Source organism: Phalacrocorax aristotelis, chromosome 6, assembly GCF_949628215.1.
Source record: "Phalacrocorax aristotelis chromosome 6, bGulAri2.1, whole genome shotgun sequence".
NCBI lineage: Eukaryota > Metazoa > Chordata > Aves > Suliformes > Phalacrocoracidae > Phalacrocorax > Phalacrocorax aristotelis.
The window spans coordinates 41,241,800-41,365,234 of record NC_134281.1 but is presented as its reverse complement, the minus strand read 5'-3'; the positions used below and the strand labels follow the sequence as shown (position 1 = coordinate 41,365,234).

General features: G+C 42.1%; 2 protein-coding genes across 17 annotated transcripts; one reads left to right on the top strand and one right to left on the bottom strand.

Moving 5' to 3' along the window:
* The first annotated feature begins 5,399 nt into the window (after nt 1-5,399).
* On the top strand, nt 5,400-45,082 carry RAVER2 (ribonucleoprotein, PTB binding 2). Of its 9 annotated transcripts, none has more exons than XM_075097366.1 (14): nt 5,400-5,911; nt 17,402-17,468; nt 22,973-23,442; nt 27,111-27,302; nt 28,160-28,286; nt 29,240-29,322; nt 32,649-32,753; nt 32,946-33,057; nt 34,145-34,395; nt 36,386-36,497; nt 36,892-37,037; nt 38,858-38,947; nt 39,578-39,706; nt 43,082-45,082. In XM_075097366.1, the coding sequence occupies exons 1-14, from the start codon at nt 5,738-5,740 to the stop codon at nt 43,226-43,228; spliced, it is 2,205 nt and encodes a 734-aa protein (XP_074953467.1). In that variant the 5' UTR covers nt 5,400-5,737; the 3' UTR covers nt 43,229-45,082. The 9 variants fall into 9 exon arrangements, with proteins under 9 accessions (XP_074953467.1, XP_074953460.1, XP_074953459.1 ...); XM_075097359.1 differs by having other exon boundaries at nt 5,587-5,911; nt 34,175-34,395; XM_075097358.1 differs by having other exon boundaries at nt 5,587-5,911; nt 34,172-34,395.
* A 163-nt stretch (nt 45,083-45,245) lies between these two features.
* On the bottom strand, nt 45,246-111,656 carry JAK1 (Janus kinase 1). Of its 8 annotated transcripts, none has more exons than XM_075097356.1 (25): nt 111,173-111,386; nt 77,304-77,383; nt 76,225-76,423; nt 73,854-73,977; nt 68,012-68,165; nt 65,952-66,115; nt 64,734-65,076; nt 63,041-63,214; nt 62,151-62,308; nt 61,305-61,428; nt 59,556-59,745; nt 57,452-57,558; nt 55,987-56,133; nt 55,104-55,191; nt 54,421-54,548; nt 53,895-54,030; nt 53,296-53,447; nt 52,004-52,154; nt 51,158-51,252; nt 50,782-50,974; nt 50,056-50,180; nt 49,134-49,306; nt 48,557-48,674; nt 48,079-48,189; nt 45,246-47,015 (listed from the first exon to the last, which is right to left on the bottom strand). In XM_075097356.1, exons 2-25 carry the CDS (start codon nt 77,307-77,309, stop codon nt 46,914-46,916), a joined length of 3,462 nt encoding a protein of 1,153 aa, XP_074953457.1. In that variant the 5' UTR covers nt 77,310-77,383; nt 111,173-111,386; the 3' UTR covers nt 45,246-46,913. The 8 variants fall into 8 exon arrangements, with proteins under 8 accessions (XP_074953457.1, XP_074953455.1, XP_074953456.1 ...); XM_075097354.1 differs by having other exon boundaries at nt 61,296-61,428; nt 111,173-111,384; XM_075097355.1 differs by having other exon boundaries at nt 59,556-59,742; nt 61,296-61,428; nt 111,173-111,384.
* Between the last annotated feature and the right edge of the window lie 11,779 nt (nt 111,657-123,435).

Genomic DNA, 123,435 nt, shown 5'->3' with positions numbered 1-123,435 from the left:
CTTCTTTTATCTTTTTACGGTTTACTTGCAGACCACTGCGTTACAGAATGGAAACTGAGAAGTTGCTAACCAGTGTGTTACTTTGATAATCCATCATTCCTAACACACTTAAGAGCAGTGTTACACCAAGTTTAATAGCTATCAGGTTCCACTTAAAAAGAAAATGTTCCGCTGTGGGCAAAGTCACTTGAAGTGTTTTTCCATACAGTGTCTGAATGGAAGAGCATTTCAGGAGTAAAGAACCATCCTATTTTTGGTCATACACAGCAGTACCTGGCATATTCCAGTGAATGTGAGCTATGTATGGTACACATAAGGCTCCCGCCAAGGGGTGTGAGCAAAGCGAAAATAACTGTTTATTGGCAATGCAACTCTGAATGAAGCGTGTGGCTGTTGTGGTCTGTGAAGCATCCTGTTGCCCATCTGGCATATCTTTGAGAAGATGGGCACTGCTGGGATGTGATTTGATGGACCTGAAGTCTGATCGTATATTACTGCAATTCCTCAGTGCTTCGAGAATGAAACATTAATCAATATATCTCTGGTATTAAAATGAGCTTAGCAGTTAGTTGGGAGCACTTAGCATGTCACAGTACCTCTCTCAACAAAACTGCAGTCTAGACAGGCTGAGTTATGCTAATGGTTAATTAGTGAATTGTAACCCTGCAGAACAAGCAAAGACTGAGACTATGTGGTAGCTGCAGAGAGGGGTTTTGAAGTTTTTGCTTCATCAGGATACTGAAGGCATCAGTTGCTCAGTGTACTATTCTAGGCAGGTAATTTGATATGAAATCCCGTTTGTTTCTTAATCATTGAATCATAGAATCATTAAGGGTTGGAAAAGACCTCTAGGATCATCAAGTCCCACCATCAGCCCAACAATACCATGTCTCCTAAACCATGATCCCCACTGTTACTGCACTACAAAATGTTACCTAAGAATGCCAGATCTATTTTTAAATTTGTCAGAAAAACAGTGACGGGAACGTCTTTTGGCACCTCTGGTATATTCTGGAGGCAATATGCAATTGTGAGATGAGTGACTGGGCATCTAGATGATCATCGCTAAACTAATTACTGGTGTTGACAACTGAATCTACATCTTTGGTTTCAAATTTTCAGTTTCCTAATGAAACAAAGGAGGCAGCTAGTGCTTGAAATAGTGGGCGTAATATAGACTAAAGAGATGGTATTGTTTGTACTTTGTTCACATGAAGTGGTGCAAGCAATCAGGGATTTTTACGGAACCTTCGAATTTGCAGCAACTGATGGATTCCACGCCCTCATTGCAGGAAAGACATCAATCACATGGCTTCAACTTTTAGAAAATTGTTTAGATTTCTCTTTCATCTAGGAGCTTACAGATACATTCTGAGTATCTCATATACCTGGGAACCTCTGATGGGTCTTTGAGATCCAGCACATGCTCTAAGTCTTGGCTTTTATTTTATCTGCACAGATGTGAACTTGTTTATACTTTTGAACATGGACAATTATGCCTGAGTGCATCTTTAATTCAGAAAGAATGTTTGTGACACAATTCCATTTTAACACTCTAATCCCATAAAAACAACAAAAATTATATACGGCTTCTATTACTTCAAAGCTGCAGAAGCATGGGTAAATTAGTCTTCAACCTAGAAGAGCTACAAAGCAAGTGCTGTGGATGGGTACATTACTCTTAATTAACAAGGAATATAGTGAACGAAATTAAATTATGGCAAAGTGGCTTATCTGTATAATAGCATCGAGTCAGCAGTGTAACCAGAGTTACAGTTACAGATCACTATACTTTTCTGCTATTGTTTAAATAGTGCTTTTTGCTTTTGCAGCAATTTTGAAACATAATGAAAGTGCATTAGACAACTGAAGACTGTTTAGAGTGCAAAGCATAAATGTGTAGGGCTTTGTTTTGAAAGCAACATAAAGTGAGTAACAGTACACTCACACAAACATATGCATACAGTATCTGCATATAGAAGGATGGGCTGTAATCAACAAGATCAAATTCTTTAAGGAAAATACATACATGCATTGGCTCACCGTCCTCTTTCTCTCCTGGGTACAGCTGGGTGGAGACTGTTACCACTTGCATTTCATCCTGAGTGGCACCATCTCAGCAAAGACATTTCCCGCTCCTGCAGATGCAGCAGCAGAGAGGCTTGTGAGAGGGTTCCCTAACCCGGATCAGTTCTTGTGCCATGGGTTAGCAAGGACTGTTTAAGCTTACACAATTTTCCCTGTTACGATGTAGTTACCAGTTAGTTACAAAGAACACAGCTGAGAGCAGTGATGGCTGACCTGAAGGAGTGCTGGCCAAAACCAGCAGAGAGGACAGTAACCTGCGCAACCAGCCCAGCGTTTGGGTACTTCTGGCAGAAACTGTACGGTAAAATGGGAGAATTCCTGAAGGCAGAAGATTAACTTGTCAAATGAGAGAACTGCATATCTAACGCATTGATATGTTTGTGGAGGTTCAAAGGAGGCTGGAGTGTTGGCTCGCCCAACCTCCATATAGTACTAATGTGCCCACCGATGCTCTCTGGGGGTTCCAAAGGACTCTGGTGTTTTACTTTATCGATGCTTAATTTTTATTGCTCTTTTATTTAAAATTGTAATTTAATTCTCCATGTACCTGCTCAAGGGTGTACTGGAGTTCCAAACAGGGATGACATTTGGGTTCGAGAGGGAATAGTTCCTCAGGTCAGATTGGTTACTGGTGCCGATGCCTGTTTGGCTGATTTTGATTGTCATATGAGGTGATGTGTGGCCTACCTCCCCCTTCATTTTCATGGAGCACCTCTACGGACAGTGGCAAGCTCTTTGATCTTTCCTGCTTTCTTCCCGCAGCACTCTGTACTTGGCTTTTACTGTAAGCAATTCCTTAATCTACCTGTGCAATGTCAACTACCTGTATATAGAACGAAGTGCGATCATTGAGGGCAGGGAAGATGAATACTTTTACCCACAAAATACAGTCTTCTAAAGATGTGTCTCTAAGCAAGAAAAATGCTTACATTTCTCTTTAACTATCTACAACTAACACTGCAGTAGTTTTGTTGCCATTAATATCAAACTATTCATTTCTGAACTATTTATTTTAGTGATGCACTTTAACTTTTAGTGACTTTCATTTGGAAACACCTGCAGAAAATTAAAAAAAAAGAAGACAGGCAGTTTTTGAAAGGATAATTGCTATAGGTAGGATTACTTATGAGTAGCATACAGGTGAACCAGAGTGTCCACCTTCAAACTGGGAAAATTAATAGTATAATTCCTTACTCTGCTTTCACCACTTCGTTAGCTTCACTAAACTGTATGACGTTTGAGCAGATCCATAATTTCCACTGTAAGAGCTTAATCTGGTAACTATTTCTGAGGAGATAGTTATATGTTTCAGTATTCCTAGCAATCTTTTTCATAGCCCCAGAATAATTTACACCACACAATCTATGACATGGTTCACATAAGTATTCAGTATCCCTACTTCAGTTTCATACCTTGACCTGAAAATCAGTTTGTAAAGAGTCACTAGCAGACTTTTCACTCATAAATTTTTTATCTTTTCCAAGGATAATTTTATAGGGAGCATGATTAATACTTTGTAAATCCTTAGGACTTAAGAAGCCTGTACCTCACAGCTTGTGCTGGAAAATGTATTTCATAGTTTTAAAACACAAATCTTCACCTGAAATTTGAAAAAAATAGCAGGTATATTCTTATATTTCAGTTACATTGCTCAAAGAATGGTGACCTATGAAAATCTTGTTTTTCTATGAATATGAAATTTTCTTTAGATCAGATCTCACACTAATAATTTGTTATAATGGTTTTTCCTGTTTCTTGGTTTACATATGAAGGCTAATCTAATATTGTTCAGGACAGGCTGAATTTGGCAGTTCTCAAATTCTCCTGTGACAAACACATGAACTATTTACAAATGTCCTTCACACTTATGATTTTGAAAAATTTATTAAACGGAATGCCAAAATTGAAGGAGGAACAACATTACCTGTTCAAAAAAAATAGGGAAAATGAAGCACTTGAATAGAAGTTTGTCAGCCCTGACAAATTTTTTTATAATACACCAAAAAGTCCAAAAAGTCCTTTGATTATTGTTTACTCAGTAGTTTTAAAATCAATTTTAGAAGTAAGGTCCAAGATTCTTTGTAGTCTTAACCTGCTAGCTTTGGTTTGGACTAAAGCAATTTCTAAAAACACTATTGTTATTTGGTGTTTTATTTTTTCCATGTAACTGATAATCCTGTCTCTAAATTGGCACTTTAAACCTCGTCAAGAATTATCATTCAGAATTAGATTTTCTTGATAAGAATTTAGTCACATATACCCAATTTAACTCAAACTGTGTTTCCATTTTCCTTTTTAAGACTACTATTTTTCAGGTTTGGATTCTTTTTTTGCCTGTTCTTTGTGGTTGGCCTCATATCTGGAAATGGATACAAATATTTAAATTACTTTTCATTCATTTATAGCAATGATGATAACATTATCAGCTAAATTTACTGTGTTGTAAATGACATTGCAAGTAACTATGCTAAGGAGAACTGGACTTTGCAAGAGAACAACCTATTTTATTTTTTAAAGTAAGTGCTGACTATCAGAGTGAACATTTTTACAGACAGAGGCTTTATAGAAGGGAAACTTTCCTCTATAGTGACTCCCAGAAATACCTTCCTTCTACCAGGATGTTGTCCTCCTTCTCTTCGTGCGACAGTCGCAAGCCCTGTGCCTGCCCATCCACCATTACGTGGTGCTTTGCCACGACAGGGTGACTCTTGCTGCAAGCGCAGCACCCAGGCATTGGTTTACCCATTTGGATGCTTTGTAATTTGTCTGGAGTATTTCTGATGAAGACTAAAATTAGAACAAGATCATCTTGGGCCATTGTGCCTGTTAACCTCTGATGGAGCATTTGGGTTCACTTGAGATCTGCTTTATTTTGTTGTTTTTCTACATTTCAGTCTCTCTGCATGGGCTCATACCTAAGGAAGGTATCGACGCTAGGACTTTGGGGAATGATACCCCCAGGGTGTGGCGAGCCACACTGTGCCTCAGAGAGCCGGTGTCCAGGCCTTGGCCTCCTTGAGGCACCTCCATCACGATGGCTCTTGGGGCGATTTCCCTCGTAGCAGAGCCCCAAACTCCCCTCCAGAGTGCTCAGATCCTTCCCTCAAATCTGACTCGAGATATGTTACTGTGGGGATGAAGTTCACCCTCCGAACCCCGTTTGTCCCCCATACACCCCAAAGAGGTTTGCAGGCGGAGGCCGTTTCGGGTGCTGCCGAGCTCCGCTCGAGTCTTCTCTGCTCCCTACCGCGACCTTCTCTCCTCGCAGGGGATTCGCGTCCCTTTCACCGCCTTTGTGCGTCACGGGGCCGGGGTCGGGGCGCCTCTTTCGGGGCCGGCGGGGAGGCCGAGGCTGAGCCTGCTGCTCCCTCACGAGCCTCCTCGGCGGGGGCTCCGAAGGGCTCCGCAGACTTCAGCCTCCCCCGCAAGGGACAGGGGGAGGGCGTCAGGCGCGGCCAGCGGAGCGGGGCGGGCCGGGGCGGGGAGCGCGGCGGGGACTGGCGTGGCTCCCCGCGCCCCGCCGGCGGGCTGTCCCGGGCCGTGCCTTTCCTTGCCTCGCCACGCCACGCCGTGCCCCGCGGCTCTCCCGCCGCCCTCCCGCCCACCCAGCGCCGCGGCTCCCCCCGCGCCGCCCCGCTCGCTCTGCAAGATGGCGGCAGCAACCGAGCGCGCCGCGGAGCTGCCCGCGGAGCCGCCGCGGGGGGCTCGGCCGCCACCGCTGGGCCCCGAGGAGGTGGCGAGGCGCCTGGCGAGTACCCGCCGGGAGCTGAGCAACAGGCGCAAGATCCTGCTGAGGAACCTGCCGGCAGAGAGCAGCAGCCAGGTACGGCCACCGCCTCCCCTCAGCCGGCCGGCGGCGTGGCGCGCTCCTCCCGGCGCCTCAGGCGAGCCGTGCCTGGGGGCGGCGGACCCGTCCCGGGGCGGGGGAGCGCTCAGAGCCGGGCCCGGTGCCGCGGGGGAGCCGCTCCCCAGGGCTGGCGCGAGGGAGGCGCGGGGCTGCTCGGCGGCCCGCGTTTGCCCTCGTCCCTGGGGGAATTCGGGGTGGGCTGCAGTTTCCCTTCCTCACCCCCCGGGTCCGCTCGGGCTTCTCCTCCCGACGCCTGCTTTGGCAGACGGCTTTGTTACCGCCGGTGGCCGCGGTGCCTGCGGAAAGCGGCTGCGGCTCGTCCTCCCCGCGGCGGGGGGCGACGCCGGGCCGGCAGGGCAGGGCTCGGCTCGGCGCCGCCGCGGGCGCCCACCTGCCCGCCGGTGGGAGCCGGGGTTGGGCCCCGGGGCTGGGCCCCGGGGCGTGAGGGAGCAGCCCCCGGGCCGGGGCAGAGCCGGAGGGGCAGCGCGTTTCCCTGCACTTCGGCAGCAAGGTGTGCAAGTCAGCGAGGGCAACGAGTGCGCTCGTAGCACTTGTGTGACCGCTCCGGGAGGGACCGGTGGCCGGTGCGTGGCCCGTTAGCCGTGCTCAGGAGGTGGCATCTATGTACTCGCTGCGCCCACACAAGTAGGGCAACTTCAGGGTCCTGCAACACGTCTAGTTCCTGTGTAAGGGTAAAGCTAATAAGCTTCAAGCTTGGCTTTCTTCTGAGGTGAGCAGCACATAGTCAGTGAATGTGTTTTTCCGTAATGTCTTGGCAGTTTAGGAGGTTTCTGCTCAAATTACTTCAGTTCGGAGGAGAAAGTCGGTGAACTCTTAAACCTAATGTGTGTGAGTCAGATTTTGAGGTGATTTAGTTGCACAGTCACCAGATCTTTACCAGCTCCAAATATTCAACTTGATGCACAAGTATAAAAAAATGTAGTTACAGCTCTTGTTCCAAACCACTCCTTGTGTCTCTTCCCCTCTCTTTCTAAAGCACAGGCAATTTTACTACCTGCGGGTAACTGCAGCACATGAAGGCTATTATATTCTCCACAACTCCAGTAGAAAGGGACCATTCATTTTAGAGACAATCTTTCAGCAATCAGTGTAATTTGATCCAGAGTACAGAGCTTGCTTGCCACTGTACTTCTTGATGTTTTGTTCTCACGTATATGGTGCCTTTCCATCTGTTTGGCCATCCTGTAGTGTGATTGTAGGTAGCTAAGAGTTTTAGAAATGACGGTTTTGCTGTGATCATGCATGATGATTTACACACTGAGCCGAGCCTCTATTTGTAGCAACCTAAGGACCTAATCAATAGCAAACTCACAGCTTGGAAAATGCTGCTAATCTTCATCGTCTTTTCAAGAAGCCATCATGCATGACTGTGTTGACAGAGAGGTCGTGCTGGCATATCGCAAGATGCTTTCTGCAGATAGCCAGAAGAGGATCACTTCGTCCAACACTCGAACAGTTGTATTACTTGCTCCTGTACTTCATGAATTCACATGTGGACTGGTTGTAAAAGCACATGTCACCTATATGAAAGCCTGATGGCTTTCATATTTGGTTTGGTTTGGTATTGCTTTGTTAGAGAAAGAATGCTGCAGGGAGATATTAGTGTGAAGGTCCAATTTGGCAGCCACACAGTATTTTGGAAGTTTGCCATTTTGTTTTGAATACTTAAAAGTAGCACTTAGATGCCTTTTTTCCAATATATAAGGTTCTAATGTTCACCTGTTACGAGGCTAGAAGAGTAACACCATGTACAGATCCTGAAATACAGTTTCAAAAGATGTAATTTTAATTTTTAACATCATTGAGCTATTGGTGTTGGCATGTAAAGGCAGAATAGTCTTGCTATAGAGAGTTTTTGTCCTGGAACAGTTTTGGAAAGAATTATGTTTGTGGTCAGGCATGTTAAGTATATCTGTGTATTTGGCTGTCATGTGTTTCCAAAAATTACCATTAAACCCAACATTTCTTGTTTCAAATCAACACTCTTGGTAAACACTGTGTGGAGGTGTGTTGTCTGCTGTTTTCTTGAAATAATTGGTTAGCCAAGTAAAACCAGATTGCTAAACTGGCTGTTTTATTCACCATCAAGAAAGAGATGGACATTGTTAAAATGCAGCAAAGTCTTCTGGAATAGGTTTTAATAAATGTAATTATTAATCTCTAATCATTGGGCTGTTGGGTTTCCTATTGTTCGTTGTTATTACGTGAAGAGTGAGCCCAAGATTTACTGAAATACTTTTCAAGTGAGAAACGGCTCTTCTGCTGATACAGGCTGGTGGAGATGTTCAGTTTTGTCAGAAGGTTCATAATTTTCAAAATGAAACCAAAAGTGCAATTTTTTCAAAGTGAAATTACGTAACAAACATTTTCCTCTGCCAGTTGTAGCTACACATTAACTTATTGTATTTGTAATCTAATATTATTTTTGCTAAACTGAATTAAAAAAAATTACTCTTAAGGCCACAGAAGAAAAGTACCTTAGTCATGAAGTTTCTGAACCAGAATCAGATTACTATAGGTTTGTAGTCTTAGAAACCAAAGAGAGAGATCTTTGTCAGAAGCGTTGAGCACTTCAGGTGCTGGGTGGCTATTGTTAAGGGGCAAAGATGGCCCACATTTGAATCTTGGCACGTGGGATTTCTCTCTACATGTGTTTCATGGAATCATAGAATCGTTAAGGTTGGAAAAGACTTTTAAGACCATCAAGTCCAACCGTCAACCCAACATTACCATGTCTTCTAAACCATGCCCTGAAGTGGCACATGTACACGTTTTCTGAACACCTCCAGGGGTGGTGACTCCACCACCTCTCTGGGCAGCCTGTGCCAATGCCTGACCACTCTTTCAGTAGAGAAGTTTTTCCTAATATCCAATCTAAACCTCCCCTGATGCGGCTCGAAGCCATTTCCTCTCGTCCTATCGCTAATAACTTGGGAGAAGAGACCAACACCCACCTCACTACAGCCTCCTTTCAGGAGAGCGGTAAGGTCTCCCCTCTCCAGGCTGAACACCCCCAGCTCCCTCAGCCGCTCTTCATCAGACTTGTTCTCCAGACCCTTCACCAGCTTTCTTGGACACACTCCAGCAACTCGATGTCCCTCTTGTACTGAGGGGCCCAAAACTGAACACAGTATTTGAGGTGTGGCCTCACGAGTGCCGAGTACAGGGGCACGATTGCTTCCCTACTCCTGCTGGCCACACTATTCCTGATACAAGCCAGGATGCTATTGGCCGCCTTGGCCACCTGGGCACACTGCTGGCTCGTGTTCCTAAGAAAATCCAGCGCCTGTTTTCAGGAGGAAGGACACCCTGAACAAAGCACTTTGTGGTCTGTAACACCAAGTAAGTCAGCATTCCCTTGTGAGCTTTTTTTCATTGAGTGTCAGTATGAAACAAATCCAAAGGGGGAAACAAATTAAGTCAAAATTATGTCAAGAAGATTCTTTCTGCGTTGGGTTTTATTGCTCAATCTGCAAATATGTACTTGCAGGATTAGTATTTCTTCAAGCAATTCTGTCACTACAGCCATGGAGAAGGATATTTTTGTGACAGATATGTGGTAAACATTTTTATTGGCACCTTTACTGTTCTTGAAGGCAAAGTCTCCATTTACTGTTTAGTTAGCAAATCAATCAATTTTGTAATGACCTGTTGCACTGGAGTCTTCCAGACTTGCCAGTTGGTTCCCCGTATTCATCCTCGTCTGATTCCTCCACCACACTACCTGAACTGTGCACATTATCAAACATGTGGTGTGATAATGGCCTAAAACTGGACGTACACTGTTGCTGTGACCTCTCTAAATCTTGAGGTGAAGCACTATTGATACCTGTGCAGCTGTGTTTTTGTTACTTTTTAGATCGCTGAACCTATAAAATTAGATTGAAATGCACTTGTTACTGCTCTGTTTCATCTTAGCTGGATCAGTGTTGTGAGTAAAACAGCTTACCAGATCAACTGCTGTCTTAACTAATGTCATGTTTTCCCTCCCTCAGACCAATGTTTTTCTGTCATTGTAGTTATATTCAAACTATATAAAAAATCCGTTCAGTATTTTGTTCTACTTAGGGGGCATTCCTTCTCCTCTCAACCTGATCTTCTTGCTCCAAAGCTCTGGGAGAGGTGTGATCTGGTAACACACCATGCACTGAGAATATGGTACCCCGAGGTATTATTCTCAGTGTACTTCAGATTTTTAGATAATGCTGCAGCAGTGTCTACTGTCCTAGAAAGAGAATTCAGTACCAAGTGTGGACCAGACTGCATGGAAGGTCGCAGCTGGCCTTCCTGTTTCTCCGTGGAGCTTTCCTGCTTGCATCGAGAATGTTGCACTGCATACCAGCTTTTGTGTGCAGGACGCACTCTCCAGAGCAATGATCCTCTCTCCTCCTGCAGCCTTTGCAGAACACACTCCTCTAACTTGCAAGATTGAGGAACTGTCATCTGCTTTTACCAGAGTAATCATTTTATGGCTTCATTAGGGTGAAGGGCCATAGGCAGGATCCAAGGAATCCTAGCAGGGCAGTGATATGTGGTGTTTTACAGTAAGACAGGCAAGATTGTCCCATTGGTGTTGGACATCTTTTTGAAAGATGTCCGATAGTGGGTCTGTTCTTGTTAGCGTTAATGTCGTCTGATGCAATGTTGTGGTAAGACTGATATCTGTATAAGAACCTTTGCAAAGAGGCTTAAAGGTAAGCTTGGTTGTAGTTGTTAATTTTATTCTGGTCAGTCCTTGGCAATCAGTTAGCAATCTCTTGGTTGGATGCCTCTTGTAGTTGCCTTGTTGTGCGTGCATCTCCCTGAACTGTCATCCCTGATGAATTAACTAATCCACTTCAATAGCAAGGAACACAATCGTATATGATGTTGAAAATGCAGCATTCAAAGGCATGCATTGCAAATTGAAGGTGCTTGGAACTATCATAAAACTGCTGTGCGTGCTTTGGGAGGCAGGAGGACTGCTCTGGGCAGAGGGAGGGAAGGAAGTGATAACTTCTTTTCTCCTTTAGTGATAAAGAGATGCCAAGAACTTCAGGATGACCAGAGTGTAAGCGAAGTTGTACCTTACTAAATGGGAAGTTTTATTTTGCTGGGGTATTGTATGGCAAGTCCGCTTCTTTTTGTTTTGTTTTTGTAATTACCCCAATGGATTAGAAGAATTGTTTTTTATTTCCCCAAAGTAATTGTTTTTTCACAGTTAGTGGTTCCTTATTTATGTCTGATTAACTTCCATAGGAGCAGTAGCTCGTAACTGTGATGTAATCAGCAGTCTGGTTCCCTGGCATACCAGTTTGGATCCCATGGAGTTGCTGTTAGGAAGTTATCTTTCTTGCTAATCATTACTGAGATTTGTAGCAAAATCTCCAGTCTTTGTTGGTAAACTTAGCAGACCAACAATAGCTGTTCACTTTTTGATTCCCCTCATTGCAGCTAAGGAGCCAGTGCTGTGGAAGATACAATTGCTTTCAACCAGCTTTTTCCTGTGTTTGATTATATTTAAATGCTGCCATATTGCATTCACATTTCTGCTCTTCTCCTTTAACATCTCAGGCTAGAAAATAAATCTTATAGAGGGGGTGTTCTAATTTAATGTAGGACATGAAGTAAAGTAGGGCTGATTAATTATTTTAATACCCTGTAGTTCTTCTTTGGCATGACAGAATCTAAAGAAGGATGAAACATTTAGGTGTTGAGAAACTGGTGCAGTCCATCTGGGATAGGGATTTATTTTGTGTTTTGGGACCTGATGTACCCGCACAGGTTTTTTTCACTGGTGCCTGTTCCTGATCAAAAGACAAATCTCTAGTTAGCATGATGCCGTTTCTGGTGGAGTTCGGTTTTCTCCCCCCCCCCCCCCCCCCCCTTCTTTCTGGATTAGCTACAATTTTTCCTTGTTCCTTTTTGATCAAAAGCTTTTAATGAACTGTGATGATTTGAGGAAGTACTCTCTCCCAATCTGTTGTACGCCAGACATTTAAGTAGAAGGGGCCTTTGTGTTTTAGTTAGTCCTCTGTCACACTGGCTGAACGTGAAAGGCATACTTGCTGGATAGTGAGTAGCTCTCATGCCTTAGGATGTACATGCTTTTTGATTTTTCTTTATTGCTTTTATTTTGCTTTCTGCTCTTGCTCTGTCATGTTACCTCTTCTATGCCTTCTTCATCTTTCATTTAGCTTGCATACCACCCAGTACTCCCAGGATGATGAAATTAATTTCCAGTTCCATAGTGTTCCTCTTATTAACACACTAATATGTCTCTGAAAGATCAGAGAAATATGTTTTTCATTCCATGTCCATTGTAACATTATTGAGAAACTGTTGTTGTTCTGTCCTAATGTTTTCTTTTATTTACTGAAGGTTTTTGGAGGGTATGATCTTACAAAAGTGAGAGTCAGTTCTCAAACAAAAAAGTTTGCCCCGAAGGCAGTTTATGGCTTAGAATTACAGGTTTGCTTTTATTTCAAGTTTCATAGTTTGTGACTGTGGAAGTGAAGAAGGGATGTGCTGAGCAAAAGCTTTAGGGCATACCTCAGTGCTCACTGTTCCTGGATGCCTAAGCAGGTGGACATCTGCGACGCATCTTAGACTTGATCCCACAGCCATTGCTCACCTAACAACTTTCTTTAATGCAGCATTGAAAAAAACTTGAAAATTTGTCAAGAGAATATACTATACAGTATGGTGAGCCCAATCAGCAAGGGAGGATTTATTTGGGAGTAAATTCCCAGTTGGTGAAAATTTGAGGACCTCCTACTTCTGTGGTCATTAGTGGACAGGTGTTTAAAATTGGACTTTGCATGAGCCCTTGTGCTTTTTCATTTAACCCTCTTGTTAGGGCTATGGACCCCACCCCCACTTCTTACTCTCCAGCAGAGTTTCTGGGATTTTCCCTCAGTAACAGATTATTATTTTAAACCATGTTGATAATCTCTCACTTACTACCCTTTTCTACCCTTTTTTTTTTTTTTGGCAGACCTTCTTTTTTTTGTGTATATGTAGTGAAATCCATGTGTCATGCCATGGACTCAAAGATTTTAATGGTCCAAAATTTGAATTAAATGAACATCCCATTATACTGTTTGTAAATGTAAAGCTTTTTCCTGAGAAGTCCTCCTCTTTCCTGCTCTGCCTGCACAAATTTCCACAAAGTCTTTTTTTAGTTATGATATGATTTAAACCTTCTTGGTTAGCCAAATATGTTATTTAGTTCTACTACTTAAAACATAATTGATTCCCATTTCAAGAATATGCATGTGAAGTTTAGGCCTTCAGCTACTTACTGAGAGCCAAGTTATAGGCCAGGCTTGTACAGTCTTTATATTGGAAACACCACTAAGGCTTACTGTAGAAATCTGGCCAGGTACCATTATAATTGTTAAATATTTTTTTGATGCCAGAATAACATAGTTCAGTCTTATATCTAGAAAAAGAAAAAGACTTGGTTTTAGGGTGCTGTAAGCTTTAAATACATGGTATATTGTTCCAGGTGATGACTATTTCTTCCATATTTATTTTCTGGTACTATGAGATTCTGGGTATGAAAAGCTGATTTTATCAGCAATAATACATTGAGCTTTACTAATTTGATAAATAGGGCAAATGTGCCTGTTAATGACTCCCTTTCTTGTTTATGTTTAAAAAAATGCAGGCAATAAAACATAAAGACAGATCCTTTCTAAGAAAGGCATTCTTTCCGTTTGAGAAATGCAAATTTCAAGTTGATAGTATGTGGTAAAAACAGTTGACAGTTTTTCTATCCAAGACAAGACAGGGCAGGCCAAGAAGTGAAGTATTTCAAGACCACGTTTCTACTACTTTAAAAATGTGTTATTTACTACTATATTCAGCCTGTGTTTACTAGTGTTTTCTCTTAATGTATTTGATATATTTGATTTTGCTTTTTCTGCTAATTTTGAAGTATTAATTGATTTATTTTCTAGTTAGGATTTATTTTTTACTGATGATAAGATGAACTAGCTTTCAAAGTCTGCTTTTAAGAACTTTAAAGGTTGAAGGGGCTGTATGGTAGTTAAGCATTATTGGTTATATTTCTGTTCCGAGATGTTTAGTTAAAGTTGCTGGCATGGCCCATGTGTTTATGCAACTGCTGTTACTCTGAGGAAGCTCTCTCCTCTGTTTTCTCTTCTCCTCTCTGTTTCTGCGGTATGTATCATCCTTGCTTTGACCGAGGCATACATCCCCTGGGAGCTGCCTGGCAGGGACTTTGCTCAAGTACAGACACACCTCGATGCCCAAGAGTTGGTGCCGAGTTTTACATCTGGTTCAGGAGCCAACTACGAGTCAATCCTAGGAGTGCAATAATTAAGGACCAAGATATGAACCACTATAAACAGTGTTTCTGTTGGAAAATTCATGGGATACGTGACTGCTGTATGTCTGGTAGATAGCTTTATAACAGCTTACAATTTTTGTTGTCAAAAGATTATAATCTAGCCTGATGTTCAGTGCGTGACACTCAGGGCAGCTAGACCTTTCTGCATGCTAGTGGATGTTGCCATTTTGTTTAGCCTTAATGTGATGCTATTAAATGATGATTATTGTGGTAATTGTAAGACTTTTTTTTTTTTTTGATTAGTAGATTAGTTTGTTTATAAAAGAGGAAAAAATCATTTAGCAGTTTTGTAAATGTTATGTAGAAAAAATACTCATCAGAGGCCAGGCTTGATCAATAGATGGTTTGTTAGTGGATATTGTGAGTGTGGGCAAAGTGGTGGCAGCTGGGGATGGAAGCCACTGCTTGCATGTGGTACCACCACTGGGTTTATTACTACTACTTTGCTAAACCTCGTGTGATAAATGGTGAGCGTGTGCATTGCATTTCTGGTGTGGCTGCCCAGCAGAAGGCAATGCTATGGTAAGGCTAACTCAGGGAGGACAAACGGTTTTCCTGGTAAGGGGCTGACAGCTTCTCCATGGGGGTGTGCAGTGGTGGCCCTGATGTGGGGAGAGGGCTGGCGTAGGGGGTGCGGCGGCTGGACTCCTGGGTGCATGGGCTGGCAGGCCACCAGGAGGTCAGGAGCAGGGAACGAACTGCAGCTATTTGTTTCTGCTGTGCTCAGGGAAACAGCCCTCTGCTTACATTCCTTGCAAGTTAATAGGGTCACACCAGAGAATATACCTGACTTGGATGACCTGTTTCTCCTCCTGGAGTAAACACACCTTCCTGGCCCAAGTACCAGGTAACTGCTTACACCAAAGCGACCAACTATGTTCTCTGCCATTAGTGCGTGGTGATTTGGTGGTGCACAGCTGAACCTGGTTAGGAACAGTGGGTAAATTGTTCTTGTTGCTTTTCCTAACATTTCTGCTCTGAGCTGCTGGGAACAGAAACTGTTAACATTAAAATGGTGATAGTGTTCATTCTTTTCTAACAGACCTAAGTGTTGAAAGATATTAAAGGTAAAGTTTAGAGAAGTGCCCGAGTTCAAAAGCCGGCTTAGTACTTATGTAAATATCTGTGTATGTTACACTAAGATTCTTCATAATATTTTCAGATCTCTCTAATTTGAAGGAGTATACATTTGCTTAAGAGTCAGCGTGGTGTGTTTTATTTTTTGTATATTGTCACAAATGGTCTTTATTTGAAAAATGCTTTCACTGAAATACTACACAAACCCAGTTCCACAGGTAAAGGTCTCGGCCCTGCCACGGGGGCTGGGGGAACACAAGAAAAAACACATTTCCTGGAAGAGCCCATTGCACAAACTTGGCAGTGCTTGCAACAACCTGAGGAAATCAGTGTTAAAATCTTTACAAAATTTAGTTTGCTTAAGTTAGGTTTTAATTTTAAAGCTTCCTTATGTTCTCATCATTTTTTACATAAGACCTCATGATTAGCCCATGAAGGTATGTTTACTAGAGGCTATTTTCCCTCCTGATTAAAGTTTCAGTTACCAGGAAATCATGGAATCATCTGATTCACAAACAACTTTCAAAAGAGTGTTCAGAGCTGTTTGAAATAATATTTCCTGCTACTTAATCATCATATAAAATCAGTATTTCTCTTGCAAGGTAGTGTATCAAATAGAAAAAGGGGGACATATTTACCCTTTTTAAGTGGGACAGAAATAACATCTTTAGAGTCTTCAGTGCCACAATACAGGTGAGCTGTATGAAACTGTACAGAAAGTGTTTTCTCAGCTTCTCATGACTGAGAATGAACTACTCTCTAATTCTCATTAGAGAGATGTCCACAGTCAGATTGCCTGTCTGACTTGAATCTGAATTGTGGCTGGCGTATTTTGCTTTTCAGAAACCACCTTCTTATCACATCTGATTAGAGAATGGCTGGTAGCTTGAGAAATGCTGCCATATTTTATTAATGTGGTATTTGACAGCTGTTAACTAGTGAAACTAGAGATTGGTGCTCACTTGACTAAAAGGTACACACCTGATACCAGTCATAGAGAACCCAATTGAATTAGCAAACTGGCAAGTAGGCTGGGCTACTGGAAATTGTCTGCAATTAAACTTTCTTACAAAGTTTTTTATTTTGCTTACTCAGATGATCTTTTGCTATTGTGTATGGGATTTATCCAGCTAAAAGAATATTATATATATCTAGGTTACTACTCATGGTTTCTTCTTGGGGATGATTAATATTCACCTCTGCATTCTCACCACTGAACTGATAATCGTTCGTGTTGTTTTGGGGGCATGTGCATACACCTTGCTTGCTCTTGTTGGGGAATACCTGTAGCAAGCTGGTACACACCTCTTAAACTTGCTCTACCCACCCCTCCCACACCTCTGCTCTCTCCCCATTAATTAGCAGGAGCAAATAATGCTCTTGGGATTGATTTTTCATTGAGCATCTGTGCAATAACTGATAGAGGATACTTTCCAGGGGGTAGTCTGGGAACAATTATCTGCTGGTTGAAAGAATATTCATTATTAAAAGAGTGAAAAATCTGTTAAAGTGAACTTGAGCAGTTGTAGGAAACTAAAGCACCTGTTGCATTTTAGCACAGTGTTGCCTGCCCTCAGTAAAATGCATGATGTGATGTTGCCAGTGTTTCTTGTCCATGTGGTATTTTAACTATGCTAGCTGTACTTTGGAGAAATTGTGGAGGTTTTGCTATTTAATGAACTGTTATTCGTCTTTATCAAAAGACAGTCAGCAGGACACCCTGTTGTGCTTATGTGACTTTATATAATGAAAAGTAAATTAATAAAATTCAGTAAGCCAGTTTTTTATGTGAGGTAAAACCGTTGCTGCAGTAGTATCACCAGCTCTTTTAAAAACAAATATTTGGTAGCGTTTCTATGGTGAAATTTTCTGTTGGGAAAGTTTTTTGGGTTTTTTGTTCTTTGGGTTTTTTTTTCTGTTTGTTTGGTTTTTTTTTAAATGAAGATGGATTTATACACTTATTTGGTTTGGTGAATTATTTATCTGATGTTACTTATGCTTTTCTCTTTCAGGAAATCCATGACTTATTTAAAGATTATGAAATCAAGTATTGTTATGTGGACAGAAATAAAAGAACAGGTAAGAATTAAAAATCTTCCAGTGTCATATGTTTCAATTCTGTGACGAAACTAGTGAGGAACATCATCTGCCATGTATGAAGTCATCAACTTCTCTGCCGTCACATACCTTGATTGTCCCTCAGCGCCTTTTTTGGCTTTAGTTTGTCACCTTCTACGGAAGCCAGTGGAGAGTTGGAAACTTCCCTGATGTCAGCCAGAAGCAGATAGGTAGACAGGTAGATATGGTATCTCTCAGCTGTACTGTTTTAGTGTCTCTTTGGGACGAAGCTAACCTCAACTGCCTGATTTCCTTTGAAAAGCTAGTCCTGAGGCTATGTGCCTATGACATGATCAGAGGAAAACATACCTAGCTCCAGACGCATTTGTGTTGTCAGAAGCAATTTAATAAAGGAATACTTCAGTCTTTGAAGGAAATATTGTCCTGAATTAAATCCTGAATAATTCAAGTCTGATCCTTTGTTTACAAATTAATTCTCTAAATAAGGTATTCATAGATTTCTAGCACTTGTGAGATATAGAAATGGATAAATATTTCCCTACGCATTACTCTCCTTCCAAACTGCCATAGGTCCCACAGCCTGGGCTATCTCCTTAGGCAACCTTGGTTTCCAAGACAAAATCTTAATGCGGTAGCTGTGATAGACTTCTGTCAGGATTTTGTAAGGTTACACCTGTCTCTGGATGAGCAAAAAAATTAGTGCTTTAACGTTCCCTTATCTTGCAAATTTGACTTCTGAATGTGGAATAAGACCAGTTTGTGTGTGAGGTACTGTAGTCTCCTATCTAGCAACAGAACATCTGTGTTCAGTGTGAAGGGAAAAATTTGAAAATACCTGGAAAGAGTAAGAGAAGGATGAATTCTTCATTTAATCCAGAAGCTCTCATAGTTTTTACTGTGTTGTGTATTTGCATTGATTTTAGTGTATACATATGTGTGTCTTTGTATCTGTAGATATATATAGTACTTTGCCTCTTCATGTGAATTTTTCTATGTTTTACTGCATGCCTCTGCAAATTTTCATGCTGAAATACACTGTAGGTGGTTTATTTTTTATTGGCTTCTTATTTGGATAGATTAAATTAGTTTATCTCTGGATTCATGAAGGCTGAAAAACTGTGTTCAGAGGCACTGTCACAGAATCTTAACGTGTTATTATACAACAAAGTTCTCCAGCCTCTCAGGTCTTCCTACTCATGTTCTTTCTATACCAGATTATATGTGGTGCTAGTAGTTTTGGTATGTGGCTTCCTCTGACCGTGATGGGGTACAGATACAATGGGCATTGAGATGCTCCCTTCTCCATGGATATGGATATGTTTGACGTGCTTGGGGAACCTGGATGAGGTACAGATAACTGTGAGCAAGAAGCTGTGGGCACCTTCTGGCTGCCTCTGTGATGGTGATGTGATGCAAATATGGAGGGTGTTGTGGAGCTCCCGTTGTCCATGGCTGCATCTTCCTTCCAGCTGCTTGTCGGACCATGACATAGTAAAAGAGGTGGTGAGTGTTGTGGCGCTCCCATTGTCGCAGGCTGTGGGCATCTTTGAACTGCCTGTTTGACCTGGAGGGGGTACATATAGGGTGAGTGTTGCGGGTGCCTTTTGCTCACGTCCATGAGCACCTTCTGGCTGTGTGTGGGATGACGATGATGAGGTACAGATACGGTGATTGTTTCGGAGATCCCTTGTCCATGGCTGTGTGTTCCTTCTACCTGCTTCTGGGGCCATGACGTGATATAGAGGCAGCGGATGTTGCAATGGTCCCCGAGTCAGCTTCTGTGGGTGTCTTAGAGCTGCCTGTAGAGCCTTAAAGGGGTAGAGATAGTGTCAATGATGCAGGTCTCCTTTTGCCCACATCAGCGGGCACATTCTGCCTGCTTATGGAGTACAGATAGGGTGGGTATTAGGGAGATCCCTTTGTCCTTGACTGCGTATTCCTTCCAGCTGCTTCTGGGACCCTGACGTGGTAGAATGACGGTGGGTTTTTTTTTCAGTGGTCCTGTTGTCCACTGCTGAGGGTGTCTATGAACTGCCTGCTTGACCTGGATGGGGTACAGATAGGATGGGTGTTGAGGGTGCCTTTTGCTCATGTCCATGAGCACCTTCTGGCTGCCTACAGGGTGATGATGGGGTAGAGATACAGTGGGTGTTTGGGAGATCCCTTTGTGCACAGCTGCATTTTCCTTCCAGGTGCTTGTGGGACCATGACATGGTACAATGATGGTGGTAAGTTTTGGTGCTCCCATTGTCCACTGCTGTGGGCATGTCTGAGCTGCCTGTTTGACCTGGATGGGGGAGAGATACAGTTGGCCTGTGGGTGCCACGTCCTCAGGCACCTTCTGGCTGTGCGTGGGATGACAACGATGAGGTACAGATATGGTGGGTGTCTTGGAGATCCCTTTGTCCATGGCTGTGTGTTCCTTCCAGCTGCTTGTGGCATCATAACATGGTATAGAGGAAGTGGATGTTGTGATGCTCCCATTGTCCACAGCTGAGCATGTATTTGCGCTATCTGTGAGATCTTTATGGGGTACATACACAGTTGATGGTGCAGCTCTCCCTTGTCCCCTGTGTGTGGGCAGCCTGTGGTTGCCTATAGGGCGATGGTGGAGTACAGGTACGGTGGGCGTTGTGGAAATCCCTATGTTCATGGCTGTGTATTCCTTCCGGATGCTTGTGGAACCATGGTGTAGTACAGACATGGTGATTGTTGCAGTGCTCCGTTCAAGCTGCATGTTCCTGCCAGTTGGGAGCATGGTGTGGTACATAGGTCGTGGTTGTTGCGGTGCTCTAGTTCTCCACTGCTGTGCGTGACTCTAGATGCCTGTGGGACCTGGGTGGTAGACAGATCAGTTGAGTGTTGTAGGTCTCCCAAGATGCCTATTAGTTTGGCCACCTTCTGACTGTCTCTTGGATGATGATAATGGGTACAGATATGGCAGGTGTTTTGGAGATCCCTTTGTCCATGGTTGTGTATTCCTTCCAGGTGCTCATGGGATCATGACATGGTACAGAGGCAGAGGATGTTGCGATGCTCCCACAGATAAGGGCTGCATGTGTCTTCGTGCTGCCTGTGGGATCTGTATGGGGTACAGATACAGTCAATGGCACAGCTCTGCCTTTCCGACGAGCATGTTCACCTTCTGCTGCCTATAGGATGATGACAGAGTACAGGTAGAGTGGGTGTTTTGGATGTCCCTTTGTCCCATGGCTGCGTGTTCCTTCCAGCTGCATGTGGGAGCATGGCATGGTCCAAAGGTGGTGGTTGTTGCGTGCTCCTGGAGTCCAGGGCTGTGGGCTCCTTCGAGCTGCCTATGGGACGTGAATGAGGTACAGATAAGGTGGGTGGTGCGGCTCTGTCTTTGCCCACGTCTGTGGGCACCCTCTAGCTGTCTGTGGGATGGTGATGACGGGATATGGATAGGGCGTGTGTTTTGGAGATCCCTTTGTCCTTGGCTACGTGTTTTTCCACGTGCTTGTGGGACTATGCCGTGGTATGGAGGCAGTGGATGTTGTGGTGCTACCAGAGTCCAGGGCTGTGGGCATCTTTGAGCTGCCTGTAGAGCCTGGGAGGGGTACAGATACAGTCCATGTTGGAGCTCTCCCTTGTCCCATGTGTGTGGGCAGGCTGTGGCTGCCTATAGGGTGATGATGGAGTACAGATACAGTGGATGATTTGGATATCCCTATGTTCACGGCTGCATATTCCTTCCAGACGCTTGTGGGAGCGTGGCGTGGTACAGAGGTGGTAAGTGTTGTAGTGCGCTCATTGTCCAGTGCTGGGGGCTTTGATGAGCTGCCTCTTGACCTGGATGGGATACATATAGGGTAGGTATTGCTGTTGCCTTTTGCCCACGTCTGTGGGCACCTTCTGGTTCTCTGTGGGATGAGGACTGGTTACAGATACAGTAGGTGTTTCAGCGTTCCCTGTCACCATGGCTGCGTTTTCCTTCCAGCTGCCTGGGGGACTACCACATGGTACGGCAGTGGTGGATGTTGTGTTGCTTGTGGAGACCAGCGCTGTGGGTGTCTTTGAGCTGTCTGTGGGACCTGGAAGGGGTACAGATAGGGTGGGTCGTGCAACTTTGTCTTTGCTTATGTCTCTGGGCACCCTCTTGCTGTCTGTGGGATGATGGTAACAGGGACAGATATAGTGGTTGTTGCAGAGCCTCTAAGTCTTTGCCCACTCATCTGCCAGTCTTGTCTGAGACTCCCTCTTTTTATAGCCATCTGGGGCCAATCAAGCCTCCACCCGCACTGTGACATGGATGAGCACAAGCAGTCTGCTGCTTGTGACATGGCCATGACATCAGCAGGAGTGGTATCAGGATCTTGTTTGGGGCCTACCCCTCAGCTCCCCAGGGGAGAAGTTCATGGAACTCCCATTGCCCATGGCTTTGCGAAGCGCTCTGCAAGACCAGGATGGGGTAGAGGCTAGGGCTGTCATATCTCTACTGTAGAGCATTGTCAGCTCTCTGGTGAGAGGGACAGGAGCCACGGTCTGGTTACATCCTTTTCCAGGAGCCTGGCTGGAAACAAACGCAACATAAGTCACCCTCCGTTGCCGTGGGCAGCCCCAACCCCCTTGCCTAACCCTCCGTGCCTGCTCCTCTCAGCCCTGGCTTGCCTCGCTGGAGCATCTGCCAGTCTGGTCTGGTGCAGGCCTTTTTATAGCTGGCTGGGGCCAACCGTGTCACCGACCCCTTTGAGATGTGGACCACCACGTGCAGTGAACCCACTCTGATGTGGCTGTGACATCACCAGGGCTGGTGGCTGGAGTGGGTGGAGTTGGAGTGAGAAAACACTATAAAATAAAGGACAAAATGAAATAAGAAAACAAGAATACTATTGCAGGGAAAGGAAATGAAGCAGCTGTAGGATCTATGTAAGAACAGGTCTGCTGTTTCTAGTTCTCTTTGAACCTTTGCTGGTCCTGCCCACTGCCCTCCCTTAAAGATTTGGGTGGTACTTGCTGCTGAGATCTGTGGTTTTGGAGCCTGTTCTAGAAGAAGGATGCCTGTTTCATTCTCTGAAGGTGATCTTACACATTTTGGCATTGAAAACATTGAAGACACATTCGAGTGCCCAGCCTTGCGTCCACCAAAAACACATCCAGTAATCTCGAAGTGAGAATTTATGGATGCTGTCTTCAGAGAAAGTCAGTAGAATCAGCAATGTATTGACTTCTGTATAAAATGTAATTGATTTTTGTTTCCCAAATGTAAAATTTTGTTGTTACAAGTAGTGAGGTTGTGTGTATCTGTGTTTCTACCATCACTCTTTGAGTTAATTACTCATGACGTCCAGTCGATAATGCCAAATTTCAAAATATGTATTACAGCATATCTCTCTATCCATTGCATCTTCAGTGTAAATCTCAAACTCTTATTTTTCCTGTGACTTATACTGGTGGGTTTTGGCAGGAAGGAGAGGTATAGTAATTACCTCTGTAGCTGGAGAGAAACTGTGGTAGGTGATGTAACTTGTTTTGGTCTCTTACAGCGTTTGTTACTCTGTTAAATGGAGAGCAGGCTCAAAACGCGATTCGGAAATTTCACCAGTATTCTCTTCGGGGAAAAGAAATATCTGTGCAACTCCAACCAACAGATGCTTTGCTGTGCATTACTAATTTGCCCATTTCATTTACGATAGAAGAGTTTGAAGAACTTGTGCGTGCATATGGCAATGTTGAGAGATGTTTTTTGGTCTATAATGAAGTTACTGGCCATTCAAAGGGCTATGGCTTTGTGGAATATATGAAGAAGGACTCTGCTGCAAAGGCGAGACTGGAACTTCTGGGGAAACAGTTAGATGAGAGCATTCTTTTTGCACAGTGGATGGATGTGAACCAGTTGACAACAAATCTTATTCACTCCAAGTGCCTTTGTGTAGATAAACTTCAAAAAGACTACACTGATACAAAAGAACTGATCCAAGCTTTCTCACTAAAGTATAAACCTGTTTTCTGCCAGGTATGTTGAATTTGTATCTTTTGGAAGATAGTAGTTCTGTATTTCCATCTGCACTGCTTGGTATCTTATCCTTTTATTTGTCATGTAAGTAGTGAATGGTTATACATTGGCGTTGCGGTATATGATGTGGTACAGATGCTTTATTGATATGGTTTTGCAGTGATTGGTTGATGTCATCTGGGAATTCTGCAGGAGACCACTCCCGTCAAGTGCCAATAAAATATTAATAAGACATCCCCTCCTCATGTATTTTATTGAAAATAATTTTAGAAATATTTTAGAGGGCTTTTAAAGTAAGCGTTGATAATGGTTTGATTACTCAGTAAAGAAAATGGGAATGTATGAATACCACAAGTGCGACAGTTCAGATGATGGAGAATATATGTGTGTGTATATATATATAAAAAAATTAATATATTTAAGAAACCTCTGCAAATGTATTTTTTTCCCTAACTGGAGAAGATGTAGACTTGGGTCTCATAGTTGGCTGGGCTTGCCAGTGATAGAAGTGGTACATCTTTTGGAAAGCTTGCAGGTACAGAAGAGGCGGATCCTTACTGGACTTCGCGAGTGCAAAGGTTTCCTTCTCATCATCGTGACTTGTGAAATGCTAGACCACAAATGAAATGTTCCTCATGGAAATGGTGCAGACTAGTGTACTATAAACTGGCAGTAGAAAGAAAGCTTGCTTTGTAGTCACACAATTGGGTATTATTTCAGTTGTGGGTTTTTTTTCCCCCTTAAGTGTCTTGGAAGGCTGCTCAGGGATTAGCTTCAGGGATAAGTAACTAGAGATTCTCAGCTTCTAAGACCAGAAGGTCCATCAGGCTGTCTAGTCGGACCACCTGCAGGCCATCACATTTTCCTTAATGCTCTTCTCAAACCGCAGTAATTTGTAGTTGGCTAAAGCACATCCTTATACTTGCTTGATCCAAATACACCAGGAGATACCTAATCTGGAAGTAACTCTTCCCAGAAACTGCCCATCCCTTGTTATCTTGCACTTGTGCCCGTTTTCTCAGTTGTATGTATCTGGCTTCAGCTTCACCTCACTGATGACTAGATAGAGAAACCTTTGCTCTGCGCTGTTTTCTTCCTGTAAGAAGGTATTGAATGCTGTAAGCAAGTCACTTGCTCAGTCTTAGTTTAATTAGCTAAACAGATTGATGTTTTAAAGTCTTTTCCTTCAGGGCATTTTTCCAGCTGTCAGATAATCTGGAGGCTGTTATCAGCTCCCCCAACAACTTTTCAACATTCTTTTAAAATTCTGAAGTTCAAAGAATACAGGCTTCTTTGATAAAGATGATTTTCACTAGCAGTATTTTACTGTGCACTTAAAATTTCACTTTTACATTCCTTCTTAAGTCATAATGATACATGGGTCACGCCTGGTGTATGCGAGGGTCTGTTTCTGTATGTGTTCTATCAGTAAATGGCAATAAATACATGCTTTTATGAAATACAGGAATTAAATAGTATGCTTTTGAATTAGGAAATAGGCACTCAGTCAAAAATATATCCAAGAAAACATTCTTGGCATGTTCTCATATTACCTATCAGTTGTAAACACACTGTGTAATAGACTGACAGGTAGATCATAGACGTATGATAACAGAAGAAAAATAGGTTTACTTATGATAACTTATGATTTATTCTTAGTCATTTCCAGAGAATAAACGTGTGATCTATTGTCAGTCATGCCTCATGTTTCCATTGGGCATCCAACAGGTACTGACTGGTAAGGGAGACTGCCTCAAGGGGTGGCTGGGAGAGGCACGTCTCCTGGTTTGCAGACGTAATGGGTGAGTGATGGAGGTGAACCCCATGTGCTAAAGGGGGAAGCAGCCCTCTGGAGAGGGAAGATAGGAGGGTGGAGGTAGGTAAACAAGTAGTTCAAATGTGATAGATGAAAAAGGGAAGACAGTGAGTGAATTCTCATTGCAATAGTGCTAATTAATTATGGTTTCATGAGTGAAATGACCTAAAAAGTAAGTACAAAGAAAAGAGAAGGAGGAAGACCCAAGAAAGTGTGGAAGAAGCAAGGAGAGGGTATGACGTGATGGGTAGAGACATAAGAGGAAAACTAGGAGACGACAGGGTAGCAGAAACATGGGTGGGAGGGAATTTCAACAGAGAATGACTAGGAGAAGTGCCTTTGTCTGGAAAACTTTTAGGAGAATGAATACAATTTAGAAAAACAAAAATGTTTGCTTGTGCTCTTGTTATTTTACATCTTCATGACTAGAGTCTCCCTCTTTCTTCCGTTTCCTAGTTTTGGCCAATCCAGCCTTCACACCACTCCTGCACTCAGATTGTCCCTCCAGTAGGGTCACTATGACCATTTTGCCCATCTCCTGGTATGGCTTCTTTAACGTAGCTGTCTTATGCTGCTTTCATAGCTTAGTTCTGCTGGTAACTCTGATGCAGTATTTCATCACGTAAATATGATCTTTTACCTAAAATTATTTCATGAGTTCAGCTAAGAAACTGGTTTATTTAATTTTATTCCAACGTTACCATTTTTTTAAGTCAACTTGATTTCTCCTCTATTGAAATGTTCTGTTAGGAAGAGCTGAAGCCTGATACTTATACATGGGTCTTAGGAAACGGTATTTTTCTAGGACTTACAGGAACAATGTTTTGTCCTTTGCTTCAACAAAATGGACCAGAAAACCTCATTAATTTCCTATGTCAACTTTACACACACACACACACACACACCCCCACCCACCCACCCCTGCCCCCACCATGTATGTATGTGTGGCCCAGAGGCTAGTCTTTAACAGTGGCATTAAATATCTGACCAGCCTCTTTTTTTTTTTTTTTCCCCAGAATCTTTGAGATTTATATTTCAGTTGTTAGTGTAAGTTTGTGGGATGTAATCGTTGGGAATAGGTTGTTTTTATCCAGTGAAATCTAGAAGAGATTTCCTCGCTTCCACATCAGAGCTAGTATTAGTATATAATTTCTGTTCATTTTGGTACTGGAGATTTTTGCCTAAGCTTTATTCCCTCCCTTCTCATCCCCTTTTTTTGTTTGATTTAAATCTGCTCATTCTGCTATAAAACTCTGCAAACAAAGGACAGAGCATTGTTTGACACGTAAGCCTGTCTCCAGTCTGCTTGATTGATCGGTCTGGCATCATCTCTTGGCATTAAATACAACCACAGACTTCATATTCTCCTAAAAGGCAGTATATATCAGTGGAATTTGTATTGTTACACGTTTCAACAACTATCATGTCTGATGAATGACATTTTTTATTATTGTAGGCTTAAAAACTGAACAATAATGAGTTTATAATTCTTATCCTGCAAAATAAAAATAAAAATTATTGTAGCATAGAGCTGTATTTACAATTTCCTTCTCCTTCCTTCTTTGTTCTGAAAATACATGTTAAATAAATGTCATAGCTTAGGTTCTCTATGAGATCACATTGAAATGAAGGTGGTAATTCAAGTAGATAAAGCATGCATGCCAAATATCATATAAAGATAGTATATTCATCTTATATCTTGCATGTTTGAAAAAGAAACATACTCATTTGGGTAGGCATTAACATAGGGTGTCAGCTGTTCACAAAATATTTTGCAAGGGATACCTGAAAATATTGCAAGGCAGTTCCTGAAATTCTGTTTTGTTCAGTGTATTGTGAAATGTTGTTTCAGTTTGCTCAAGATGAAGATAGTTATATTGGTGACTTTGCGGTGGTTGAGTATGAAACTGCAGAGCAGGCTGAGAAAGTACAAGAAGTCACCGATGGCGTGATTATCAAAGGAAAGAGAGTCCAGGTGTCATACTGTGCTCCGGGAGCGCCAGGCAGAAGCACGTTAGCAGCACTTATAGCAGCGCAAAGGATGGTAAGATATTTGAAAGTCTGTTTTCAGAATGAGTTGGGTCAGAGAGATTCAGCTGCTTTACATTAGGAACACGAGCCAAGCTTTTTGAAGTATTAGCCTTTTTAGTCAGCCCAATTCAGTCTCCTTTCTAGGAAAAGCATGGCCATATTCTGCAAGGAGGAATGGCAAAATATGGCCATAAGGTATCAGAAAGTTATATTTGTGTAACTCTGGGATTTTAGTAAGTTTGATTTTATGTATGAGAAATTGTTCCAGTTCAAAACAAAAGTAACTGTAAGTGGAGTTATTTGACAAGTTAAACTTGGTTTAAAACAGAGAGGCAAGAATTTGGCAGTTTTAAGATAAATTTCAAGGTAGGGCAAATAGTTTAATTTCATACTTGATATAGAAGAAGGCTTTTTACACTCAAATGTCTTATCAAATTATTTCCTAGAAAATTGGATGTGGTGTTTCATGAAGCTGCCTCAAAAGTAGGAGCAGAACAGTCTCATTACTTAGGCTAGCTTTAGCCTACATCTTTATAAAAGACATGAGTGGTGCTATTATAAGATGGTTTGTGATGTTCATGTTAACAGTGGCTTTCATATTCTCCTTTATTGATAACTCTGTCTTGGTTTAAGGGAAAAAAAAGAAATGTGTCTTAGGAAAAATAATATTCTTGGAGTTCTGGGTGAATAGTTTGTTTGATGTTTCATCTGAGGGAAGAGGACCATGGAAAGGAGCAGGAAACAGGGAAAGAGATGTTTTTTTCTGCGTAAAATGAAATGTGTACATTACAATCACACAAGTTTGAGGGATTTAAATATGTTATTTGTTTTCTCCTGATTCTAACATTTTTGTGTCTCTCCTAATCGGAGATGAGGAACAATAGGAAAGGCTTGCTTCCAGAGCCAAATCCAGTGCAGATCATGAAAAGTTTTAATAATCCAGCAATGTTGCAAATGTTACTGCAGCCCCAGTTGCGTGGACATGCTGTTAAACCTGGTAAGTTGTTTCAGAACGAGTTAAAAAAAGAAACCTTGTTCTTGATGTGATGCAAAGCTTTCAGCAAAGGAGACAAGCAGGAATGCTATTTTAAAATCTGGGCAGACACTGTTTCAGTGTGTTTGTGTAGACACTTTCACATCTTCTGAAGCAAAAGCAAGAGATGGATTGTTACACTATTGCATCTGGGAAAAATGTGGTGTTACCTTAAAAATGTCCTCACATTGACTCTGTGGTCTCTGAATGCTTGTATTAGAAATGGGTTTAAAATGAAGTGTCCTTTGCAGACATCATTAAAATGGCAAGTTTAAATCTGATTCTAGATCTGAATTTTGCAGCCTGAGTCTTTCTCCTGTTGATTCCAATGTAAATCGTTATTCACTGGGATGATATTATAGTCATACACAATATTTCATAACAGCATTAGCCAAAAACATTTCTCTGACCTCTCATTAGAATGGATGTGAATAAACGTATTAAAAACAATCTTACCACATTTCAAATAGTGAAAGTATTAGGAACAGGAATGAGAACAGATAATTTCAAGAGTCAAGCGGGGGACAGCTAAGAGTTTGTGACATCATCTACTGACAGTATATGCACAGAAATTGTGTGTGAAGTGAACACTTTACTGAAGAAACACTTTAGCTAACGTTGAAGTTTCAAAGCATTTTAGCTAATACTGTGGTCTTGCCGTCAACTGCAGGCATTTCTGCATCTTTTGAGCAAAACTCTCAGCTTTAGAGGACCTCCATAAAAGTATATTTGATCTCTGATATGCTGTTAATTGCAGATCAAAGCTGGGAGTATTGAAAGGTTTCATTATAGTGACCTTTAGTATACTGGAAAGTTTCATGGGAACAAAATCTGACAAATTCAGAATAACTCTTATAAAGATCTATACTTGCTAAACTTACAAAACACTGAAACTTTGTCTTGTGTTCCCAAAACAGTTCTTGGAGCATCTGCAGGTTTACCTCACCTTATAAACTCAGCAGTTGGCCCACCTTTTTTGCAGTTGAATAAAGTTCATCAGGTATGTGACAAAAAAACTTTTGTCAAAATACATATTTGTGGAGCTCTTATACTGAAAAATATTCTCAAAGTTCTAAGAAATTACAACTAAAATCAAGTGTTCTCATTAAAGCTGTCTTTAAGAAAAGCATTTTACTGTGAAAAGGCTATGAAGATGTAAGAGCAGACTGTACTCACTGTCCACAAGTGAGTTATTTTATCTTAACTGAGCTTTTGATTTGCTAACACCTGCTGATGTAGAGACAAGTTGCTGTTACTGGCAAAAATATCCTCTTTAATTTAGAGCTTGAGGAGCATGGTACATCCATTTCTCTTGGAGCTGCTCATACACACTTCATGTAGAGAGTCAATTATTTTATCTTATTCTAGCCAAGCAGCTTAGCATCGTTATCTTCATTTTGAAGCTTGCAGGAACCAAGAAGTGCTATATATGCCATAAAAAAAAAAAAAAAAGTAATTTGCAGATGTTACTTCTTAGTCAGAAAAACCCCAAGGTTATAAGCTGCTTAAAGTGTTCTCGGAGTATCTGTAATTCACTGTAAAGTTGTTACGACTTCCATATGGACACCAGAATTTCTGAAAGATACTATACAGGTTATTTGGGATGAGTTTGCCCTAGAAATTGGTGATGAGAACGTGATAGAATAGCACCCACAACCAGAACTCCTCCCTGCAGCAGTTTACTTGGCCAGCAGCCTGCCTGGGCTCTGCATTGAGGTTCTGTCAGAGATTTCTCCGGGTCTGCCAGGGACCGAAATCCGTCTTTAATATTCATGGTGGGGATTTTCATAAGAACCTATGAGGGACTGGAGTCATTCACTTTGACTTAGTATTTTTGATTTTTCGGGGATTCCAATTTAAAAAATAAAATCCCCTTAAGTAATTCTTATTTCTGCTCTTCTTTTGGCAAACACAGACTTACAGGTCTTAACAAAGGCCAGATCAAAATGCAGAGATACTCCTTATGTTGAGTATATTTAGCTTTTCTGTTTTTTTCTGCTTGTAGGTGAATATATTAATTTTGAATAAATACCACTTAATTTTGCCCCATCAGATGAGTTGCTTTTGCCTGTACAATGAAAAAACATTGTTGTTTGCTTGTACTTCTTTTATATAAATGACATTTTTCAATTGGTATATTTAGTTACTGCTGCTCTCTCTTCAGCCTTGGAAGGCAATGTGAATGTTTTCTAATCACAGCTGGAGACAGGCATGTTTTACACAGTTAACACTGTGACTGATGATGATCCAATGTTTTTTGGCTTAACGGTGCTGCAGCCAAACAACTTTGTGTTTTCCCTTCAGAGACTTACAAGTCTAATTCTCTTCCATGGAGCTTCCTGTCATTTAAGTAGCTCCAAACCTGGTCTAATCACCTGAATTTTATTGACAGTGATTTGATTATCCCAATTCCTTCTATTAGGCACATCTTTCTGTTATTCAGTGACTTATTTCAGAGTATTCTCTAAAGCCAGAGAACCAGGTCACTGTTTTTATTGTCCTGTATTGTCACAACATAAAGGAACAGACTGTGTCTTGCCTGGACTCTGTCCCCACCTCCCCAGTCACACACTGATTCAGCTTCCTGTATATCTTGGTTCTCTGTTTTATGTTCAAGGTTTTGTAAAGTAATGTAATGAGGAGAAATAATATTTTAGGATGATAATGCCACATCATAAAATAATTGATAAAAAAAGATTCAACAGAGGGGAATTTGAACAAATAGGTTATTCATCCAGTAATCTTTCAGCTCTGGGAGGTAGCATGACTTTCAACTTCTTTCTTTTAACTTCTCTTAGTTACAATTATTATGTGCCAAAATAATGCATTTTAAGCTTTCTCAGTGATGTGTTTTCCTGAGTCATCCAGCAGTTTATTAAAACTTTATTAACCCAGAGACTTTCTTTTGAGGATTAACCAACCGGATTTTCCGCTCTTGTATTTCTGAAGGTTTTGCAGTTGAACTAATGCATCTTCTTTGTTGACCAAACCAAGTTTAGAAGGAACAATCATTTGTATTGGTGACAATAAGCAGCCCTGGATGATTTCTACTGGAAATCACTATGACAATTAAAATAGCAGATGCATAACTAATCTAGATATGGCCCTTTTTTGTTTTATATTGCACATTTCTGAGTCCAGAAGACCATATTATAGGCATAGAGGGTTTTCCCTAGGAAATTTGATACCACACACAGATAAAACCTAAGCTTGAAAATATTTGTGAGGTTTTGCAGGAGGCTGCAAAATATGCAAAGCCGTGCATTGGGATAGCTGCCTTCTTTTGGGTTCCATCTTCATTACCCCGTTTTGGTGATCTTTCCTATGTAGGAGATTTCAAAAAAAAGTTAGGATGGCTATACTCGTGATTTGGCAGAGTCAGTGTCCCATATATCTACTCTTGCACTGCTGTACAAAAAGGTTTGAAGAGCAACCTATATTTTGCCTGGCAAGTCATGTTCAGGAGCTGCTGCCAGAAAGACAGTTTACTGCTGAATATACCAGTTGCAGAGTCTGAATGTGGTCCCTCCAAGTTGATTAAGTGCCTTAATTCTGGTGGCAGACTGATCCAGGATTTTTTGAATGAAACATATTTAATGTTTTATAGGCTTAACAATCTGTAGGCACTGTGATTTGTAAGCTTTTTAATGGTTCTGGAATAGGATTTCATATAGATAGTTGCCACTAAAAATGGGGGGGGGAACGTATCTGATGTTCTTCTTTGAAAGCAAAGATACTGTTTGGTAACTGTAAAGCCAAGAGGTGAGAGTCCCTGCCAGTTACAACCGAGTCCTGTGAAGTGTATAGACACTTGGCAGAGGTTATGTATTAGAATTGCAGTGCAAGGCACAATGCAAATGTTAACAAACAATGAAGACCTTATTCGTAGAGCTCATGATCCCCTCAAGTCCTTGTGTGTCATCTTTCTTATTGGCACTGTAGGTAACTCCCCTATCTAGTCTGTGTACAGAGGCTTCAAACACATTTAGCTTTCCCTGTTGGCTTAGACACAGGGGCTACAATGGAGTCTAGCTTGTATTTGGAGTATACTATTGATCCTTGAAAAGCCATCAGGAAGCATACGTGTGGTTGTGAGGTGAAAAAAAGGGGTAGGAGGAAGAGAGGTTAAAAAAACTTGAAATAACTTTCTGTGAGTGAAGCAAAAATTTAGTTCTGGGGAACTAGTGTGGGGAAATAGTTTTTTTCCTTTGCTGTATTAACTCAGAAACTAATTTAAATTTCTTTCAGCAGTACCATCTGAAAATGTTTCAAGAATGTACTGTTTTCCATGACTGTCAACTAACACTTCTTTTATTAATTTCGTAGAGTTCAGTTCTGGGGAGTACATCTAACTTACTGCTGCAGAGCCCTGCTCACCTACCATTGCCACAGCAGCAATTGATGAAGATGGAAAACATTCAGGCTAATAGTGTAAGGTCATCACTTTAACGTTGACTGTCTTTGGACATTATTAGGTTTTTTTCAGTTATAAGAATCTTCTTCATCTACTGTAATTTAACAGTTTGGTGTATCTAAAAAGATTAACCAAATGTGAAAGTTATAAGTAATACCTACAGACCGATTGTTTTAATCATTTACATAGTTTTCTATTCTTTCTTATAGAAACCAGGTTTGCTGGGAGAACCTCCAACAATGCTGCTTCAGACAGTACTGGGAATAGGGGTAATGCCATCACTGAGTTCAGGCATGGGAACCCGTGGAGAAGCTCTTAAGTGTAAATGACATTTTATTTCATACCAAATCAGTAGAAATGCTCAGCTTGAAATTATGCACCTTACTTTCTCCCACTTTAGCAAAAGCAATAATATCTTTGAACCTTATCACTGCACGGTAAGGTAGGCAGAGAGCTGGACAGTAATGCATGTTATATAGCTACATAGTTAAGCAAGGTAACAAGTTATATATCTATATAACCAACTGTAACCTGGTTCAAGCAGGAAAAGAAATGTCTTGTTGCCTGGCTTCTCTCATCTCTTTGTCAGGGAAGAAAGGGTACACTGTGGCATTGGTTGAATATTTGCAGGTTGTTAAATATTCTGCTTGCTCAGTTACTACCATTTTTAGTACGCTTGGAATATGTTTTTATTTAAGACCCAAATTTTGGGGTTTGTTGTTTCAGAGCAGGTAAATCTGAGTAGCTGAAGAGATTTCTTGCATTCATTTCGTTAAACAATAGAGCTTTAACATCCAGTCTGTGACAGATGTCAATTTTGAATACAAATTTCTGCACCACTGATGCCCTCAATTTTTATGAGGAAAGATCAGTTGATACTGCTTAGTACATCTTTTTTGTTTCCTGCACTGAGAGCCATGTATTCTGCAGTTCTAGACTGAGTAATGGTAACCAGGAGCAAGGAAAAGCTTGGGGGGGGGGGGGCGGGGGAGAAACCTATTTTGAATGTCTGGGTTTTAATTTTGGAGAATACTTCCTAGTTCTTTTGTTTGTAAAAAGAGTTTTACTAATGCCAGTTGAGGTGGTGTTTTCTCCCCTCTGTTCCAGTACAGAATCCTCTAGGAGTTGTTCACACGTTTTTGGAAGTGACAGGAAACACTAAGTAATTGGTTATGATAGTGAATATCTGGAAAAGTCAAGAGTTTTACTCTATTGTATTAGCTTTAAATAGAGTTGTTTGCTCGTGGGATGGTAAAAGAATAAAAACTATCGTCAGAATCCAGTGTTCCGGGACAGCTGTAAGATAGATCTCTAAATGTTTTTCTCATCACTTAGTAAAAACCACAAACAAAATGTACTGATAAATCTTGTCTAACAGAAAAGTTTCTCCATTTATGGTTGACTGCAGCATCTAATCTGACTCCAATTCAAACAGCAGCAACAGCGATGGGCATGCTGCCATTCTTTCCGAATCAGCACATTGTTGCACAAGCTATACCAGGGCAAAATAACGCTCCAGATAAACAACCAACTACCGAAGCAGTTGTCTCGGGATCCCAGCCTTATCATCAGACCTTAACAAATATTTCTGCGGGAGCTTTGCGGGCTGGACATGCCAAACAACAAAATCAACTAAAAAGTACTGATACAAGTTCGGGGGTAAGGAACATTAAATACAAATAACTTCTTTTCTCTTGTCTGTGTGTTTTCTGTTTTATATTTTAACATGCTTAAGAGTTAACTGCAACTGCTTATTGTAGTTCTTCACTATAAAATTTGCTAGATCACAGGGTTGTTCATGAGACATTTTAAGGTCATTTCAGTTGTGAATAATAGGGAGAGAACAATAATGCTCTTTGGTGGTCCAAATGAATTAACAAAGGACTCTTTTTACAATGCTGGAGGGTTTTTTTTCCCATGTGCATGCCTCATAGTATTTGATGATGAAATTATCTCAAGGGCAACTGTCCCTTTTAAAGACTGAAAATTGAACTTGTGGTTGAATTTCATGACTAATCAGGAGCAGTTTTGGTGGTATGTAGGGCCTTTCGGTTTCCAGGTGGTGTGTGTGTGAGTATGTAAATTTGCCACTTTTAATCTATACCTTCTTAGCCATAGTTGACATATTCTTAGTCTCTGTCAGTTTTAGTATTTAATCCCTTGAAGGCAGGGGGTGGGATGAGGATGGGATGAGATTTAATTTCATCCAGAATGGTCTTGTTTTTTCTGTTTTTTTCCTGTCATTAACAGAATTTACTTTTTTATAATTCTATATAATACTTTGACATTTAGGGGGAAACATGTTCTTATTTCAGATTAGATCTGTATTTTCCTAACATATTTTCTGAGACATCTGAAGTGATTAGAGTATATACACTATTGGTGTCTGCCTTTGTTAGACATCTTTGACAGATTTCGTCCTGCTTCAGAGAGTACACTTCTCATTTTTTAAATCATTTTTTACTGTAGTGAAGTGGAATTTTGCCTATGTATAGATACACACGGATAAAATACATAGGGTGTGTGTATATGCCTGTATAAAAACTGTTTTATTTCAGCATTTAGCTAAAAGGAAATGTAATGAAATCGTTAGAAGTCTAGATAATTCCTTTACTTCTTTGAATATTGTTTATCAGGAAAAGTTCTTTTTTGAAATCCTGGTAGTTGTTTTCTTCTCTGCATCAAAGACAGAAGGCCCAGTTTGCAAAAATTACTTCCTTGACAAGACAGTCACAGTCTGTATGCTGATACTGAACGGTCATACTGTCTTAAATGCCTGCTTTTGCATCCAGATGAAGAATTTCAGCACTCTGAAGCTTTTTCTGTTTAAAAACTGGTCTCACTGTTTTTGAAAAGTTGTTGATTAATACTATTTTAGTGAAAATAGTATTAATCCATTAAAACAATTATTTGTTTTCCTTAATGGGCTTTGAAAAATTGAACAGAATAGACACAGCATAGAATACCATATAAATGTATTTGAGCTATATATTTCAGACAAGCTATGTAACTTGCTATATTCATCCTTATTTCTGGTATTTGTTCTAACATAAGCTAAAGGGAAATAAGGTGGTAGTGTATCCTTCCTAGTCCCTCATAGGAAAACACTTACGCTGGTTTGGAGGAGTGAGTCAGTCCTAATACTTCATTTCCACTCATAAACATTTTCCCCTTTTAAGTAAGGCCTCATAAATAGAGTGATTAGTAAGATGTGTTATAACGGGACACTGCAGACAGTGTCATCTCTCCAGTCCAGGGTTCATTTGTCATTTATTTGCTTGTGACTCTGGGTGAGAAGAGTTGATTTTATGTGCATAATGCTTAATGCTAACTCCCTGCATCTGGAGTCGTTATGGTCATTATTATTCCTTTAATTGAATGTAAAAGTTTTTCTTTTGTTTGGTTGGGGTTTTTTTAATATCCTTTAGTAACTTACAGTCTAAAGAGAAACATTCTGCTAAAACTGTTTGGCAAGAAAAAAGTACAGGCAATGTGTCCAGGTAGTTGTCCCCATTATTTATTTTAGAAATTTTCTGTTACATTTCATAGGGCTAAACTTTTTTAAAATCCTGCTGGGACACTTACCTTATGTCTGACAAATGTATGAGTATAATGCAAATGCAAACTGACCTGTGCAATTGTTTTGCAGACACCCTTGAAAAAACAGACTTCGCTGCTAGGAGAACCCCCAAAAGAAATACGTCTTAGTACCAACCCCTACTTGAATTTGGCCAGTGTGTTGCCTGGTCTATGTCTTCCAGGTAAGCAAACATTTAGCGGTTTTAGTTGACTGTTTCCTTGACCAGACTCTGGCAAATTGTTATTCTGTTTGGCAGGTGATGCCAGTGACTGTAGTGTTTATCTTTAAGGAAATCTTGTAGTCTGTCTTAAAATTGCGATGTAATCTATCCTCATAGTTAATATTTTATTTAGGAAGGGTAAATTTTCAGAGTTAATGGGCTACTGATATAGACAAACTTCTAGAAAGCCTTTTAATTATTTGTAGCACTGATTGATTTTGAGCACAGCCTAATCTGAAGTAGCAAATTTCTGGTTTAATCCCAGAATATTGCTAAACAAGAGTGCAACCTAATTTGTGCGGTTTGTACAAACTGTGTGTTTATAGAGACTGTATATTCTTTGTGTTATGAACAGCGATTGCCAGCAAAGCCTCTAGTCCACCGCAGCAGACTGGACTTTCGAACAACATGGTGGATGCTGCTGTGTCTCAGGGAACTACATCACAACATGCAATGGAAAATTATTTTAATTACTCTCAACAGCATGGGGAGTACACACAGGTATGTTGTTTTGCAGTGCTCTCTTCTGAAGCCTGTTTTTGTCACTCAGAGCTCTGGTAGCAGGGTTTCTGGCAGAGATCTGCTCAGAGATTCCTTCCCAAGTTGCTCACTGGTTTTCTCTGCGTACTTCTAATGCGCTACTTGGTACAGACATGGTCTGATAGCCCTGTGTGCAGTTGAACAGCATTGCCTGACATCGTGATGCACTATTCAGCAGTTCCTAGGCTTTCCTACAACCAAAGCCCATCCTCTTCTTCACACTGAACCTTGTAGGTCCTCTTCACTGATAGCTTTATCTCTTTTAGCGTACAGAGTAGATTTAGTGCAATGTGCACCTAATGCCAGTAAAAAAAAAGCCTCAACACGTTGCCTACTGCAGTACCATTGAAAGACTGCCTCTTAAGAACCTGAATTCAGTGCAGTTGGCTAAAAAAATCAGTTCTTATAACTTCTGGCTTGGCTTTTGTCTGTCTTCAAAGCCATGAAGTTTTTCCCTTCCCAAGAAGTTTCAGAGTTTTCTTGAACTTTGGCTAAATCCCAGAGAAGAGTGTGTTCTGTCTACCAGAAGTTTCCAGGTACTACTTCAGTCTCTGCCACCTGGTGTCGCTGCATGGGATTTCTTCACCATTTGCCCCATTCGGTGATCAGAGCATGGTCATTAAGGTGGAGAGCTACCCCTCATCCGGAGGGTGTTGCAGTACTGAGAGCAAGTACAGGGTTTCACAGACACTGTGAAATAACATTTCCATATTTTCATTAGTCATCACTGCTCTGTGTGTAAATACAATTGCATACAAATCAAATACAGGAACTGGATCATAGTGCCTCGGGTAATTTGTACCAAAATCTCGGGTCTGTTCTGAGACACCCACCCTGGCTCTGGCTCTGCTGTTCACCTCTCTCTCTCCTGCCCTGTCCATATCACCTCCTCCCCAGAGTCGCCTGATCTCTCCTCCTGCAGCAGGGAGACAGAAACAAGCTGTGCTCCCGTCTCCTAAGCTGCTGACAAGGAAACCTGCATTGCTCCAAAACTCCTGGGGTAGAGCAGGACTGCTGTGGGAGTCAGCTGGGTATGGAGGACGAAGAGCAGGCTCATGGGTGGTCATGGGGGTTGCTTTGTATTAGGAGGGTCTCAGCCTGGCCAGGAGGGGTGGAGGGGACAGGGTTGCTGCATCATGTTCACTGTAGCAGGGAGCTTTGCCAGGGACCAGACCCATCTACTAGTCAGATCAGAGCTGGTGACAGTTGTGCTTTAGAGAGAAGCAAGAGAGATGTCCTGTGGGCTGTTGTGCTGTGTGTTTCATGTAAGCACTAACGTAGTCTCAGATATTTTGTTTGAATCTGATTTAAATTCTGGCCAATTTAAAATCTGGCTTTAAATTCATTTTTATGTCTCCTGGAGGGTAGTTCCTAACCCCAAATGCTTAAAATACTCTCCCAAAAAATAAGTAGTACTGTAGTATTGGTGTTATTAGTATTATCGTTAGTAACATGAAGGACTCAGATAATGTCACTTAGCTGCAGAGATGACACATGTCATCATTCAGCTATATTTGTGCTGTCTGTTCCCTCCACGTAACAGAAATTACATTGTACTTGCATCCACTGCCCAGGCAGTGGTGCCTTGTATCTTTTAAGCACTTATTGTAGTTTTAAATGTTTGATTTGAGCTTTATCAGTGGTGTTAAACATGTTTTGAAGCTTCTTAGAGAGCTTTGCCTTTCATTCATTCTCATGTCCTGCAAGGCTGTAAGAATTGTTTTAATTTAAAGTGATCTTAGTAGACAGCTAATGGGAAGAGGTTTTTTCCTCCTTTATAGGAGGCTGTTCAGCAATGGTATCAGCATTATGCTCAGGCATATAGCTCTAACCAGGCAAGAGTCGATGAATTTGCAAATGAAGCCTCTGAGGTGAGAAATAATTTTCTTTTTGTACTCTTTCCACTGGCTGTTTCTCCCATCAGCTGTAAGGGTGCTTTTGGACTCTGGACACCTGCTTTGTTTGTTGATAGTGGCTGCCGCTGTCGGTACTGCAGAAATAAGGGCATGTGACAAATGGCACTGCATGGTCACCTTCTGCAGGGCATCCCTGCACAGTTACTCTCCAGGATTCATACTCAGGCTTTTGATTATATCTGGCATAAATATTTCTCTCTCTAAAATCCCACTCTCCTGTAAAGTCTGGGAGTGTGTTAAAATACTCCTACCAAGAAACAGCACACCATAATGTTATTTCCCAGTGAGTCTATTGAAGGACTATTTCTCACCCAGGCCATTATATAGACCAAGGTTTCTGTGGCCAATGGGAAGCACGCTTTTTTTTTAAAGTAATTGTGTAAACTGTCCCCCAAATCCTACATTTTGCTCAAGAAATTGCTGCATGCCTGAGCTGCTGTGAATTGTATGCTCTTTTTAGCAATTGAGTGCGATTCAGATATTTTCGTATCTGCTGAGCGCTCATTGCTATACCAAGTAAAAATGAAATACTAAACTTATCTTCTTTCAACCTCTGGTTGATCATGGATCCCGTTCTGCATTTAGGAATCTACGGGTGGATCTTACCCAGACTACAGTACCTGCTTGCAGGTCATGCCTACACTTTACAGTGGAGCCCAGGGATCATACCAGCCAGGCAGCTTGCAGTTTCCTCCACAAAACCCATTAAATAAGGTGAGAGGAGAGACTGAGCAGAGTGGTTGCAGATGCAGCCTGAGCCAGCTGCTGGTGGAGGTGCTTCTTGTTTGTCTTATGCTGCCACCGAGTGGACTTTGGACCCACAACAAGACAAGGCAGAGCTTTTCCACTGCATCCGTGCTCCTCAGGTTCCCGAGTTGCTCATGATCACAGGCCATTCCTGCGGGATGTGCTAAATAAAAGCAGTGGTTGGGCAGGGAGTGCCAGCGCCAGACCACCTCAGAGCCCTCTAGCACCCTGGAGATCAGTGCTCCTCACTGCCCACAAATCACCAAATCCCACAGGCAAAGAAAGGCTGGATGTTTGTGAACAAACTTCTTGGAAAGATGGTGTCTGTAAGGGTGAATGTGCAAAAATGCCTTGGAGTAGGCAAATAAAGTAGGAAGTGCACAAAGAAGGAGGAAATAGTTCACACCAGTTTTAGATGGTTTTTTTTTTGCCTGACTCGCAGATGTTTTGCAGTGAGTGCCACTGGGATAAAACCTCTGAAGCAGAGTTAGCAAGTCATGGCAGCATCCAGGTTACCTACAGCTGCCACTTTGTAATACTGTTAACTGGATCCTGGGAGGAAAACCCATTCTAAAATGGCTTTCATTTGAAATGTGTTACAGCCATCAGATGCAGCCTGCTTCAGCCAGCCTCGTTGAGCAAACTTTCCTGTGTCTGTTGGACCCAGCAGACACTTAATTTCATCAACAAAAGATGCAGGAGGGATAGGGAAATGCTATGGAAGCAGTGAAGACCAGCTTAAAGAAGGCTGGAGTTTGGACAAACAGAAGGCCATTTTAATACAGGCTGAGGCAGTGGGGATAAAAGCTTTGCTCAGTCTGAGCATAGGTCATCTTGTTTCCCGAGTGCCTTAGAAGTGCTAAGGAATTCATACGCTCATGCTGTAGGTAAATCACATTTCTCCTGTTTTTACTGATGGGAGAGACCCTAAAAGCCAGATTGTCATCTGTTTTGGGAGCAGCTGGAGGGAAGTATGCCCGTCAGCGTAACGAGCTGCTGCCTTTGTGAGTCCAGTCCCAGTCATGAGGCCATGAGAGCAATGATAATCTCTCCAAGCGCTGCTGGAGGGATGCCGAGCTGGCTCTCCAGCCTCTAGCGCAGTGCGTGGCCCCTTGCACGGTGCCCAGGCATGCGGAGAGGAGCCACAGCTGAAGTCAGCAGTCGCATCTGGGGGAGCTCAGTGGCCCAGCCTCCTGCGTGGCTCTCCTCCGTCATAGTGTTAAATCCCTTTCCTGCACAGAGGTTAGCAGCAGGATTCAGCACATGGTGTTCTGGCATTCAGGAATTCATATCTCACACTTGGCATGAGATTCCTGGTTTTTGGAGGTGGTTTAGAAGGAACACACAACTGTAGCAATTAATGACTCCTGGACAGGAGACAACTCCTGGATAGGAGATAGCGCCTGGCTGGAACTGGCTTTGACATGTCTTGGGACAAAGATGCCGATGCCTGAACACGGTGCCATGGGCTGTAAAACCTCTAGCTGTGTGCAGCAAAAATTGAGCTTTCATGTTCCTAACAGCTCTGATATGACTGGAAGTGAGTGAAATTGTAACAGAAGGAGGTAGTCTGGGGTTTGAGTTAACTATTACCTTTCAGTTTATCTCCAATCTAAAGAGGAAAGCTTGTACGTGGAGGTGATGTTGAACAGCTTGCTCTGAAGTTTGTCTTAATGCCAGATGCCGTAAAAGGCAGAAAGGGAGCAGTCCCTTGGCATAGACTAGACAGAAGAACAGTTTGCCTCCCCAGCAAGGTACTTTTTCTCATTCCTGGAATCAAAAGATAAGTGTCAGTGAAGAGGGCACACACACTGGTCCCCAAGAGGCTCTGTATCGGTTAGGCGTGTGTGCTCGTGCGTGTGCGTGTGCGCTTGCTTTAACCCTACAACCCATTTTTCTCCTGCTTCTGTGGGCTGCATTTCAGAGGTTCAGAAGGAGCACGGTCGGCGGTTTGTATGAAGCATGTGGTGGCGATGCTGCACCCTGCCACGCGAGCCAGGACGCGGTGGAGGGTTACAGTACATATGTGACATCGCCACAGCTTTTAGAAATGCAGGAGAGAGGACGGGGAAAACTAAAAGTCTTTCCTCAAGCAAGTTCCTATTTATGATAATGACAAGTGCACGCTAAAATGAAATAGGACTTAGCGGAAGGTAATTTAAGTTGTGAATGTGAATTAGCAAGGGGTGCTTCTGAGAACTGCTAGGAAGTGTTTGGCTCAGGGACATTTGGTTAGCACAGCTGTGCTTTTGATTGAGTTAAGGAATTAGTGTCCCTGTTTGTGATACATGTTAAGGTTTCTAAAATGTTCACTCCAATATGAACAAAATCCCAAATCTTCTGATCTAGGAGCCAGACTTAACCCAGGACACACGATGTGGTTGAACAGGATGTGGTGAGATCAGGTTCAGGTGGTTGTTAGAGGGCAAATGCCGCAGTCTTCTAGAACAAGGTGACTGTTTAAGCCATTTGGTAATGAAATTAATGACACATTGGAGGAAAGAGAAGTGATCAAGAGTTGCTGATCAGGTTGGAGGGCTCTAATGTGCATGTGACAGCTTCTAGTGCTGTAGGTGCATGGATAGTGCAAAGTCCTGTTCTGATGGATTCCAGAAGAAATGAACCTGAGCCTCACCAAGGAGCCCTTGCTGGAGGCCAGGGTTAGGTCCCCTGTGCCGTCACCAGAAACCCTACTCCGGGACCCTCAGGGCTTTCTGTGTATCGGAATGAGGCATTTTAGCTGAAGTTTTGATCAAAGACCGTTACTGCTCTCTCCTTCACTTTGGTACCACATGTGAACTCATGCCTGCAAGTGGCAGCTTACAGTGGGACCTGTAGTCCGCAACACAAACATGCTTTGGCATGGCTGGAAACCAAGTCCTTCGACATCTGCCTTGCCATGATAGCTGTGCCAGGACCGGCTAACTCATTCAGCGCTCCAAGAGAAAAGAAAGAGGAATGAAAGGTGGCCTACTGGTACCTTACTTTAAAGGATGAAGGTGCCTGGAGCTGCTGTGACACTGCAGGGTACTAGCATGGCCGTTACACTACTGCTTTTTAAACGTGCACTGTGGAGCGGGGCCACCTGGCCCAGCCAGCCCTTTGCCCTCACAAAAATGCATGTACGGTGGGGCACCAATGCATTTACGATTGGGTTTTTTTTAGGGAAAGGGCACAAACACTGAGTCATGAGCTGTGTATAGCTGGACCTTAAAGCCGAAGGAGTCGGGCCTTTGGAGTCGGTTACTGGCTGCTGGTCCTTTGTAATTCCCAGACCGGAGCTTTATTTATTGACACCGTTTGCTCTGGATCATGTGTCACTTGTTTTCTTCTTGTCCTTAGGTGGCTTCAACGAGAAGTGAGAAGCGAGGCTCTTCATACCTCATTTCCTCCCCAGAACCTGGCCCCATGGAGTACCTTGGCCAGCAGACTCAGGGCTCCGCAGTACGTTACGCAGAATCCTCTCTAAAAAAAAAGCGCGTTTATTGAGACCTAAATAATCACTCCTGCCGTAGGGTGTGAAGGCAGGCTTTTCATACCTCTGCTATTTATTGCTGCCTTAACTTCAGACAAATAATTCTTCTTTCTGCGTGGGTTATAAGTATCCCAAGAGGAACAACCTCTGTAACAGGCAAATTTGCCAAGGAAACGGTACGTATCACTACGAAGTTAGCCAGTTCTCAGTAGTCAGACTTGCCTTCTGAAAGGATGGGATGGTGTTTCCTTTGTTGTCTGCCACTGAACGTAACAGTGGGCTGAAGCTGACAAAGCAACTTGGTGAGTTTTGGTAGCTTACCAGCTGAAAGCAATAAAAATAGTGAGGAGGGAATGCGGATCCCTTCTCTAGTCCTCAGACTGAGGAAGTGAAAAGATGACGTCCTGATAGTGGGAGGTTTTTTCTTATCTTTTTTAACTCCGAATGTGGGGTTTTTCCACTCTTACTTTTTCCAGGATTAAGAGTTCTGCATTTACAGCCTTTATATTTTTAATATTTCCTCTTAATCCTGGAATGGAGATATACCAAATGTATTACCAGAGCCTCTGTGATGTTTTCAATAAATGTTTGTTACAAGTAAGATGCTATACTGTGTGCTGCCTTGCAATACTGAATTCTAAATGCTTGGACAATGAAGTAACCCTTATCTGCTTTTAGGCCAAGAATCCACAGCTTTTCTTTGGAGTAAGTGATTTACGGTTTGTGAATGCACCTGTGTAAAATGGTAAAGCACTGTCTGCCGTCCAACAGGCGTGTGCGGCAGGAAGGCAGGGCTGCTGGCAACACTTTCAGGTGGTGTAGCATTGTTAAAGATGGCTGAAAGTGGAAGTCATCAACTGCCTGTTGTACTTTTTCTGATTTCTGGCTCTGGATGATGATGGGAAATTTGCTGCGCTCCAAAGCCTGCTAAAGCAGAGCATCCTGGCTCTGTTTTTTTTGTTTTGGTTTGGTTTTTTTCACTTCTCCTTATGTATTACCTTTTGCATGCAGTAGTTCGCAGAAGAAAGACGAGCTATTTACTTGCTGACCTGTGTACGGAACAGGCTCACACCCACACGCTGTGCAGCACAGCAGCCTGCGGGGCTGCTGGTGCCAGCACAGTGCGGACGGGGCTGCCGCTGTGCGTTGCCCAGCCCCTCTCTGCCGGGGCCTGCAGCCCACAGCTCCCAGGCCCTGGGTCCCAGCTTTGTCCTTCCTTCCTTTTTTTTTTTTTAAAAAGCCTTTATATTTTTATCTAATTCAGTAAGTAATCCTGGCTGGAGTCTTTCTTTTCTGCTGTTAAACGTGGTAGCTGAAGACTTAGAAATGTTACTATTGAAATCAGTGTTTGTGACAAATACGCTACGAGCCAGCCCTCTGTGACGGATGCTGTGGGTTTGCTGCCTTGGAATCCTGTTGCAAAGTCACTGGACTTAATTCACTGAGCACTGAGGCCTGAAGCCAGGTCCTTCTTACTTAATCTTGCTAGATAACATTGAAGCCATTTTTTTTTTAATAGCAATATAAACAAGAAAAAAAAAAAAGGTCTTGAACTCTGCCTTTCAAGCGTGGTGATGTGACCAGGATACATATTTTCAAAGCTTAAAAAAAAAACCACCAAAACCACGCAAAACACCACAATCAGAATCACTCCTCCTGCCACAGTCGTGGTGTGGCGCTAGTAGGCAGAGTGCGACCAGGCAGTAACTGCTTAAGACAGCCGAATAGCAACGCAGGTTATGGGAGCTTTTCTGGGAATCTACAAGTATGTATTGATAAACTCACTGTAATATTTTGTTCAAACTGTTTGTATATGCAACTTTCTCAACTTGTTACGCTTTTCAATGACAATAAATTGTTGGTACGCATTTAAAGTGGATTCCTGTGGGAGGAAAACATCTCTGGGCTGCCCTTAAAATAATCATTTAATGTAGGGGAAGGTGGTTTTGAAGGTGACCCGTTCTGATCACCATTCCTATGGAAGTTACGTTTTAAAATCTGTTTAATTTTTGATTTAAAAAGATACACATGTGGAGGAAAAAAAATCTTTATTAGATTTGTTTGTATAAAGAGTAACAAAGTGCTTACAGATTTAAATCAGGTTCATAAGTGACATACATACAGAAAAACCACATAATACTGTAAAAATAAATCTGACCTTGTTGGAGCTCATAATTACAATTTTTTTATATATATATAGGTATATATTTAAAGAAATCTTTCTGTTATTGCCAGAACTGAGTCTCTCCTCAAAGTATTTTCAAAATCAAGGTGTGTTGGGAAAACATTAGCGCCCAGGTTTTAGGACACGGGTCAGCAGAAGGTTTCCAGTTAAACCACCATTTATTGCAGCCTGACAGGTTTACAAAAGAAGAGTAGCGTGTGCCCTCACTTGACTTGCTTACAGGTTAAATGCTAAATCTGGTCCTGCCGATAAAACGTGTGGTCCCAGTCTGGCCCCACTGGCTCTCCCATTGGTTAACTGAATACTGCATAAGTGCCTGGTTTGAGCCTGTAAGTCAAATTAAGTAAAGGCCAATGCTGCTGTTTAAAGAATCGGTGTCTTAGGCCAAAGGAGCGGCTGTACAGAAGAACTGCTAAAATGAGTTAACATGCTGGCCCAAGAAGTCATTGACCAAAACAAATGAGTGAGATGTGCACCCCTGGTAACAAAAAGACTGTTAACGGGTGTTTGAGGGCTCCTCCTCCTCTCCTAGGGATGCTGCCCCAGGGGCTCGGCTCAGTCTTCACCTTTAGATGATTATTCTTTGTTAGGGGAGTGCTTCCCCAGATTCTCCTGTAGGTGGCTTCATTTTCTCTTCTAGCCCCAAAGTATGTAATTAATTTCCCATGCACATTTCACCACAGTGTAGTTCACCTGCAGTACAAGCTAAAAAGCATTGTGTTTGCATGTCAGATAGCTACATAAATGGTGGAAGCTTCAGCGGGTAGAAATGTGTAATGTGGAAGGGCTGAGTTAGGAGAAGGAAATATATTTATCCAGCAGCTGGGTTTCCCCATGAAATCTGTCACTATACATGCTGATCCGTGTTTTTTTGTTGGGTTTTCTTTTTTAACACAACAGTCAACCAATGTTTTTTTTTTATTTTTTTTTTTGGAAATATATATAAGAGCTCAGAACTGCAGACTGGTTAAGATGAGCTAATTACTTTGTCACCTCTGGCTTCTTATGCCAGAGTCGTAAATTTAAGTGCACATAAAGGATATTTGTCAGCCAAACTTTTTTTTTTAAACACAGAACACCATAAAAATTACAAAATTACTGTACCAAGTCCTCTTAGGTCCACTAGTTTAGTTATTCAAGGCATGAGCGTGTGCAGCAGACTTGTTTTAAATGCTACAGATTGCACTGAGAACTGCAGCATTTTCTGACACTGTTCTTTCAGTTCGCATTCACCAGGGTAGTTCAAATTGTGGCGAGACCATAATCAGATAAAGATAAAACTGCCTTGCAAAAACAGCAGCAAAAGGAGTTCAAGCTATTATTTCTGCCATACCTTTTAATTAATTTGATCCAACTGTTGACTAAACTGAAAAAGGAAAACTGTTGGAAGAAGAATCCTTTAGACACATTAGCACAGTCAGAGTACAAATTACAGCAATTAAAAAAAAAAATGAAAGGTCTTGGGCATTTATATTTTGACACACATTTAAAGTACTGACAGTATAAAAAAAAAATTACATTTTACTCATAATTGTTTCAAATCCTTGAATCAGATTGTGAAAGGTTGTCCGTTCGTCATGCTTGAATATCCAGCACTTCCTCATGAGCTGGTCCACCTAACAACAGAAAAAAAGACATTTTTAAAGGATGTGTGAAATATTTAATTGTTTTTTTCCAGTAACTATAATGGAGCAGATTCTCACTACCATGAAATGAAGAACACTGACAGAAACTTTCCTCAGCTTTTGATCAGAATTAGCAAGTATCTGTTACCAGTGGAGTTTTTTTGTTCAAGTAGCAGTATATGTTTGTCTGACAGTGCAAACGGTGCAGTGGTTGTGTGGACAGCTTAAAACAATGCAACAGCTTCAGCACAGCTTCAGGAGCGCTTCTTCTATCAAAATCGCTACTGTGCACCTCTCAGTAAGAACTATACCAGTTTAATGGCAGCAACTAACTGTGGTGCGGGGCCAGCGACCCACAGCCTGCTTCACCTCTAAGCACTGTACTGGTTCAAGCACCAGGAGCCTGTGAGAGCCAGACAGGCAGCTCCTTAGCCCTGCTCTGACCTGCTGATGCAGAGTTGTCCAGCTCCACAGCGCAGGGCTCAGGTCCCACACGTGCCGCTCACCTCCCCGTCCTTGCAAGTCACAGCAGCAGCTGCCTGCCCGGTGTGGAGCCACATGTGCGGACAGAAATACCCTGCCCCTCGCCTCCCTGCAGCCTTCTCTCAGCTTGGGGCTCTGGCAGAGGCTGTGGGTCTGCAGACCCTCCCCAGAGCACAGTTTGGCAGTCTCCCAGCTCCACCAGGGGCAGGAGGAGACAAGCTGCACATCGGGGCCTGCTAACCGAGACCCTGCTGGGGTGCTTCTCGGTCTGGGTTGGTGCACACCCAGGAACTCTGTATTTCAAAAATTAGGATTCTGAATGAATTTTACATGGATCCAGATACTAAAGCAAGTTCTTGACCCCTCTGAAGGGATGTTGCAAGCTTGGGAACGTCAAAAACCATTTTAAAATAATGCTTAAAAACCTTGGAAATGCTTTTTTAATAGCACACACTAAGCATTTCCTACCAAGATTAGCCAGGTCTATTCAACCGTGAATGTGTGGTGCTCTTGCTGCTAATTTATTATCAAAGGAAGGACACCATTATCGAAGTGTAGGTGCATCCATTACCTCCTCTGGGCAGTTGGGTGGACGTGGCAAACGCTTTTCTTCTTGCAAGACACGCACCAGCCGTGCTACTGTCATCTGTCCCTGCGTGGGGCCGATCATTTTCAAGAACTCCTGTGAAAAGAGCAGGAGTCAGCTGTGCATTCTCTTGCTCTGCACAAATCAAGGCTGTTTCAATTTGACATTAAGATGACATTTGAACCTCAAAATTAAAACGAACACTAGATGCTTATCGTACAGATACCGTGCACCATATACTCGCATTAGAAAACAGACAGTAACATTTATAGTTTCCTCAACAGGACATGCAGCCACCCCAGCTTATCTCTGTACAGGGTCTTTAGTGAAAGACAACCACGAGGGTTGTTTTCAGGAGATAAAGACATTTGTTCCACTTTTTGTTTCCAAAAATAATAAAATTATTTTTAAAAACCATCTAATCTAAGCAGCTTGTGCAGCAATTTCTTTTACAACCACTTACTGCCATGGGACTGGACTCCGAATCACAGTAGGTAAGCAGTTCATACAGTGTCACCCCAAACGACCAGACGTCTGAGGCAATATAAAATTTACTCTGTAGCAAGCATTCTGGAGCATACCTGTGGACACAACATGACAGCGTTAAATTTTATTCAGAGCTGCACAGATCTACTCATACATGCACAACCCATATGCATTTAAAATAAGCAAACTGAAGAGGCACGTTCTGCATTTGTGGCGCCCTTGTACATAAATCAGTGTGCCCACAGGGCTTGGGGTGCCCCAGAAGTAGTAAATAAGGTGCAACGATTACAGAGCAAGTCACTGAAACTAAAGGAGACCAAAACCAAAAACAAGATTCTGGGAAAATGGCTCGTTAAGTGCAGGAAGAAATAAAAGAGCACCAGAGAACATAAGTATAGGCTACCAGGTGCCTCTTCTGGCTCTGATGTTGTGTCTTTATTTAGGCCATTTATCAAAACAGGAAAAATCTTCAGGATGCCTAAAAGCCTAAGTCTAGGAACGGGCAAGTTATTCCACTGCAGTCTGGTTAAAGAAAATGAGTTACAAGTTACTACCAAAAAACAGGGCTGTCGAGGTCATCTTTGACAGTGTAGTACTCCTTGTCGGTCTCGATGGCTTTGGTGAGACCGAAGTCTCCAATCTTCACTCTGTTCTCGCTTTCAACAAGGACGTTTCTTGCCGCCAAGTCACGGTGCACGTACTGACAGGAGCCCAGATAGTCCATTCCCTAAGAGAGAAGAAAGCCTTTTATGCTAGTTTCTCCACTACTTTAAACACTGTTTTTCTCCAACTTCCCCTTCAAATGCTCCCTTGCTCTCTCCAGGTTTCCCGTGAGGTTCTCTGTTGGCACTTCCCAGAGTCCTTTTCGACACTGCCCCCCTTAAACTCGGGTTTTGGGTTCCTCATCTGTTGAGACTGCTGTTTCTGCTTTGCTTTCTAATTTTCAGCTGATCAGCCACCATCTTCAAACCCCTCTCTCCGCAGCAACTGTGCCTTTGTGTGCTGCTAAAACTGATACTGATATTAGACCTGAAAGTCTGTCTCTATGCCCGGTCCACCATAATCACAAAACCAGTCTCTTGCAGAAAGCACGTTGCTTCACATGGCCTGACTGCACTCGCATCTCTTCCTTGCTTTAGACTTTCACGTTGCTCCCTCCCTGTTGCCAACACACCCTTTCTAAATGCTGTCCTCCCTCCCTCCTAATACTTCAAATTCTGCAGTAGGAACAACTTCTTCCCATAGTAAACTTTTACGCAAGGGAACCTGGTAGTTATTCCCTTGCTGATCTTTGCGCCGGCAGCACCTGAAGCATAGGAGAGGCTGCTTCAGGATTCAGATCCTTGGGGACAAAGCAAGGAGAATGGTTTTGTTCATAAAGCGAGCCTCTCCTCCCCTCCTCTCCTCACTCTATTAAATTAAATATTAAACTAATCAAACAGAAGAGTTGCAGGAAGGCTCTGGTGCCAGGCTCACCTTGCAGATCTGAACTGCGTATCTGAGAAGTTGTTTGAGATTGATTTTGTTCTTGTTCCGGGGGAGATACTCCTTTAGGCTCCCAGAAGGAAGAAATTCCATGATGAGTTTAATCCCACTTCCTCCTAAAAACAGAATGTGTGCTTAATTTGCAGATATGTGACCCTTCTCACGTCATTACCACCAATAACTTTGGTACAAGCCCACAGCACTGTGGGCTCTAACAGCATCCCATGGCTATGGGCTCACTCCCATTACCAGTCACTGGACCAGTCCAGAGGAGAATCTGTTCCAGGCAGGACAGGTAACTGAACTTAGAGTTCTTAATATTGTCTTAATCACTACTGCAAATGCAAAAATATAAGACAATAGGGCCCTTTTCTATTAATGACCTATGCTTCCAATAATCACCTCTTGGTTTATGGGGTTATGGCCCGGCTGCAATGGTCAGCTCGCCCCTGGAACACAGACACCAGCCTGCCCAGCTGCTCGTTTTTTTTACTGGATTTGGTGAGAACATCAACCATGTTGCTCATATCCAGGTCAGCCAAGCATAAAAATGGGCGGGAGGAGGACTTCAGAGGTAAATTGCTGCTTTTTCCCTGAAGAAAGATCTAAACTCATAAGACTGAACTAAGACCGTTTTGCTTTTTAAAATGCTTCATTTTTGAAGGAAAACCCTTCTACTTTTAGTGTCTACTTTTAACATTCTACATGAAGACTTACCATCTTCTGTGCAAATTCCCTTGTATTTGACAATGTTCTCATGATAAAGATTCCTCAAGATTTCTATTTCCTTCTTGAGATCAGCGATGTGATTCCCTCCACTCTCTGGCTTTAGAGATTTAACTGCCACTTGCTCCCCTGTGTTGTCACCTTCTGGGTCGTATCTGCAGAGTTCAACCTTACCGAAGTGGCCCTAATTGTAAAAGAAGAGATTGTGCTATTTAACACAGCACTCACTAACCATAGTGTTGCTGATGCTAAATTTTAGGCATTTATGATTCACACCTTCCTCACGTGATGCAGAGAGGATGCACAGACAGCTGTACATACACACACACAAAGCACGTATCTAGTTCTGTATCTGACATTCTCTTACCTCTCCCAAATCACGGATTCTTTTCAAGAATCGTTTTTCAAAGAGCGTGGGATCAACCTCTGTAACAGGCTTCTTCTCCGAGACAATATCAGGATCTGGGAGTGGGAAAAAAAGTCCCGGGTCAGACAGGTTCCCACAGGGACACCTGGGTCTTGACACTTCAAGGCATCCTTGGCTGCTTCCATTCTGCCGCTGTCAGTGCATTTCTATCCCTACTGTCACAACTTCCCTTATTTAAACCCTGCCTACTTCCTGACAAGGAATTCCCTCCATTTGTATATGCCTGCCTATCACTTGCTGATCTTCCTCACTTTGTGGGTTGCTCACTGGGTCATATTCCAGATTCTGATTCAGTTTCCTCTCAACATACTTCCTACCCTGTAGTAGTTATTCAGCTTCTATGATTATTTATATGAGGTATGGGACATCAGGTTTTGCCCTTAATTGATTTTCTGTTAGTTGTTCGGTAGTAACGTCAACATAAGATGAACCAGGAACCAGAGTTATCTGTTTTAATGCCCTGATTTGGTCAAGAGAGTCCTATGGAAATGGAGCTCAAAGATTGTCTTGAAACTAACTTAAGCTGTTACATAAGATAGGGACCATCAAATGAAATGGCAGCAACACCAACACAACGTAAGCCCCACATTCAGTATGAATTAAATGCTTGCATCCTATTTGCACTCATCTATAGAAAAGGGCTACTTCCGTTGTTGTAAGGACGCAATGCGCTCCTGCCAATACAACCGTACGCATGCAAGAAGGCTGCTCTAAGGTGTCCAACACAGCCAAAGAAACAGCCTTCCTTATCCCTCCCTCCAGCTGCGAAGCGAAAGCAGGCCTTACTTTGTTCCTCCAGTTTGTTGATGTCTCTCATGATTGCTCTGAAGAAGGGTCTCTGATGGGGGTCATAGTTCATGCACTGTTTCATCAGGTCAGCCAGTTCCTTGCATGATGGTGTTGCCAACACAAAATGCCCCTCGTAGAACCTCTCCTTCTGCAAGGTGCAAATGGAAACTCCTGCGTGAATTTTAGCTTTTAACTTAATAAACCCATGTTCTACATGGATTGATTGACAGATTATGATCTACAGGATCCTAACATGACCCTTAGATCCTTAACTCATTGTGAGCTTTTACTTGACTTTGCCAAGGAAATCCTCCTTTTCATCTTTAACTCTAAACCATCTCCTACTAGTAGAGAATTATTATTGTGCTGAATTTGGTGTAGGTTGCAGCAATCACTTAAAACACATGAAGTTTCTAAAATGGGCTGAAGAGTTCACCTTTCAGAAGTTATTTTTCTGCCGTGTTTGCCATGGTATTTATGCACCAGGACAAGCAGCCGAGTGGAAATGCTTGCCAAGGAAACAGCACAATACTGGCTGGCCTTCACAACTTCTGAGAAGGTACCAGCTTCAGGGCAGATGGGATGAGGGCAGTCTTGTGCATTTTCTAAGCTTAGCAGAACTACCCCAAGAGATCTGCCACAAGCAGGAAGCAGACCGTAGCCAGGACAGCAAGTTTCTTTCAGCTGCCTCCTGTTAAAACAACTTGGGGGGTGACTCAAGTACTCAGTCGTTTCTTTCATATGAGCAGCAGCTGCCTTACCCCATCGCCTTACCAGCGCAGCAAAACTTCAGGAGGGAAAAAGCACATTTGGATTGGAATATATACTGAGGGACTCCAGCAGCGATGAATAGACATTGCCAGCAGTAAGGCAGAACAAGACTTATTTACATTTTTTTCTAGATTTCAGAGCCAACAATAATTGGGTGACACAAGAGACCAGTTCTGAACCAATGTCCAAAAGAAACAAGCAAGAACAAGCAAGAACTGATCATAGGGGTTAGAAATGGACAGGTGTGAGAGCATCAGAAGTTCTGTTTAATTGCTACTATGCTGAGTTTTGAAAATCCCCACAAGGTCAGGTTGAAGCAATAATCAGCAATATTTGTAGGAAGGACAAGACTTCCCACTGCAACCCGTGGCAATTTAGATGGATCAGCCCCTTATCAAGTCCAGCTGAGCTGGATTTCTCATGTAAGTTGAAAGCAACTCAAATTGGGTATGGAAACCAAAGCGCCAAAGAGGGTGTATCTGAGATGTCAAGGTAAACTTCATGTAACATAGTTTTACCTCTGCTAACGTCTTGTCTTTCAGTGGTATTTCTCCATTATAGCAGATTTCCCACAGTGTTGTACCGAAACTCCACTTATCAGCTGCAATGCTTAAATTTTTGCAGTCTTCAACACATTCAGGTGCAATCCAGGGGATTCGCTCAACGCATTCTTAGATAAAACACAGAATCAAAGCATTTTGGAGTTAATATCAAAGGACTAAAAAACCAGCCTTCTAACTGAATTATTCTAATCTAACAGCTGCTTAACTAAAATAAACTAAAGCTGCAGTATTTGTCCAGTTTCAGGGAAATCTTGATTCTCAAATCCCTGTTCTCAAAAGGATGTTTCTGTGGCTTTTACAAGCTCGTGCCTTGAGCCATCAGAAATTCTGATTCCTTCTATACTACCTCACTAGACTTAACGTGACTTTTTAAGAGAAATGAATGCAACAAGCATCCACTGTCAGCAAGTGTCCTTCACTTCCCTGTAGTTTTCAGATTCATGGAAGCTGATTTACTTCTATTCTAGAGCCAGTTCTAGCTGGTTTATACCAGCTGTTTTCTTCCTTTACCCCTCCCCACCACACTCGAGAGAAATCTGACCCCTGTACCATACCTTGTCTGGTCAGCACAGTTATTGGTATTCCTGGGTCGCTCAGCTTTATGAAAGGACCATATTCAGTGTCAATTCCTTCTCTTGCCAGTAGGATGTTTTTAGTACACACATTTCCATGTACCAAATCCTTATCCTCCTGCAGTAAGGGAGGAAAAGAATATAGTGAGTCCAGTGAGCTAGAAATGCTCTGCAAGTGCTTTAACATGCCTATAGCGTAGGGGATCACTGTAAAATAGTCCAGGCTGAAATAAAAAAATACAGCTTGGAAGAAATTATCCTAGAGAAAAACAGGGAAAGCAGGAGCAGGGAAACATACTGTGCACACTTAAGCATTTGTATTTGTAGAGCTGATGCATTTTGGAAAAAAAGACCAACATTGTATTCGTTTTTCACAAGGAGCAAAATTGCTCACTGCACAGTCCCACTACCTGAGAAAGGAAATTCATTAGCTACTAACGCACAATAACCTCTGCAGTGTTAGACTGCAGCAGCAACAGGCAACGCTTTTGTCAAGATGCATTCTTACCAAGTAGCTTAGTGCACTTGCAAGTTGCTTGGCAACTTTGAATTTCCACGGAGTTGTCAGAACTTCACTCTTCCGATGCATGAAGAGATCCAGAGGCCCAAATTCCACAAACTCTTCAACCATGATATCTACAAAGTCAGGTGCATAAAGTCAGTATTGCAATAACCAGTGCCTGGAGCAATCCAATAAGCCTGTTACCATCTTTCCCCCCACCACCAGGCAAGCTGGTTACAATATGCCTTTATATCACCTTCCTCAAAGTTTATTTCAGTGCTCAGAGTCCAAGTTAAAAGGCTGAGAAGAGTGGCTTTATGTGGTATATGAACACTAAACCTGGAAAAAAGCGTTTCAAAGACCACAGGGCAGACCCTTCCCAGGGAAATAACTTATTCCTGAAGGCTGGTTTGTATTAACGCTACCACCATCGCTCTGTCGTTCCAACCTCAAGGAATCACCCTCTTAGGCACTTACTCAAGAACAGCATTGGAAGAGGAAACTTGCTAGTGAAGGACTTTGCAGCTGCCTTGCTCTTCCAATTCCGCTTCTGTCTGCACTGAAGAATCAAGAGGCAGCAGCTGCTAACCCCATCTACCCCCATGCTAGCACTGAACCGAATGGCTACCCTGTCCCTACCGAGCCTGCTGCTTAAGCGTGCTGCTTAGGGAGATGTTCACTGAACTCACTTTCTAAATCACGGACGCAGACTCCATGGAGGAGGACAATGTGCTTGTGAGACACCTGCCTCATCATGCTTGCCGTTTCAAAGAATGCCTGTTAGAAAGCGAAAGAGGTTAGCCATTAAACTGCTAGTCCTTGTGGCAGTCATCCAAGTGTTTAACAAATACAGAGCATCAAGTAACAAACACATTTGCAAAAGATTATTGTGTTTTCCAGTAATATAAGGGTCAACAGTCGTAGGCATGTGCCATCCCACTGTAGTAATGGGGCAGGGGAGTGCTGTCAGAGATGGGCTGTTGTTCACTAGGTCATGTAAGCAACCAGTGCTCTTCCCTGCACTCTCACAGACACACATATACAATGTCTTAGCACCCCCTGTGTGACGCTTTAGCCTCTCTTATTAGACGATTAAGCAAAATGCAGATCAAGCAACTTGCCTATGGCCATGTCGATAACAGAACTGGTGACAGACTCATAGCCCAACGCACCAGGCGGAAGTAATTTCTGGCAGACAGCAGTACCCTCGCTGAACTCCATGGCTCTCAGCTGACACAGTTGCGAGACCATGGGTATGGGTATGATGGTGCATTCCATACCACTGAAAGGTCTGGGTCCCTTTTCCTTGCACTACAGTCTGCATGCGTGCAGGCTGGAAGCGAGCACTGGCATGCTCCAACCAGACCCGATGCTGCTGCCTGGCTGATGAGATCAGCTTACTGAGTACCTCAAAAGTGATGGTTAGTGATGGATTTGAGCATTTCCCATTCCAGCATTTTCCCAGTCCCCTCCTATACACACAACCCTTTGTTTTAAAGGCTTTTCCATAATTAACCATGTCCAATATTGTGAGACTCTGTTTGTACAGCAGACAAAAAGGAAAAAACTTGCCAAAGAAATGTCTCTGTGGCTGGGGTCCAAGACTTTGAGGAGGACTTTAATCTCTTTTTCATTTTGATATCCTTCATTCTCATCATCTTTGTAGTTGAGAATGCCTGAGTAAATCTGTGTTCTCGTCCCTCTTCCGAGATGTTCATCCTAAGACATAACACACCATATATTTTTCAAACCAGGACATGAAGCAAACAAGTGTAGATCTACACAAATACTTGAATCTGCACCCTATTCTGCCTCTCCAAGTAGCAAGTGGACTTAGCCCTCCACTTCATCTAGCTACATATCGACTTAAAATTATTACAGTGAGAAACCAACAACAGGTGATATTCTTTCCTTTAGTTGCTCTGAGCACACTCACCACTATAAACTCACTTGATATAAAAGGGCTGTTACATCTCCATTAACATCAAACAGGTTTGGTGTGATTTAACATTATTAAAGACCAAATGAATAAATAACTACTGTACTATTATTACAACAAGCTGCTATTGAGTGAATGTTTAATGTGTTTCCAAAAGTTAGAGGAAGTAGTATTTCAATGGAACACTTTGTTTGGGAAAGCAATTTCCTCCTAAATAACAGAGGATCCTGCCTTGGGATATCTTTTCAGGAAGTCTGTATGCTGACAGTAAACGTAACAATCAAAAAACAATTAACATAATCTATATCTGTCCACCCTAATCAGTGATGCAATTTAAAAATACAAAAACAGACAAACAAACAAAACCACAAACAAACAAACAAAAACCCTCAACAAAAACACAAAATCTTTTTATTTAATGGAAGAAGCTAACTGCATGATTTAAGAGCTCAGGTCTGAAATGTGATTTATGCATTCAAGCCACTGTGTGTTTTTTGAAGTTTATTCAGGTCACCTAATAATGCACCTGTTTGCATCACTAACTGCAAACAACTGTCACAAAATTCAGCAAAATATGTGCCATATCAGTTTGGAACACAAAATTTTGAATGCTAAGATTCTTCAGAGCTAGCTTTTTAATATTTCACCCCTTTTTTTACTGTAGGGTGTTATCTTAAACCTCAAGTTGCCTGTTTCTTTGGTATGTCAGGCTTTAAAAGATACGGCCACATTTAGCAACAAACCAGCTAGGAAAAGCAGCTCTTAAGACTTCAATGATTTTTTAAGAATGACCTTAGAAGTATCTCTTTCCACAGACACTAGAAAATAGCTCAAATATCAATTTGGTTTCTAGTGAAAGGCATTGCTTCCAAGCTTCTCTTCTTTTTCCTCACAAAGACATACAAACATTTATATTCTGCAATAAGAGGCTTTAACACAAATAAAGATTCAAATGATGTTTTCCTGAGGAGAAATGGGAGTAGAACCACCAGCCAAAATGGGCTGTGATTTTATATTGCTTAATGTACTTAACTATGTTAAGTATGTTATGGGCTGTCACACTTCGTAAGAATGAAACACAGTTTGGCAGCTACCTACCTGCATGATTTCTTCCTTGAGGATTCGATGGAAACTCAGCTGCCCTAGGTGATAAACAGGCTGCCATTCCTGAGCCTTCTTGGTTGCAACTAGCAAGTTGGAGACTTCTGGAAGGCAGGGAGAGAAAATATGCTTTAAGACTTTTCAAAGATAACTGCATTCACCCTTCCCAGTCAATAACATTATTGTATATACTCACTGCAAGGTAAATCCCCAAATGAAAGAGGAGGGAGAAAAGAAGAAACTGTGGTGTAACTTCTGCTCAAGTAATTTCTATTCTGTCACTCAGATAATTCACTACAGGAGAGCTGCATATTTTATATTAAATAGACAATCTTAATATCAACCATATTGAGGCTGATATTAAGAAACTGATAGTGTTTACTGCACAGAGAAATACCTGGGACTGAAAGAGGCAATACCTCTGCTGTATATCAAGTAAAATAACACACGCCAACAGGTACATCCTGCCAACAGGTACATCTCCTTTCCAACATGGAGATAGGTAAGGGGTAGCTGGAGTCTCATTTCCTCTCTTGCCCTCCTTGAAAATGTCTTGTTCTCTGGGAAACACTAACAGTCTGTTTCCAGAGCACTAGAATTAAATCAGGGAATGGGAAACAGAAGGAAAAGACGCAGAAGCCCGGTGCTTCCTCCCACCTGCTTCTGGTCAGGGAGAGGCATGTTTAGATACAAAAGTCTTGCACATGAATTTTGTCTTCCTGTGTTTGACAGCAGGCATTATTTATTACGATGTGATGGTTTTGTATGTCTGTGTGCATGTGGCCTTCCCATTACTGGAAGCAGAACACATGCGTTGGGACTAAACCATGATGTAGCACTCTGAAAACAATCAGTAGTGAACCACACACTGGAAAAACTGCTTTATTTCTGCATCCTCTAAGCTTCCTTGTGAATAACCAATTAAATAGATTCAAAAAGAAGAAAAAAGGAAGAAGCAAAGAAAAAAACATGGAAGAGGCAGAACAGGGAAGAGCATCAATAATGCACTGGATCCCACTGTAACCAATGCCAATGAAAAGCTGAAGTGAGCAGTCAGCTCCTTGACCCGTTTTATTTCATTCCAAATACAGCTGTCAAAATATAATAAAAATGTCAAAATGTTTAATCTCTCCATGCTCCAGATAATGACCAATGTTCTTCAAAGTGCTGATAACCTCATTGTCTATCTACAGAGTACTCTCCTCTAAAACCATCAGTACAAGCAGGTAATTAAAGTAGCTCAGTTATTCCCCTTGTTCTAACAGGAAACCACTATCTGATCAACACAATCACACCACTGTGCTTCCTCTTTCATACAAAATTCAGCTGCAACACACTTGTAGTTTATAGCAAAAAATTCTACTAAGTGTTGGCGTTAACAGTTTAACAAATGCACGATTGTCCCAGCCCTCTAAAGTCATCCAGATCCATCAGAGATGAATCTACTGACTGCAAGGCTGTTCTGCTTGCTAACAGTTGTGGACCAAACCTTCCCTGCTGCGTCATGAAGTAATAGAGTAAACAACAGCTCATAATGAGAGCAAACATGCTTCAAACCAGAGGTTGCCACACAAACACTGCAGGTTGCAGTGATGCATGGCAGCACTGCCTGGCAGACGTGACTCATGGAGCAAAGGAAGAACCTTGTATAGGCCCCCATTTCGCCGCAGCATTGCAGCCCATGACTCTGAGTCAGCTGTGACATTTTCTTTTTAAACTAATCTAGAGTTCCACCTCTGCCATCGATACTGCAGGGCCAGCTGTTTAGGTGCAAAAAGGGAAACCAGAACTTTTCTCACTGTCATTTGAAAAGTTCCCACAAACAAAGCTCATGAGAAGCACCAGCCCCTGACCATCCCTGTGCTGAGCTTGTAACGTTAAAAGGAAACCCTATAAAACCTTGTTCACAGCGCTTGCTTTTGCTTTTTGACATGACTCCTCCTCCACGGAGAAGAAACAAACTATATATAAATTTAAAAATGACAAAAGACCTTCACACAAGAATACAGAATAAACCAAAGACACTAAGAATGCTTCCTACTTCTGGAGTTCGTTTTCCTTCAACAACAAAGTTTGTTGCTTCTCTTAAAGGACAGACTACCTCTTGGTTTTGGTTGGCAGCACCTCTTCAGTGTAAAGCTTATGTTGTCTGTTCGAAGTATTTGTCCTTTCAGGTGATCCATCAGCTCTTTTAAGGATGAGAAAGACTTGTTTGAACCGTGTAGGGAGTACCCGCCTTTCTTCACCTCAATCTGGAAGTTCTTGTACTGGATTGAATTATTTATCATCTGCTATTGGGGGGGGGGGGGAGGGAAAGAAAGCAAAATATCAGTCATTAAAAGGAAAGAATGTTTGTAAAGCGATAAAAGCTCCCCCAACACCTTTGAAATTACATGTAGGACCAGTTAATCACTTGCTCCTAAGCTAGGGTTCTCTAATCAAACTCCAATAAAGTAGAAAAAGGCCCCAAAATTCCTATAACCTTCAGTCCCAGGAAGGCTCATAACAACACAGTGGAAGAAGAGTGACATAAAGATGCAGTCATCTAACAAGTCCAATTATGGCTTCTGAGTTTTGCAGAGCCTGAAAGTATGCAGAAGCCCTGACTCTTCAGAAGGAATTTTCTCTTCACTTGGTCAAGAACTGCAGAATCTGGACCATGGTTTCAAAAACTCAACTTAAAAATAGCAAAACTGCCTTTTACAACCCAGATTGTTCAACAAGTGAAACAAAAATTCAGGCTATTGTTCAAACCTGCCAGTTTCATTCAGAGATACTGGGGAAGAATGACTGAACTTTTGTACTTATCTATCTCATGCCCGGGCCCTTTCAAGTTCTACCCTCTACTCCTGCCTCCTCACCTCTACTGTACTGCAGCTTTGTGTCACCTGTCTTTCCTCTCTAAGCCTTGCAATAAGGATGAATGATTTCCAAGACAAAATTCATTTCTTCTTTCAATGCCTCAGATGCCCACTCTATTAAGGACAGTGTTGATCATAGTTTTTTTTTTTTGCAAATGTCTACAGAAGATGAACCAAATATCAATGCTAAGAGATTACTATTATTTCCAAGATGGTTTTTTATCTATTTGTTGTTTCTTGTTTCAAATGTTCCTTCTTGACCTCATCAATTCTATGAACATTTTTTTCCTAAGAGAAGGAAAACAGTTTATATACTTTTACGCTGTTACTATTCTTGTGTGAATACTTTTAAGTATCTGCCCAAAACTAGCAAGTCAGCTGCAGACTTCCATCTGAGGTCTGTAAAATACAAACTTCTGTGCAGCTGCTCCATTCTTCTTTTCTACTTCTAACTGGTTCTCTCACCTATCTCACCTCATGAGCTTTTACTTATCACTCATCTTTCACAACATATGTTCCACCAGCTAACTGCATATGTCCCCTTCTGTGGTGCTCTGCTCATAAAGGCAATCGTCCTCATGCACTATTCTTTTACTTTCATTGTCAGTTAAAATAGATTCATTTAATTAAATTCATGTTCAAGAAGCATTAGGTAAGTTGCAGTGACAAATTCTGTATGTCATTCTCACACCATATGAGTTTTAAAAGCTTAATTTCAATCATGTCTATGCACAGTCTTACTGCTATGAATGGAAGTGTTCTGGATGTAATAAATCATATTTGCAGAGGTGGTGTATCTGTAGAGATAGCACAGGTGTCCAGGAAAAACAAAGCTATGAGTACAAGTATCTACAAGTATCTGCTGCATCAGCTATCAAAGATAAGAGTGTCTTCCCTAAAGAACATAAATGTATCAACATGGATTACAAGGAGCTGCTAGTCTTTAGGTCATTATCAGATTACTGCTGGGAATGCCACACCTGATGTACCTCTGAGCCTTCAAAACAAGTCACTGTCATGAGAATGTGGCTAAAGTTCGTGCAGCTCCATCTCAACACATACATTCCTGCTTCGTTCCCTTCCTGACGCAGTTTGTTGATGGCGTATTCCGTGCTGAAAGAGTCAATGTATAAATGAGGAAAACCAACAAATGAGCAGTTGCATCCAGAATCTATTATTAGTAAATGCACAGGAGAGTAATCCTATATTTGGAACAAAAATGTCTAACAGCAACTTAGAAGTATTTATATTATTAAAACCTAATTTAATTGTGTGCATTACACACACTCTCATCTAGCTGCAAAAGAGCCAGGCAATAAAGTTTTATTAAGTTCTTAGCATGCTCAACGGGGAAATTCTGCATCCAACACAGTGCACACATATAGACTCAGTTTTCTATATATTGCATCTTCAAACATAAAGGGAAAAGCCAAAAAGGTGGGCAGAAAGGAAAATAATTGCTTTCGCTAATTTAAAAAACAAAGGCTTTGTGCCTCCATCCAAGAACTCCCAGGATCAGTGCAGATACAGTTCAACTTTGTTTACCTAAAATATTCCCATCTGTTCAGCTGGCAATAATCTTTATAGCTATTAGTGAAGTAAGCCTCAAAACACTCTTATGATGAGGAAACACTGGATTTATAGTTGATAAATAAGTTGATGTGGAGAGAAACGGTGATTATTTATTCATATAATCATTAGAAAAAGTCAGTTCTACAATCTTCTGTTAACTGACAACCTTCCAAATGTCAGATTTCTTCAATGGTTTCAATATGCAGCAGTAGTAGAGGACTAATTATTCAAGTGGAAAAATTAAAATCAAATGTTTTACTAACCAAATGGGTCCATGGCATCCATTTTTTATGTTGTGCTCAATAAGTGGAGGAGCCACATCTGTGCAGAGGTAATGGTGGGCATCTGCTGTAAGTCTGAAGTACCCATCTATCAATGATGCAAATGACAGGGCCTCGTCATGTGAGGACAGTTTTAATTCCTACACCAAAAAGATATTTTAGTAAAGAATTCTTACAATTCTTTTAAAACATTTCAGGAGCATTTTAATACCAGCAATTTTTGCATAGAGCAGCTAAAAAATTGTCCAGAAACCTACCACAGAAAACCATACACATTTAGGGAGCCAACACTGACCATTCTCTATCCTCCCTACTCATCACTGGCTAGAAACTACCATTCTCCAGCGTGATTTATATTCTGCTGTAATCCTACATCAGATCTGTAAGGCAAGCTCTTGTGCCAGCCTTCGTGAAATGCCAGGAATGGGGCAGTCATGTTGGATTTGACGCCAAGGGCACTCTGGCAGCTCCTTTCCAAATTGTAACAGCTGGCAGCCCACAGGAAGAAGAACTGGGTAGCTATACACTAACTCCCCTCCCTCCTGGGTCCTTTCTGCATTTGCCTCCACTCCCTCTGCCATCCTTGCTGAGTTCCTATTTCCTGATGCTGCTTTTGGCTATCCAGTCTGTACAGAGGAAGGCCATGGGCTGAGAAGCATATCACGGAGGCCACCAGGCACAGTAACAAGTGTAGAGAAACAACTGTGCTCAGCAACTTGCTGCTCTTAGAAGAGCAAATTTGCATTTGTACAGTGTTGGGGGTAGCATACTTAAGTGTTATTTAAGAGTCCCATTAGAAAATGTTCCTCAAGGAGGTTGTCACCTGTAGCCCGACAACAGTGTTGTCAGCTATAGCTTCCCATGGTTCTTACCATTCTTTTGTTATCCTGCTTGTTAATGCTAACTGTAGACTCCTTGATGACAATGTGGGTGATTTCAGGAAAATAGGAAAAATTGTTCCACGAGTCTCGAATTTTGTGCTTTTCTTCATCCTTTTTGGTTTTGCCATCAGATTTTTTCTTCTTCTCTTTCTCTGCCTGTACAGACTGTAAATATATTTTGGATAAAAGTATGCTAATAAAATTTTTTTTTAGCACAGTATTTTTACTCTAAAACAAAACTCATGACAAATTAATTGTCCACAGCTATTTAATTCTTGAATGCTTTTTGCACAAAATTATCAATTCATTTACACGTACGATGTATCTGCATTGCAAGGATATAGTTCTATCAAGAATTGCCCATGAGACAGTTTTCATGGGGATGAAAGCAAGCAGTCATTAGCTAGGCAACTTATCTCTCTTGGTATGTTAGCAATAGTTTCAGTAGCAGTACAGGGCTGAAAAGGTTCTACTGAAATTTCTAAATTATGTACTTGAAAAAGACTCTCAGAGCTCTACCCAAAAGGCAAGAGCCGCATTCTCCCCACACTGCATGCCTGAACTGCTGACAACAGATTAAATTCTGCATGCAGAACACAATGAAGCTAAGCATCTTACAGGTCAGAAGTTATTGAAAATTATTAGTAGCTACTTTTTTTAAAAAGATAAGTGTTCAGGCTGAGCAAAGCTTCCTGCTAGTCACAGCAAGGTTCTCACCGAGATGACAGTCTTTGGTTTAGGCATTTAAATAAATATAATCTATAAATCAGCAGAAACAAGAGTCTTACAAGAAACAGGCTGCACTTCTTGCAAGCTCTTCTGTTCAAATATCAGTTCTTCCTCCCCCCGCCCCCCCATTAATATAATAATTTAAAAGAAATTCTATATCAGAGGTAGTTACATTACAACTAAACGGAGTGAAGTACAATACTTGCTATGCCACAAAAGATAACTATCGGTAGGTTTCTCATCACTGTGGGGATCTGAGGCATGCAAAAAGAGGTCCATTTGTTCAAGTATTGCATATGGAGAAAAACTGTAGAATATACCATATTCCCCTCAAACCTAGAGCACATTTAATATTTATGTACACAAAGTACACAAGAGGTTAAGCAAAGTGACCTCAATTAGCAGCACTGAAACAAGGAACAACATATAAAATATCTCTGACATGAAAAAGCTTGGCTTTAATGTCACTATATTTTATTCATGAAAAGTCTGTGAGTATGAGCGAACACGGCACTCGGGATGCCATATACAGAAAAGCATTAACGGACTTTGATATCAAGGCAGAGCACCAAACCTTAAGGACCTCCACAGATATTAATCTTTCATGACTTGTGACTGGTCTGGCAGGCGTAGTACAGTCTTTAATTTTCCCAATGAACTTTCCTGGTGAACAAGTTGCCCACAGAGCTTGTGCACAGTCCACCCTTGGAAGATTTCAAGACCAGAATGGATAAAACCCTGAGCAACGTGGCCTGATCTCATAGCTAACCCTGAACAGGGGTTGGACTACAGACCTCCTGATGTCCCTTCCAACCTGCACAATCCTATAATCCTATGAAAGAAGCCCCTTCAATAAAAAGCTGATCTGTAGTGTCTGAAGATCATGACCATTTTTTAACAGTTGTTACTCCCCCAAAAGCAATCCTCTAATTGCCATTTATCAAGGGATACTTACATTTGGCTTGAGCCTCCACTGAATTCCATTGTTTCCTGTTACAATGACTTCATATAGTGGGAGAATCTCATTGTCTCCATAATGAAATCTATTTATTTCATTCTCAGATGAAATCAGCAAAAATGAAGTCTCAAAAATTTCTGCTCCATAATGTTTGGTCAAGGTCTCCATTGTTGACAAGTATTTAACTTTCAGATCACGTGGAGACACACTACTGTCACAAATGGTTTTGTTGTTAAACTCTTTAAGGAAATGCTTGAAAACATTATTTATCCGAATCCTGGTTAAGAAGTTCCTCTGTCTGATAGTCTTGTTCAAAGTTTCAGGGATATAATGCTTGTAACTAGAAGGAAAAACAATGCTATAAGTTAATATGTTGTCTCCTAAACTTTTAACTCTCTAAAATATGCAGCTGCCATACTTTGAAAGTTACAGAGAACAAGATGCAGGAAAGCACTGTGCAGCTGGCACTGTAGCAGCATTAATAGCCAAAAGGAATTCAAATACTAGTCTGGAGAAGAGGCGGCTGAGGGGAGACCTTATTGCTCTCTACAACTACCTGAAAGGAGGTTGTACTGAGGTGGGTGTTGGTCTCTCCTCCCAAGTCGCTAGCGATAGGACAGGAGGAAATGGCTTCAAGCTGCATCAGGGGAAGTTTAGATCGGATATTAGGAAGAATTTCTTTACTGAAAGAGTGGTCAGGCATTGGCACAGGCTGCCCAGAGAGGTGGTGGAGTCACCATCCCTGGAGGTATTTAAAAGATGTGTAGACGCGGCAATTCAGGACATGGTATAGGAGACATGGTAGTGTAGGGTTGACAGTTGGACTTGATGATCTTAGAGGTCTTTTACAACCTTAATGATTCTATGACTCTATAATTTATTCTAACAGTTTTCTCATTAAGTTGCCACTTAACAACAGTGCCATTTCTGAACCTACTAACCCAGAACCCTGAATTTACAGCAAGTCAGTCGGTACCCAATACATCAGTATGCTGGGTGCACTAGCTGCATAGATTTTAAATACTCTCCAGGTAGGAAAAATTCAGGTTTTCTAATACATGCCCCTACTGACAAGATTAGGAAGACCCACTTAGCAATAGTAGAGTTGGAGCTTGTAACTCCTGTACAGTCAGATACTGGAAGGTAAAAATCCTTAAAATCCCTTCTGAAGCGAAGTGCAGCAGACCCAACAGTGACGAAGTTGTCCCAACTTACCTGATATCTTTGGGAAGCTCTGGAAGCTTCACATTTCTGTTGATGGCATAGTGAGAGATTGCAAGGACAGCCATCCCCAGACATTCATTTTCAATTTCATGAACCTCTTGATCATTTTTAGGATCACGGATTGGTGCCAGGCCTTTCACTAAGTCGTACTGGCCCTTAATAGGAAGCAAAAAAAGAAAGCTACCAGATTTGGTATTTGTTATAGTCTATCTATGAGCAACCAATATGTCACCAGATCACAGGCTCTCCTTGAGCAAGAAGAGTCACCCAAAACTTAAAGCCAGGACAGGAAGGGGTAAGACAAGAAGGGAAGAGCTGTGCAATAGCTGCTTCATGTCTTAGACCAGTGAAAAAGAAACACAGGCAAGCACTAGTCACGCCACAAACCCTGCCTATTTGAGGAGAAACACCAACATTTGTGCCTGCCAGAAGTCTTTTATGACAATTTGTGGAACAGGTGAAATCACCACGTGGATTGTCACAGCACATCCACCCCACATACAGTCCACAGCAGTGTAGCTTGCATCAAGAATGTGTGTAGACTCCCAGGTAGAACACCTGCACTACTCAGACACTTCCAAAACCCATCTCCTTCTTTTATATATTAGCCCACCAAAAATTTACTTTGTTTCTAATTAACTAAAGAAAGCACCACCCTATCCCCTTCTAGCACCATTGTGATACACAATAAATACTTTGTCTCTCTGCTTTATCTCTGCCTTTCATCACTTGGGGTCTCTATAAACCCCCACACATTCCATCTCTAAGCCACATCTCAAAGCCAAGACTGCAACCTCTGTGGCCACCACCTTGCTCTGGGACAGTCTGAAAAATATTTGGTTACCAAAGAGCACAGACATTTCTGCTGCCTTATACTAGTACTATTGTTTTTCTCTTTGGCTTTTTTCTTAAATGTTATTACCCAAAAATAAAATTCTGCTTAGTGCAATATTGTCTTACAATACTCATTAGGGTCCCTACTCATTCTGCAACTTAAAAGGTGTTTTCATTCTTTTTGCTGGCCCTCAAAAAAAAACCAGGACAAAACCAGTTTTGCATCATGTTTTCAAACAGTGATTTGGTGAAGTTGCATACAGGTACCCAGGAATGTTCATACAAAACAAGGTGTAAGTTAGGTTGATGACACAGAAACAAATATTTACTACTTTTATTACTTTAGAATGCAAGTGGCACCATTAAAGTGCACACGTAGCTGTGGCTAACTTGGTAATTTTTATTATTGCAGTTGTCAGCAAAACAACAAGTATTCACTGGAGCAGCTTCATGCTGCCTCTTTTTCTGAAGGACACAACCATATTTCAAAATCTGAGTATTCTGCAGTAATTATACTCAGAATTAACAGTAAATATGCTTTCCTCCAGTGCATTTAATTTGCTAATTTCACAAGCCTTCATCAACTTCAAACTCCTAATTTCTTTGGTGAAACCAGTTTCTTGTTTGCAAAATCATTTGTACGCATAAAAGCTTTTTCACACGAGAGCTTTCTGAAATAAGGACCCTGCCTACCTGCCATGTCCAGCATGGTGCATGTACTGCCAACAAGTGGGAGCACAACAGAAGGAAAGAAAAACCACATGTAAACGAGCTATGTGCTAGCGGTGTTATCAATGTTTTAACACCACACAGTAAAAAACACTCATTAAAAGGACACCATATTGTCAATTTTAACACTGCTAGCATTCATCTATAGGAGTATGGAATTCAAAGTCATTATGTGCAAATGCTTAGCAAAAGAAAAGGTAATAGCATTTATATCCAAAAATATTTAATATTAAAAGAAAGTATGCTATAAAAATATAGTCCTTTTTGGACTGCGAGATAGTTTCTTTACACATCCTGCATATGGGTAGGTTTTTCTTCATGTAGTAAATTCTCTCCACCATGCAGAAATATGAAGAAAACACTTATCAACACTAACAGGTAAGGTTACATGTACTTTAAAAGTTCGAAAATAGGTCTTGAAAGCAGGTTCTACTGGATCAAATAGCTTCTGCGCGACTACAACGACAGAGACGCAAGCAACCTCCTACCTGCGCAAAGATGTATTCTAATGAGCTTGCATCAAGTATAGGGGTTCCTTCTGGTGCTGGCTTCTTCTCATAAGAGTTCTTTGCCTTCCTTGGTGAATGCCTCCACACTGAGGGTTCATTTTCACTAGTTCCATGCCAGTTTGTAAAGTAGTATCTTGCAAGAAGAGAGGAATAAACTTTCAAAACTTTTTGGGAAATTTTCCATTTACATTAGATACATAATTTAAACTTTTAAAAGAAAACCAGTTGCAAGACAAAAATCCATAAATCTTCTGCCCCGAGGCTGCAACTTAAAGTGGTCCACTGCTGAAGCCGCATGCCTAACCTGAGGAACTGGGGAAAACTGGTGTACTCAACAGTATCTCACTCTTAACTCACAACAGCATGCCTGATTGCTTGTCATATTCATAAGGAGTCCACCAAAGAAAAAGCCGCCACTCAGCTGACAATTACGTTTCCATCACCTCTGACATTGCTTAAACAGTGTAAGAGAGTGTAATGCTTCTACTGTGCCATAGTTAGCATTGGCATTCTAAGATAAAATGGCTCATCTAAAGGGCTAACAAGACTTCACACCTCCTCCTCTATAGGCACTGAAGCAATGAACACAGGAGAACTGATGTGAATACCTCCCCCATGGCAGGAGCGGGAAGCAGTGCTATGCCTTGCTCCCTAGAATTTCTGCTTCCTTTTGGTTTTCAATGGAGCTGGTGAAAAAGACACTAATTCAAATCATCCAGTTTTAAAGGGACACAGTTAATGTTCTGTGCATATTGCAAGCAAACAAGTTTTTTCTCATATCTGTACACAAGGCTATTTAATTGAAAACCTGCTAAAGGCGTTGGGATCTGCTGAAAATAAATGAAATTTTGGAGTTCAAGCCTCTGTTAGCACCTTTTAGAAATCTCTGCCTCAATTATTCCAGAAATGTGTGTTTATTTGGGTTCTAGTAACATTTTTAATCAAGTGAAGTTTTGTTAAATCTGGTTTGAATCAATGTACCTTTTGCAAAGGTTCATGCCTTGCATGTGATCATGAACTACTTAAAATTAAAAGGTTACAGCAGAGCAGATTTACCCCAGAGCTAAGTAGGAAGGATTTCTATAAGAATATGTCAGTCTAACTCCAGAGGAGCATTCAGCATTAGCAAGTGCAAACAATCCAGAATTACTGCATTTTGTGTGTGTGTGTGTATTTATATTACTGCATTAACACAAGGCAGGTGTGAAATTGGACATTTCTGATGGACAGTGAGCACTGTGTCACATAATTCGTTTCACGTTACCATGACGTATCAACAGCTAAGCTTTTAATGTCTACCTAAAAATGTGATCTGCAAAATCATAAACACTTTTTGTAACCAAAATGACATCAAACAGCTTTACACAAGAGAAAGACAAATGAATGTGAACGGTAATAGACACTGCACGTAAAAGAAGTAGTAAAGAAAAAGTGAGTGGAGAAAACCTAAGGTTGTAGGTAGAAAATGCTGAGGCATGTCATGGGTATATCCAACTCCTGAATTGGAAATAGACATTTTCTGTACTGAAAGAAAAAGCTGAATAGATAAACTGCCTTATAATCTACAAACACATTTTGAGATTAAAAATAACAAATCTGTTCAAATAACAAATCACTATGCTGCCGAAGCAGTTTCATTTCAAATATAACACAATAAAAATTGCAAGAGATACGGCCTGGAAGACAAGAACCAGACAGCAGGCAGGCAGTAAGTCAACTGGCAAATGTTTACGAACATTGTCATGCAGGACAATCCACATGCAAACATGCGTGTTTTAAACTATGTGACTATATCTTTGTGATTTGTCTCTGACCAGAATGGGATTTCAGGGATTAAGCCCCAGTACTGAAGTGACTGAGGTTGGTGTGTATCAGCTTCAGTGCAGAGTCAGGATCTTAAAGAGTGAAACAAAATTACTAACTTCAGTTCAGTACCATGTCTTTTAACCACGTTATCTGCACAGTAAGTTGACCATTCAAATGAAGAATTATGTATCAAATTACTCTTTAAGAGGTCAGATTTTCTCTACTCTATTCCTGTCCATCCCTTCTTTTTGGTAAGTCTTTTCAAGTCCCCAAAACATTTATCTTTAGCATGAGTAGGAACACCAACACACAACTGTGCCAAAAACTCCTGACAAGTACTGTGAGATACCGCAGAACTCCTTTGGATGAAGCATAAAAAGCAAAGGAAAGCAAATCCTTCTGCCTCCAGGAAATTACTTTGTTTCCGCACGCTCCTTTATAAGTTGAGTGATAATTAATAACTCCAATTCTTTTGGTATTTCCTGAAAATAATTATGGGCAAGGTATTGTATATTGTTTGTAACTGAGACGAGAATTTTTTCCTTTCACCGATTAAACTGCACTGATTAAGACAACACTTAGAGTTACAATAAAAATTAGAGCCCCATTGTTTGGGGAACCATATCAATAAAGGAGAGTCTGTGCCTTGAAAAGACCAATGGACTTGTGGTAAAGGACAGATTATTACCACTCCACTTTCACAGACAGAAACAGGAGCACAAGCTTTCCAATTCAGAAGTCCTGCAAACAAGCTAGAAAGGAGACTGCATGCTCCTGAGTTTCAGGAGCAGGATCTACCCCTCCTTTAGAGTGCCTTAACTCAGGGCAGGCAGTTGCAGCATGGGCGAGGGCCAACAGGGGATTTTGGGAGTCAGCTCAACCAGGTCACCCCTGGAAGGAAGTAGTTTTGCACTTCACCCATTCAGCTGGGCAAAGAGCAGTGGAAATGCTGGAGGGGGACCTGCTGCATGGCTCTGATATTCCTTCTTTCTAGAGTTTGCAGAAATGTGTGCATTGGGTCCCCTTTCCAACCCAAGAAACACTGCTACCTCTGGCTTAAACAAAATCCAGCTATGGAACGGTTAAACTCCTCCTCCATCAGCTGGTGTGCTAATTAGTCCAGGATATTACAAAATACTGTGGTTTCTTATGTTGTAGACTGTTGGTTTTTTGAAACTTGAGGCACGTGAAAGAAATATAGGGCTAGTTACAAAGTTTACAAGTCCTTTTAAAATACTACCAAAAGTATAGCAGCTGGCAGAGATTTGATAGGGAGGAGGAGGAAGACGGGAAGCTCACACAATCAGAAACCAAACCTAAAATTTTCAGCAGTGGGAGAAAAATGAAACATCTAAAAGCGTTTGAAACTACTCGTAGTCACATACCTTTGTTTTATATATATAATTTTAATAGGGTATGACTAATTCAAACCTATCAATGTAATGAAATTTCAGAAGTAAGTTTGTCCACATAAAAATTATTTAGTCTCTAAATTATTATATATGGTCTAATACATTGTGCTATTAAATAAGTCCAGACCATTTTCCTTTTTCAAGAGGAACTCTTCCTCTTGCAGAGCTCAGAATAAACAATATTCATTTAGAGAAGTTTCACAATCCTGTATTGCTCATAATTTTTCAGTGTTCAGCCTTACTCTCAATTCAGATGCCCAAGCCAAGACATACAATAGATCATAAATGAAACAAAGAAAATTATCACTTCTTCAGTACACTACAGTATTCCTAGGGAGATGGGAATCTTTAGATTGGAGCACCTAAACTCATGCAATCTCTTCTTAAATGCATATGAAATTCTTTTAAATATGTATTACTGGCCAAAGGTTTGCCAATTTTCATGGATGAAGTACGTCTGACAAAAGAGATGCCCCTGCCAAACTTCACATCCCAAATCCAAAGCTTAAAAAAAAAAAAACCACCAGAACTTTTAAATACAGAAAGCAAGGCATTTTCCACAGCTTCATTCTGTAACATCATAAAACAGAAAAAATTCCAGAAAATAAAGTTCAACATAGAGTAATTCTGCCCACATACAAAAAATTTGAGAGAGTTGTGAGCAGCCGAAGATGATTTATAAAAGGCAGGTGTTCAAGCAGTTTTAAAGCAGGTGTTACCTGCCCTGCAGGTAAGATGCAGTAGGAATGAAAGAGTACCTGGAGAGAGCTCTCATCATTCACCCAAAGCAGAAACATATAAACACTAAACACAGCGGAAACTATTTTAAGGATTGAGTTAAAAACAGCATCATACTTCTAATCAGAGGATTAAATTCCTACAACTACATTTTTAAAATACCACCGTCTTTTACTGAGAAAAGCACACCGCATCAAAGAACTTCAGTATTGGGAAAATGCCCCAGACTCACAGTATACCAAGAAATTCCATTATCCAGCATATGGCTAATCTGACCTATCCCTTAAAGTAAGAAGGGGCACTTAATGCTCTGTAAAGAGGCCATTAAGAGTTCTCAGAGCTTCTTTTAGAGAGTCACTCAATTCCGTTATTGTATGGTGTTATCTGCCAAACTTGAATCACAGCTGTTTAAAGATGAGATTAGCCATGGTTAAGTCATTAATACCACTAATAAGACTGTGTTAAAGAAAAAAGAAGAGACTATAATATCCTCTTCTAAAAATAGGTATTGGTATTATAATTACTTGAAAAGCAAAGATCTTTCTGTTGTCTCCCAGTATTTTTTTTCCTCATAACAGTTCATCCAACAATAACAATACCAGCCTGACACAAATGTAATCAGAACCGAAACACCTAACAGTTCAAAGATCACATTTTCAAAGCTCTCTCTTTGTATCTGCATAAGCAATGTGGTTGTTACTCTCCAATAAGCCTGGAAAACGGTTTGGATGCACAACCTGAGGTTTATACATGACAGTTCTCCCATTAGCATGTCCAAGTGATAATCATGTTGTCTAACTAGAAATTATCAGGATAAAGATGTTAAAATGCATACAGTTGTATTAGCATTTGAAGTTTTTTCTCTATAACCCAAACTGACCACATACACGAGTACTACATTTTAAGGCAGAGAGGGAATATTATGTAGAAGCTTGTTTTCTTACAGTTGTACCTTGAAGAATCGACAAAAAATGGTCTGTGGACTTAAGATGGGTAGAATTTCTAGGCTAATTATTCCTAGAAGCAAAGCTTATTCCATACATTTTTCTCCTATATCATACACTTAAAAGCTCATATTGACGTAAGAATAAAAGTCAGGACAAAGATCAAAAGAAGAAGGCAGTATAACATGCAGAATTAGATTTCTATCAAATCTTAGAAGGAGAAAATCCTTCCTTTAGCTAGGGTATGTGAGGATGCTCAACAGTTGTCAGCATTACTGCTTTCACTTTCCAGTGGATATGGGTTGGTGTACCCATTCAGCCCCAGAAATCTCAACCGGCTATGCGTTCTATTTTAAGAATGCCACCTGAAGTTCAACCTGATGGTTCATCACGGATAAAGATCCTGGGAACAATGGTTTCTATTTTCTGATGCTTTTTCCAGACTAGTGCATGCCACCCACAGGGAGGTCACACAGGTTCCCCTACAGTCCTGGAGGAGAATTTCAAAAGCAATAACATGTTGCTTCTTCAAGTTAACAGTAAAATTCCCATTGACTTCAGTAGGAGTACAGTTCACTTAGAACATTTCAAATGGAAATCGAAACATGCAAAATACTGACATAATAAAATGTTTTTGAGCCATTTTTTTCAATTTAGTTTTTAGCTAGTTCAGTCACCTACAGCTTTGTGGGTATGGGTTCTTGTGGTTTTTCAACTTCTGGGGCTTTTTACATGGTTATATAGCGAAGATGAAAAAAAAATCAGTAGACATAAGCTTTTACTGTTAATCTCTCACATATGCTGCGAAAAGCAAGCTGCTTCTTTTGGTTTTGCTTTCCTGCTTCTTCATTGAGTTCAGTAGTAAGAGTCAGAGCATCTACATATGGTTAAGGAATCATTTTTCAGATGTTTTGCACTTACCTCATTCGATAATGGAGCCGGTGTGATGTTTTTTCATCTACCTTAAAGACCTGGTTTGGTGCATACCAGAGTCTTTTATTTTCATCATACAATGCAAAGAGATTATGGCACAGAGGAGATATAGCTGTCAGAAAAAAGTAAACAAATGTATGAATCACAAGGCTACACTACATATGCACACCCCAAAAATATAAATGCATAAAGCAAATATCTGATCTTGCAAAATATACCATAAAAAGAAACTTATACTAGGATTAGTTTAAAACAAACACTAGAAATCTATGGTTCGAGTGGAACTGCAAACTGTGCATTGGTTCACTCCATCAGTTTTATTGTGTATTAAGCAGCATATCACTTCAGCTACTTCTAACATTAAACTTATTCTGAAATCCTGATTTTGCCACAGGTCTGAACTTAAGAGGAAACGACTTAAAAATATTCACTTTTCCCATATCACAGAAATAGGTGTTTTAACAAAACCACTCAGCAATATCACAACTTTGTTCTCAGTTATATTTTATTAATAAATTTTACTCTCATAGTTGAAAGACAAGATTTTAGCGAAATGATGAAAATCCCCTTTCTCATTAGTAAGCAGGCAAAATGTCATCTTTCCATTCTTTCCTAATTCAACAAAGGGTTTTCCAACAAAGAACAGACTTTGACTTCTATGTCTAGGCCGACTTGCTTTAACCTTTGCATTTACATCATGCCAGAGAAAAAACAGGCTACAGTATGTTTACAGCTCTACCACTGTTTGAATTCCTTGCTTCAGTTTCCTGCCTAATAGGAGGCTGTACCTTTTCACAAAAGCCCTAGTCAGGCAAGCAGCTCTGTGGCAGAGAGAGCACTGTGGCATGTGCTTAAGTGTCTTTCTGAAATTGGGCCAATTGCAGAGCACTTTGTCGGGGCCCTGCAGAATTCAGCGAAGCCATTTCTATTGTGAATTGGGGAGAGAAAGCAGAAGGGAAGAGGTGAAGCCAAGGAAATAAAAACTGAGGAGCCTAACTGCAAAGTTCACAGAAGGTGGAGTTGGGCAGCCACTGCCTTCTGCAGGTCAACAAGCCGTATGCAGATGCCATCAGTGGTTTAACTATTCAAGTTGTGATTTACAGCAGAGACGAGCATCACAGGCCTGCTGAAATGGGTAAGACTTTTGTACTTCACTGCCATGCGCTGTGGGTTTAGTGAAGAGTGAGAGAAGGCAGAAAGAAGTTCCCTTAAGGAAAGCTCACTTGAAGTCATTTCTTCAAAGGTTTTAAACTTCCAACAGATTGAGAGCAGTTGCACAGTATGTGGGTTCACACCCATACAAACAGCAGCAGTTCACAGCTCTTCCATGCTGACATAAATGGGTGGGTTTTAAGTACTCCTCATTTTCATTAAAAATATTCAAAAAACATTACTACTTATTTGATGAGGTTTGTTCTTCAGATTCCCATCATTCCTGCCTTTCCAATAGAAGAGAAGGAATTAGCTAAATGAACTGAAGGGTACTCAAATGTTACAAGAACCAAGATGACGTGGGAAAAGAAAACATTTTAAAGCTGCAGGAAAACTTATGTCCAGTTTGCCTATTTATACAACCAGATTCACCGTACCAGCTGCATAATACTTAGTGTTCCATGAAGCTTGGGGAACACAAAACTGGGATCAGGGTGGGAAAGAACTTCAGAATCGTAAATATAAAAGTACACTGATTCATGAAGCTCAAACATAGATTAAATCCACTAATTCCAGTAGAATTACATAGATCCTCAAATATTTTGCTGAGTCAAGGACCACAGTGACAAAAGCAAGAAATCTTCATTATACATTTATGTATTACCGCAATTGTGTGCAGTTCAGGTTATCATGACTGGTGAACTGTTAGTACTATGGATATCACAACTCTCTGCAAAGAAGTGTCAAGTAACAAAACTAGAACAAGACAAGTAGCGAATAGGTTTTGTTTGTTGGTTGTTTTTTTTCATTAGCCCTCTCCAAAATGTTTTATAACATGGGACGGATCCTGACAGGCTTACCAACTAGCATACAAGGTAAAGCCAGCTTTGTGTTAACGTATTTGTATACGTTGTCTCCTCTTCTCTTAAAAGAAACCTAATCATCCCACACAAATTAAAAAATTAGTACCTGTATCTGCCAGCAACCAGGGTGGGAGGTCATCACTTTATACAAATCTCAAGACAGTGTCTCCCACCATTTGTTCCATTCCAAGCAGTTTAAGAACTGCCCAAAGAGACCCTTGGCCTAGACTATGTAAGATGTATATTTCTTCTACAAACATTGACTTGCATGCAGAGAAGGATGCATCACTTTTGATACTGTCAGGCCTTGCCACTGAAAACTTATATCAAATCCATATACTCACAACACCTCTGGGCAGCTTCAATGCACAGCTCCTCTGAGGTAAACTCGCCACTGGTGTAACAAATGGGATTTTTATCTTGCAGGTAGAAAAGTATTTCTAAACCCTGATGCTGAGCTTCCAGGTTTACTTCGCTCTTCTTTGTGCTCCTCATTTTTGCACAGAAAGCCATGGCTTTGCAATCTTCTTTTACATTTAGATACTGAAAGTGGAGGAAAAATAGTTATGGAAAATGTGAAGAAGAGTTCAAATATTTGTCAGAACATAAATCCATTGCTTCATGAAGCTACTGCATACTATGATGGGCCAGGCAAAGCATTTCTTGAAGTCTTCACACTGATGACCTGATTATTCAAAATCAGTACTTTTCAGAAATGAGAGGAAAAGTGAAAAAGAAATGTCAATGATTATTCTGTTTCTGGTAACTCTGTTCCAAATAATTCCCCTCTGCTGAAGTTCTTCTGGTTCCACAACTATTCTAGAAGGTTTCTCTTCTTACTGTAAAGCAGGAATAACTTTCACATCCTTAGGCACCTAACTGGATGAAAAACAATACTGGAGGCTGGGTAATATAAACACTACAATTTATATTTCCTTTAAAAAAAAAAAAAAAAACACAAAACATTAGCTTCTATTTTTACAATCTACTTTAACAGCTAAATATTTCTGATAGTTTTCTCACCTCTCAACCTTTGTTTTTTTTAAACTCCTTATACTTAATGTGTCACAGTGAAATAAGCTCTATCAAAGAGTTATTTTTTATTAATACTTCTCTCTATCTCCAGAAGGAAAAAGTAGCACTAAATAGGTTTAATGGAATATCTTTTAGACTGCCAAGAATGCATACAAGACAGCTCTAACTCAGAAGAAAATGCATGTTGCATTTCATACTCAGTGCTTAAATAGAAAGAGCAGAAAGGAATTAGATGAACACACACTCTGGGTATTATGGGGTCTGTGTTCCACATTTTACTAAGTTTGGCTCAATTAATAACAAAAGCCCAAACCACCAATTCTATAGTTTACTAATTTAATCATCCCACCGAAAAACAAACAAAACCAAACCTCAAAAGCCAACACACCTGCATTTATGTGACTGTCTGATCCTCTACACAACTGAAACGGATTATCTTCACAATCTCCAAGAGCAACTTGACTGTGGCTGAGGGAAAAAAAAAAAAAAATGTCAGGAATGGCTTTCTACAGTTTGAGGCACAAAATATATGGTCATGCTGATAAAATGCCACTTGCTATCTGAGGGTATCTTTCCATTAATATAATTGAGATCCAGATCTAGTCTCAACCAAAGACAGTCATAGGAGGCTACTGATTTGATTTCTTGGGCACGCTGGTTGAGATGCAAATAAAAACCGGGGGAAAGCCTTCGTCATTCATTGTTTTTTCTTATTTTCAGAGCACCAACCATGAGTTTGGTGGTGTACTTATTGCAACCCTTAGCTGAGACACCAAAGAAGCATTATTCTCAGTCCTTTATCTCCTTCACAGCTTTTGAAGTCACTTCAGTCTTCACATTTTTAACTACATATTGCTAATTCCAATTCTTCCCTAGTCTCTATTGTTTCTTTCCCTTCCAGACTACCAGTTTTTTTCTTTGTTTTATTCTCCTTTGCTCTATGAAAGGTGCAGACCCTTGGGTAGGCAGCAGAGAATAAGTAATCTAATCAACACAGTATCATTGAAAGGGTCATCTTTCTCTCGGAAAAACCATGTTCACAAGGAGTGCAGCCCATTACTTCAGTGCCTTCAAGCAGCAGGGGCACCTTCCAAGAGCCTACTTCTTTTTTAAGCCTTATCTAACACCACAACCAACTTAGTATTCTGGGGCTAGTTTGCAAAACTACTCCCACCCAAAGTTACAGCTTGTTGTTATCACCTGAAGCAAACCAGGAAAATATCAAAATATCAATACCATCTCTTTTTAATGGCAGGCATGACAGTGCCTCTATCTAAAGCATTGTCTGATACCAGGGCTGTAAAATCAACAAGACACTACAAGAATACCAAAGAAGCAAAGAGGGGAAGAGTGGTCGTTGGTAAGAAGTCTCCTTAGTCCCACTCCTGATAGTAGAGCATGGAGCATCAGTGAAAGAGCTTGCATGGTTGGAAGTCATGGGTGTATGTTCCTTTCCAAAGGTGGGCAAGGCTGCTCCTCTCCCACTGGTATGGGAATAAGCCAGATGCAGAAGGAGTCTGGACTTCTTGAAGAGAATAAGGATGTGGGACTCTGTTCTGCATCTCCAGAAAGACTCCCATACTTTGGCACTGGTTCCGCATCACTGTCCACCAGCCACAGCTCCACGCTCTCAAAGGGAAACCATCCCACTTGCTTCTCCTGGGGTAGTCACTAATTAAGTGTGACAGTAAACTAAATGTGACAAAATGTGTCTCAACTAAATGTGACAGTACTGCTGGTTTGTTAAATGTCACCCATCACGCATCTGAAGCTGAAAGACTCCTCCATTTGTATTCTCCATCCCTCCATATCCCCTTCTCCCCTATCTCTGCCAAAACATTCTTGGACTAAATGCATACTGTTCTTGCCGCAACAGCATTGGGCCTTAATCTGATATAGCAGACTTCAATGAATATTGCTTTATAAGCCTTAGGCTTAGTCTGGAGAAAATCTGACAGTGCTGCAGAAGCCTCCCTTGTACTTGGAAAGTGCCCAGCAAATGTGATACTATCATAGAAAAAACTAACATTAATAGCAGAGCACACATTTACCATTAAATTGCATGTTCCTTCCATCCATGCTACTTTAATGCTAAATTTGAGTTTCCAGACACATTCCCTCAGCAATAATATGGGGAAGAAGTAACTGAAAGTGTGATTACTGAACATGCAGGCAAGCCAGTAATTATTTCTGCACAGCACCAGAAAATTTAAATGCAAAAGCTTAAGGATATTAGCTTTAACCTAATTGAAAACACTCCCTTTTGAATGGCATATCTTGTAACTGAAACTCAATATATTTTAATATCTGTGTCAGCATAATATTAAAAAGATTGTCCAGACATTTTAAAACGTGAAGGGAAATATAAAACCATTGCCTTCTTGCAGATTCATAAATCAGAATTGTTGCTTTTCAACACAGCGTTCTTTGGTTTTGCTTGATAGCTCATACTCCTGTTTCTAATCATGGCAGCAATTCCCACAATACAAGAAAAACCTTAAGTGCTGCTTCATTTACAATTCACTTTGGGGGATGAACCAAGCAAACCAACATCCAATCTCTAACTTACTGTTTACTAAAGAGTTTTCCAGATATTCCCATGTTCAATGTCAGGAATTCACCTTTTTAAAAATGCATCTTAACAGTCTTCCAAAAAGTCTCCACTGAACAAGACAAGTTCCTGCTCTTAGTAGTAGCATCTCTCATCAGTCCTACACAGTAATATTATTGTACATACAGGTCACAGCACACAGTGACAGCCAGGACAGCGTTACGGCAGCCCTTTGCTCCTCTACACCCTGCTGCCTGCAGGCATGTACAGGCAGCCGTTCAACTGTCCCCCATCCAAGTCTCACGCCAAACCTGTGTCCGTGACTCAGAGCTCCCCACGGCCACTATATTGGTCTCTTGCAATCTTAGGCATCACGTTACACAGCGCCATCACAGACTCTCATGCTTTACTTCAGAAATCTGACAGGGATTTTTATCCTTTACCACTTAAAAAGTTTCAGAGCCTCAGTGCACTATCATTTTTGTGTATCTCCTGCAGATTATCTCCCTCCCTCTTGAATGTTCCCTGATGAATTTACAGATACCAGCTGTACCCTTTCTCAGACTGCATTTTGCTTAGCTTTCACTGAGCTCCACTGGTCTCTTCCTGCACAACAAGCTCCACTTTCCCCCGCTCATCCTTGCAGCATCTCTCAATACTTAGCCCATCCTCCTCAAGCAGCACTTCTCCAGGGGACAGACACAGGACCACAGGGATGCACTCAGTCTCTACTTGCGACTAGTCTTACTGACTGGACAGCATTTGCTTTTTTCAGAGCACATTTTCTCTTCACCTGATTTCTGTTTCTTATGGTAGAGTCTTTTGTGATGCATGCTGCAAAATATTTAGGGGAAGGGAAGATAGCTCTTCTCAACATACCGCTTCTTAACTTCACACGCTTTATAGCCTTTTGAGCACTCCCCAAAGCAAAGGGTTTCTCTGGTCATTTAAAATCCTGACCAATGCATACACACATAGCTGCCATCTTCTTAAAATTCTGTATGTCAGTCATGGAGTAACTCTGCTAGCTGGCACAGTAAGCAAATCCCCAGCCCGGTGCACCACCAGCAGAGCGGGGGGCAACAGTTCATCCTTCATGCAAGGGTTACAACCACAAAATTAGTGATTTTTGGGTGCACAAAAAAAATACCATGCACCCATCATTGCTAAAACTTGGACCTGATTTCTTTGGACGAGGTCAATGAACAGTTCTGGAACCCACAGAAAGTATGCTTCTCTCATACACAGATGAAGTTCTCACAGAATTTTGGTATCAGAAAGATGAAAAGTTAAAAAATAGGGAGAGGGAATTCTAAAGAAGGGTTCTTCAAAATTAGTTTGTTTCTGGTTTGGCTATTAAACTATTAAGACTTAATGAAGTATTTGGAAGAGAATAACATTTGGTAAAAACTCACCGTTCCTGCCTATGACTTGCCACAGCTAAGATTTCCTTAGTAAAAGCAGATTGGTTAAAGCCCAATAGTCCTGCAGAATTTCTACAGAAAAAACCCAAATGTACAACATTATTTGTTAGAAAACCCCTTTAAACTTTTGTATGCCTCAAAAATCAAGGAAAGAAAAGGCAGAGGCATAAATTAAATACTTTAGAAACTATCTGCAAATCTTCCTTGAACAAGAAGGAAGAAGCTAATCCACTGTTGCGGAAGAGCGAGCCCAGGAAAGTCCACCTGGCTCTGAAGCCTCCTGTGAAGCCAGGACATCTGCACCTGGCCCTGCCAAGATTCCACCTCGACAAAAAATGCCCTGAAACACAAAAAACTTCACTTGAACAAGGAAACAGGATAAAACTGTCAGCTGGCAGATACTTCAAGATGTCAGATACCAACAGACACTGGCTACAAGCTCCAATGTGCATTTTTAAGAAAACTTCTCACCTGAGTTCAATCAAGGCTGTAGATGCCACGTAGCTTATGCTCCCCATCTGAGCAGACAAAAGGCTTTGTTGGGTTTTTACCTCAACTCAGTTTTCTCATTCTCAGTGGGACACACTTAAATTTCTCCCAGTAGAACTGCCACAGTTCCCAAAAGAGAGACACTGCAATGTGGAGGAGATGCAAGCAGAACCACCATGCCTGCCAGGAGAAATGCCCTCAGCTGCCTGAAAGCTGCTGCCTGCACGTGCAGCCCATCCCACCTGGACTCCATGGACCCAGCACCTTTTGTTTTCCATTCATAAAACATTTTAATGGGCAAAGGGAAAACATGAAACCCACACAGGTTTTGAGAAGAAACACCCCGGCAAACCTCCACTCTGAGACCTGCTCAGATTTAAAAATGCAAGTTTTGCTTCCTGCTCATTTCGGGGAGTTCTGACAGGAAAACAAGACTCTGGCCAGCGCTGCTGACCGCCCCTGCAGGCCCTGCTACACCACTACCCCTGCAGTCTCTACACTTCCCACCATAAACAACATGGAAGCCAAATGCAGAGATGGAAGGTCTGTTTCAGGGGCAAAAGTCCCTAAAAAGTGAGGAGAGGAAAATCCCAGATAAAATCTGACCAAACCAGAACTCAGTCTGAAACACCATTTGCAAGTTCTTCCTCTTTTTTTCTTTTTCAACCAATTTAGTTTCTGGTTTCATGACAAATCCAGAGCCTGGGGATGTTTACAATTGCTTATGCTAAGAAAGTAATAGATAGGCTTTCCTTAAGTGTACAGGGCTTGCCATTTTTGTAGTATTCATAGTTTATGTCAGCCTGAAAGTTCTCAATTTTATTTTTTCAACACCCTAGTAAAGAAACATGTCACAGCCCATTCAGCATGTGACACACATCTAATCTAGCACAACCTATTAGAGACTTATTTAAAATAAAACCAGGTGCACTACTTAACTTCATAAATTTTAACACAAGAAAATTACAGTATCGATACAATAGCAAACAGCGATGAATCAGCACATTAAAATCCCAAATCACTGTCATGGTTTCGGCTGGCATAGAGTTAAGTTTCTTCACTGTAGCTGGTATAGTGCTGTGGTTTGGATTTAGTATGAGAATAATGTTGATAACACACTGATGGTTTAGTTGTTGCTAAGTAGTGCTTCTCTGGTCAAGGACTTTTATAGCTTCCCATGCTCTGCCAGGTGCACAAGAAGCCGGGAGGGGAGGGGGCACAGCCAAGACACCTGATCTAAACTGGCCAAAGGGATATTCCATATCATATGACATCATGCCCAGTATATGAACTAGGGCGAGTTGGCCAGAGGAAGCAGCCATCGCGGCTCTGGGACTGGCGGCATTGGTCAGCAGGTGGTGAGTAGTTGCATCACTTTTTTTTGGTTGGTTCCCCCACCTACCCCAGGTTTTGCCTCTTTCTCTCCTGTTATTCTCCTTTTCATTACATCGTTGTTATTATTATTATTAACATTATTATATTACTACTATTACAGTTTTATTTTAATTATTGAACTGTTCTTAACCCATAAGTTTTCTTACTTTGCCCTTCTGATTCCCTCCCCCATCCCACCAGGGTGGGGGGAGTGAGCGAGCAGCTACGTTGGGCTTAGTTGCTGGCTGGGGCTAAACAACAACACTAGGGGGCTATCGCACTGCTGACCAACCACCCTCCTAGAGCAGCCGTGGGAAGGCACAACCACCACCACAGCAAAGGTCAGCTCAACCTCGATTAACTAAAGCTCACAAGAAAGAAAAAGGTAAAACCTTTTGATTGAAGTAGGACATCACCATACACAGAGCTCCTTCAGGTCTAAAACTCTTGTCCAAGTAAGTCAGATGACAAAAGGTTCAGCACCCTCCTCCCTGCTGCCTACGGTGTCCATGTCTCCTTCTGACCTGTGGATCTGCTCACTACACTAACTCAACTCTCAAAGCTTCTGTTCACTAATAATTTAAGATTAACTATAATAACTACTATTGGCGCTCTTTTCTGGGGGTGTTGCTTTCCAGCCACACTGAAGAAAAAAAGGCTTTTAAAATGATATTTTTGGAAATTCAAGAACCCAAGTGCTACAGGGCAGAATGAGGTTTTCTTTTTAACTGTATTTGGGTCTTTTCTGTGCATATGCAATATTTCATCATCTTTATGTATGTCATATGCTGGTTTTTATTCCACAGGACTCTTTCCCTGAATGCGCAATTTAGTGTTTGTTTCATTTTATTCTGTTATTCAGAGTGATCTCACCACATGCTGTTTACCTCTACCCTAAAACCAGAATTACTAATTCCCCTTGGGTTTTTCTACAGTATTCATTCTGTGATATGACTGATCTATGTTGTAAAACTTTGTTTTAAAAATCAGGCTGAGAGCACATATAATGGAAATTTTCAGCAAAAATAGTTAACACACAGCAAAGTTCTTAAGAACTGAAAAACAGGGTGCATATGGTCAGGTATGTCAGCCAGCCTTCATTATTTGTGCACTTATATTAACATATGTTATATATTTCCATTTTTAGCAATCTAACTCCAAAGAGCAGAGGAGGCAGACTCCTGTTGCGTTCACTTACTGACTGTTCGGACCAGACTCAACGCTTTACAAGCCCACTCAATTCAGTGTCACACTATGAGAATTAACTCTGCTCATTTCCTGTGCTTTTCCAACACCGTATCAGCTACTTCTCTGAATTTCATGACGTGTCACCTATGTGGGAAGAAGTTTTTCAGCTCGCTCAGAAAGCTGCGTATTAATTCACCACCTTTATTGTACCATCTGTAACGGCTGTTGCAGACGCATGAGCACGCACACAAACACAAAGTCACATTTTCCTCTTTATTACCTGATCTTTCCAGCCTGATGTTCCTTTGGATAAAAATGGGCTCCTATGAAAGGAACAGTGACCAACAATTTTTATAACTTGCTTCTGAACCATGTGTACTTAATTTGTTCTCATCCACAGTTTCTGGTATAATAACAACTTTAAATTATACAATTCTTGAGAAGCTTACAATCTGTTACTATATCCTTGTATAGTCAATACTAACTGCATTTCAGCTAAAGCGGTATTAATTTCCCTAGAGGCAAATATATTCATGTATCAAGCCTCAAGCCATCATGGAAACTTACCAAACAATTGATATGATTTTTACATAATTACCACGTAGCTGATACTCCAAAACCTATTACACGCAAAAGCTAGGGGAAAGTTTTGTTTTGTTTTGTTTTGTTTTTTTCCACAAGCTAACCATCTAAAAAAGAACTTTATTGGCAAGACTGATGCTAACAGGACTGAAGGGGGATTCCAGCCTTAAAGAGATTTACATGGACAATCTGTTTTTATTCCTGTCTGGGACACAGCATTAACGATCCTTTTCCTTCCTTTATGTTCTCCTTCATGCCACTCACCTACATCCCCTCTCTGTGCCCACGCTAGCACGCAGCTGGTGGTTTGCACCTTTCAGAGATGATGGAAGTTCTCTGGCAAAAAGCCATGTTATCTTCCCAGCAATGAAGCAGATCTTCAGGAAACATGGCCTCTTCCTGGTGGCACTGCACTGATTTAAGGGGTTTCCTGAAGTTCAGTTCAGATGTGTGGAAAAACTTCCAGGAAAATCAGTCAGTGCAGCAAAGACCGCCAAATCCACATTTTCTTTGAAGAGAAAGTGTTACGGGTGTGCAAAGCTTCTTCCTTCTGGGTTTACCTGGCGAGTGATCCTTGTCAGGTCACTAGAACTGGATGTGGCAAGACCTCGCATGTGCTCTTCATGCCCCAGTTAAAAGCTAAAACTTCAGTGAAAGCTAATATAATGTGCCTCACAACTGAGGCAGTTAGAGAGTGAGCACGGGGTTATGTCCATCAGCTCCACTAACACATGACAACTCTTTCAACTCATAAGTCTTTGGTCATACACCCAAGCCAGAAGTCAGCGCAGCACTTAGGTCTACGAGGAGCTGCAGAAGCCCAGGGAACAGTTCTACCTTTTCCAAAAGAGGAAAACACACTGTAGTCATCGCACAGATCAATCAGAAAGGCAGGGGTGGAAACGAACGTAAAAAGAATGGAAGAAAAAGCACTACAATGTGCAACATTCTCTGCTAACTAGAAGACTACAGAGGGCTAGCGTCATCACACAACTCACTATGCCATGGATGTACGCAGCAAAAGCAGCCATCTGGCTAGGATGGTGCTGTGATTTAGGAGCACAAGGAGGATTCAGTGTCCAACGTGCTAGGACTTCTACAAAGCTTCCACACCTACCTTCCTCCTCCACAACATATCCTAGTAATTCAAGCTCCTTTTGCTCCCTCAATATTTTGGAGTTACCAGCAGTTTTCCTAAGCAGAAGGGAGATGAAGCATTTCCATTGTCCACATCTTCCAGATGAAGGACTGCAACTGCAGAACAACTCCCCTCTTTAACCGGACTGTAGCAAGAGGCCACTTCATCCTGCTCTTCCAAGCCTTAAAATCTCAGAGATGCTACCACGCTGAAATATTTGATGAAGAAACCTGATGTCTAGGGACTCGCTATGCATCTACAGGTTCTCCTCCAAGTTCTCTTTGCAAACCAAAAGTTTTATAAGCCACAATCCATCTCATCTCCACCTTATTCACTTAACTGATTTCATCTGCTCAGCAGTCTGTACCTGTGGAGAAAAGATGAACCCCAGGTCTTAGACATGCCATCCTGGCACCACACTGTTCCACACTCAACACTGTTCCGCTGGCTAATTATTTAGACTGAGAGTGTACCTGGGAGGGGGGCTATTTTTACCCTCCTGTTGCAAAACCACTACATCACCTTTGGCGTAATACCAAGATGATACATCCCTTCAGGTACAATTACCATCTCCATGATCCACTGGTGCTCCTCCAACAAGGGAATCTTCTATTTTACTCGCTTTTAAGGAAGAGGAAAGCTTAGATTTATTATGACAGCACCCAGATTTCTGATCATGTCTTAGATCTTTAGTAAGAAACAAACCAAAACAAGCAAACAGCTGATACCTAGCACAGTCGAGATTGGTGAGATGGCACAAAAAACACTATCAGCTTGTCTCTTCTGCAAATGAGTATAGGAGAAAGAAAAATTAAATGACTTGCCCACTTAGCCAGGAAATCAGCACCAGCATCGGTAACAAGCCTGGGTGTCCCACATCTCGCTCTGCAGCCTCTAACACGAGAGGTAGAATTAGAAGCAATAGTTCCTCCAAATACCAATGGCCTGAGCAGGCAGACTTACACAGACTACAGCTTTCTAGTTCGAGAATATGTAAAACGTGCAAAGGAGCTGGGACTTCTTGGTGACCACAGAACTACTGCAAAGCTCCCCTCCTCTGAGACTCACCGGCTGTTCACAGCACAGTAACCACACATGGTCATTTCCCTTGTGTTCAGCTCTGTAGCCACTTCCTTGAGAGCAGCCACAGATGTTCTTAACTCTTTTCATTTTCAAATCATGTCACAAAATGGAGACTCTTGTCCCAGTTCTCTCCACCCCCTGCTTCCTCCTCCCTGGAGCTGGGCAGCACTAAGTGCACAGGCTGCACATTACAATGGTGGCAGCAAAGAGGGACTGGAAGCAAGTCCCACACTCCCTCCTCATCCACTAGGCACTAGCACACCGCACCATCAGACACCGCATGCATGGAGGTCACCTGGTCTCAGAGAAGGAACGGATGAGAGAGGAGGTTTTGCTACCGCAAAATTTCTTTAACCCAGAGGAGGAACTTGTCCAGCACCATCCTGCAATGGGGCTGAGCTGCCCAGAAGCAGTGCTCGCACCCCAGCACTTCCCAGGGGGCAGGAGTTACTGATGGTGAAGGGTAACCTCAAGTTGACCACAGCAGCCCTCAGGAGAATGAACTGAAATACTGGCATCTCTTTGCACTCTACCTGGTTTAAAAATAAGTGTCACTAACTTGTTGCCATAAGCACTTAAAAACACTTTTAAAGGCCTTAAAGAGTTTTATCGATGTGGTCAACATCTACTCTGCATATGGCAAGACACTTGAATCCCCTAGATTGCTTTATTCACAAAGATTTCTGGTAGTTGCGTGCTTCCTGTGGTGGCTTTGCACTTTGGTAAGTGTTTTTTGATGGCTTGCCTTTTTCTTTTTTTTTTTTAAAAATGTGGTGAGAAGATACTGTTAAAGTTCACTCTTAACAATAACAAAAACAAAAGCAAACAGAACTTTACCAGTTATCTTTGCCTTTCTGTCCAGAGCAAGCCACCAGCAAAGGCATTCCCTAACCAATAGACATTCTTCCTGTAACACAGATGCAAAACCACACGATTTAATAGCAAACTTGGGATTTGCTATCAACAGCAAGAACAATTTGATCGTCGAATTTTTTTACCCCTCTCTGCGTTCTCTGTTCATCTTTTATTAAGTAGAATCACCCTGCTGTAATGCTGGTAGCCCCAATACTGGAACTCTGCATGCAATTCTGGTTGGAGAAGGTATGGCCAGATGGTACAAAAACAGTGTCAGGGTTAAAGAGGGTGTCTCAATTAAAGCCCTTTCTGTTAGGCACTATACCTAGTTCCAACGCAACAAAGTAAAAAGCTGAGATTTGAAGTGCAGAAATCTCTGTAAAGCAACAGGTACTCTGGTAGCGGAGGAGGTGCTAATTGTAGCTGTGGGGTGCCATTAGTCACACTGTAAAAACATCTGTAAAGGCCATCACACGGTAAAACAGAGCAAGAATGGAGCAATGAAAAAAACTGCAATGGGATCCCAGATCTGAGCACAGATCACTTCTGGTCCTACCAACAGGGCCCCAGGTTAATCCAATTTGGCAAAAAACTCTGAGGTACAGCCTTACATACAGCTACCAAAAGTCACCAACCTCTTCCTCCTCCTGTCCCCACCTGACCTCACTAAGCCCCTCCAGCAGCAGCACACCCTTCTTTTTGTTAGCTCAACCTAACTGCACAGGGCAGTGTCTGGCTATGCTGCAACCAACACAACTACTGACACCAAGAAAGAAAAACATTCATCAACAACAAAGAACTTTTAGGCAGCACCTCTGTCCTTCATGCAGAACCTAATTCCTGGAAAACCTGCCACCCAGCAGAGTATAACTCAGCAATAGGAACAACAGCTTAGCTTCAGGGCTTTTTTTTCCCCCTCCTTTCTCCCAGTATCTGTATAAGGGAAGAATATGGCAATATCAACTAACCGCTACTACTCACATGGCATTCCTTCACGGAAAAGGACTCAAGGGGACTCCAGCTGGTCTTTCTCCACAGTCTGAAGCCCTACTACTACCACCAAAAAAGAAAAAGCTCAACTTCTGACTGTGCTTCCAGGTCTAGAAAGCTAGAAGCACTGGTCCGCAAAACAGCATTAACTCTTCCTCTGCCAGGTACAAGCTGCATTATGATTTCTGCTACATTGTGGAAACCACCACCTACGTTTGAAAACAGATTTGTCCCACATGCAGCATTCCTTTCCATAACTGTAAGCACAACTCCTCCAGCTTTCCCTGCCCATCCCCACTAGCCCCCCCATGCACCATGCAGGCCACTGGAGCATCCTGGACAGTGATCTACCAACATTTCAGTCTATGGGGAAACTGCTCCTTCATATCAATGGATCGTTTTTTGTTGCTTGTGAGGTAATTTGTACACAGATGTTCTGTTGCGAAAGAGTTAGCAAGTGTTGCCATGAAAGCCACAGCCATATGAGACCAATTTACAGAAACAGATGAGCTCTACAGTAGCTATGCCAATGCCACCCGGAGCTTTGAAAAATCAAATACACTGAGCTCCAACTAAAACCTATTTGCTGGGAAACTAATGAAGGAAAGTTAGTCAAGGTAACATTTCAACCTTGTCTTGCTATACCTATTAACTGCTATATTTTGAAGAAGCTTTGCTTTCTCAGATGCTGTGCTTCACTCTCACTACAGGGAATGACAATCACCACGTCTGTAAATAAGAGGTGTATTACTGTGCTCACCTAGTGCTAAAGCAGTCAACAAATTGAGGGCAAATGTTCTAATGGGGGTATATGTAAGCAAGGAGGAGCCATTATTTAAAAACTGAGAGCAATCAGGTTAATTAATGTTCCAATAAACAGTATGACAAAAAAAAAATCTAGATTTAGCTACATAGGTGCACAAGAGACATGTTCAATGGTAAGTGAACAATATGGAGTTTTCCAACCCAAAAGTTCCCATGGAAGGTTGTTGGTTCACTGTCTATTGAAAAAGCATTCTAAGTTTAGAAAAGCTGGAGGAGAGAGACTAGCTTAGCAATTTGTCTTAGAAAACAGCTAGCCCAAGGATGAGGCCTCTGACAGTCCCACCTCTGCCTCCATGAGTGACGCCTGGGGACAGGGCCTGTACGCTGGGATGAGAGCTGCGTGCTCACAGAGGATCTGCTCACCAAACTGCAAGGACCACAAAGTGGTTCAAATGTTACATCTGCTTTTAGACCTCTTCTGAAAAGCAAAGGCTGGATGTAGAGGTCAGCATACATGTGAGTGGGTAGGCTTCAGAACAGGAATGGTCTCTGCAAATAGTTCAGTCATTTTAGCTAACAAGTCCCAAAGTCATTCCAGACTGCATTTTGTTATCCGTGCATGCGGAAACATACTAACAAGGCCTCCCTGGCTCAGTTACTAAATTAATTGTAAACTAATTAAACAGCTAATACAACACTTAAATCATTAAGCAACTACTTCTCAACAGTGCAGTATGTATCCACTGGCATGCTCACACCTGTGTGTATTTTTCAAAGTATGTGTGTGACTAAAGGTGAGAAAAATCTACTGCCATTGAGACATAATTTTTAATACGAGTGGAAATACAGTTCTTTATTGCCCATGTGTTGGGATAAACACATATAGCAATTGCTTTTTATTACTAATAAAGAGTACACCTGTATTAATGGTTAGCTGTAAACACATCCCTGTTAGTCAGAGGAAGGAACTACAACTAGGTTAATTAGCTTGTCTAAAGCAAAATGAGAATGACACTGAAGTCCCTCTTCTAAGTCCATTCAGACCATTTTATGGACCTATCTTCTGCTTATTTTCTGCTCTCCTCACCACTCCACCAAGGTCAAAGCTTCTTGGGGCAGGCAGCAGGTCAGCTCATCCGCGAGGAGCCTGCATGGACTGCTGTGCTACATGCTGCAGCCTTACCAACAAGGACTTCTCGTGCTTCATTTCATGTGCCCCGAAGGTCAGCCAGGGGTGGCTGCCAAGTGTGCAGAAAACAGAACAGTACAGAGAATGGTGTATAAAATGACCTTTAGAGAAAAAGAATTACAGTGATAAAACTTAAAACTGGTTTATTTTTGGTCTCTGCCTGAAAAGCAATGGGGTAGGCGCTCATCTTTTCTCTCCAGGAAGCTGAGCACAGTTAAACCTCTTCTCCCACAAACGAGCAGTACGGGTAACAGCTGAAAATGAGTTTGCACTGACCTTTACTCACCTCAGTCTCAGATAACTGGTTTGTTAAGAAAGAAGCTGTGTTCAAAACAGGCTTCCTAGCCAGAGATGAGAGGGGACCCTGGCAATTCTTGCACATTGCCCTGTTTCCTGTACATCTGGCTAAATGCAGACTTCTGCCTTTGAGCTAGGTACTGGATGCTCCTCTCGTTGTCATTCTAGACAATTAAGCCCAAGGTGCACTTTATCTTACCCTAAAACAGAAATCTGAAATAGGTCGGATGAGGTTTCAAAGTCTTTCCTTGGACTGGGAAGGGATCTCAGACATCAGCTTCTAAGCTTGTCTCTTTAGAGATTCAAAACCCAGATGAGCGGACTCTCCCCCAGGATATACTTCCATTTGCTTGCAATTATTTTTATATTCTCAGGCTTTAATGAATCCTTATATTACCTACCTTACTTTAAAAAGAGGAGGTAAGGCCTCAATATCATCTGTAAGGGTGATAAAGAAATGACATGCTACAGATTTCACCCTAAATCCTTTTTTTCTGATCCCAACTCTGACAAAGAACTGAAACTGAAAAAACCACCATCATTTTTCAGAGCTACAGGCTCTTTTCTTCCTAAAAATAATCAAATCCAAGTAAATTGGCAGAAGCCACTTGAAACAAAGGAAGCCAATCAGTGAAAGCCAAATGAATCTATTTAGAAAGTTGTCTAAGTAGGCAGCTTGAGCTCTGCCAAATAACGAGGATCCTTGTGCCTCCCTTTGATAACCAAAAAGCGTAGTCTGAACTGCGGTGGCTGTCCAATTATAGGGTTGGATGCTGCCCCTCAGTGAACTGTTTTTTCCTCCTGTGTCCAAACCTATAGACGGTGCTTGCTGCTTTTTCACTTAAGCATGTGCATGCACACGTAGAGTTACTAAATGCTTCTTTCAATGCAAATGTGGCGTCAGTCACATCTCAGATGTCCTGTGGATACTAAGAGAGCGCACATCCTCCATGCTTTCATGATTCTCCTACAGGACTTAAGAATATGGGATAGCTGTGATGTTATGAAGGCCAGGCTGCCAACTCCTGCAGATAAAGTCTTATCTAACAGCTGTTTTCTGGCTGAAATAGAGGAACACCCTGATATGCTTCTAGTATCAGTTTTATCTCCAAAGACAACTAAAGTAACTGACAATTTAATGTTTAAGCACAGGCAGACCTGGCCACAAGCAGCTTGTTCTGCAGGAACATGGGGTTAAGAAGGAACCTGTAAATCCAGTCCACGCCTCCACCATCACTTATTAACACAGACATGAGCATTTCCTCAGTTTGCACATACCTGAAATGATAATCTGAGCAAAGCAGTACAGTGTTTCAAGACACCACATCTGCAATAATGGATTTTTTTTTTCAAAGTTCTAAAAATAATTTTTCAGCAAGTTCTCTGCTGTTTCTACTGAATTTCCACTATCCAATTTAATTTTGAATGCTATGGCTTGACATGGCGTACTTGTTACAATTAAGAGGATTGCTGGTGTGAGTCTTCTGTCAACTATGAGCTATATCCCAGTATCACCCTCTCAAGCAAACTAAATATTTACACTCAACTCATTCAATCTCTTGGACAAATACATACACTATTTTTAACTAACCAGCTAGATAGGAGTAAATTTTACATGTTTACCTCTGAGAGTTATGCTAACAGTGGTTCAAAGGTGGTAACACACGTCAGTGGCTTCAGTATACAATGGTGAGCTGTAGGACTTTGTTTTTCTTTCCTTAGGGAGTCCTGTTTGGGTTACAGATTTGAGAGTTTGTACTGCAGATTGCACAATTATCCTATCACTGATGGCTTGGTCCCAGAATGACTAAAGCTGGCCTTTACACTCATCCAAATCCAAACAGCCTCTACTATGCTTAGCATTTGCCACAGAGTGTGGCAATGCACAGGATCTCACTCTCTATAACAATTTCAACCTGTCAGTCTAAGTACTTTTCCGCCTAGAAAGCCTTACGCCTCTTCCGGTTTAGCAATCCAGTTTAACTCTTCTACAAAATTCTGGTAGGGCTGAATCATCTCATGGTCTTTTACAGTTCACTAATTTCCCTTTTTAGAGAACACTTGCTTGTCCTGTTTCTGCAGTTGCTGCCTGGTAACTTGGTGGTCTTCCCTTTAACAACAAAATCATCCTCCTGTGAGTCTTATACAATGTATGAAAGCCAAAAAAAAAAGTCTGAGCAAAATATATTCTACATTTCAGAACACCAAGTGGCATGCTTCAAAGCACAACTGTAAGGTTTGTCTAAAGTAAAAAATTACAGGAGGAATACAAACTTTTACATTTTCAGGAGGCTATCTGCATTCCCACTAGTGTTTTTATATTATTAAAATTTCTAGTAGCTCACTGTTTCTCAATTTCCAATTTTGGCCAAGAGCAGTTTCATAACAGTTTATGGCCAATTCACTTTTCAGTCAAGGTATAATTTTATTTCAGTTCTCTAGAAGCACACAGCAGCAGACACTGCTTAGCTGGAGTTCTTCTTCCCTCTCTTCTGATGCCTCTCTCACAACAGCAACTTTGGATGCAGGATCACTACGCTGCTGCTGTGACTCAACACCAACAAACCATCGTGCCTTGCTTTGCTCCCCCTACTGATGCGTCCCAAGATATTAGATGTACATGCCACAGGTCAGCCTTTCTTCCCAAGAGGCTGATAACAGTTATCTCAGCTTCAACAGCCCGAGCAGGCCCAGTTTATCCACACTCAAACAAAGAGTCTCTGATCTGAGGAATCGTGACCCAACCTCCCTCCTCCCCAGCTCCAGTGCCATCATGAAGCTCAAGGAACTTTGCTGTGCACCAGGAATTTCTTTCAGCAGCAATTAAAGAAAGCAACTTCCATCAAGCGTATCAGTTCCACCAGGGCTCTGCAGCAAACACCCCAACCCATGGCTACAGTCGTTGCTACAACACCTTGCCAAATGGGGAGGGGTGGGTGGGGGAGAGGCAGGGGCAGACCTGTGTAACAGCGAATCCACAAGACGCATTCTTGCACCTTCTCTGGCCCCAGCCCAAATCCTCACTCAGCAGCAGTAAACAGGAAGCCACCACTGAACTCCATGACACATATGTGCACCCCAAGCAACCTCCTAAACTACTACTTCCTGCAAATACTGCTGTCAGCATCTGTAAAGAGGAGACTATCCGTATCCGTAAAGAAGGGAGTCAGGACTGCACGTTACTGGTCATCACAGCTCCACAAGCTGAATATGCTGCTGTCCTGGGAAGCACTCTAAGGATTATGTAAATTGCAAGCAGGATTTTACAACAGGGAAGCTGTGACTTATATAGTCATTGTGGCTAAAACCTAGGAATATTTTTTTAATATATTAAATCATGTCCCTTATGAAACAGACTTCCATCTGGTGAGGTAGAAAAGCACTTCTCGGCACTACCAAGCTACCCATCACCACCCCTCCTCACCACTCTAGCTGCACCACTACTGATCTGGTTGTAAGGTCCGGCCTCAATGCCAATTTATCTGTGTAGATCTAGGTGCAATGCTGTGAATACTGGACTGCAGTGCTTATGGAAGCATCAAGCAGAACAAGAATTATACCGAGACCTAAAAACCTCAGAAGATAGGTCTGAAGACATCACTCCAATATAATACGTTGTTGCCATGAAAAGTGGCTTTAAGACCTTACTAGAGCCTTTTAACTACCTTTCCCGTAAAGAGCTTAGTACAGTAAATGTGAGTAAGCAAATATTAAAAATAGCTAAGCAGGGACATTGTTGTTCAATCACTTTTAGCACTGACTCAAATGAGTCACCCCAAGTACCTCCTGCCCTATCTACTTTCCCAGTGCTGGCTTTAACATCTCTTACTTTACATACTGGACACACCACTGCTGATGTGGGGACCTCGAGGACAGAGGCGTCGTTTGTCAATACTCACCACTAAAGGGGCATCAGAATTTTCTACACACACTTTCAACCTTCAGTGCTGATTTCTAAGTAAATGATTCCCAGGATTCACTGAAAAAGGACTGAAAGCCAACATTAGAAAGGACTAGAAATTACGGAGTTGTCATGCTTAGATCACTCTCAAAAAGTTCAACAGGCAATTACCAGGCATCTCCCTTCAAAAAATACTTTCTTACCCTCTCTCCCTCCTAGCTGCAGCCACGCTGAGTTACTGACTCGCTCTCTAATAAGATCATCCTCCTAGAAATCCTCAAGTTTTGTCGACAAGCATTCTGAATGCAGTATTTCTGCTGTTTTTTGTTCAAAACACCAAAAAAATCAGAGAAAAACCCTTCTAAAGCAAGTCATGGTCTTATTTACTGGAGTTTACAGGAACTAGTGGTCATATATAAGGAATTTCCACATAGTTAAGTTCATAACTTTTATACTTCAACTGTACATTTACTATTAAAACATCAGAGGAGAACTGAAAAGCCATTACAAAACCTTCATAACAGATGTAGAATTTAATCAGGACTAATCAAGCTAATCAGATATCAATTACAGTTGTTTAATACTACATATACACTATAGGTGGCAACATGTGATCCTATATATTCTATATACATAAGTAGTCCTCCAGGACTATTTATGCGCTTAAAAATAATATATACCAAAGTCTTTGCGAGATTTGCAGTTATATCCCCTAACCCAAATAACTTAATTTTGACACTCATGACTTAAAAGGGATCATAAAAATACAACAAAGGGAAGAAGAGAGAGAAGCCAGTGGTAGCAAAAGCAACATGATATAGTTAATCAGCATATATATCCATCACAAGTTACGTTTTTATTACATCTTCACTTCTCACTGACAAAATAACAACAAAATGCTTCTTACAGGGACTGACTTTTTTTTGACATCAAGGGAAAAGAAAATGCAGGAGGAGAATCACTCACCTGAAATCTTTAAGAAAAATATTTGATATTTTAGGGAAGTCCCAAGTTCTTGAGTGCTATATTTGCACAACTTTATTAGATACCTTATGCATGAATTATTCATAGTAACTTTTTCTCTACATTATGTTGTGCCAGCCTTAAAATTATCACTTTCTGCTCCTCTTTGCCAGGAAAAGCATAGCATGACTAGTTGGGGCATATTTTCAGCATAACTTAGAAGAAAGAGAAGATAGATAAACATTATGCCCAGACTGACCCATTTGCTTAACTATCAAACAGCATTTGCCTGCTTCCAAAACTAACAAAGACTAGCAGTAATAAAGTCCAAGCTCAAACTGTCAAGTCAGAAAAACAGGAACTCTGCTGTAGAATTGGGGTTTCACATTTCCCTTTTTGAACTTGATACCAGAACTACCAATATATTTTGCATCTAAGAGACCATGAGACACAAAATCTTCTGAATTTGGAGGGGGGAGGGTAAACTTAAAATTAATTATTTGCTGCAAAGACTAAGTTCTAATTTCAAATAAACAGAGAGAGTAGCTTCACTGTGTACTCCTTTTCATACTTCTATGAATGAGAAAACACTGAAGAGTGAATACAGCTGAAAACGCAGGGCTACCAGAGGGGTCCTTCTGTGAAACCCTGCCGCCAAGAAATTAGGAAAGGCTGAGTAAAAAAAGAAGGGGAGAGAGGCAAGTCCAAGGAACTTTAAACCACACCTCTCCCCTGTCTATAAACTGTGATGAAATTGGATGTTTTACAATTACAGTTACAATGCCTGGATTTCAAAACTAAAAACTATGGAGAAAAAGAACTTTTAAAAAACAGTTGGGCATTTCATGCTTTGCTCCAGATCTGCAGCCAGACAATTTGCAAATACCACAGTGCCGCTATCCTGGGCAATAAATACTTAATTGTAGTGGGCAATACTTCCTACAAACAATAGTTCACGGAAAAAAGCTAGGGAGAGCAAATCTGTCTGTTAAAGCACATGCATTTCTGTAGAAAATAATGAAAAATAAAACCAGAAGGTGCACTGTGTATACACTAACTGTCAAGCATGCAGCCTGTTAGCTCAGCAGTCTAAGATGGCTACTTAAGCCTTAGCTCTAAATACTCTAAACCATAGAAGTACTTCCTTTTTTCTGTCCTTAAAAGCAACTTAGAAATTTAATTGCCAGTTGACATGCAGGAATCTTAACAACAAAACCTCTTTCAAATTTCATTATGTCGTTGGTCTATCCTAACAGACAAATAAATATCCCTAGTATTAAACTGTTCAGCCTCTGCAAAAACTAGTGATACCACATCAGGCATTCCTCATCATTTACAGAAGCCCCATGGATTTTAGGGAGATGGGAAGCTTCACTCCAAACCACTGCCCTCAGTCACTGGAATTGCCAAAATGCTGTTATCCCATGAAGAACTGACCCAACTTAAAATGCATCAACACATTAAAAGAATCATGATGCTTGACTAGTTTCAGAATTTACTTAAAGACCAGTCAAAAAATCCATTGATTTGTAACCTAACACACTGTTCTGAAATCCAGAAAGTTTTATGTTAAAGACAAAGAGTATTTTAGTAAACAGTAAACAAATAGTAGTTACATTAAGCAGACCTCTGTATTGAAAGGTTAACTAGAGACTTCAGAGAAACTCACATAAATTAGTTACAAGTGACCTCTACAAATTTTTTTAATAAAAAATTACCTGTAATTCCTTAATAATTTGGATGTATCACCCCACCAGCAGTTTTCTTAAGCAATCTGAGAATTATCATATGAACTTCACAGAGAGGAAATACCCTTTTTTAAACAACTAACCAAAATCTTTCCCTGCGCCTTACAACCCAGAAATCTGGCTGTAAGCCAGCTGCATTTCTGCCTCGGTGTTTACTTACATATTGCAAAGTAAAATCAGTTCATTTTCTCAGATGGCTAAATGCACATAGATTGTATTTAACCAGAAATTATAAAGCCAACATTTCTTTTTATGTGGCTTCTGTGCATATGCAGTGGCTGTCTTCAATTTGCAAGGTTACCTGCAGTTAAAAAGAGTCTACTGCATTTCTCTTTACCATTCTTGACACAGTCTTTCTATGCAAATAAAAAAAAAATTATTTCCCTCATTCTTAAGGGGAAATAAACTAAAAAGACCCAGTGCACTGTTGGTTTATAGACATCCAACAGGTCAGCAGTGCAGAACTTGTCACTTCCATGTCTGTGCATCACAATGAGTAACAACACAACACACAACCACCCAACCAGTGAACATCACCTTTGTATCTCCCTGAACACTGTGCTGGATGCTGTTGGCACCGTTTCTCAACTGTCCCAAGGATTATACAGATCATGCTCAAACCCAGCTGATAATGTGACAGCAGTACCCCAACCTCACAGGCTTCTGAGGCATAAAATGGGGATTTTGGTGCTCCCCACAATCTCTCCTTTCCACTCTAAAATGCATCTTATGTTGGCACTCAGGATGGGAGATCATCTTTGGAGATATATTTAATAGTTTCTGCTCTGGCAGGACCTTCACCCACATGGAACGAGGCTGTTCACACCATGCCCATTCCAGTCCACGCCACTCCACTCCTCTCAAACCACAGGCTCCTGAGCAGAAAAAGAGGTTCTCGATAATGCTTGTCAAAAGGATTCACGCACAATTTAATTTTTTTTTTAAATGCACACCACCTACATTTATGAGAACCTCAAACTTCTAATTTTCAGTTTTGTTACAAAGCCACTGGAAAGCTGACACTCAGCATCCATTGGCTTCTGTGCTGGTTTTGGCTGGGATAGAGTTAATTTTCTTCAGAGTAGTTAGTATGGGACTATGTTTTGGATTTGTGCTGAGAATAATGTTGGTAACACACTGATGTTTTAGTTACTGCTGAGCAGGGCTTACACAGAGTCAAGGCCTTTTCCGCCTCTCACCCCAGCCCACGAGCAAGCAGGCTGGTGGTGCACAAGGAGCTGGGAGGGGACACAGCCGGGACAACTGACCCCAACTGACCAAAGGGATATTCCATACCATGGGATGTCATGCTCAGCATATAAAGCTGCAGGGAAAAGGAGGAAGGCAGGGACACTCAGAGTTATGGTGTTTGTCTTCCCAAGTAACCACTACGTGTGACAGAGCCCTGCTTTCCTGGAGATGGCTGAACACCTGCCTGCCCATGGGCAGTAGTGACTGTATTCCTTGTTTTGCTTTGCTTGTGTGCACGGCTTTTGCTTTACCTATTAAACTGTCTTTATCTCAACCCACTAGTTTCCTCACATTTACCTTTCTGGCTCTCTCCCCCATCCCAGCAGGGGGAGAGTGAGAGAGCAGCTGTGTGGGGCTTAGCTGCCCCATAGTCCTTTTGGGCACCCAATGTGGGGCTCAAAGGGTTTGACAGAACAACAGATTTTACTGGAATGTGCTAGATTGACTTTATAGCTGTTATTGCTGTTTATTAATCGGCAGGCTTATGTGCTTGCTTGCCTCACTGTATATTAGAGTCTAGTGCTCTTTAGTGGCTTTCTGCTTTCACTGTTTGCTGTAGTGCAGTACTGATTATCACCTTACTCTGCTGTGCCTGGGGATATTTTGATAGCAGCAATGGTGATGCACCTGGGCTGGCAGATGGCCAGTCTACCACTGCTGCTTCGGTGCCACCGTACTGGACAGGCTGTGAACTCAAGCTGAAGGGACCTGTATGGATAAGTCCATGTGGGAGCAGGACACCCCAAAGCATCTGTGGCCATAGTTACATGCCTGTGCCGCAGCAGGTATACATCTGAAAGGATTGTGGCCCAAGGATGAGTCCATGCTGTAGCAGGTACACCTTGAGGCATCAGAGGCTGTGCATGAGGTCATGCTGGAGCACCTCAAAGCATGTGGCCATGGACAAACCCACAACAGAGCAGGTCAACCCTGGAGGCACTGCAGCCATGGGCAAGGCCATGTTGGAGCAGGTTCCCTTCTGAAGGGACTGAGGGTGTAGGTAAGACCACGCTGGAGCAGGTCTATTGCTGGAAGCATTGTGGCCCATGGAGAAGGCCACGCTGGAACAGGTGCGCCTCAAAGCAACTGTAGCTGTGGAGAAGTCTATGCTACTGCAGACATAACCCTGGAGAGACGGTGGCTCCTAGATAAGGCTCCACTTGAAGCAGGTACTCCCCTAAGGGAGTGCAGTCTGTGGATAAATCCAAGCTAGAGCAGGGGCAAGGGGAGTTCATTGCAATGTTAAACCCAATGGTCTGGCGCAAAGGAACCAGGGGTGGAGATTGTAATGGAAATACCTTTAAACTGTTGTAAACTGGGATTTGAGTTGCATGTTACAGGAATTACTACAGCAGGAACCACCCAAACCAATGGAGGACAAGCCTTACAAGAAGCAGTGCGAGTACAGCAGTGACCTGACCTGCGCTGGCTTCAGCGCCCAGTAACTCCACACAACCTCTCCTGTCCTGAGTGACCACCATAACAGAGGGGGCCCAAAGTCATGGACTAAATAAACTCAACTGACATTTTGTGGACAGTTGTGGGCATTTTATAGACATTTTATGGGGGTGGTCCATAGACTAACAGAATGATATCTGTGTATTACAGCAAAGGATGGGAAGGGGGGGAAGGCTAATAGCATGGGACCTGAACATAACACAAATGGTATGGAATAATCACTGTGAGCAGCATTCAATTCCTAACATCTGCAAAGAGAGAGAAATCGCGTGCTATTATTTCCTTACCATTCATAACAAGTAAGCCAAAGTACACTTAGAGATTCAAGAGAGATTCAGAAAAACTACTCTACGTTTTTTTCTTTGATGATATTAGAAGACTTGACTTGTTTTAAATGTCAGAAATACTAGACCACTTTTTTTGCTCCTCAAGAAATTCTGAGAGCTAATGGACTGTGACCAGAAGTCACTGAAATCAGGGCAAAGGACTACATTCAGGCTGCTTTGAACTTTGTTTTCCCTAGTTATCATCTCATACTTAACCTAGACTCCTGAAAAATACTTCTGACAAAAACTCTGAAAGAGCCACCCTATTATTTTAGCCAGGAATGATGAAAGCTTAATTGAGAATTACAGAAGCCAAAACCACCATTTTAAAATCCTGTAGATTCTTTTCTGTTTACTGTAACAAGAGAGCAAACAGATGTGGCAAGGGACACAGAATAAGCATACCAGATATTCCAATAACGAGCCATTCCTTACTAGTTATTATAATTTACTTTTTTTTTAGAGGACTAAAACACAAATTTGATCTGGCAATAAATCCAACTATAGAATTAAAATGGACATATCAAGGTGTTAATTTTATTAAACCACAACTTCCATGTCACAGAATAGCTAAGTTGAGAAGGGACCTCTTGAGACTGCCTGCTCCAAGCCCTGCTCCAGGCAGGGGCAACTAGAGCAGGCTGCCCAGGATGTCCCCAGTTGGGTTGTTACTCTCTCCACAAATAGAGACTCCACAGCACCTTTGGGCAGCCTGGTCCAGTGTTTGACCTCCCTCACAGTACTAAAGTGTTACATGAAAGATGCTCCAGCCTCTGAATCATGGAAGAACTGTTTGGTATACAAATTAAAAGTGTTATTTGTTTTCTTAAGCATAAGATGACATTTTGCCTTATAAAACAAATCAGGATCAAATTATGATTTTTTTTTTGCTTAAACCCAGTGCTTTCGACTTTGGAGACCACAGCTATGAAATCATAATATGAAAAAGAGCGCAGAATTACTGCAAAATTAATCAACTGAGCCCCTCCTCCCACCACCACCTTTACATTACTCATGCTCACACATGAAAAAATACACTAGTTAATTTTTTAAGGTCACAGCTTCTGGAAATTAACAAGATCAAATGCAACTCAAACCAGGAAGATACTCCTCAGCTGTAAACTAAGAAAATTTGATGTGGGACTCAGGATGCAAAAGTCAAGACAGAACTCTACAATAGCATTTCTAAGTCATCAGTTTATTGCAGGATGCTTACTACTGAAAAACACCCATCACACTAGGCTTCTGCACATTATTTGACTTCTTGGGTCAAATTCCCAATAAGGTACCTACCCCTTTAAAAGACATTTTATAGCTCATCCCTAATTATGGATGAGACTGAGACAGATGGGGGGAAGGGCATTACCCCATTTTAGCATATTTTATACGGGGATGTTCAAGGAGTACACTGCTTGCTGCTCTACAGAACTATGCCATATTACCTACCCTTAAGAAGAGTTTGATTCTGGAGTCCTGAAAAATTAATCTCTATTAATATAAAGATATAACACATTAAGCTGCTTCTTAAGCCTTTAGTTGGGGCTCAGCAAATTGTACATTATGTGTTTGTAGGCTGTGCCCTCTCTATGAGTACACACCACGAGATGCCCCACTAAAACCAGAGGAATAGCTTTGCAGGACCATAAGTGCGTATTTGTTTACAAGATTAGGATCATTATGTCAATCTTGCCTGCTAATTAACTCCCAACTTTCCCTGTCTCTTAAACTGAGTGACAACAGGATTTGAAAAACAAACACCTTGAAATAGTCTGGGAAAGCTGCTGATCTCCACTACTTTTGAAAACTTCTAAACTGTGCCTAGGAAAGAGGATTTTCTTGTAAAGTATAATTCAGTTATGAGGACATACCCTAAAATATTTCTGAAATTACTCTGGCTGTGAGCAGATGTACATGCTTTGTTCAGGCAGCAGAGCCTGACGAAGATGTTACTATTTTACTGGTGGTTACCAGTATCTGCTGGCAAAAAAAGGAAGCATACATGATTCAGCTGCGGGGAAGGGGGCAGTACCTTCCAACAGAAAGGGAGCAGTAAACACCTGGGGTTGGTACATATCAAGTCGTGGTGCGCCTATGTGCAAGCTGTCTTTGCCTCGAATGCACAACTAGCACTGATTAAATTGTTTTTTAAAATGTGAGCTGAAATTTCCAGCTGAAGCCATGCAAAAAAGTTGCAGTTCTAACAAAAGCCTTTGCCAGCTTCAGCAAAATTATCATGAAGAGTCAGCATTTTGCATCTCAGCTGTATTTTAAAGGCTGAACTCGCCACAACGCTTGGGATAAATCAAGTTCATTATGTAATCACTCAACTTCACTGAAATGAACTGATTTGTCTGTGCAAAACTGAACCTGCATGGAATTCTAAAGACTAACAGGAGTTAGCAGCATATATGTACACAAACAAGCATAGCAGTTTACATTAACTGCTAATTAAACTTCATCAAGCAGTTAAGTAATGAAGATATAATGGCTTGAAAAAGTCCTCAGGACTTTGTTCATCAGAGAAAGCATGAAACAATCTCAAGGCACGCAATGAGGTTGTGCCAGCATAGCCGAGTTGAAGGTAATGCATGATCCAGATATCTCTCCCTAAAGAGGCAGAGTCCTACTATACATTTATAGGTTTGCAGGTCCTGCCGTTGTCACATAAAATAAATTCTTCAAATATACAGAGCAAAAGGGTGGCTCTATATAAATGTTTCTCTGCATTTTAAGTGATGCACAAAGCACGTCAATAGGTACATGCCGTGGTGCAAGTCAGCTCTAGAGAAGAATATTTTGTGTACAATGGGCTACATGAAGAAGGTAAACCGCTTCCACTCAAAAGCATACTGGCGTTTCTTAGGCAGGATTTTCACAGCAGTGTCCCAGTCTGCATATCCATGCGGAAGGCAGGGGAGGGAGCTGATGAGAAATCTTCTGAGCTGGAACACGTATCCATCAGAGCACGCCAGTTGCTCAAACGAAGGGGTGACATGCCACAACAGGAGTGCCTTAAGATAGTCTGTTGTGATCTGCAACTTGAAACCATGGCCTCACGGATATCGCAGCAGCACTGCTCACCTCCTCCCTCCACACACACACCATAAGCTAAGAAAAAAGCGGGCTCATTTTTCACTTAATTTGACAGCAAACTTGTAAGAGCACAGTGTGATTAAACCTGGAGATACCACACACTTCTATTGCAAGGTAAACTTTCAGTCAATACCAATGAAGGGCAAACAGTTAATCTATACACAGCCAAACTAACATGACCAGCCTCTTAAGTTTTAGTTGTTTAAGGCTCTGCTGGCATATACTAAGTACTCCGGATTTGAGAGATGCCTTTTTTAAGCAAAGTGAGCCCTATGTTTGCTGAGGAGTCTTGGTTGTATAGATGTAACTTGGACGTCCTGTTAGTCACGTGTACAGGAAGCTGAAAGGACTGTAAAACCCACAGGACTTTTTTTTTTTAACTTGGTAGAAGATAGCTGTTGTTCTTTTGTAAAAATGAAGCTCTAAGTCAGCTATCCCTATACATCCTTTCACTTACCACCTGTGGCTTCAACAGTGAAATCAAACCCGTGCTCTCCTGTATTAACCAATTCCAAACTTATAATGAAGGTGTTCATGGCCATGAAATACTACTATTAAGTGCTGGTACAAAAAACCACAAGCTGATTTCTTCCGGGTGATGCTGGTGGTAAGACAAAGGCTTTTGGGTGAGAATCCTAGTTAGCAATGCTCGTGCTAGTGACTTGGATCTACATACAACACATTCACTGGGCTATGGGGGCTTGTTCTATATCATCAATAAACACAACCTCTATGTTCCCTTCATGAGGGCAGTGATACAGGAGCATGAACACATGTAGAATTTTTCTTGGCAATGAACAGCTATGACCCTTCAGAAAAATGGAGGTCGGACAGGCTCCTTGTCTCTGACTATATCAGCATTTTCCAGTATCTGGATGAAGTTTGACTATTCCCTGCCTTCAGGGGACAGAGTTACTAAAAGACTTTCTAAAAATCAACACGTAACAGTCAAATAAAATACATTTAAGCCATTCTCTACGTAAGCCAGGCACTGATGTTTCTAATAGAAAAATAGTTAGAAAAGTCACAAGGTTGTAACACCATTTCAGAAGAACATGGTGTCCATTATGGCCTGTAGACCACTCAAATAGACTTTACTATTAGAAGCCGTGGAAGGCAGCAAGTGTTAGGTTTTGGAATTGCAGCTGTTATTTCAATAATGAAGTCAAATACACCTTTCTCTTCCTTCAGCTTAAGTCTTAAGAAAAAGAAGGGTAGAAGATTCAAATAAGGAAAAAAAATACAGTTTAATACAAATGCAACACAAATCAATAGCAGGAAAAAATAACAAAAAGGCAGACAGTGAGTTTGTAATCTTTTGTTTTCAGAGAGGATAACTCCTGCAGAACAGAATTATCCAGCACAGGTTACAGAGCTGTAAAGGGTGACAACAGAGGCTGATGCATACAGGTCAGGCTCGCTGATTTAACTGTCTGGTTCCTCTTGAACTTTTAAACTCTCTAAATAGATGGGCTCTGGCAATTTCAAGATTATTAGCATCTGTTTTGCCATACTTTGAGGAAAAGTGAAATACCAAAGTATTCAGGAAGTGAAAGGTTATTTCTTGTGCATCTTCAGTAAACACGAAAGACACTGAGTGTACAAGAAGATCAAATAAAGTGAACTGCGAATTCCAGCTTATAGTTGTTCTTGATCAAAAACCTCAGAACTGAGGGTGGCCACATTTTCTTTCCATGCAGAAGGCTACCAGCTTGAGTTATGACGTGAGAGCTTGACATCCTACGGATAAAAAAAATCCAAACCATGAAAAATAGCAGATCTAAATATAAAAGACTGAGCCTAATGCAACAGCTAAGCTAGGTGGTACCTTTTATACTCCCCCCACCCTTAACCACCTAATGCCCTACAAACTTATACAGGTTTATTTAAAAAAAACACCACCACCACAACAAAAAACCTGCTTTGAATTTGTTATTATACTCTGGTAAAATCCAGAGGAGTGCAGAGGCAGGTATTTATGGATGGCAAGCAACAGGAAGTTACTTAGCCTGTACAAGTGCCAAGGCTTTTAAGGTTTCATTTGTTTAATGTATCTCTTTGAGCTGCTAGTATCTCAAAATTAGTATAAAAGTTAGTTCTGCCAAATTAATTTCCTGAAAAACTGAGTCCACATACAAACAAATGTCTTGCAAGTATTCCCTCTCTTCCCGTGCTCCCCTGCCCAAGTCACAGATCTAGCATGGTCTGATTCATTTTCCTTACCTACAAAAGTAGAAGGCTTAGATCTGTCCTTCCTCCTGACATGAAAGGTATAAGGGTTTTTTCCAGAGTGCTGTCTCCAGCACAGCCCTGGGCACAGTAGCTCTCACAGTAGATCTAGGTACAAACCTCCTAGGTTGAACAATAATTTTTTTCCTGTTCAAAATAGCATGAGTCAATATTGCTTCAATCTCAACTTCCAGCCAGTAAAATCAAGTAATTTAAAAGATTTTAAGTGGAAGACCAACAAAGTTCTTTTGACAGAATAGGTCCCAGATTGAAGGGTAATTATTAAGAGTACCACTAATAAAATTAAATATTTCAATACATTGCTAAATTCCAACTGGGCCACCTGATGGGCAATCTAGACTCCACTCAGTCTTCAAATAGATGGAAATGACAGGAAACAAAACACTTAAGGAGCAGTTTAAACAGCACTTGGTCTCTAAAATTTCTAAAAACTTGCACTAAATTCATGTATTGGTGCCTCAACAAGCCAGAACCCCTCCCAGATCCACTCTGCAAACAGAGGTTTTCTGCAAATGCCAATCTCCCTGCAAAGAGACATTGCATACTGCAGTGTGAGGAACATACAAATTTTCCTTTAGGAGTTTTCTCCTGGCAGTATTAATGCACTTGTCACTTAGATTTTGTGTTCAAAGGGAATTAAGCCTTTGGGGACTGGGGAGGGAAATCAGCATTTCCAGGAGCAGGGGAGAAACATGTTGAAGGAATAAACAGGTTGTTTAGCCAAAGTCAGGCACTGGCCAGTGACACAGCTGAGATTAAAACACCCCAAGGCTTCTAAACCCATTGAATGCCACATTATATGCTTATCCACCTGCAGACTGACTTCTTACCTTTGTGAACCTTCCTGTCCCCTCCTCCAGTACACACGCACAGACAACCAAAGTCTTGACTCACAGTAAATCCTACATGCTTCAAAAGTCAGAGGATATAGCATTAAATACTGAATTTATTCAATTTGTAAACAAGGGTTTGCTAATATAGCAGACCGCTTCAAAGGAGCATAAGTCCAAAATACTTCTCAGAACAAAGCCACCAGATACGCGCATTTATGATGGATGAGCTTCTTGAAGCCACTCACTTTGTGAAGGCTTGTTCTTTACTAGCAAGCCCTTGCTGCTACTTTGGGAGCTCCATAGCTACAGCAGAATAGTGACTTGGTATTTCTGGAAGACCGTTAGTTTACTATCAGAACCACTGACAAAGCAGAATCAACAGCAACACCAAGCCAGTTACTCTAATACAAACAATTTTCCTATCCTTTGGTAACTCTGACTGTACTTGTTCAGAATCTTAACTCTGCAGGTAGGTTCCTCCTCAAACAAAAACTCCAATTTGATTTTTCCCAGGCTTTCACCACTATCTTGCTCCACAGTTCAGGATGATGTATGCATCCTCTGCTTTTCCATCGACTTCAAAGTTCTTTTCCTTTATTTCCTGTCTTACCTTTCACATCCTGCGGGGGGCGGGGGGCAGGGGGTGGTAAGTCTAACAGAACAAGTTTATGGGCCAGCTAAAGAGAACCGTGTTCATGTCACTGTTATCAAACAACTCATACAGTGTCAGAGGATGGTATAAGGTAATGATATGCAATGTAAGTGGTACAGACTATTCTTTTCCAAGAAGCTGCTCTCCCAGTTTGCTGTAGTTCAGTTTTTCTGTCAGTTACGTAACTTATGTTACATTTATATAACCGGTTCTGGGGAAAAAAATTAGAACTATTCTACCTAGCAAAACTGCAGTTTTATAAGCCCTTCAGCATGAAGCAAAATATCAGGACCTGTTCCTTAAAAATCCTGTTTTCAACAGGCCAGGACATTAAAACCACTAAATCACACTTCCTCGCTTCCCCCCTCCAATTTCAGCCAAGAGAAAATGCAACCCATTTGCCCAAGAGAACCATCATCAACGTCTTTTTCCAGCAACCTAATACTTTTTAGCATTGTTTCAGTTTTTTGGAAGGATTAAGTAAATGGGGAAGACAAATACTGGATGGGGTACTTAACGTGCTGCTAAAGACATCAGGTGAGTGAGCAGAATAATCCTCTGTAATTTGTCACTCCATGTACTGCATAGAAACTATAGCAATAGATGGAAGTAACAATTCAGCTGCCAAACACCAAAAATGCTGTTCTTTTCAGACTCCACTGTCGTTGGTAAGGTTCAAAACATACTTGACTCACCCTACTAGCAAAACTGAGCAGTATCAGTCCATGAAGAAGCTTTCTTCACAAAAGGCAGGCTCTGAGTATTAACTGACTGAATCATGTGCTTGAACTGTAAAAGCCATTTTCTATCAATTTGGCAAGTGTTTGACATTACCAATACCTGATATCTAATTGCATTTTAAGTGCTTTAGAGATCTAGAACAATTCTGAGTATGTTTACAGGAACAACGTCTGATCTTTAAGAAATTGTAAACTGTTGTACAGGCTACAGAAGAACAAATTGATTATTGGCAGTTTATCATCCAGAAGAAAACATTTTGTCACTTTTAGTTGCTGCTGGACACAAGATGAATCAGGAACCAAGACGCAACTCAGTCTTCTTCACATAACCTAGCTTCTCAGCATGCTTTCTGGTTCGTAGGTTGTCATAACAATCCTTTTCACATCTAAATACAAATCAGTCTTAACAGTTTGTCTTTGTGTGCAAAAGCTTTAACCTCTCAAAACAATTCAAACACCTTCCTCTTTATATAAACACAAAGCAGCTCTTTCTTGTGCAATTCATGCCCAACACAGCCTACAGACTCAAGGGTTCTCCATTTGGGTTTGTGCTGTATTTTGAACCTCTGTTCCTCATACCACGTCAGGCAGCAGCAAGGTACCAAGCAGTTTCTTGGCAGTTCTGCAGGTGAAAAAAGTGTTTCACCTCCAAATCGGGGGAGGATGGGGAGGTACGTGGTAGGAAAGAGGTAAAATCTTCCTGCCCGTAAGAGCAGACATCACTGTCAGGATGTTGCCTACAAAAACAGATTTTTTTCCCCTCTACAGAAAAAAGGGAAGCTGGTTTCTGTGAATTCAGTCTTTTATTTGCAAGACTGAACTACTACAGAAGTGTCCATCTAAACTTACTGAATTAGTATCGTTTATTCTTCCAACCAAGAACCCTGGCTTACTTCTAGCCCCCAAGAGGTAAGGTAAAAGAACTGAGGTAAGTTTAAATTGCAGACTTGGTTTGACTACAGAAAAAATTAGTTTAAATGTATGCTGATTTTACCCACTGAGTCTGTCCAATGACTGTTCTGGTACACTCCAGCTTTTTGCTTTTGCAATTGGTATACATTTGCTTTCCAAAGCTTTTGTATTAGATATTCTCTACAGATCTTGCTTCCCGTTTGTTTTTAAAATAAACTCATTTAACAGACAAGTCAATTTGGATGTACAGAAACAGCATGTTCTTGAACAGTTCAAGATTTACAGAATCTACCTCTCAAAAAAGGCCACTTTGAAATTAATTCTGAAAGATTTTTGCAGTGCAGAGGCTTCCAGGAGTTCACAAACTTCAAGTTGCTCCGGTTCTGTGTTTATATTCTTGTGCAAATTTAAACCCACTCACCCGTGTTTTTTACAACTTTTTCACCTAACCTTTTCCAAAGGTCAAACATTTGCAGTTTTGCTCTGTACGAGCATAGTTATTCTCTGTTCCACTGGTCTTTGGGACAAATGGCTTGCAGATACTTAGATGAGTAAGATATTTAAGAACAGAATCACTAAAAACGTAGTGACAAAAACACTTGTAAAATCTGCCTGCTATCGCTAACTTTTAACATCGCAAATGACAGCAAGAGCCTGATGTGATCTGTTGTTTGCTCAGACATGAGCAGCATGTCCTTAACTGGCTCTGTATTTCAAAGCACCTGTCTCAGTGTCACCTAGCACAAACCCAGATCAAGGTGCAACTTCCTGTGTGTTTTAAAAACAAGTGCCAGGAGGAAATGCCTACCACTCCCCATATATGGTCAAAACTGAACTTAAATAGTGAGCTTCAGTAGCCGTGAATAAAATGGTACCAACGTACATACATGCTGCTCAAGAAAAAAATGGCAGAGAATCTTCTACAAGCAAGAGTTAAATTGGGCTAATTGGAGTGAAGTTGAAACACTGAAGCAACTTTGATTTATTTCTGTCTCTCCCCCCCCAAAATACAACCACCAAAAAAAAAACCCAAACCCCAACCAAAACCAACTTTCTTGCACTGCACTTATCTGCCCTCCAGGTCTCTCTGCCTCAGAATACACCCCCACGGCCCTAATCCATCAGAGCAGCCACCCCATTAGCCACATATTTCCCCAGCACCACCCCATCCTCCTCCCAAGCACAGACTCGACGTCTGTTCAAACAGAGCCAGGTCCAGACTCTCCTGCCACACCAAGCGACTGCCATGTTGTCTTTCTGCCATCAACCTACATGGTTAGCAGTGGGATTGACATGCTTCATGCTTTTGCTTCCCGGTGCTCCTCACGTATGAGCTTTCTACACGTATTTTGAAAATCCCAACTCAACAGTATTATCCAAACAAGACAGCAATTATTTTCACGCACACACGTAAAGCAGAATTACATTTCTAGGTGTCTGGAGAAGGTGGAAAGTAGGCGCAACTTGACAACTGCTCCACATCCCTGCTTGTCCTTTTGGGTGACAGATATCTAGCCAACAGGTGACCTGCCTGCACCGTGGCCGTCACCACCTTTAGGGGAAGGGGCACCTACAGATGGAATTTGAAAGATGTCCAGAAAGCGTCTCTATTCCGAACACAGAAGCAGACGCCGGACTGACAGCTGGACCCAGTCAATTTTCCCAAGCCCTTAATCTGCACAGGAGGGCAAGGCAGCAGCGTCTCCGCAGCCGTTCCACTCGCAAAGACAACAGCGCACTCCAGTAAGCTCACGGTGGGTCCGAGCTCGCTCAGGCGCACCTGGGTATTTTTTTCGTTTCACCCATTTCCACCAGCGGGCAGAACCGAAGCTGTTTCATTCTGGTTCCCCCATCACCACAGCCCGGCCGCCCCCGCCGCGCAGGAGCCGCCGCTTGCCGTAACGTAGCTGTGTAAGCCCCTTCCCGGGCCGGCACTGCCCGCCCGGCCCCTCGCGGCTGAGGAGAGCCCAGCGGCACCGCACACCGAGCCCAGGCGCCGGCCCCGGGCCCGGCCGCCGCGCTGAGCCCGGGAAGGGGCCGTCGCGGCCGCTGGGGAAAGCCCCGCGCCGCCTCCGCAGCCCGGCGCCGTCGGCCATCTCGGGAGTCTCCCTCACACCAGAGGACGCGTCCGCCGCCCGTACCACCCGCCCCGGCTCCCCTCGGCCCGGTCGGGGGGGCGCGGTAGCCCCCTCCGGCCCCACTCACCGCTTCCGTCGCGCCTCGCCGGGCGGCGGGGCGGGCGTGAGGCGAACGCAGGGCGGCCGTGCTGCTCAGCCGCGGCCCCGCGGGGCTGGGGGGGGGGGGGGCGGCGCGGCCTCACCCAGCCCGGTACGTGCGAGAGCGAAGCCCGGGGGCTCACGGCAGCGGCAGGGCGGCGGTCCCGGCACGGCAGCGGCGGCGGCACCCGCCTGCGGAGCATGCGCCGGGCCGGGCCCGTCCGGGGGTGGTGCCTCGCCGCGGCCGCCTCCCGCCGCCCGGGCTGAGGGGGTGGTAGCGAGATGGCGGCGTTGGGGGTGCTGCGCTGCTGCCGGCGTCTGCGCCACCGCTGGGGAAGTCTGGCGGCCCGTGGGGAGGCCGCGCCCAGCCGGGCGGCAGGAGGCGGTGGTTCAGAGGCCGCCGAGCCCCGGCGTAGACGGCGCTCCCGGAGTCCGGTCAGGGAGAAAGCGAATAACATGGATGTGTCTCCTGCTGGTGTAAAGTGAGGTGAAGACTTCAACGGGTGTGGCGGGAGGCCAGCCCAGCGCCCGGGTCGGCACCCGGAGGTTTAACAGTAGATGCCTAAAAACATCTATCAGCCAATGTCTATCGTGGGTCCGCTCAGATGGGGCTGAAGGTGCGGGGTTGTCTTCGCCACCCCGCTGCCCAGGCCGTAGCTGTCGTCTCCGCAGATGTCCCGTGTCCGCAGTGGCGCAGGCTGAGCTACTGGTGTTATTTGGATCGTCTTTAAAAAACCTACAACAGTGCCTCCAGCCTCATACAGGCGTGAATGAGCCCACGTAAACAACCCAGTGTTTACACCAAAATCAGGAGACACGCACAATTCTCCTGTCTGCACAGAAAAAAAAAATTGGTTTCTTCGCTGTGGTTTCAGACTCTTCTCAAAGTCACGGGAAACAGCACAAGTGGAAGTAGTGTCAGTAAGAAATGATTCAGTTCAATAAAATGATTCCCCCCTTCCCACACACGCACACGTATTTGGCATTTTCTTCTGAAAAAAGAGCCAATCTGCCTCTGCCTTTTGGGGTAATTGTCCTAATAGCCGCATCAGTCATTTAAAAAAAAGAAAAAACACCCTCATAAACATACCCCCTTTCAACAAAATGGTAGTTTCATGTAATTTGGACTAATCGGAGCACACTGATAACATCTTTCTGTCAAGGTCTTCTCATGCATGGCAGCATATGGGGATGCAAGTCCTTTAGCCATTACAAAGCATTTATAGACTCTACACCGATACAGGTCCCAGCTCATCTACCTTATGCATCAGTGATCCTGAGTTTTTAACCTTTTCTCCAGAAAACCAACCCAAAGCTTTTCATCTCCCACATGGGAGATGGGAGATGGGTGCTGATTGCATGTGAGTGCACATGTGTGCACATCCAGGTGGTTGTACTTTACAAACTAAAGATAGAAAATAATTGATTTTTTTTTCCCCTCTCCCAAGAGCTAAACAAGCCAGCCCTTCCCCACCTGTTTCCACAGCTGTCAGGGAACCGGCAGAGCATAATTTGGATGCTTTCGCACTGTTAACTTTTTTCCTCAGCCACACGGCATCATTGGGTCTGGATTAACCTTGCGTTGTGGGTGCACAGGAAAGCACTGGAGTCTCACCCTGTTTCCATCACTCTGGTAATCTTATCTGAGCTAGAAAAGAGCATGAGGTTGGAAGGAGGTCAAACCCCACAGACACACGTGGCTGTATCACAGCTTTCAGGCCTGACCTTTCCTCGCTTTCTTGTTCCCTGTCACCTGTGATCTGCCTGCAGGGGTTGTGCTTCCATTGATCAACATTCATTCTTGCTAGCTGTTTCCATGGCTTTGCCTTTATAATGATAAAGTCATTTTTTTTTAATGGGTTTTCATGCCCAATAACATACCCAATCTTTTTTTATTTATGCTTTACAGGCAGGGCTCATTTCCCAGCATAGGAATTGATGCTGCAGATGTCCTTAAGTCCTGAAGCTCAGAGCTGCAAATCAAAGCAAAGTCGAGGAGGCAGCTGTGACAGGAGGATTGCATAAGGGACTTAGCCTGGGGCTGCTCGTGGCTGCAGCAGCTCAGAGAGCAGCTTTACCTCTGCCTCCATCTAAATGGGTGCCCAGACCCTAAAACCCTGTCCAGGAATGACCCAGGCTCCCAAAGACCACATCCTTCAGCAAGAATTAAATTCTCATGTGCTCACACACCTCAATTTAAAAAATGGGGCTGAGCTCCTATGGCACTTATGGTCTCACAGAAATTGTGTGTTCAGTCTCCTAGTCCTTCCTGGAATGTAAGCTTTTTCCTTTTTCTCCTTAATTTCAGGACACTGGTGTCTGCTGATTTCTACTAGTCATTCTGTGACATATAACTGGGATGAAATCAATGTGCTTCTAAAAATTACTCCAAGAACTATGTTAATAACAGGGGAGGATTTCCAGCCTATACCCAAAAGGGTCTGCTTTTACCACAACATACCATCCTACAGGAAGGATGTAATTTTGTATTAAAACCTTTAAAGTAGTTTTATCTAAGGAATTAATCACATGTATTTATATCTGAATATGTTTTCTTGCTTATAAAGAGAATAGGCTTGCAAAGAGCAAGAGAAAAGGCCTTTGATGCAAAATAAATTTTTCTTTCCCCTGGAAGTACTGTACTGGGGTGCAGTGACAGGTCAGAAGAATTATTTTGTAACTTACTTACTTCTTCATTTTGCAACTTCCAGGATGCACCGATATCCTTCAAAAAACAAAAATGGCAAAATACGGATGACTAGACTTGACTGTCTTGGTATTTGTGAATTTAAAATCAAACTAAATTTAAACAAATTCTCTCTTGTAGCCTTCTCTAAAGAAGGGGTAGGGATGGATGCACAAATTATCCCTTACTTGCCTGCTCTGCTGTTTTGTTTTCCAAGCTTCCAGAAGCCAAACTTCACCTTTGCCTCTGAAATGGTGATGTTTTCACACTACTTTAAACCGTATAAATGTTTAGAAAGCTTTTTTCATGGCATTTCAAGGTACAGTGAGGGGCCCTGCATACGGTAAAGTGCTTTAAATCACCGATGCCATCAGCTTGGGATTGACTAGACCTTTACATAAATGCCATTTAACACTAGCTATCTAAGTGTTTTCAGTTTGTCATTGATTTGTTCCTGGCAGTACTTCTGGAGCTTGGTTCTTCTCATAGGTACCAGCAAAAATCAGGAGGAGGTAATGAAGTCAGAGGCGCTGTGTAATGTGTAAAATGGGCCACTGACTTTCACTGTCAGCAGTTCCTTAAACTGTAATAGTATTAGAAAGTACTCTGAGAATAATTCTCTGCGCTCTTGTATGCTTCTGCAGAGTGTAAGACTATTTTCAAAGTGCTGCTCAAATTAGAATTTTTTTTCCAAAAGAAAAACTTTCTTACATTTTTACCTCCAGGAAAAAAAAGTGGGAGTTACAAATGAGAGCAATTTGAGCATTTTTTTCTCAAGATCAACAAAACTGATATTTTCACTTAGAATTAGTCTTTCTAACACAGAGAGCAGAAGCTGTTCCCAGCTGGATCTGCGCTGGGTTTGGTTCACCCTGAGGCTGGAGCATGGGGAGTAGCCAGGACACAGGGCCAGGAGGAACAGGAGGACCAGGCAGTGTGGCAGCAGAGTTGCATCAGGCGAAGGGGGTCACACAGCAACAACCTTAGGTGCTCCAAACCATCCGTTGGGTGCCTGTCAGCTGGGTGTTGTGGGTGAACTCACCCTGCACCCTCCTCCCCGTCATGCCTCCCCCCTGGCGAAGTGGATAGCACTGTACACCATCACCATGCAGTATCTTAGAGACTGCGAGGCCCCCGGATACTGCAGTGATGGGGTGGGACTTGCCACAGGAGCTGTATAAATAGATATGCAAGTGCACAAGTTCTTTCATCTGATCTGCTGCTGCATTTATCTTAAACTTCCTGTGCTCACATAACACACATGAAACCATCTTTGTGACACTGTTTTCAGAGTGCTTGTCTCTGCTTGGAAAAGCAAGTGAGATAATTTATTTTGAGACATCAGGAATGTGTGAATTGATTTTTCATAGCTAAATACTTCTAACTATGGTGTTCAAACCTTTTTTTTAAGTTATATGGAGTTTCTAATAATCTCAGTTTGGGGAAGGAGAGGTACTTCATGTGGGTAGCCCAAATTTACTTTGGAAAAAAAGGATTAAATTTTGTCCATCTGAAGCAGTTCTTGTTCTGAGGGTGCCATGGCAGCTGCTGCTGAAAGCCAAGCTGCGGGGGGATTTCCTGCACAGGGCTGAAGCGAGCTGGCAGAGGGGCATGTAGGAGGTGTAACACGTAGCTCCATTTCATGGCTTCCCTGGCCAGGGAGCTAGAGTTTACTCGCTTTGCTCCAAGCTCAGAAGCATGGAGATGCTGCCACTGTATCTCAGTCCTGTGTCAGGCATGTTCATGTTGCTGCTTGCCTTCATCGTCTGTTTTTTCCCATTGCCAGCTTTCTGGTTCTTCGTTGTCTTCTTAACAAACCAAACCAACAGCATTATTTGCATTTTTTTCCGGGATTTCTCTGCTGAAAAACATACCTTATGTTCACTTGTTGTGAAGCAGAAACTGAGTTTATGTAAAGACCTGTAGAGCAGCTGCAAAGGATGGAGTTACACCAGTGCCCGTGGCCGAGCAGCTCGCATGCTGCAACCAGTGCAGCCTCAGTCTGACTTCTTGTCTCAGCCATCGCTGCTCTGAGACATAATGGAGCAGGGGAGTGGGGGTGGTGGTGATGGTGGGGGTGGTGTCCAGCTCCAGGTCCCACTTCTGATTCCCCCTCCACTGAAGTCAGACTGATTTGGTGACCGCCTTTTTATTGTGCTTCAAGTAGACTAATAAATACGCAAAGACAAATCAATATTGCCCAGAAACTCAAATACATTTTCTTCAGCTCATCTGCTTTCCAGCGCAGCTTTCCAGAAGGATGAGTTTAGTGCTGGCACAGTTCACAGGTACCCATTTGTCACCTGGCTGCCTGCCAGTCACACCACTAGAGCTAGATGCACTTGCTTATATACTAGCTCCATATATATATATACACACACACACGTATTACCCAGAAAAAGCTGTACGTGCAACAGTTGGCTTTTATAAGGGCAAGTCTAGCACTAAATGGAACTGGAGGTGGGCCTGCTGGTGGGGAGGGACAAGGCAGAGCAGTGACCTCAACCAGAGCAATAACCAAATGTTTTAGGACTGGAAATGCCACGTTTGTCACCAAAGCGTTCACCTTTCCATAATGATGTAGAACATTGATTCACGTCCCTCATGGTCCACAGATCACAGAGCTTGTTTACATGGCTGGGGGTATTTCTCAGGTCAATGTCCAACATCCAAGACCAGGTGCCCCGTCTCTTTCAGAAGAACACACGTAACCTGGAGCACGCAGCATTTCTAAAATCTTTAACAAATTACTAGCAGCCGGGATATACAGCCTTGCTAGGACAACCTCCAAAGCACGTTCTCTTGCTGCTGGTTTTCTTGTGTGTACTTTTAGAAACTATGTTTCCTTGGTCTATTTTTTAAATTTTTATGCATTTTTATGTGGCATTTGCCATGCTCCCCCTCCCTTTGTCGCGTAGAGATAGAGAATTACATCATGTTTCCAGGAAGGGTGTTGCTCATAATGGCACAGAGGGTTCAGAAATACAAGTGGGGTGGCAAACAAATTCCAAATCTGGAGAAATGTGGACACACACGCCCATTAAAGACAAGGAATATCACCACCAGGAGCTTAGTGCCCCAGTCCTTGCCTTTGTCCTGCTGTGCTGCTTAACCATGGGCATCGTGCATTCAGCACAACCGCATGGCTGTTGTGAGAGTATGGGAAGAGAAAAATGAAAGATGTCAGTGATCTTACAGACAGAGAAAGGTGAGGTTCAGGCTGGTCTCTGTCACCCTGGGTTGTGTTGAAATGGTACGGTCTACAGTAAGAGGATCCTTGTTACAGTACATTGGATATTGTTCACTGTGAGTTTCAAATGTACTGAGAGCATTCAGGTTGCAATACAAAATCTGGTGAAAATAGCAGATGTTAACCATTTCATTCCATGAAACCTAGGGAGGTGATAAGCAGCGTTGCATTTTTCTCCCATTTTATGTAACTGTTTTTCCTCATTTCTTTTTAAGTGAAACATGCTATATTTCATGCAATTGTTTTACAAGGCTGTGGCGTGTCTCCTTTAACTTAGCTGAGTTAAAGGGGTGAAAAGTGAAAAATCCTTAGACTAAGAAGGAACTAAATACTGTTTTCCTCTAATAATTTTCAGATAAAATACCCACTGTGGCTTGTGATTAAAATGAGTTTTCCTTTAATGGGGATGCAAATGCAACTGCAGCGGCATGTCACAATTACATCCAAAATTAATTAGGCTTCATTAGCAATAAGCCTCTGGAAATTTTCATTTCCAGAGTCCCCTGGAGCAGTGCATTTCAAACCAGAATAGAGCAAGGCTTTGGATGCTGGAGGGGCAGCACCACATGCTGTCTTGAGATGTTCTTATTCTATACCGGGTGGAAATGTTTCTAAATAAACGTGACTTTTTTATCCTGGGAACGTGAAGCCAACACATTTAAGGAAATTGCTTGCATATGAAATACACCAAATCAGCAGGTAATCTCGGGCATACATCAGAAACACCAGCATGGAGACTCTCACGTTGTCTCTGCTGATCTGTGCCCATCTAAAATGGCACAGCCTTTATCAGTGCACTTCCCTGGGAAAGGTACTGACTCCTCCTCATCCACTTCCCTCTGGAAGAATCGCTTCTGCTCTGGCGCTCCAAAACACTGACCCTAAAGGGCATCTGTAAGTTCACATTTTTGCTCGTGTGTTTTTGTTGAAGTCATATTCTCGTCATTGAAAAAAATGTAGGAGGTGAGACTCCCAGTTACGGAAAACAGCTACCCTGTAACTTCAGAGTAACAATTAAAACTACTGATGCTCAGACCCGTTACTGACCTCACCTACTCCTCTACCAGCCCTTTCTCCAGGGCTCTTCGCTATGAGCTCTTCACTGCTGCCAGACCCAAACCTCTTGTGCTGGTGCTGCTCTTGTGTGCGCAGCTCTTGACTCATTTCCCTGAACTTTCCACCACCATCAGCCACAACAGCAAGAATAAGACCTGCAGATGCCATCTTCTTGGGAGGAGTCACACGATGGTGTTGGGATGGGGTCCATGGCTCTGTTACCCATCTGCCAACACCGCGAACAGGAATCATTTGCTCTCTCACAGACTTATTTTTAGGCAGGAGGAATCTGAAGCTTGTGCAAATGTTTAAACACATGTCTCTCTTGAATTATTCGGTGTACCTTGCCTGCTTCTGGAGTTAAGTAAAATGGAGAGCAGTCAATAGCAAGCTCTCACATTCACCATAGGGAGGAGGCAGCAAACTATGCCAGAGGGAGCGCTGATAACCACCTGCCCTCTCCACCCCTCCTGCACTACAAGCTGCCATGCCATAACTGCTGTGCGCCCTTGGCAGTACTGACCAGCAGCAGCAGAGCACCAAACCTTACAAGTTTGCCTTGATTTAAGGAGACCGGTGTGCGCATAGCATTGGGGACTGACATGTCCTGAGCTATGTTTGACACTGCAGTGCCCGATTTCAGAAGATCCAAGGAACCACCCAAACCAAAAGCACGCAAACCCTTCCAATCAGCCTCTCACTCTTTTTTACTGTTTTCTGCTATGGTTGAGTAAGACTTTTTCCAGGGTCAGATGCACATCCCTGTGTATCAAAAAAACCCCAGACTAAGTGAAGCTGTCATCCTCATGAAGTCAATGGGGAACTTGAGATTGGGGTCAGAATTTCACCTGTGATCTGAAGTACAGGTCTGAGCCAAAGCCCTTTGGAGTCAAGAAGGGTCTTTCCTCTGGCTCCAGCACTGTTTGGTCCCAGAAAGCTTGTAACATTAGCCCAACATAAATGCACCATCTTGTGTAAGAGTATATTAATACACACATAAATCCATGCCACTCTCCAGCTCCTGTGAAATGTTATGAAGAGCAAATTATGTACCAACTTGCACAATCTTGACTTTATCATCTGCCTGAATACAGAAATGATAGCAGTAACTTTGATGCTGTGCCACACTGAAACAGTCAGATCCTGATGAGTTATTTTTGTCCCCAATCAGACATCAATTAAAGTCACAGTTTCCCTTTGTGAATTGAGCTACTGACAAAAATGCAGGGTTTACATATTCTCCAACAACTCAGCTGGCAGATATCTCCAGAATGTGAGATACAGTCAGAAACATTTTATGCAGAAAGGAGAAATTATCATGTCATTCTCTGTTCACACAGTACTCCTGGGGACTACTTTCCTGGTAACAGGCACATGTAATTGCCATTACTGTTACTGCACAGCGTTTGCACTGAGTGGAAAAAGACCCCTCACCTGCAAAGAGGAGCAGGAATGTAATCACAGCTCTCCACTGAGAATAGTGAGAGTGGGAATGCAGCTCCAACACACAGATCCAATTGCACTCAAAGAAGGTGAAAATATTACCATGGTTGAGCTAAGCATATTAGTAGTGAATGAATAATGGTGAATTCTCATTAAGCTCATGAAATTTTACAGGCAGCGTACTCTAAACACCTAGTTTTTGGAGCCGGCATGCCAAGAAGATACCTCTGCATCTCAAGAAAAAATAATGTTGCATGGCTGAGCTGGTGGCACTTTGATCACACAGACAGACATCACCAGTCTTCATCAACTTGTTTTTTTCATTCTACTTTGTCCAACATCTCCAAGCTCACGTTCAGGAGTTGCTTAACCTGACCTAAAACCAAGTTACATTCTGGTACATCTAATATTTGCACATATTGGGACATTGCAATTAGGCTACTTGATTTGTAAAGATGTTTAATCAAGAAGGCCTGGATTAAAGTTCAAGTTGAAGTGCTCTGTCCTAGCCAGAGACAATTTGAATGAACAGTAATTAAAACACAGCCTAATTCATATTGGGCACTGCTGGACTTCAAAACGATGACTATGTGCTTGAAACTCTGTTGGGAAGGTTTCTTGTGATTTTAGTGCAGCTAAAATGAAGCTTTTTGGTACTGATGCTTCATGCTGAACAGTAATAGAAGTAACGAAAAAACATTTTGGGAAAAGGCAACCTCTCCACCTGGTTTCAAGGCTGGATGATAGCAGACAATGGAAGTCTTTTATCCGGCTGTTGTCAGAAGCCGATAGCGGCTGGCCAGCTTGCTTGGAGCAGAAACTTCGACCCTTAAAAGGGTGATTTGTGGATGAGAGCCAGGAACAGAACAGCCGTTCTTGTCTGCAGCGTCACAGCCCTGAGGAGATGTCACAGGATCAGAACTGCTGTTCTTCTCATGCGAAACGTGGGTGGGAAGGCGACGGCCTCCAGATGGGAAAAGGGACTTTCCTCATGAAAAAGCCTGAGAACCACCGGGTTAGAACAAATCCATCTGGAATGACAGCTGAGACGTGTCACAAGAAAATTGTCTTGCCTTGAGACGAAACCCATAAATTACAGAAAGTTTTATCAGAAAACGGATGGTCCTCAGAGACCTTATTTTTGAGCAAAAGTGATGTATCACTGTATGCATGTTGTTTACATCTTGCTTTAACACAGTTCATGGGAGGAAGTGCTCCACTGCCAAAAAAGACTTGATAGTTGCATTGTTCGTGTGTAGTAATATTTAGACATAGCAAACCCACCAGTATTTTAAGTCTGTCCCATTACGATATCAGTAGGAAGCTACAGGAAAAAGAGAGCGACTCTATGTCCGCTGAGCTGGGGTGGGCGGGGGGAGATAAGGGCTCTTAGTAAAGCTGATCGGAGCGGTGTTTTTTTCAGGCACAGACAGTGTTTCAGTTCCTGTCCCATGCCAGAGCTTGAAGCTGTACTTGTTATAACAGGAAACAAGAATCACAATCTGAAGCCAGAAGCACATGTCATTTGAACAGGCTTTTTGCTCTCTTCCACCAGTACTTGACATGCGCTACAGTATACAGCTAGCAGCTTTGCTGCATGTCCCACTAAATGACCCAGGTTGGTCATTAACCCCCAAATTTGACCCAAGGCTTGGCAGGTAAGGAACCTTATTCTTTGGACCTGGTCCATAACAAATCTTGTCTCTGCCTCTGAGCAGTTATCTTATTTCCCCTGGAAAGGACAAGAACTTTTCGATTTCTAGTACGAGTCAGCACACTGACTGTATTCATCAGTGAACACCCAAAGCCATCCTTGGGGCAGCACTGGGAGGACCTGGCTGAACACCACACTACTTCCAGCTTCAAACTTCTCTGCCACTTGCCTTCATCCCAAGAAAGGGGGTGCATATTTCCTGAGGACCTGCTGCATCCTAAAACGACAACAGAAACAGCTAAAAAGAGATGAAACCCAGCCCTGGCCAGCCTGTAAGCTGGCCACCCCACCCACAAGATCCCACACGTTCTCTTCTCTCCTGTTCATCCTGTAACCAAAACAGGAGCCTGGCATGGCACGTGAAGGAGGAGTGCAGGCAAGTTGCTGTCATACAGCCAGGGATAGCCACAGCCCTGCACTGTGGGAGATGACCACCTCTCCTTTCTGGGTTGAGTGTATTTCTGCCCAGGTCAGGGGGTCCCTGCAGACTTCGGAAAGAGGCAGAGAAGAAGCTGAGGGTTGACTCTGCTCAGATTTTAATCTAACTAGAACTTAAACTCTTGGTAGCAGGATGTCTTTTTTATCATTTGCAGAGTTTCTAGTATAATAGAGTCCTCCTCCAGAAACAGACTCAAGCTGCTACCATAACACCAGTAATAATTTCCCCTGCATAAGGGACACACACTGGCAAAGTGTTCCATCACAGCTGTACAGCACTGACCCCATCTGGGCCCATGGACATAGCCAGCAGCAGTCTGGCAGAAACGCCTTCCAGTAAAGATCAGAGAAATAACATAAACCATCCAAATTGCCATCTTAGAGCAGACCGTTGGTTGAGCTAATCCCCATCCTCTCCCCAGTGCAGTGAGCAGAAGCCAGGGCTGTGCAGGGGAGCACAGGGCAAGGCCCTGGACAATCATGAATCATCCAGTCCAGATGGAAGGGTTTTCTAAACCCCACTGGGTTAATGACCATACTCGGCATCAGTATCAAGAATAAATTGTGATCTCTGGAAATTGCTGCATCAGCCTTCAGCCTCCACAGCCTGAGGGCATACACTTCTTCGGAGGGAATCTGGGGAACAGGCACCGCACTAACATGTCTGCAGGTCTCTGCTGCTTTTACACAAAAATCCTCGGATTTCACACTCCCCAACACAACCTGGCGCACGGGCCCCCTCTGCCGTCGCGTCCCAGCACTGCAGCCTGGCTCCGCATTCCTGCGCCTGCCCGGAGCCGCCGAGGAAGGGACAGATAAACCCTCAGCGCGATCTAATTCGCGTGGCACAAAACCCACAGGTAACAGCCTCGGCCAAGAGCAGGTTCCCTGAAAAACCTCGGCGTTTCTAGGTACTTTGATGACATTGGTACAAAAGTTACTCGGGAAACCCCCAGTCCCCCCCTCAGCAGGGCAGAGAAGCCCCAGGCAATCCCTGCAGGGGGCTGTACCGGCTGCAACACCAACAACCCACTGCGCTTAGCGCAAGCGGCTCCATCGCCCCAGCGCACTGGCCGGACTGCGAAACAACCTGCGGCCCACCCTCTGCTCCACGTATTGAGACATAAAAAAAATTAGTTAGGAGACTAGTTAGCCAAGACTGTGATATCTTTAACAAGAAATATTAAAAAGTGCCTAAAAAGGGCTTTGTTTTCTGTACTGCTACAGAATAATTTCTGGTTTTTTCTGGTACCAAGTACTACCCATTGTCCCGCCCCACTGCACTTTCATACTTCACCATGCTGCACAGGACCGTGCTTTCTGAACCATTTTTGAAGCTTTCCAAAACACAGCATTTCTGGAAGACCTTCCAAGGCAAAACAGTCAATTAGCAGGCCAACTCTCAATAAAGTATAATATTTTATTCAAATAAAACATAAATTTTCTTAACCTTTGACCTTTATGCAATAGGCTACATTTAAAAATGAGTACACTCCACTTCAGCAGGACGCTGCGCTGTATGTGCATCAGTCCATCAGTCCCTGGTGGGGGGCACAGAGAATGGGCGACGTGGGACCCCATGAAGCTCAGATGGCTGCCATCCTTCAGTTATCACAGTACTGTACCTTTACAAGAGACAGCATCAGCACTGTGATAACTGAGCCA

Bases quoted from the DNA above. Each gene is read 5' to 3' on its own strand.
- JAK1 (XM_075097350.1), bottom strand. From the start codon at position 111,641: ATGTTATTCGCTTTCTCCCTGACCGGACTCCGGGAGCGCCGTCTACGC. The intron at 63,215-64,733 runs GTAAGTATCCCT...ATATATTTACAG, and splicing joins AGTGGAGGCTCAAGCCAAAT to TCTGTACAGGCAGAGAAAGA. The intron at 59,746-61,295 runs GTGTGGCATTCC...CCCCCCCAATAG, and splicing joins AAGGCTCAGAGGTACATCAG to CAGATGATAAATAATTCAAT.
- RAVER2 (XM_075097366.1), top strand. From the start codon at position 5,738: ATGGCGGCAGCAACCGAGCGCGCCGCGGAGCTGCCCGCGGAGCCGCCG. The intron at 5,912-17,401 runs GTACGGCCACCG...TTTCTCTTTCAG, and splicing joins CGGCAGAGAGCAGCAGCCAG to GAAATCCATGACTTATTTAA. The intron at 38,948-39,577 runs GTGAGAAATAAT...TTCTGCATTTAG, and splicing joins TTGCAAATGAAGCCTCTGAG to GAATCTACGGGTGGATCTTA.